Here is a 144179-nt window from a genome sequence, read left to right on the forward strand (position 1 = left end):
TTACACCCACAGCCCCTGCTTCTATACATACTGGACCAATTACTAGAGCTCGCGCACGCCAATTGAATTATCAGGTACTTTCGTTTCTTGGTAACGATGCTAATGTTCATGAGAATATGATGCTGCCTAAATTGGATACGTTTGTTTTGCTTACAAATGAAGGGCCTGGCTAGGACAAGAAAGATGAACCTTGGAGCAAGTTCAAGCATGTAGATGATGGCATGCGCAAGGGGAACAAGAACGGAGTTACAAGTGATGATTCCAGGACTCTGAAGCCACCATAATGAGTGCATGAAGCATGCGACGAAATATACAAGATGCCACTTCATAAATTTCGCCCAGAGGCTATTCTAGGTGCTGCATCACCTTATTATTGGGCCAGGCCCATGTATTTTCGAAGTACTTAAGTATAGGCTGTTTTTAGAGTTCGTATGTGTGGGGAAACAAGAGTTAGGGTTGGTTTCGGACCCCTCCACCAAGGGCCACGAAATTCCCCCTCTCTCCTCCATATATACAGCCCTTAGGGCATCGTTTAGAATTTGGGGGTTTTGTTTAGATTAAAAGTTCGCCATAGCTGCAACTTCGCGTACTTCGTTTGTGTCCAACAACCAGACCAAGACGTCACAGAACCCCACCTTGATCACTAAAGCTTTCATCTTATATTCGCGATATCCAGATTGCAATCTCAGTTTCTTGCTTGTTCTTCGTTTGCTCGCAGGAAACAGGCCCTCGTGGTCAGGTTGATCATGCTCCGGCGTGGTCAATAACCCCTCGCACGTTCGTAGTCGGATCGTCAAAGTCGACTTCCTCTAAAACGATAGCCACTATCTCATCGAAAGGCGGGACACCTTTGCCTCTATCAAGTGGTATCAGATTTCCAGGTTGCTCGGTGAGATTTTACAGTTTTTCGTAGTTTAGGTCAAGTCTGTTCTTCATACCTATAGTCCACGAAAAAGCCAAAAAAAATTAGGGTTAGGTCATCATATCCGAACCAATCTGAGCCTTTGCATAGTCTTTTTAGAGTTTTGCTTTGTTGAATTTGCGGTTGCATTGTCGTGTCGAGTTGCTGGTCTTAGCGTCTAGTCCCTTAGAGTTTCGAGTTCTGTTCACAGGTTGTCACGCCGCCGCCGCACCATCGTCATCATCATTACCATATACCACCACCCCACCATATACATCGCCGCTGCCATATACCACCACCAATCCGAGTCCACATATACCATCGCCATATACCACCACCAATCCGAGTCCAGATATACCATCGCCATATACCACCACCAATCCGAGTCCAGATATAGCACCACAGTCCGAGTTCCACCAGATTCATCTCCGCCACCAGTCCTAGTACGAGTCCAGTATTTGTTGCTTTGTTTTCGAGTTCCAGATCACGCCATACTCCGAGTCATGACAGAGTAGGACTCCCGAGATTACGTGCTACTCGCAGAAGAAAAATAGTTCCAAACTCAAAAAAAAACTAAGCCTGGAAATTCTGGCTAGGCAGTTTTTAGACCATTTGTAGACTTTTTCGAAAAAAAATTGTTGCGGAGCAAAAAAAAGAGGGAAAAAAGTGAAAAAAAAAATCAGAGTGTGCTCCTCCATTGTTTACGTGCAGCATCGTGATTTTGTTAGTGTTCTAGGCTCGCGTCTCTAGCACGGTCTAGCCTAGGACCAGCACAGTACCGTCGTTGAGCGTTTATTCAACTTTGCATCTCTGAATTGATTATTGCTGACCCTTTTTGCTACCATATTATAAGCCTTCCCAGCTCCACATACATCTACGTCGTGCGTTTGACTCTCCCTGGTAATCGCTCTATCCAAGCTTTGAGGGTTTTGACTACGACGGTGGCCGATCACCGCCTGCTGCTGGGTAAGAACTGGTAAGAATTTGAGATTTGCCTGACGGATTTGTGACACCACCACCACCTCTTGTTAGTAGTCTGTAGGATCATATTCTTGTGTGTTTCTATTGTTGCTAACCATGTCAGGATCACAAGCCGACGAGACTGACTGGGAGAACATGACGAATAAGGAGTTGCATGATAAATTTCAGCAAATGATGAGTGGACAGTTGCAAGATGTGCTAAACAGATTTGAAGAGGCCATGGAGAAGATAGATGGCATGGAGAAGACGTTCGAAACAAAGCTTGATAACAGGTTTAATGAATTGCTCGCGCGTCTTCCACCACCACCACCGGCTGCACCTAACACACCTCTACAACAACAACAACGACGACTACCTACACATCGCGAAAAAGCCCTCCGCCGAGCGAGCCGTCTCCCTCTTGCACCTGGCCAAACTGTTGGTGCTGCTGTTGATACTTCTGTGGCTCCTGCTGCTGATGCGGAGGAGGATGATTTTGTGGGAGATTACGAGGATGAGGTTGGTCAAAATCAGAACTACGTGCCACCACCAGCACATCAACCACCAGGTCGTCCACATGCAAATAATGGCAATGGTAGGGCTCACCCTCAGGTACGAGATCATGACCATCTCCCTAAACTAAAATTGAATATTCCACCATTTGAGGGTAGATATGCTCCTGATATATATTTTACTTGGGAGTTAGAAACTGAACAACGATTTACATGTTTACAATATCCCGAGGAGAGACGTGTTCCTGCTGCTGTTTGTGCATTCACTAGTTTTGCATGTGTTTGGTGGTCTGAACATTGTAGATTATATCCTATTCCAGCTACTTGGGCTGCTTTGAAAACTGCTATGCGTACTCGTTGGGTTCCACCATATTATCAACGTGAATTACTTCAAAAATTGTAGCGTTTAAGACAAGGAAAAAATTCTGTAGAAGAATATTATCAGGAATTACAAACTGGCATGATTAGATGTGGTATTGTTGAGGAGAATGAAGCTATGCTTGCACGTTTGATGGGTGGATTAAATAGAGATATTCAGACCATTCTAGAGTATAAGTAGTATACTAATATCACTCGTTTATTCCATCTTGCTTGTAAAGCTGAACTTGAAGTGCAGGATCGACAGGCATTGGCGCGAACTAACTTTTATGCCGGTCGATCTTCATCATGGACACCACGTGCATCCTCCACTTCCACTCCACCAGCACCTCCATCAGGTGCCACCTCCAGCCGTGATACAAGAAAGCAGGCACAACCACCACTATCTGCCAAGAGCACACCTGTCGGGCCTCCGCAGAGCTCTTCTTCTTCCATGGCATCAACAGGGCACACAAGTGATATTATTTGTCATCATTGTAAGGGAAGAGGACATTTTGCGAGAGAACGCCAATCTCAGCGCGTGATGATTGCTACTGAGGATGGTGGGTATGAGTCCGCTAGTGACTATGATGAGGAGATGTTGGCTCTTATTACACATGAAGAACACAGTGGAGACGATTCTGATCATGAGACGCAATACATGGCTGCTGAAGATGCTGACATGTATGAATGTTTAGTTGCTCAACGTGTTTTGAGTGTGCAGGTTACACAAGCTGAGCAAAATCAGAGGCATAATTTGTTCCATACAAAGGGAGTTGTGAAGGAACGTTCTGTTCGCGTCATCATAGATGGAGGGAGCTGCAACAACTTGACTAGCATGGAGATGGTGGAGAAGCTATCTCTCACCACAAGACCACATCCACATCCTTACTACATCCAATGGTTCAATAACAGCGGCAAGGTTAAGGTCACATGTACTGTTCGTGTGCATTTTAGTATCTCTACATATGCTGATTATGTTGATTGTGATGTGGTACCTATGCAAGCATGTTCCTTATTACGTGGTAGACCATGGCAATTTGGTAAAAGTTCTGTACACCATGGTAGAAACAATCAGTATACTCTTGTTCATAAAGATAAAAATATTACTTTGCTTCCTATGACTCCTGAATCCATTTTGAAAGATGATATTAATAGAGCTAATAAAGCAAAACAGGAGAAAAATAAGAGTGAAAATCAGATTGTGGCAAAAGAATTTGAGCAACAAATGAAACCTAATAATAAACCATCTAGTGTTGCTTCTGAAATTAAATTGAAAAGTGCATGTTTACTTGCCACAAAATCTGATATTGATGAGCTAGATTTTAGCAAATCTGTTTGCTATGCTTTTGTGTGCAAAGTGGCATTATTTTCTTTCGAGGACGTGCGTTCCTCTTTGCCTCCTACTGTCACTAACATTTTGCAGGATTTCACTGACGTCTTTACAGAAGACGTGCCACCGGGATTACCACCTATTCGAGGGATTGAGCATCAAATTGACTTAATTCTCGGTGCATCATTACCCAACCGTGCACCATACCGTACCAATCCAGAGGAGACGAAGGAGATTATGCGTCAAGTACAAGAACTGCTCGACAAAGGTTATATACGCGAATCCCTTAGTCCTTGTGCTGTTCCTATCATTTTAGTGCCGAAAAAGGATGGTACGTCGTGTATGTGCGTTGATTGTAGAGGCATTAATAATATTACTATTCATTATCGTCATCCTATTCCTAGGCTAGATGATATGCTTGATGAATTGAGTGGCTCTACAATATTCTCCAAAGTTGATTTGTGTAGTGGATACCATCAAATTCGTATGAAATTGGGAGATGAATGGAAAACAGCATTTAAAACTAAGTTTGGATTATATGACTGGTTAGTTATGCCTTTTGGGTTAACTAATGCACCTAGTACTTTCATGAGATTAATGAACGAAGTTTTACGTGCTTTCATTGGACGATTTGTGGTAGTTTACTTTGATGACATATTAATTTATAGCAAATCTTTGGAGGAACATTTGGAACATTTACGTGTTGTTTTTATTGCTCTACGTGATGCATGTTTGTTTGGTAACCTTGGAAAGTGCACCTTTTGCACCGACCGAGTATCTTTTCTTGGCTATGTTGTTACTCCACAGGGAATTGATGTTGATAAAGCCAAGATTGAAGCTATTGAGAGTTGGCCGCAGCCCAAAACGGTCACACGAGTGAGGAGTTTCCTTGGCCTTGTTGGTTTCTATAGGCGTTTTGTGAGAGATTTCAGCACCATTGCTGCACCTCTCAATGAGCTTACAAAGAAGGATGTGCCTTTTGTTTGGGGTACCGCACAGGAAGAAGCCTTCACGGTATTGAAAGATAAGTTGACACATGCTCCTTTACTCCAACTTCCTGATTTTAATAAGACTTTTGAGCTTGAATATGATGCTAGTGGAATTGGATTAGGAGGTGTGTTATTACAAGATGGCAAACCTGTTGCATACTTTTCTAAAAAATTGAGTGGGCCTAGTCTGAACTATTCTACTTATGATAAAGAATTATATGCTCTTGTTCGGACCTTAAAAACATGGCAACATTATTTATGGCCCAAGGAATTTGTTATACATTCTAATCATGATTCTTTGAAACACATTAAACGTCAAGAAAAACTGAACCGTAGACATGCTAAATGGGTTGAATTCATTGAGACTTTCCCTTATGTCATTAAACACAAGAAGGGTAAAGAAAATGTTACTGCTGATGCATTGTCTCGTCGTTATACTATGCTTTCACAACTTGACTTTAAAATATTTGGTTTGGAGACCATCAAAGATCAATATGTTAATGATGCTGAATTTAAAGATGTATTGCAGAATAGTAAGGAAGGGAGAACTTGGAACAAGTTCGTTCTTAATGATGGATTTGTGTTTCGTGCTAACAAGTTATGCATTCCAGCTAGCTCCGTTCCTCTTTTGTTTTTGCAGGAGGCGCATGGAGGAGGATTAATGGGACACTTTGGCGTCAAGAAGACGGAGGATATACTTGCTACACATTTCTTTTGGCCAAAGATGAGACGGGATGTTGAGCGTTATTTTGCTCGCTGCACTACATGTCAAAAAGCTAAGTCATGACTCAATCCTCATGGTTTATATATGCCTTTGCCTGTACCTAGTGTTCCTTGGGAGGATATACTATGGACTTTGTTTTAGGTTTACCTCAAACAAAGAAGGGGAGGGATAGCATATTTGTTGTCGTGGATAGGTTCTCGAAAATGGCACATTTTATACCATGTCATAAAAGCGATGATGCTGTTAATGTTGCTGATTTGTTCTTTCGTGAAATTATTCGCTTGCATGGTGTGCCAAATACTATTGTTTCAGATCGTGATACTAAATTTCTTAGCCACTTTTGGAGATGTTTATATGCTAACTTGCGGACTAAACTGCTTTTTAGTAGTACTTGTCACCCCCAAACTGATGGACAAACTGAAGTAGTCAATAGAACATTGTCTACTATGCTTAGGGCTGTTTTGAAGAATAATAAGAAAATGTGGGAAGAATGCTTGCCTCATATTGAATTTGCTTATAATCGTTCATTGCATTCTACTACTAAGATGTGCCCTTTTGAAATTGTGTATGGTTTCCTACCTCGTGGACCTATTGATTTGTTGCCTCTTCCATCTTTGGAGAAGGTTAATTTTGATGCCAAAGAACATGCTGAATTGATTTTAAAAATGCATGAGTTAACTAAGGAAAACATTGAGCGTATGAATGCTAAATATAAAATTGCTGGAGATAAGGGTAGAAAACATGTTGTGTTTGCACCTGGAGGTCTTGTTTTGTTACATTTGCGTAAGGATAGATTTCCTAATTTGTGCAAATCAAAGCTAATGCCACGTGTTGATGGTCCTTTTAAGGTGTTAGAGAAAATAAATGATAATGCATATAAACTTGAGCTGCCTGCAGATTTTGGGGTTAGTCCCACTTTTAACATTGCAGATTTGAAGCCTTATTTGGGTGAGGATGATGAACTTTCATCGAGGATGACTTCATTTCAAGAAGGGGAGGACGATGAGGACATCAATACCATTGTTACACCCACAGCCCCTGCTGCTATACATACTGGACCAATTACTAGAGCTCGCGCAGGCCAATTGATACTTTTGTTTCTTGGTAATGATTCTAATGTTCATGAGAATATGATGCTGCCTAAATTGGATACATTTGTTTTGCTTACAAATGAAGGGCCTAGCTTGGACAAGAAAGATGAACCTTGGAGCAAGTTCAAGCATGGAGATGATGGCATGCGCAAGGGGAACAAGAACGGAGTTACAAGTGATGATTCCAGGACTCTAAAGCCACCATAATGAGTGCATGAAGCATTGGACGAAATATACAAGATGCCACTTCATAAATTTCGCCCAGAGGCTATTCTAGGTGCTGCATCACCTTATTATTGGGCCAGGCCCATGTATTTTCGAAGTACTTAAGTATAGGCTGTTTTTAGAGTTCGTATGTGTGGGGAAACAAGAGTTAGGGTTGGTTTCGGACCCCTCCACCAAGGGCCACAAAATTCCCCCTCTCCCCTCCATATATACAGCCCTTCGGGCATCGTTTAGACTTTGGGGGTTTTGTTTAGATTAAAAGTTCGCCATAGCTGCAACTTCGCGTACTTCGTTTGTGTCCAACGACCAGACCAAGACGTCACAGAACCCCACCTTGATCAATAAAGCTTTCATCTTATATTCGCAATATCCAGATTGCAATCTCAGTTTCTTGCTTGTTCATCGTTTGCTCGCAGGAAACAGGCCCTCGTGGTCAGGTTGATCATGCTCCGGCGTGGTCAATAACCCCTCGGAGTTGGTTTAGCGATTGCTAAGGCGCGACGTCCTCGCACGTTCGTAGTCGGATCGTCAAAGTTGAATTCCTCTAAAACGATAGCCATTATCTCATCGAAAGACGGGACACCTTTGCCTCTATCAGGAGATGATGCGGAGCATCCCAAGGTCATCCCCATGGACTCACCTACATCTCCTATGATACCACTTGGACCAATGACAATAGCCCGAGCGAAGGCTATCGAAGATAAGGTGAACTCACTCCTCTCCGAACTACCACTTTCCATGCATGAGAATTGGCTACTACCTCAAGCGGAAACCCTATGTGTGATCAGGTTCTTGGAGGAAGGCCACAGACCAACTACATTCATCGGACAAGACGGTGAGGATGCCAAGTTCACGGTACAAGAAGAACAACTCAAAGTCCCCAGGCTCCGGACGACCGACACTGCCACACCCGAGCCAAAACTACGGACTTCCGAAGCGCTACGCACGACCGACGACCTCCAGGCTCCGGAAGACCGACCCCGACCGGACGTCCGACTGAAGCACACCCGATCCAAATCTACGGACGTCCGACAGGCACCGGACGTCCGGACCCTCGCGAGCCTCCGGACGACCGGTGACTCTCGGACGTCCGACGCCTGTGCGCTGCCATGTGTTGGGCTGCAGTCCATGTATCCCCCCACTTCGCCATTTTGCACTAAGGTTATAAATAGACCTCCTATTCCTTCTAGCTAGGTTAGCATTGGTTTAGCTCATATTTAGAGATAGAGCATTGCTTATCCACATTGGATCTACTCCACGAGAGAGACCACGGCCCCTCTTCGGAGAAGATCCCTTTGGATTCAAGACCTCCTTGCGGAGAAGAACATCAAGACCTCCTCACGGAGAAGACCGGCTACCTTTGTATCGTCCTTAGTTGTCCGTGGATCGTGTGTTCTCTTATGTACTCAAGGATCTAGTACACGTGTGACTATTTCTTGTTGGTTTAGTGTTTCTCTCGTGTTTCCTTCGTGTTTTCCCTCATTTGCCTCTTCATGTTCTTCGCGGGATCCACTCCTTTTGTGAAAGATCGACCGATTAGGGTTCTACCCTACATTAGTTGGCGTGCTCGTTCTTCCTCTTGGTGGCATAGATGTTGCCGATCTTGTGCTTGTGCAAGGGTAGCTTGGTTTTGACGATGTCGATGCTCTTGCGCTCGAAGTGGCACTTGAGCATCAGTTCCGTGTAGAGGATTGCGGTTAGCTCAACGGTCTTGGCACGCAGCTCGTCAAAGAGTGTTTGATGTCGGGGTACTCGAGCCGGAGATGGTGTTGTCGGATTGTCGACTCAAGCGGCTCCGTCTTGAGTAGGACGAAAAGATAGAAGAATGGTTGACCAACAAGGCACGAATCTCGTCCATTCTCTCATTACCCTCTTGATTTTGTTCGTTGAGTTTGTTGTCGAAGTAGTCTCTTATACGTTGCTCAGAGAGTCGCAAGTCAGTGGCGAGATGGTCGATGTGGTCGCTCATTGCATGTTGTTCTTACTACAAAGCTCGTTGTGCACCGAAGAGGTGGTTCTTGGTGATGTAGTAAGTCATGTCATCGTCTTGCTCGATGAAGAGTCGGTTGGTAGAAGTACTTGGCCTATCCATCATTCCAAGCAAATATGTGAGTGGGAGAAAGAGAAGAACTTATACCAAATGTACCTTGACCGATGTTGAAGATGCATCAATGACTACTCAAATGTGTAACAAGGAAATAGCACAATTGGTACCAATTCTTGTCGGTTCTCACACCTGCACAAATAAAAGCTTATGGTAGAGCTCGGTTAGTATGGTGGCACAAAATTGGATGCAATTGTTAGTGAGCCTCAATAATGTTGGAAAAGATTCACAAATTTGCAAATGCAACAAGTAGACCAATAGCAAGATATGGTTCACGGAAACACACACACAAATAGATAAGTGGGGTCATGTAACCAAGGAATGAGCCAAAATGTGGAATCCACGAAAATGCTCTTGTTGCACAACACTAGAGAGACGCTAGCACGATTGCACAATAGGCATATACGAAACTTGTGCACAACCTACTAAGCAAAAATGCAACGACTTCTATCCCAAGTATGCTATATGTATGGTATTTTGATGATATGATCCAAGATGATCGAGTATGACAATCTTAATGGCGTATGATGCTATGGTTCTTGCTTAAAAGCTCTTTGCGTATCTTTCCTTTTTGCTTAAAATCTTGGTTGGCTCTTTCTCTTTTGAGCTATTTTCTCATGCAGAACTTCACGAGCCAAGATAGTTAATGTGTATGCGATGACAACCTTGTGACACAATAGATGATACCAAGATATTCACCACGATGATATGGTATGTATGGAATGGGAAACTATGATCACTAATGTGCACAAGTAACGTTGCCGACAATACTCAATGCCTAGTCTCGATAGGCAAGGTACACAAAATGGGCTATGGGGTTATCAATGCAATGGCAAGAATGTACAATGATGCTGTATCACAATACCAAGATGATATGGAGGTTACCATTGTTGCTTATGGTGAACGGTGTCAAAATGGTGAAGTGGTTGATGTCGAGTCCTTGGCGAAGATGACCAGCGGTGATGATGATGTCGAACTGTTCCTAGTTAACCGAAGTACCCTAGGAAATGATGAACCGCAACTCAAATCTCAAAACCAAATGTGTCAAAATTGTGTCGGAGTGCGAAATGAGTAAGCAATGGTGGGGCGGGAAACGAGTTGTGGTTTTGGAGTGCGTATGCGGAAGTGGATGTGGAACGGTGCTGGTGGCTGAAATGAAATTTGTCAGTTTCGTGAAGGATCGTTGGGCGTCCGATGATGGTCGGACAAATGATACATGTTGGACGTCTGGAGACGGTCGAACGTCCGGTGCCTGGACGATTTCGGGCACGTGATGAACTCGGGTTGTCAAGGTGGGGTGGAAAATTTGGTCAAATTCGAGCGATTTTGTGGATGGAAATGATGGTGATGATGGGAGAAAGCTAGATCCACTCGTGGCCAAGCAAATCCATGGATCAAATCCAACAAAACTTCATCACAACAACAAATCACAAAAGATTGGGGCTATTATTGGTGGGGATTTTCAAAATTGGGGAAGAACACAACAAAATCAAGCTAGAAAACAAGATGTAGGGGCTCCAAATCCGTGATCAATGTGGCTCGTTGTCGGTGTCAAAACCGGCAGATCTCGGGTAGGGGGTGTCGAATTGTGCGTCTAAGGATCGATGGTAACAGGAGGCAGGGGACACAATGTTTACCCAGGTTCGGGCCCTCTTAATGGAGGTAATACCCTACTTCCTGCTTGATTGACTTTGATGAGTATAGGGGTTACAAGAGTTGATCTACCTCAAGATCTTAACAGCTAAACCTTAATTGTCTAGCCTATATGGTTATGATTGCCTCTATGGACTAAACCCTCTGGTTTATGTAGACGCCGGAGGGAGCTAGGGTTGTACAGAGTTGGTTTACAGAAAAGGGAATCTTCATATTGGTACGCCAAGCTTGCCTTCCACACCAAGGAGAGTCCCATCCAGACATGGGGAAAAGCCTTCCATCTTGTATCTTCATGACCCATCTCCGGCCCATGTCACATAACCCAGACGCTAGAGGACCCCTTAATCCAGGACTCCCTTATTAGCCCCCGAACCGGTCTTCAATGACGACGTATTCGGCATGCAAATTGTCTTTAGCATTGCAAGGCGGGTTCCTCCACCGAATACTTCAAAGCATCTGAACTGAGGGGCTATATTTGGCCCTTACGTCTTCGGTCTTGGTAAGGTGAATTCTTCGAATAGCTCGGTTTTCATTAAATGTCAAACCCTTGAGCTTTTGTGCTTCCGCCGCCTCAAATTCCACGTGGCAAACGAATACAAAGGGCCCAAGCATTTTTATAGATAACCCCTCGACAGCGTACGGAAGGTGTCTATTTAAGGAGATCAAATCTCAGATGCCATTCCACGCTAGGTGAAAATCCTTCGAACTTGCCTCGAGGAACCACGGAACCATGGTCAGCGCTCCTAGTTCTTCCTCCTGCCCCACGGCCCTCAGAAAGGCGATTGGGAGAGCTGCTCTGTATCCCATGCCCAGCTGACCAAACTCCAGGTGTAGGGCTATCTCCCCCTGCGGATCTAGTTCCCGTTCGGGCAGGATTAACATCCTTTACTGGCGAGGCCCTAGCAGAAAATTTCCCAAATCCTTCAGAAGGGGAGCAAGTGTGCTTCGTGTCTTTTCTTTTGAGAGGCATTGGATTCCCAATCCATCTTTCCTCTGGGGTATCCTGTAGTACCACGGCTTCCAACTGCACAATCTCACACCAGGCTCCATCCTGCACATCGCGGGCTACATTGCTCTTTGCGAGCTATTCCTGGGCTGCGAGGCCCATTTCGAGCTATGGAGGAAGCTTTTCTGCCTCGTCCCTCGCACCCAAAAGGGATCCATATTCGAGGTGGGCGGTGCCGAAGTATGGCACATAGCCAGGACAGGATATCTGTCAGGCACTCCTAAGAAGGCATCTGAGGAGTGGCCCTTGGAGTGGTTTTATATTGAAGACGTCGTCCTCTCGGATCCAATCCGACACGGCCTACTTGAATTTTCCCATGGCCCGCTAAAGAAACACCACAGCTGGCGCCCTCAGAGCCTCGAGGAGGAAGACAGTGCGGAAGTTAAGAAACGAATAGAGAAGATAAAAGTACTCGCCCAGTCCGGACTGTCCATAATTGAAGTCATGGTGATTTCCATAACGCACGGTGTCCAACCGCTCCAATCCAGCGGACTCCCCATGTGGAACTACAACAGGGAGGATGATACATCCCGCTACAGGCGCAAGGGTCCAGATAACTTTGCCGCCTTGGCCGCCATGTTGGCTGATCTTTATTAAGGGGAGAAACAAGAATTCACTCGCCTCAAGTGCCGGGATGGCTTTTCCATGTACAGCCCCCTAGCTGGGTAAGCTTTCAATCCAACACCTCTCTCAATTTTCTTCCTGAGTTGCAATTAGTCAAACTTAACCCGCCCATTTTTACTAGGAATGGAGGAAGGTTACCGCGGGGATCTACAACCCTGCTCCACAGCCGGAGGACCATAATCGGGACCTGGATCCCGGATTTGAGGAGGATTCGCCTGGTTCTTTTATCAGGCGAGTTACGATAGCACATAAGTGGCCATCAAAGCCAATCACCCCGGCCTTCTTCTATCTTCCCATGTAAGTGTACAGGGAGCCTCTCCTCCAAAAGAGCTTTCCCATTATGCCTCACCCACTGCTTTGTCTCGTGCTCCAAAGGGGTGGCGCTCATCTCGCCACGCCGCCTCGGGATCATCCTTTAAGAAGGGGTCGCCGACACAAGGCGGGTCATCGAAAAGAAAGGCGGACGGTGATACTTCCAAATCCCCACCTTCAAAAAGGTATGGTTTTCAATACGCCCTGCGGTAAGCATACGAACTGTGACATTTTCTGCTGCGTTATATTTCAGGAAGAGCATCCACCGGACTATATCCGGAGACCCCACTGGACATATGTCCGCCAATCCGACCCCGGACCCTGCCTCTAGGGCTAGAGTCGATACGGGTGCAATGCCGGATTGTTCTCTCTCCGGTGATTCGGATAATGTGTCCGTTACCAACTCTGAAGTGGGGAGTGCTATGAACCATCGGCGCCGGAGGGCAGCTATGCGGGATCCCAATTTTACTGAGGTGGCATTCAATGCCTTCAGCTCGGTGGATGCCTATATTTGAGCTTCACAGGATGGGCTTGCTGGAGCCACTTACCAGCTTTCAAAGGATATGCGGGTAAGATCATTTTGTGTCGATTTAATAGTCCTATACCAGTAGCCCCCGAGACTTGAAAACAGTTGAAGCAACTGATTTTAAGGATTGATGTATAATCGGATACTCACGGAGAAGAACAACATGCTATCTTGGGAGCTGGAATAGTGTCGGACCCTGCTAACTATTGTTACCGCCGAACTAGAGAAGTCCAAGGAGGCACCGACTGGTAATGTCTCCTACTATCCGGAAAATATAATCATGTGGAAGTCGTGCTTATGCAAATAAACACTCTTTATATTTGACAATGGCAGGATCATCGGATCAGCTTGAAGAGAAACTAAAGGCCGCGCAGGCGAACGAAGAACATGCCGAAAGGAAAGAGGCCGCTGGTCAACCAGTACTGACGCGGACTAGGGACGAAAAGAACAAGCTGCAGGATGCCAACACCCAGCTCGGTGAAGAACTAAAAGATGTGCGAGCCCAACTGGCAGACGCCCTAAAGGAGAACAGAAAATTTAGAGGCGGCATATTCAGTATGCCTTTTACCTTACTGACATACAGTTTGCTGATGCGAATCCTAACAGGTTTATTTCTGTATGTGTGTTGTCTGGGCAGCCCAAAGAAGAGGTGTCCGGATTTCAAGGAGACCTGCTACAAGAGTTGTCCAAGGTGCATGAGTGAGCGCGGAAGGCTATGACAAGCATTGCAAAGGCTTTACGGCCATCCGACTCTCCTCCAGGAAGTATGGAGGAGCTCGTTAATTTACTCAAGGGAGCTCGGCGCAGTTTTGGGCTATGGAAGATATCAGCATGCCGAGAAGGTGATCGGGAGGTATGGGCCATGGTAAAAGCACGTTACACCGGACTTGATCCAAATCATATGGCGTGGGTTAGACCTCGAGGATCCGATGGACAAGAAGTCTCGGTTAGCCTGGTATACGATCAAGTGAAGGAGGCCGCCAAGTTTTCCCAACAAGATTGTAGACTAGACAACCTGTTAGATGGTCTAGAAGAAGAAGTTTTTGAGTCCAAGTAGCAATGTACTTTTATCGAGAGACTTGTCTCCAGCCGAATTTGTAAAACGATTGTCATGGCAGACTTTTTGCTTCGACCTCCGAAAACCGTATGTTTGGAGTGTTTTGAAATAGTATATCGTAGGTAAATACCAAGGTATGTTCGGAAACCAGACAGTCCTGTCATTGTTGCTTGAACAGACAAGTTGTATCCGGGGAGTTATGTTATATTACATTTGATTGTAAGAAACATCTTCCAGAGAGAATAGTTCCGTTAAGGGTTCCTTTCCCTGGGCTGGTATGCAGTATTTTTTTTGTGCATACCGAAGCTGTGATGCTAAAAAATCACAGTACTCTTTTATAGTCTGGGGTTTTGTATTGCCATGAGGGCAGTTCGTCTTTAGTTCACCGACTAATCATTCCCTTAAGGATGCTAGCTCTCGACTTCACCCGTCTGAGGTACATGTCCCGATAACCAGGTTGTAACAATTGCAGAGGTGCTCCCTTTATGCCCTAGCCGAACAAGCGGGAACGTAGGGCATAAGCACAGGAGCCAGGCAACCTAGATTGGCAAAAACTTAAGTCATAAAGGTGCATATAATGCCGAAGAAAAGACATATATGAACATATGACACATATATACGGCGAGCTTGATGCTCGAATAATAATAATAATAATAATAATAATAATAATAATAATAATAATAATAATAATAATAATAATAAGATTCTTGTGAAAAGAAGCCCCCAGGTATTGTGGGGTATGTACATTTAAGGATGTATACTGCTACCTTTTGAGCATGCGTTGGTTTTCCCTTGAAGAGGAAAGGGTGATGCAACAAAGTAGCGTAAATATTTCCCTTAGTTTTGAGAACCAAGGTATCAATCCAGTAGGAGACTACGCACAAGTAACCTAGTACCTGCACAAACAATCAAGAACCTTACAACCAATGCGATAAAGGGGTTGTCAATCCCATCATGGTCACTCGCAAAAGTGAGATCTGATAAAGCTAGTAAAGTAAATATTTTTTTGGTATTTTTGTTGTATAGATTGGAAAGTAAAGATTGCAAAATAGTAAATGAGATGCTATGTAAATAAAAGAGATGCAATATAATAAGAAAGAGACCCGGGGGCCATAGGTTTCACTAGTGGCTTCTCTCAAGTGATGAGGACATCAATACCATTGTTACACCCACAGCCCCTACTGTTACATATACTGGACCAATTACTAGAGCTCGCGCACGCCAATTAAATTACCAGGTACTTTCGTTTCTTGGTAATGATTCTAATGTTCATGAGATTATGATGCTGCCTAAATTGGATACATTTGTTTTGCTTACAAATGAAGGGCCTAGCTTGGACAAGAAAGATGAACCTTGGAGCAAGTTCAAGCATGGAGATGATGGCATGCGCAAGGGGAACAAGAACGGAGTTACAAGTGATGATTCCAGGACTCTGAAGCCACCATAATGAGTGCATGAAGCATGGGACGAAATATACAAGATGCCACTTCATAAATTTCGTCCAGAGGCTATTCTAGGTGCTGCGTCACCTTATTAATGGGCCAGGCCCATGTAATTTCGAAATACTTAAGTATAGGCTATTTTTAGAGTCCGTATGTGTGGGGAAACAAGAGTTAGGGTTGGTTTCGGACCCCACCCTCAAGGGCCACGAAATTCCCCTCTCTTCCTCCATATATACAGCCCTTAGGGCGTCGTTTAGACTTTGGGTTTTGTTTAGATTAAAAGTTCGCCATAGCTGCAACTTCACGTACTTCGTTTGTGTCCAACGACCAGACCAAGACGTCACAGAACCCCACCTTGATCAATAAAGCTTTCATCTTATATTCGCAATATCCAGATTGCAATCTCAGTTTCTTGCTTGTTCTTCGTTTGCTCGCAGGAAACAGGCCCTCGTGGTCAGGTTGATCATGCTCCGGCGTGGTCAATAACCCCTCGGAAGTTGGTTTAGCGATTGCTAAGGCGCGATGTCTCGCACGATCGTAGTCGGATCGTCAAGGTCGACTCCCACAGAAAACGATAGCCACCATCTCATCGAAACATCGGGACACCTTTGCCTCTATCAAGTGGTATCAGATTTCCAGGTTGCTCGGTGAGATTTTACAGTTTTTCGTAGATTAGATCGAGTCTGTTCTTCATACCTACAGTCCACGAAAAAGCCACACAAAAAAAAAATTAGTGTTAGTTCATCATATCCGAACCAATCTGAGCCTTTGCATAATCTTTTTAGGGTTTTTGCTTTGTTGAATTTGCGGTTGCATCGTCGTGTCAAGTTGCTGGTCTTAGAGTCTAGTCTTTTAGAGTTTCGAGTTCTGGTCACAAGTTGTCACGCCACCGCCGCACCATCATCATCGCCCATCTACCACTTTTGCTTATCCGCCACCGCTCTGAATCCACCATATATCCACCACCAATCCGAGTTCTTCTCATATTAGGTTTGTTCTTGAGATCAATCTCAATTCCGATTCGTGTTTCCTTGCCTGCGTAGGTCTCGGAAAAAAAAAAGAAAAATTTCACGGGCAAAAATATTTTTTCCCTATCCTATTTTTAGGCTTTTCTGAGTCTTTTGAGCCACGTGCCATCATAGTGATTTTTTGTCGCACTTTTTCGTCGTCGCTGCCCTGATTTCCGAAAAAAAAAGTGAAAAAAAAAATTTCGTGCCCATCCTATTAGTTTGACGAGGGAAGAGTTTTGAGACACTCGCCATTATAGTAATTTTTCGCAAAAAAAAAAAGAGGAGCGCAAAAAAAAAAAGAGGAGCGCAAAAAAAAAAGAGGAGCGCAAAAAAAAAGCAAAAAAAAAAAGTTCCAGAGTGTGCTTTTCCCTGATTTACGTGCAGCGCCGTGATTTTGTTAGTGTTCTAGGCTCGCGTCTCTAGCACGGTCTAGCCTAGGACCAGCACAGTACCGTCGTTGAGCGTTTATTCAACTTTGCATCTCTGAATTGATTATTGCTGACCCTTTTTGCTACCATACTATAAGCCTTCCCAGCTCCACATACCTCTACGTCGTGCGTTTGACTCTCCCTGGCAATCGCTCTATCCAAGCTTTTGAGAGTTTTGACTACAACGGTTGCCGATCACCGCCTGCTGCTGGGTAAGAACTGGTAAGAATTTGAGATTTGCTTGACGGATTTGTGACACCCGCCACCACCACCTCTTGTTAGTATTCTGTAGGATCATATTCTTGTGTGTTTTCTATTGTTGCTAACCATGGCAGGATCACAAGCCGACGAGACTGACTGGGAGAACATGACGAATCAGGAGTTGCATGATAAATTTCAGCAAATGATGAATGGACAGGTGCAGGATGTGCTAAACAGATTTGAAGAGGCCATGGAGAAGCTAGATGACATGGAGAAGACGTTCGAAACAAAGCTCGATAACAGGTTTAATGAATTGCTCGCGCGTCTTCCACCACCACCACCGGCTGCACCTAACGCACCTCTACAACAACAACAACAACGACAACTACCTACACATCGTGAAACAGCCCTCCGCCGAGCGAGCCGTCTCCCTCTTGCACCTGGCCAAACTGTTGGTGCTCCTGTTGCTACTTCTGTGGCTCCTGCTTCTGATGCGGAGGAGGATGATTTTGCTAGCGATTACGAGGATGAGGTTGATCAAAATCAGAACTACGTCCCACCACCAGCACAGCAACCATCAGGTCGTCCACATGCAAATAATGGCAATGGTAGGGCTCACCCTCAGGTACGAGATCATGACCATCTCCCTAAACTAAAATTGAATATTCCACCATTTGAGGGTAGATATGTTCCTGATATATACCTTACTTGGGAGTTAGAAACTGAACAACGATTTACATGTTTACAATATCCCGAGGAGAGACGTGTTCCTGCTGCTGTTTGTGCATTCACTAGTTTTGCATGTGTTTGGTGGTCTGAGCATTGTAGATTATATCCCATTCCTGCTACTTGGGCTGCTTTGAAAACTGCTATGCGTACTCGTTGGGTTCCACCATATTATCAACGTGAATTACTTCAAAAATTGCAGCGCTTAAGACAGGGAAAAAATTCTGTAGAAGAATATTATCAGGAATTACAAACTGGCATGATTAGATGTGGTATTGTTGAGGAGAATGAAGCTATGCTTGCACGTTTTATGGGTGGATTAAATAGAGAGATTCAGACGATTCTAGAGTATAAGGAGTATACTAATATCACTCGTTTATTCCATCTTGCTTGTAAAGCTGAATGTGAAGTGCAGGATCGACAGGCATTGGCGCGGACTAACTTTTCTGCAGGTCGACCTTCTTCATGGACACCACGTGCATCATCTACTTCCACACGTTCTACTACACCGGCGCCTCCGTCGGCTGCCACCTCCAACCGTGATACAATAAAGCAGGCACAATCACCACTATCTGCCAAGAGCACACCTTCTGAGCCTGCAAAGAGCTCTTCTTCATCCATGGCATCAACAGGGCAAACACATGATATTATTTGTCGACGTTGCAAGGGTGGAGGTCATTATGCGAGAGAATGCCCATCTAAGCGTGTGATGATTGTTACTGAGGATGGTGGGTATGAGTCCGCTAGTGACTATGATGAGGAGACTTTGGCTCTTATTACACGTGACGAACACGGTGGAGACGATTCTGATCATGAGACGCAATACATGGCTCCTGAAGATGCTGACAGGTATGAATGTTTAGTTGCTCAACGTGTTTTGAGTGTGCAGGTTACACAAGCTGAGCAAAATCAGAGGCATAATTTGTTCCATACAAAGGGAGTTGTGAAGGAACGTTCTGTTCGCGTGATCATAGATGGAGGGAGTTGCAACAACTTGGCTAGCATCGAGATGGTGGAGAAGCTATCTCTCACCACCAGACCACATCCACATCCTTACTACATCCAATGGTTCAACAACAGCGGCAAGGTTAAGGTAACACGTACTGTTCGTGTGCATTTTAGTATCTCTACATATGCTGATTATGTTGATTGTGATGTGGTACCGATGCAAGCATGTTCCTTATTACTTGGTAGACCATGGCAATTTGATAAAAATTCTATTCACCATGGTAGAAACAATCAGTATACTCTTGTTCATAAGGATAAAAATATTACTTTGCTTCCTATGACTCCTGATTCCATTTTGAAAGATGATATTAATAGAGCTAATAAAGCAAAACAGGAGAAAACTAAGAGTGAAAATCAGATTGTGGCAAAAGAATTTGAGCAACAAATGCAGCCTAATAATAATAAACAATCTAGTGTTGCTTCTGAAATTAAATTGAAAAGTGCATGTTTACTTGCCACCAAATCTGATATTGATGATCTAGATTTTAGCAAATCTGTTTGCTATGCTTTTGTGTGCAAAGAGGCATTATTTTCATTCAAGGACGTGCCTTCCTCTTTGCCTCCTGCTGTCACTAACATTTTGCAGGAGTTCGCCGACGTCTTTCCACAAGACGTGCCACCGGGATTACCACCTATTCGCGGGATTGAGCATCAAATTGACTTAATTCCCGGTGCATCATTACCCAACCGGGCACCATACCGTACCAATCCAGAGGAGACGAAGGAGATTATGCGTCAAGTACAAGAACTGCTCGACAAAGGTTATATACGCGAATCCCTTAGTCCTTGTGCTGTTCCTATCATTTTAGTGCCGAAAAAGGATGGTACGTCGCGTATGTGCGTTGATTGTAGAGGCATTAATAATATTACTATTCGTTATCGTCATCCTATTCCTAGGCTAGATGATATGCTTGATGAATTGAGTGGCTCTACAATATTCTCCAAAGTTGATTTGCGTAGTGGTTACCATCAAATTCGTATGAAATTGGGAGATGAATGGAAAACAGCATTTAAAACTAAGTTTGGATTATATGAGTGGTTAGTCATGCCTTTTGGGTTAACTAATGCACCTAGTACTTTCATGAGGTTAATGAACGAAGTTTTACGTGCTTTCATTGGACGATTTGTGGTAGTTTACTTTGATGACATATTGATTTATAGCAAATCTTTGGAGGAACATTTGGAACATTTACGTGCTGTTTTTATTGCTCTACGTGATGCACGTTTGTTTGGTAACCTTGGAAAGTGCACCTTTTGCACCGACCGAGTATCTTTTCTTGGCTATGTTGTTACTCCACAGGGAATTGAAGTTGATAAAGCCAAGATTGAAGCTATTGAGAGTTGGCCGCAGCCCAAAACGGTCACACAAGTGAGGAGTTTCCTTGGCCTCGCTGGTTTCTATAGGCGTTTTGTGAGAGATTTCAGCACCATTGCTGCACCTCTCAACGAGCTTACAAAGAAGGATGTACCTTTTGTTTGGGGTACCGCACAGGAAGAAGCCTTCACGGTATTGAAAGGTAAGTTGACACATGCTCCTTTACTCCAACTTCCTAATTTCAATAAGACTTTTGAGCTTGAATGTGATGCTAGTGGAATTGGATTAGGAGGTGTGTTATTACAAGATGGGAAACCTGTTGCATACTTTTCTGAAAAATTGAGTGGCCCTAGTCTGAACTATTCTACTTATGATAAAGAATTATATGCTCTTGTTCGGACCTTAGAAACATGGCAACATTATTTATGGCCCAAGGAATTTGTTATACATTCTGATCATGAATCTTTGAAACACATTAAAAGTCAAGCAAAACTGAACCGTCGACATGCTAAATGGGTTGAATTCATTGAGACTTTCCCTTATGTGATTAAACACAAGAAGGGTAAAGAAAATGTTATTGCTGATGCCTTGTCTCGTCGTTATACTATGCTTTCACAACTTGACTTTAAAATATTTGGTTTGGAGACCATCAAGGATCAATATGTTAATGATGCTGAATTTAAAGATGTATTGCAGAATTGTAAGGAAGGGAGAACTTGGAACAAGTTCGTTCTTAACGATGGATTTGTGTTTCGTGCTAACAAGCTATGCATTCCAGCTAGCTCCGTTCGTCTTTTGTTGTTGCAGGAGGCGCATGGAGGAGGATTAATGGGACACTTTGGCGTCAAGAAGACGGAGGATATACTTGCTACACATTTCTTTTGGCCAAAGATGAGACGGGATGTTGAGCGTTTTGTTGCTCGCTGCACTACATGTCAAAGAGCTAAGTCACGACTCAATCCTCATGGTTTATATATGCCTTTGCCTGTACCTAGTGTTCCTTGGGAGGATATATCTATGGACTTTGTTTTAGGTTTACCTCGAACAAAGAAGGGGAGGGATAGCATATTTGTTGTCGTGGATAGGTTCTCGAAAATGGCACACTTTATACCATGTCATAAAAGCGATGATGCTGTTAATGTTGCTGATTTGTTCTTTCGTGAAATTATTCGCTTACATGGTGTGCCAAATACTATTGTTTCAGATCGTGATACTAAATTTCTTAGCCACTTTTGGAGATGTTTATGGGCTAAGTTGGGGACTAAGCTGCTTTTTAGTACTACTTGTCACCCCCAAACTGATGGACAAACTGAAGTAGTCAATAGAACATTGTCTACTATGCTTAGGGCTGTTTTGAAGAATAACAAGAAAATGTGGGAAGAATGCTTGCCTCATATTGAATTTGCTTATAATCGTTCATTGCATTCTACTACGAAGATGTGCCCTTTTGAAATTGTGTATGGTTTCCTACCTCGTGCACCTATTGATTTGTTGCCTCTTCCATCTTCGGAGAAGGTTAATTTTGATGCTAAAGAACGTTTTGAATTGATTTTAAAAATGCATGAGTTAACTAAGGAAAACATTGAGCCTATGAATGCTAAATATAAACTTGCTGGAGATAAGGGTAGAAAACATGTTGTGTTTGCACCTGGAGATCTTGTTTGGTTACATTTGCGTAAAGATAGATTTCCTAATCTGCGCAAATCAAAGCTAATGCCACGTGCTGATGGTCCTTTTAAGGTTTTAGAGAAAATAAATGATAATGCATATAAACTTGAGCTACCTGCAGATTTTGGGGTTAGTCCCACTTTTAATATTGCAGATTTGAAGCCTTATCTGGGTGAGGAAGATGAGCTTTCGTCGAGGACGACTTCATTTCAAGAAGGGGAGGATGATGAGGACATCAATACCATTGTTACACCCACAGCCCCTACTGTTACATATACTGGACCAATTACTAGAGCTCGCGCACGCCAATTAAATTACCAGGTACTTTCGTTTCTTGGTAATGATTCTAATGTTCATGAGATTATGATGCTGCCTAAATTGGATACATTTGTTTTGCTTTCAAATGAAGGGCCTAGCTTGGAGAAGGATGAACATTGGAGCAAGAACACGCATGAAGTTGATGGCATGCGCAGGGGGATCAAGAACGGAGTTACAAGTGATGATTTCAGGACTTTGAAGCCGCCATAAGGAGTGCATGAAGCCATGGACGAAATATACAAGATGCCACTTCATAATATTCGTCCATAGGCTATTCTAGGTGCTGCGTCACCTTATTAATGGGCCAGGCCCATGTAATTTCGAAATACTTAAGTATAGGCTATTTTTAGAGTCCGTATGTGTGGGGAAACAAGAGTTAGGGTTGGTTTCGGACCCCACCCTCAAGGGCCACGAAATTCCCCTCTCTTCCTCCATATATACAGCCCTTAGGGCGTCGTTTAGACTTTGGGTTTTGTTTAGATTAAAAGTTCGCCATAGCTGCAACTTCACGTACTTCGTTTGTGTCCAACGACCAGACCAAGACGTCACAGAACCCCACCTTGATCAATAAAGCTTTCATCTTATATTCGCAATATCCAGATTGCAATCTCAGTTTCTTGCTTGTTCTTCGTTTGCTCGCAGGAAACAGGCCCTCGTGGTCAGGTTGATCGTGCTCCGGCGTGGTCAATAACCCCTCGGAAGTTGGTTTAGCGATTGCTAAGGCGCGACGTCTCGCACGATCGTAGTCGGATCGTCAAGGTCGACTCCCACAGAAAACGATAGCCACCATCTCATCGAAACATCGGGACACCTTTGCCTCTATCATCAAGATAGCATGTATTACGGTGGGTGAACAAATAACTTCCGAGCAATTGATAGAAAAGCGCATAGTTACGAAGGTATCTAAGGCAATGATCATGAATATAGGCATCACGTCTGTGTCAAGTAGATCGAAACGATTCTGCATCTATTACTATTACTCGACACATCGACCGCTATCCAGCATGCATCTAGAGTATTAAGTTCATATGAACAAAGGAACACATTAAGCAAGATGACATGATGTAGAGGGATAAACTCAAACAATATGATATAAACCCCATCTTTTTATCCTCGATGGAAACAATACAATACGTGCCTTGCTTCCCCTACTGTCACTCGGAAAAGAAAACTGCAAGATTGAATCCAAAGCTAAGCACTTCTCCCATTGCAAGAAAGATCAATCTAGTAGGCTAAACTAAACGATAATTCGAAGAGACTTGCAAAGATATCAAATCATGCATATAAGAATTCAGAGAAGAACCAAATAATATTCATAGATAATCTTGTTCATAAACCCACAAAGAGAGAGAACCAAATAATATTACATCGAATAGATCTCCAAGAACATCGAGGAGAACTTTGTATTGAGAATCAAAGAGACAGAAGAAGCCATCTAGCTAATAACTATGGACCCGATGGTCAGTGGTAAACTACTCACGCTTCATCGGAGAGGCAATGGTGTTGATGTAGAAGCCCTCCGTGATCGATTGCCCCTCTGGCAGATCACCGGAAGAGGCCCCAAGATGGGATCTCACGGATACAGAAGGTTGCGGCGGTGGAAAAGTGGTTTCGTGGCTCTCTGCGATTAATCTAGGGTATAAGAGTATATATAGGCGAAAGAAGTACGTCGGTGGAGCTACGAGGGGCCCACGAGGGTGGGGGCGCGCCTACCACCCTGGGTGCGCCTTCCTACCTCGTGGCCGCCTCGTGGAGTTCTAGACTTTGACTCCAAGTCTTTTGGATTGATTTTGGTCCAAGAAAGATCATCGCGAAGGTTTCATTCCGTTTGGACTCCGTTTGGTATTCCTTTTCTGCGGAACTCTAAAATAGGCGAAAAAACAGAAACTGGCACTGGGCCTCCAGTTAATAGGTTAGTCCCAAAAATAATATAAAAGAGCATATTAAAGCCCATTAAACATCCAAAATAGATAATATAATAGCATGGAACAATCAAAAATTATATATACGTTGGAGACGTATCAAGCATCCCCAAGCTTAATTCCTGCTCGTCCTCGAGTAGGTAAATGATAAAAGCAGAATTTTTGATGTGGAATGCTACCTAACATAATTATCAATGTAATTTTCTTTATTGTGGCATGAATGTTCATATCTGAAAGATTCAAGATAAAAGTTTAATATTGACATAAAAATAATAATACTTCAAGCATACTAAAAAAGTAATCATGTCTTCTCAAAATAACATGGCCAAAGAAAGTTCATCCCTATAAAATCATATTGTTTGGCTATGCTCCATCTTCGTCACACAAAATATTCAGATCATGCACAACCTCGCTGACAAGACAAGAAATTGTTTCATACTTTAGTATTCTCAAACTTTTTCAACTTTCACGCAATACATGAGCGTGAGCCATGGACATAGCACTATAGGTGGAATAGAGTGGTGGTTGTGGAGAATACAAAAAGGAGGAAGATGGTCTCACATCAACTAGGCATATTAATGGGCTATGGAGATGCCCATCAATAGATATCAATGTGAGTGAGCAGGGATTGTCATGCAACGAATGCACTAGAGCTATAAATGTATGAAAGCCCAACAAAAGAAACTAAGTGGGTGTGCATCCAACTTGCTTGCTCACGAAGACCTAGGGCATTTTGAGGAAGCCCATTATTGGAATATACAAGCCAAGTTCTATAACAAAAATTCCCACTAGTATATGAAAGTGAAAAAATAAGAGACTCTCTATCATGAAGATCATGGTGCTACTTTGACGCACAAGTGTGGAAAAAGGATAGTAGCATTGTCCCTTCTCTATTTTTCTCTCCCTTTTTGTTTGGCTTCTTTGGCCTCTTTTTTTCATTGGCTTCTTTGGCCTCTTTTTTTAAGTTCCTCACATGGGACAATGGTCTAGTAATGATGATCATCACACTTCTATTTATTTACAACTCAAGGATTACAACTCGATACTTAGAACAAAATATGATTCTATATGAATGCCTCTGGCGGTGTAGCGAGATGTGCAATGAATCAAGAGTGACTTGTATGAAAAAATTATGAATGGTGGCTTTGCCACAAATACGATGTCAACTACATGATCATGCAAGGCAATATGACAATGATGGAGCGTGTCATAATAAACTGAACAGTGGAAATTTGCATGGCAATATATCTCAGAATGGCTATGGAAATGCCAAAATAGGTAGGTATGGTAGCTGTTTTGAGGAAGGTAAATGGTGGGTTTATGGTACCAGCGAAAGTTGCACGGTACTAGAGAGGCTAGCCACGGTGGAAGGGTGAGAGTGCGTATAATCCATGGACTCAACATTAGTCATGAAGAACTCACATACTTGTTGCAAAAATCTACAAGTCATCAAAACCAAGCACTATGTGCATGCTCCTAAGGGGATAGATTGGTAGGAAAAGACCACCACTCGTCCCCGACCGCCACTCATAAGGAAGACAATCAAAGAAATACCTCATGCTTCAAATTTGTTACACAACAGTTACCATACGTGCATGCTACGGGACTTCCAAACCTCAACACAAGTATTTCTCAAATTCACAATTAATCTACTAGCATGACTCTAATATCACCATCCTCATGTCTCAAAACAATCATCAAGCATCAAACTTCTCATAGTATTCAACGCACTTTATATGAAAGTTTTTATTATACCCATCTTGGATGCCCATCATATTAGGACTAGTTTTATAGCCAAAGCAAATTACCATGCTGTTCTAAAAGAGTCTCAAAATAATATAAGTGAAGCATGAGAGATCAATAATTTCTATAAAATAAAACCACCACCGTGCTCTAAAAAGATATAAGTGAAGCACTAGGGCAAAATTATCTAGCTCAAAAGATATAAGTGAAGCACATAGAGTATTCTAATAAATTCCGATTCATGCGTGTCTCTCCCAAAAGGTGTATACAGCAAGGATGATTGTGGTAAACTAAAAAGCAAAGACTGAAATCATACAAGACGCTCCAAGCCAAACACATATCATGTGGTGAATAATAATATAGCCTCAAGTAAAGTTACTGATAGACGAAGACGAAAGAGGGGATGCCTTCAGGGGCATCCCCAAGCTTAGGCTTTTGGTTGTCCTTGAATTTTACCTTGGGGTGCCTTGGGCATCCCCAAGCTTAGGCTCTTGCCACTCCTTATTCCAAAATCCATCAAATCTTTATCCAAAAACTTGAAATCTTCACAACACAAAACTTCAACACAAAATCTCACGAGCTCCGTTAGTATAAGAAAATAAACCACCACTTTAAGGTATTGTCATGAACTCATTCTTTATTTATATTGGTGTTAAACCTATAGTATTCCAACTTCTATATGGTTCATACCCCCCAATACTACTCATAGATTCATCAAAATAAGCAAACAACACGCGGAAAATAGAATCTGTCAAAAACAGAACAGTCTGTAGAAATCTGGAGGTTTTGAATACTTTTGTAACTCCAAAACTTCTGAAAAATTAAGACGAACAGGATAAAAAATATATTGATCTACTGCAGTTGGAATCGGTAGTTTATCGCTCTCTAGTAAAAGATGATAATTATTTTCGTGAGCACATACTTTCTGTTTTTATCAGCAAGATCAAACAACAATCACCCAAGAAGATCCTAAAGGATTTACTTGGCACAAACACTAATTAAAACATAAAAAACACAATCATAACAGAAGCTAGATGAACTATTTATTACTAAACATGAACTAAAAGCAAAGAAGAAACATAAAAATGGGTTGCCTCCCAACAAGCGCTATCATTTAACGCCCCTAGCTAGGCGTAAAAACAAGAATAGATCTAGGTATTGTCATCTTTGGTATGCAATCCATAAGTGGCTCTCATAATAGATTCATAAGGCAATTTAATTTTCTTTCTAGGGAAGTGTTCCATGCCTTTCCTTAACGGAAATTGGAATCTAATATTTCCTTCTTTCATGTCAATAATTGCACCAATCGTTCTAAGGAAAGGTCTACCAAGAATAGACATGTAGGATTCCAATCTATATCAAGAACAATGAAATCTATGGGCACATAATTCCTATTTGCAACAATAAGAACATCATTAATCCTTCCCATAGGTTTCTTAATGGTGGAATCCGCAAGGCGCAAATTTAAAGAACAATCATCAAATTCAAGGAAACCTAGGACATCACATAAAGTTTTTGGAATCATGGAAACACTACCACCCAAATCACACAAAGCATAGCTTTCATAATCTTTAATCTTAATTTTAATAGTAGGTTCAAGCTTTTCTTCATAGGATTGCATTAAAGCATCAACGATATGTCTAGTAAAAGCTTTATTTTGGCTATAAGCATGAGGAGAATTTAACACGGATTGCAATAAGGAAATACAATCTATCAAAGAGCAATTATCATAATTAAGTTCCTTGAAATCCAAAATAGTGGGTACATTGGTATGTAAAGTTTTGACCTCCTCAATCCCACTTCTATTAATTTTTCATCAAGATATAAAAACTCCAAATTATTGGGAAGCCTTTTAACTAAAGTTGACTCATATCCAGTCCCATCATTATCAAGATTCATATTGGAATACAAAGATTTAATAGGAGTCAAATCAATCACTTTTAGATCTTCATCATCATTATCATCTAGATCTTCCGGTTTAGCGGCCATCTTATTAACTAAGGTGGCTTGCTTATCCGAAATTTGGCCTACTAAATTTTCAAGATGAGCAAACTGAGATTTCAAACCATAAAATTCCTTAGACATATCATCGAGCTCTTTATTAATGTACTCCATAAAACTTTTTTGTTCTTTAAGCTCATTTCTGAAGAAATTATTATGCTCAAATTGCAAAGACATAAAACTTCTAATGTTGTTTTCAATTTCTTCCAACCTTCTAAGGTGAGGATCAACGCTTTTTGGCAGAGCCATCAAAGCAAACGGGCACACTAACACCCAAGAACACAAGAACCAAGCGAAAAGAGACGAACGAAAGAGGGGCGAAGAAAAGGAAAAGGTTTTCAAAAGTCATTTTAGAAGTGGGGGAGAGGAAAACGAGAGGTGAATGCCAAATAATTTAATGCGAGGTAGAAGAGTTTATGATGGGTACTTTGTATGTGTTGACTTGGCATAGATCTCCCCGGCAACGGCGCCAGAAATCCTTCTTGCTACCTCTTGAGCATGCGTTGGTTTTCCCTTGAAGAGGAAAGGGTGATGCAGCAAAGTAGCATATGTATTCCCCTCAGTTTTGAGAACCAATGTATCAATCCAGTAGTAGACAACGCACAAGTCACCTAGTACCTGCACAAACAATCAAGAACCTTGCAACCAACGCGATAAAAGGGTTGTCAATCCCTTCACGGTCACTCGCAAAAGTGAGATCTGATAAAGATAGTAAAGTAAATATTTTTGGTATTTTTATTGTATAGATTGGAAAGTAAAGATTGCAAAATAGTAAATGAGATGCGATGTAAATAAAAGAGATGCAATATAATAAGAAAGAGACCCGGGGGCCATAGGTTTCACTAGTGGCTTCCCTCAAGATAGCATGTATTGCGGTGGGTGAGCAAAATACTGCCGAGCAATTGATAGAAAAGCGCATAGTTATGAAGATATCTAAGGCAATGATCATGAATAAAGGCATCACGTTCGTGTCAAGTAGATCGAAACAATTATGCATCTACTACTATTACTTCACACATTGACCACTACCCAGCATGCATCTAGAGTGTTACGTTCATAAGAACAGAGTACGAATTAAGCAAGATGACATGATGTAGAGGGATAAACTCAAACAATATGATATAAACCCCATCTTTTTATCCTCAATGGCAAAAATACAATACGTGCCTTGCTGCCGCTACTGTCACTTGGAAAGGACAACGCAAGATTGAACCCAAAGCTAAGCACTTCTCCCATTGCAAGAAAGATCAATCTAGTAGGCCAAACTAAACTGATATTTCGAAGAGACTTGCAAAGATATCAAATCATGCATATAAGAATTCTGAGAAGAACCAAATAATATTCATAGGCAATCTTGTTCATAAACCCACAATTCATCGGATCTCGGCAAACACACCACAAAAGAATATTACATCGAATAGATCTCCAAGAACATCGAGGAGAACTTTGTATTGAGAATCAAAGAGAGAGAATAAGCCATGTAGCTAAAAACTATGGACCCGAAGGTCAGTGGTAAAGTACTCACGCTTCATCGGAGAGGCAATGATGTTGATGTAGAAGCCCTCCGTGATCGATTCCCCCTCCGGCAGATCGCCGGAAGAGGCCCCAAGATGGGATCTCACGGGTACAGAAGGTTGCGGCGGTGGAAAAGTGGTTTTGTTGCTCTCTGCAATCGATCTATGGTATAAGAGTATATATAGGCGAAAGAAGTACATCGGTGGAGCTACGAGGGGCCCACGAGGGTGGGGGTGCGCCTACCCCCCTAGGTGTGCCCTCCTGCCTCGTGGCCTCCTCGTGGAGTTCCAGACTTCGACTCCAAGTCTTCTGGATTGCTTTTGGTCCAAGAAAGATCATCACGAAGGTTTCATTCCGTTTGGACTCTGTTTGGTATTCCTTTTCTGCAAAACTCTAAAATAGGCAAAAAAACAGAAACTGGCACTATGCCTCCGGTTAATTGGTTAGTCCCAAAAATAATATAAATGAGGATATTAAAGCCCATTAAACATCCAAAACAGATAAAATAATAGCATGGAACAATCAAAAATTATAGATACGTTGGAGACGTATCATATACCCCTCCGGTGTGCGGTTTATCCGGACACAAGCTAGAAGTCGTATAGAAACAAGAAAAAAGGAAAACGGTAAAAGGGAGAAACGGGTATATGTGCGGACTTAGGCATAGAATCTTCGGAGCCTCGCAGTGTTCCATGGGTTTGGCTCCAAGCGATTGTCCGAAGCATTGCGAAGGCGATAGGCTCCTCTGGTGAGAACTTCATCTACAATGAAGGGACCCTCCCATTTGGGTTTGAGCTTGTCCTTTTTCTTCTCTGGTAGGCATAAAATGAGTTCACCGACATTGTAAGTCTTTGCCCGTACCTCTCTGCTTTGGTATCGCCAAGCCTGCTGTTGATAGAATGCGGAATGGGCCTTCGTGACATCGCGCTGCTCCTCCAAGCTGTCCAAGTCGTCCTACCGATTGAGCTCGGCTTCTCTCTCTTCATACATGCACACTCGAGGTGAGTCATGAATAATGTCACAAGGCAAGACTGCCTCCACACCGTACACCATGAAAAAAGGTGTATATCCGGTCGTGCGATTGGGCGTGGTCCGCAGCCCCCAGAGTACGGAATCAAGTTCCTCGACCCAGTGTTTGTCTAATTCTTGCAGAGATCGCACTAGTCTGTGTTTAATGCTGCTCATTATCAAGCTGTTAGACTGTTCAACCTGACCATTTGACTAAGGGTGTTATACGGAGGCGTAATCGAGCTTGATGCCCAAATTGGAGCACCAAGTTTTCACCTCATCGGCTGTGAAGTTAGAGTCGTTGTCAGTAATCATGATGTGCGGGACACCGTAACGGTGTACTACGCCGGATATAAAGTCTATCACCGGTCTGGCTTCAGCTGTTTTAACTGGCTTGGCTTCTATCCACTTAGTGAACTTATCAACCATAGCCAATAAGTATTTCTTCTTATGGCCTCCCACTTTAAGAGGTCCGACCATATCGAGCCCCTAGACCGCAAAGGGCCAAGTAATGGGGATTGTTCGGAGGGCAATGGGCGGCATATGGCTTTGGTTAGCGAAAAGCTGGCATCCAACGCAGCGCCGTACGAGGTCTTGTGCATTTGCACGGGCTGTGGGCCAAAAGAAACCTGTGCATAAGGCTTTACTTACAAGGGCCCGGGCTACGGCATGATGGCCGCCAAGACTAGCGTATATTTCAGCCAAGAGCCATCGTCCCTCATCTTCGAAGATACATTGTTGAAGGACTCCGGTAATGGTTTTCTTGTATAGTTCTCCTTCATGAACTTTGTAGGCTTTCAAACATCGAACGATGCAACGGGCCTTAGTTTGATCCTCTGGGAGCTCATTCCTAGTGAGTTAGGAAAGGAAAAGCTTGGTCCACAGGGCAATTACGGCCATGATTTCATGGGCCGATGGTGTTATTTCGGTGCCTGAGCCCCCGATGATATCGGGACAGTGTTCGGAATTTGGGGGTATGATCGGCTCTGGGTCGGTGCTCGCGTTCTCGTCCTGCCACATCACAGATGGCGTGAAGAGCCTTTCCACAAAGGTGTTCGGTGGGACGGGGTCGCGTTTAGCGCCCATGCGAGTGAGGATGTTAGTGGCTTGATTACTCTCTCAAGCCACATGATGAAACTCGATACCCTCAAACCGAGCTGATATTTGGAGTACGGCGTTGCGGTAAGCCGCCATCTTCGGGTCTTTTGCGTCGAAGTCTCCGTTTATTTGGGATATTGCGATGTTTGAATCCCCGCGCACCTCAAGGTGTTGTATGCCCATGGAGACAGCCTTTCAGAGACCATGTAATAGGGCCTTGTATTCGGCTGCATTGTTAGAGACTGTATATAGTATTTGCATTACATAACAGGCTGTGTCTCCTGTGGTGGATGTCAAGACGACACCAGTCCCAAGTCCGGCTAGCATTTTAGAGCCGTCAAAGTGCATCACCCAGTTGGAATACGTGACGTACTCTTTAGGGAGTTTGTTCTCTGTCCATTCGGCGATGAAGTTAGCCAACACCTGAGATTTAATTGCTCGGCGTAGTTTATACGTTATTTCAAATGGTAGGAGCTTGATGGCCCATTTCGTAATCCGGCCGGTGGCATCCCGGTTGTTTATAATATCATTGAGTGGTACTTCTGAAGCCACCATGATTGAGCACTCTTGGAAGTAGTGCCACAGTTTGTGGGATGCCATAAAGACCGCATACGCTATCTTCTGATAATGCGGATATCGGGATTTGCATGGTGTAAGGACCGTCGATACGTAGTATACTAGTTTTTGGAGTGGAAATTTATGTCACTTCTCTTCTCGTTCGACGACAAGCACCGCACTCACCACCTGGTGAGTTGCCGATATGTAGAGCAGCATTGGTTGCCGACAGTTGGTGCAGCCAGGATGGGGTTGCTTGCTAGCAAAGTTTTTATTTCCTCCAGTCCGGCTGTTGCAGCATCCGTCCACACAAAGTGGTCGGTGCGTTGGAGCAGGCCATACAATGGCAATGCTTTTTCTCCTAGTCTGGAGATAAAGCGGCTCAGGGCTGCCATGCACCCGGCTAGTTTTTGGACCTGCTTGAGGTTAGTTGGTGTTGCCAATTGTGACATGCCTCGAATTTTGGCTGGGTTTGCTTCGATTCCTCTATTGGAGACAATAAACCCGAGCAGTTTACCGGCGGGAACGCCGAAAACGCACTTTTCTGGATTGAGCCTTATGTCGGATGTTCGGAGATTGTCGAATGTGAGGCGTAAGTCATCCACCAATGATTCAACATGCTTGGTTTTGACGACTACGTCATCTACATATGCCTCCAAAGTCTTGGCGATTTGCTTTTCTAGGCACGTTTGAATCATGCATTGGTAAGTGGCGCCGGCGTTTTTGAGCCTGAAAGGCATAGTGTAGAAGCAGAAAGGCCCATATGGGGTGATGAATGCCATTGCAACCTGGTCGGATTCCTTCATCTTAATTTGATGGTATCCGGAGTATGTGTCGAGGAAACACAATGAATCATGTCCCATGGTTGCATCGATAATCTAGTCAATGCGAGGTAGTGGCAAGGGGTCCTTAGGGCAGGCCTTGTTAAGGTATTTGAAGTCAACACATAGACGCCATGATTTATCCTTCTTTGGTACGATGACCAGGTTTGCTAGCCAGTTCGGATGTTTTATCTCTCTGATAAACCCGGCTTCGAGTAGCTTGGCTAGCTCCTCCCCCATAGCCTATCGTTTGGGTTTGGAAAATCGTCGGAGTGTTTGCTTGACCTGCTTGTATCCCTTCAGTATATTGAGACTATGTTCGGCCAGCGCGTGTGGGATTCCTGGCATGTCCGAGGGGTGCCAGGCAAAAATGTCCCAATTCTCGCGCAAGAATGCGCGTAATGCGGCATCGACCGTCAGGTCCAGCTGTGCCCCAATGGAAGCTGTTTTCTTGGGACCCGTCGGGTGGACTTGACGACTATTTCGTTAGCTGGCTTGAAACAGGTGGATTTGGGTCTTTTATCAAGAATTACGTCGTTACTATCCACTGTGGAACACAGTGCGGTGAGTTCCTCGGCTGCTAGGGCTTCGGACAATGCCTCAAGGGCCAGGGATGCGGTTTTATTTTCGGCGCGGAGTGCTATGTCCGGATCACTGGAGATAGTGATAACACCATTGGGCCCAGGCATTTCGAGCTTCATATACCCGTAATGAGTTATAGCTTGAAAGCGTGTGAATGCATCTCGCCCTAATAGGGCATGATATCGCTCTTGAAAGGAGCCACCTGGAAGATTATCTCTTCACACCTATAATTTTCTGGTGTGCCGAATACTACATCCAGTTTAATTTTCCCCGAACATCTTGCTTCCCTGCTGGGAATGATTCCCCTAAAGGATGTATTCCTCTGCTCAATGTGATTCCTGTCCATTTGCATTTTATTGAGCGTGTCCTCATATATGAGGTTTAATCCGCTGCCACCGTCCATTAGCACCTTAGTGAGCCGAAAACCGTCCACAATTGGGTTTAGGACCAGAGCGGCTGGTGCCCGGACTGAGCGGGATCTTGGTTCATCATCTGCACTGAAGGTAATTGCCGTATCATTTCAAGGGCTTATTGCTGCTACATGGCAGACTTCGGCAAGGTCGCGAAGCGCCTGTTTGCGCCAATTATTTGATGAGAAAGTCTCGAAGACTGTGAGTACTTCAGGATTGTCGCGTTTCAAAGAGTACTTTTCTGGGGTAGTGTTCGTGAGGATACCGCCCTCTGATTTTGAATCTAATATTAAAGAATTTATTTCTTCGCAAAAGAATTTTAATGCTACGATTGAAGAAAAATTGGTTAAGATTGATGATTTGGCTAGGAACGTTGATAGAATTGCTCTTGATGTTAATTCTTTGAAACTTAGATCTATTCCACCTAAGCATGATATCAATGAGTCTCCCAAAGCCATGAGAATTTCCATTGACGAGTGCAAAGAAAGAACCACTAGGATGCGTGCTAAGAAATATGCTTTTATAAAAGCGTGTTCTTCTAGTTCCTATGAAAATAATGATGAAGATCTAAAAGTTATTGATGTGTGCCCTATTAAATCTATGTTTTGCAATATGAGTCTTGATAATGATGGGACTGAATATGATCCACCTTTACCTAGAAGGCGTTCTAAGAATTCGGAATTTGTTGATCTTGATGCTAAATTTGATAAAAGTGGGATTGAAGAAACTAAAACCCTAGATGTTGCTAAACCCACTATTATGGATTTCAAGGAATTTAACTATGAAAATTGCTCTTTGATTGATTGTATTTCCTTGTTGCAATCCGTGCTAAAATCTCCTCACGCTTATAGTCAAAATAAAGCGTTTACTAAACATATCGTTGATGCCTTGATGCAATCTTATGAAGAAAAACTTGAATTGGAAGTTTCTATCCCTAGAAAACTTTATGATGAGTGGGAACCAACTATTAAAATTAAAATTAAAAATTATGAGTTTTATGCTTTGTGTGATTTGGGTGCTAGTGTCTCTACTATTCCCAAAACTTTGTGTGATTTACTAGATTTCCGTGATTTTGATGATTGCTCTCTAAACTTGCATCTTGCAGATTCCACTATTAAGAAACCTATGGGAATAATTAATGATGTTTTTATTTTTGCTAATAGGAATTATGTGCCCGTAGATTTTATCGTTCTTGATATATATTGCAATCCTTCTTGCCCTATTATTCTCGGTAGATCTTTCCTTAGAATGGTTGGTGCAATTATTGATATGAAGGAAGGGAATATTAGATTTCAATTTCCATTAAAAAAGGTCAAGGAAAACTTCCCTAGAAAGAAAATAAAATTACCATATGAATCTATCATGAGAGCCACTTATGGATTGCCTACCAAAGATGGCAATACCTAGATCTATTCTTGCTTGTTATGCCTAGCTAGGGGCGTTAAGCGATAGCGCTTGTTGGGAGGCAACCCAATTTTATTTTTACTCCTTGATTTTTGCTCATTTTTAGTAATAAATAAATTATCTAGCCTCTGTTTTGGTTGTGTTTTTGTGTTTAATTAGTGTTTGTGCCAAGTAGAACCGTTGGGAAGACTTGGGGAAAGTCTTGTTGAACTTGCTGTAAAAAACAGAAACTTTAGCGCTCACGAGAACTGCTGTCATTTTTATTTGGAAAGTGTTATTTAGTTAATTATTTTTGAAGATAATTAATACATAAATTCCTCACGTCCAGCATTTTATTTTAGAATTTTTGGGGTTCCAGATCTTGCGCTAGGTATAGATTACTACAGACTCTTCTGTTTTTGACAAATTCTGTTTTTCGTGTGTTGTTTGCTTATTTTGATGAATCTATGGCTAGTAAAATAGTTTATAATCCATAGAGAAGTTGGAATACAGTAGGTTTAACACCCATATAAATAAAGAATGAGTTCATTACAGCACATTGAAGTGGTCTTTTGTTTTCTTTCGCTAACGGAGCTCACGAGTTTTCTACTTTAAGTTTTGTGTTGTGAAGTTTTCAAGTTTTGGGTAAAGATTTGATGGATTATGGAACAAGGAGTGGCAAGAGCCTAAGCTTGGGGATTCCCATGGAACCCCCAAGACAATCTAAGGACACCTAAAAGCCAGAGCTTGGGGATGCCCCGGAAGGCATCCCCTCTTTCGTCTACTTCTATCGGTAACTTTACTTGGAGCTATATTTTTATTCACCACATGATATGTGTTTTGCTTGGAGCGTCTTTTATGATTTGAGTCTTTGCTTATTAGTTTACCACAATCATCCTTGCTGTACACACCTATTTAGAGAGCCATACATGATTTGGAATTTGATAGAATACTCTATGTACTTCACTTATATCTTTTGAGCTTTATAGTTTTGCTCTAGTGCTTCACTTATATCTTTTAGAGCACGGTGGTGAATTTGTTTTATAGAAACTATTGATCTCTCATTCTTCACTTAGATTATTTTGAGAGTCTTAATAGCATGGTAATTTGCTTAAAATCCTAATATGCTTGGTATGCAAGATTAATAATAAAACTTTCATATGAGTGTGTTGAATACTAAGAATAAATTGATGCTTGATAATTGTTTTGAGATATGAGGATGGTGATATTAGAGTCATCCTAGTTGAGTAGTTGTGAATTTGAGAAATGCTTGTGTTAAAGTTTTTGATTCCCGTAGCATGCACGTATGGTGAACCGTTATGTGATGAAGTCGGGGCATGATTTATTTATTGATGGTCTTCCTTACGAGTGGCGGTCGGGGACGAGCGATGGTCTTTTCCTACCAATCTATCCCCCTAGGAGCATGTGCGTAATACTTTGCTTTGATAACTTCTAGATTTTTGCAATAAGTTGTAACATCCCAAATTTGCAATTTGGAATGTTATACACTAGATCATCATGCATATCATATTTTTCTTGCATTTTGGTTGATCCTAGAAATTTCACGCAACTCAAGGACCTTCGGAGAGAGTTGGAGATTTCGTTATTTTCATATTTGAGAGTTTTCTCGAATTTGAAGAGAGGATCATTTGATTTATTTATTTCATCTTCAATAATTTTTCTGATATCAAAAAAATTAGAGAGGGAATAATATGACTTTCCCAAATTTAGGAAAAATGAAGATTTAATAAATAGATCAATCTTGGTTTTTCCGGAGTTTATTTGCATTTTATTTGGATAGGGAAAAATGCGCGTTTTCAAAAATTGCATTTTAGGCCCGGAGAAAAGTTCATTTTGTTCGACTCATTTTTTAGGAGTCGGGGAAAATTTACTTTATTAGTTTTGGAGTCCGGTAGAATTGCTTTTTTGTGTTTTTCCGCGTGCAGAACCATTTTTTTTTAAAAAAAACTTTCTGCAGCGCCTTGGGCCAAGGCCCAGCCAGCAGGCCGGCCGGCCAGGCCATCCCGCGCGCCGCGCGCCTGGCGCAGGAGGGAGCCGCCGCCGCCTAGAGTCCTAGTAGGACTCGGTTTGCCTTTTTTTTAGGATTCCTTCTCCTACTCTTTTTCTTGTTCCTTACCCCAAGTTTTCTCCTCCCCTCCCCAATATAAATACCCCAACACCCCCCCTCTAAACCCATCAAATCAAGCCCCAAGCCCTCCACTGCACCCCACCCGCGCCGCCGCCCTTGTGCCCTAGCGCCGCCGCCGCACCTTGCCCACGCCGCCGCCGCCCTACACCACGCCGCTGGAGCCCCTCGCCGGAGGTTGCCCCGCGTCTCTTTTCCTCGGATCGTTTTCTTCTAATCGTTCCGATTCTTTTCTTCTCTTCTGATTTGTTTTTCTAGATTGGTTTTTCGTTTCGGTTTTCTTCTCCGAAACCCTAGATCGGATTCGTTTTCTTTTCTGATTTAGTTGCCTTTGGACCGTTCACCGGACCGTTCGTCCTAACGAACGTGATCACCGATTATCTCCGGTTTACGAACGTCCGTTCGTTTAACCGTTCTTCATTTTCTTTCTCGTCGGATTTATTCCGCGATCGCGATCTCAGATCCGATCTTCGTTCTAGTTTATCTTCTCGCTCGTTTATCGGAATCAGGTGATTCAAGCGCCTGGAGTTTCGTTTCGAAACCGTCGTTCCGTCTAATCAACTTAAACAAGTTGTTGCCCCGGTAAAATTTGACCTAGTTTCAACTTGCTAGAACCGAGTTGTTTCTTCCGCCGTTTGTTTTTCGTTTCTTTGTCTGGTTCGTTCTTTCTTTGCAACCGGAGTTCTTAAGTTGAACTTTCTGGTTCGTTCTCTTGTTAGAGTTTTACCTGTGCATTAGATGAGTACTTATTATATGCTTGTTGTTTGTCTGCGATAGATCACCCGGATTGCGCCGCTTGTTACTTCGAAACCCTAGGTCTCGCGGATCATCAGCAAGGCAAGTAACACTTTGATCATACCTTTTCTACAACCCATGTTTTATTGCATTAGATCAATCCTCTCACATTGCATGATTAGGATCTAATTAAACTGTGGGATGGGAAGTAGATGAGGTAGTACCTATTACTTGTTTATTATGAAACCTTTGGGAGTTACTTCTACGTTTGCTTATTATGCCATGCTATGCTAGTAGACGTGGATTGGGTGAGTGATATCCATGACAGATGTGAGTTGATAATTTTAATGATTTATCTAAGGTGGCAACTTAAACACACATCTGGGTGGATTGAGGCACCTGATGTCTATCAGGACTTGCCTGTTTTATTTTGGACCGCCACCCAGGCTCAAAGGGATCATAAGATAATTCATGCTAGTAACTTCCGTGTGCAGCCACAAGCCATTATGGGCTCTGGCATAGTTGACTAAGTTGTGCGAACTCTTACGGGGTGGACTAGCAGATGTAGGGGTTGTAGGTGGTACGGTCTACCCCACATGTAAGGTGCTAGCGCTTCTGAAAGACTGTGTCTCGGTCATCCGTCTTCTCAAACACCCTGTAGTGCGAGAAACCAAATGGAGGCGATCGAGACTTGTGGGGAAAAGTGTGCAAACCTCTGCAGAGTGTACAAACTAATCATGATTAGCCGTGTCCTCGGTTATGGACATCTTGAGTATCTAGTACTTGAATATCATGTGAATCTCATCATGTTACTTCTAATTAATGTTGTTGGGTTTTAATTGTTCACTTAATTGGGATCGGAATGCTGTCAACCATTCTCGATGTTTCACAACTACCATGATAGTTAAATAAATTTATTCCTTTGCAGTAGGGAAAAACTGGCTTTACGCAAAACTGTAACCATAGAGCTTTCCACCAGCCATATATGCATATAGTATAGCTGTTTCATTCCATTACTCTCTATGTGTTACTTTGCCAGCATATTCCATGTGCTGACCCGTTTTCGGGCTACAACTTCTTATGTTGCAGACTTTTCAGACGACGAGTAAGGTGTTTTTAGGTCGTGGTTCTATACTCAGTGATGCCGTTGGAGTTGATGGACCCATTTATCTTCCGAGTCTTCCGCTGTTATCGTTATTAGATGGCCTTAAGCCATATTTATTGTAATAAGTTCTCTTTGAGACAATGATGTAATAAGTGTGTGATTGCCACTCTGCTATAAATCCTTCATTGTACTGTGTGGTGTCAGCATTACTGATCCAGGGATGACACCGGAGCACAGTAGGCTTGATCCATTCGGGTCGGGTCGCCACATAAGTATATGAGTTCTTTATGACTAATGTTGAGTCCATGGATTATACGCACTTTCCTTCCTTCCACCATTGCTAGCCTCTCTAACACCGCGCACTTTTCGCCGGTATCATACACCCACCAAATACCTTCCTCAAAACAGCCACCATACCTACCTATCATGGCATTTCCATAGCCATTCCGAGATATATTGCCATGCAACTTTCCACCGTTCCTTTCATTATGACACGCTCCATCATTGTCATATTGATATGCATGATCATGTAGTTGACATTGTATTTATGGCAAAGCCACCATTCATAATTCTTTCATACATGTCACTCATGAGTCATTGCACATCCCGATACACCGCCGGAGGCATTCATATAGTCATATTTTGTTCTAAGAATCGAGTTGTAATTCATGAGTTGTAAGTAAATAAAACTATGATGATCACCATTATTAGAGCATTGTCCCAATGAGGAAAGGATGATGGAGAATATGATTCCCCCACAAGTCGGGATGAGACTCCGGACAAAAAATAAATAAATAAAGAGGCCATAAAAAAAGAGAAAGGCCCAAATAAAAAAATATGAGAGAAAAAGAGAGAAGGGACAATGTTACTATCCTTTTACCACACTTGTGCTTCAAAGTAGCACCATGATCTTCATGATAGAGAGTGTCTCATTATGTCACTTTCATATACTAGTGGGAATTTTTCATTATAGAACTTGGCTTGTATATCCAATGATGGGCTTCCTCAAAGTGCCCTAGGTCTTCGTGAGAAAGCGAGTTGGATGCACACCCACTTAGTTTCTTTTGAGCTTTCATATATTTATAGCTCTAGTGCATCCGTTGCATGGCAATCCCTACTCACTCACATTGATATCTATTAATGGGCATCTCCATAGCCTGTTAATACGCCTAGTTGATGTGAGACTATCTTCTCCCTTTTTGTCTTCTTCACAACCACCATTCTATTCCACCTATAGTGCTATATCCATGGCTCACGCTCATGTATTGCGTGAAGATCAAAAAAGTTTTGAAAATGTCAAAAGTATGAAACAATTGCTTGGCTTGTCATCGGGGTTGTGCATGATTTAAATACTTTGTGTGGTGAAGATAGAGCATAGCCAGACTATATGATTTTGTAGGGGTAGCTTTCTTTGGCCATGATATTTTGAGAAGACATAATTGCTTTGTTAGTATGCTTGAAGTATTATTATTTTTATATCAATATGAACTTTTGTCTTGAATCTTTCGAATCTGAATATTCATACCACAATTAAGAAGATTTACATTGAAATTATGCCAAGTAGCACTCCGCATCAAAAATTCTGTTTTTATCATTTACCTACTCGAGGACGAGCAGGAATTAAGCTTGGGGATGCTCGATACGTCTCCAACATATCTATAATTTTTGATTGCTCCATGCTATATTATCTACTGTTTTAGACATTACTGGGCTTTATTATCCACTTTTATATTATTTTTGGGACTAACCTATTAACCGGAGGCCATCCCAGAATTGCTGTTTTTTGCCTGTTTTAGGGTTTCGAAGAAAAGGAATATCAAACGGAATGAAACCTTCGAAAACGTGATTTTCTCATCAGATAAGATCCAGGTGACTTGGGCCCTCCATCAAGAAAGCCACGAGGTGGTCACAAGGGTAGCCCCCCCTAGAGCGCGCCCCCCTGCCTCGTGGGCCCCTCGAAGCTCCACCGACGTACTTCTTCCTCCTATATATATCCACGTACCCCCAAACGATCGGGGACGGAGCCAAAAACCTAATTCCACCGCCACAACTTTCTGTATCCATGAGATCCCATTTTGGAGCCTGTTCCGGAGCTCCACCGGAGGAGGCATCGATCACGGAGGGCTTCTACATCATCATCCAAGCCCCTCCGATGAAGTGTGAGTAGTTTACTTCAAACCTACGGGTCCATAGCTAGTAGCTAGATGGCTTCTTCTCTCTTTTTGGATCTCAATACAATGTTCTCCCCCTCTCTCGTGGAGATCTATTCGATGTAATCTTCTTTTTGCGGTGCGTTTGTTGAGATCGATGAATTGTGGGTTTATGATCAAGTCTATCTATGAATAATATTTGAATCTTCTCTTAATTCTTTTATGTATGATTGGTTATCTTTGCAAGTCTCTTCGAATTATCAGTTTGGTTTGGCCTACTAGATTGGTTGTTCTTGCCATGGGAGAAGTGCTTAGCTTTGAGTTCGATCTTGCGGTGTCCTTTCCCAGTGACAGAAGGGGCAGCAAGGCACGTATTGTATCATTGCCATCGAGGATGAAAAGATGGGGTTTTTATCATATTGCATGAAACTATCCCTCTACATCATGTCATCTTGCTTAAGGCGTACTCTGTTTTTAACTTAATACTCTAGATGCATGCTGGATAGCGGTCGATGAGTGGAGTAATAGTAGTAGATGCAGGCAGGAGTCGGTCTACTTGTCTCGGACGTGATGCCTATATACATGATCATACCTAGATATTCTCATAACTATGCTAAATTCTGTCAATTGCTCAACAGTAATTGTTCACCCACAGTAGAATACTTATGCTCTAGAGAGAAGCCACTAGTTAAAACTATGGCCCCCGGGTCTCTTTCTCATCATATCAATCTCCATCACTTTATTATTGCTTTGCTTTTACTTTGCTTTTACTTTATTTACTTTGCATCTCTATACCAAAAAAAATATTATTTATCATCTCTATCAGATCTCACTTTCGTAAGTGACCGTGAAGGGATTGAAAATCCCTAAGCGTGTTGGTTGCGTTGAGCTATTGTTTTTGTGTAGGTACGAGGGACTCGAGTGTAGCCTCCTACTGGATTGATACCTTGGTTCTCAAAAATTGAGGGAAATACTTACGCTACTTTGCTGCATCATCCCTTCCTCTTCATGGAAATCCAACGCAGTGCTCAAGAGGTAGCAGGGTGTAACAATGGTATTGATCTCCTCGTCAATGTTGGTGGTCCTGCGGACCGAAACAAACAGAGGCTCTCTAGATTTCCCACTTCTACTGCTACTGAAGTTAAAGTCCCAAGTCTATATGATGAGTTCATCTCCCCTAGTCCACCATCGCAGGTGTTTTCTCTGAGTTGACTATGTGATAATTGGTTTCATGTTGCAGATGTTGTCTAGCTTGTATTTCTTCTATTTTGATTAAATCGCACCTGCTGATTTTGTACGTTATACATGTGCATATGACATGCCTTTCTATGTCTAGAATACACTGCATCTATCTGTCATACCATGTTCTTACATCAAAGTACCGCTGTTGTGTGTCCTGCATCAATCACTTATGATTGGATGCTTTTAACTTCCTAGTGTGATAGTGGTTGCCTTGCATTGATTTCTAGGTTGTACTGCTTCTAATTTTTCGAAATGCCACTTATGAAAAGACACTTTTAACTTGGCAGAGTGATATTGGTTGCATCTTTCATATGGTGTCTAGCTTGTATTACTTCTAATTTTTTGAAAATCCTTCTGCTTAGTTTACACATCGTCGGTGTGACTATGTCATGCCATCCTGTTTTTCTTACATATTCTATCCTCCTCATATGATTGTCTTACATCAAAGTATTGCTTGTCTGTATCATGCATCAATGAGTTCTGAAGAGCAATTTTATTCTTTTGTTCTGTGGGTACGGCTTGACATGGAGAAGTCAAAAAAGAGCAAGGAAAAGAATATAGTAGGGAATGGTGATACTCGTCAGGTGCAATGGAAAAGGATCTTCCCTCGAGATTCTGCTAGTACTTTTAGTGCAGTAGAAGGTCCAAGTCCACCGGCTAAATCTACATACACAATATCACCTTCTCCACCAGCTGCAGCATCCCCTTCAACTGTATCGGCATCTCAATGAGTTACTCGTCCGTTTGCTCCGCAACTGCCATGTTCCCAAGCTGCCTTCACACCTAACACTACTTCTGAAGCATTGTTGACACAACAGGACTTGGAAAGAACAGATAAACCTCATGAGCATCAACACTAAGATGGTACCTAACCGAGTCAAATTGTAGTTGCATGCTCCTTTATATGTACTCTCACAGTTTGATGTGCACTAACACTTTCCATATTCATTGTTGAACTAGCACCACGATGCAAGTGAAAATAGACATCAGGGATAATGCCTGATAGATTAACAAAATCTAAAGGAGGAAGAATGGAGATCCATTTTGAGGTAGGCTTAGAAAGGCCACGTGATGCTACATAGTTAGCCAAGTTAGTATCAGAGGCAGCTGTTGTTGTTAGGTGTCATGCAAGTATCCTCCCAACATGGATCCAGTACAGGAATGAGAAAGACGATACCTAGTTTAACACCTTCCTTGACCATTTATCCGTAAGTAATGTTATTCATCGCAATTTTTTATATTCTCTTGCTCTGTCCCATACTTTCTAGCTTCCTCCTAATAAGACACACATTATTTTTTCAACAGATGAGGTTCAAGTTGGATCTGAAAGATGATGCAACTAAACAAGCATGCACTCATGTTTTTCAATCTGCTCTGCGACAGTAACGGTATCACCATAGAAAAACTCACTTTGAAGGAAAGTCTAACAATGAAATCGCCCAAACATCTCGACTGGAATATATTACAAATTAAGACTGGACAACCCTTGTTAAACACTAGTCTGATCCAAAGTATCAGGTAGGGTATATGTATTTGATCAGATCACATATTGAACTCTTATTTACGTACGTGTCTTACAAGTGTATCTTTTTCTAGGCTAACTATTTGAAGAACAAGAGCAACTGTTCTAAAGTGAAATTCCAATAGACAATAGGATGTCATAGCTATATTGCACACTGTGAGGCTCTTGTAAATAGCTGCTAGTTCCTTCTTTTTCTGTGCCATATTATTGTATCTATATTAACTTGTTCCAAATACAGAGGAAAGCCCATGTGGACCAAAAAGAACCTGAACCGAATGCAGTGCAAATCTTCAAGGATTGCCACACCAGCAAGATGAAGGGCGTGAGCGCACCAGATCAAGCCGCTATTGTAAGTCCTTACTCCTCCTGCCTTTGAACTGCTTGTTACTGTGACATGTTCATTTAACTGCTTGGTTTGCAGCCAATGTTAGTTACTCTGTTCACTTTTATACACAGTTGTCTTAACGTATCATTTCACCTTACACGGTTTAAAAGAGAGGAAGGATATTGTTTTGGTCTTGATCTGTAATCTAGTTGTGATGTTCACATGCCCACACAATGATACAATAGCCTATTTGTTTCATATCTGTTTGTCCGTGATATGAATGATGTCATACTATGTGCATCCTAATTTAAACCATGTGTAACATCCCAATTTTCAATTTGGACGTTAATCATTAGGTCATCATATGCAGCCATGTTTTTTTGAATTTTTAATTTATTTTATTTGGGCATTTTGCTCCTAGAGACCTTAAGCAACTCAAGGACCATGTGAGAGAGTTGGAGGTTTTCACAAAATTCCATTTTTTAATTTTCAAAATTGGTAAGTTGGACCAAAGTGATTTTTATTTGAAATTATTTTTCCAATTATTTCAAAATAAATAAAATAATGAGAGAAGATAATATGACTTCTTCAAAAGAGAGGAAATAATGGAAATTTAATTTTGAATAAAAATAAATATTTTGATTTTGATTTTATTTGATATTTTATTTGGATAAATTAGGGAAAAATTGCATTTTTTAAAACTGCATATTAGCCCAGAAAAATGTTCATGTGGTCCTAAATATTATGAGAGGACCGTGAAAATTATTTTTGGGATTTTTATTTATTTTATTTCTGGATTTTCCTTTTTGGCGAAATTATTTAAAAAAACCTTCGACCGACTGGGCCGAAGCACAACCGGCCCACAGCCGCCGCCGCCTTCCCCCACACGGGAGTCCCGCTCGCCGCCGTCGACCGAGTTCGGGCCGGATTCCTCCTCCGCCGCCCGTGCCCACTTCCCCAAGCTGCCACCCCCTCTTAAATATGCCGCTGCCACCCCTTCTCTTCCCAACCCGCTCCGCCGCCCCACCACCCGACCCCCCGCCGCCGCAGCCGCTCACCGTCGCCCGCACAAGCCGCCGCACGCAGCCGCCTCTCGTCATGCCACCGCCGACGCCGCCAAGGCCGCTGCCCCGCTCGCTGGATTAACGCCGCCACCACCGCCGGTTTCCCTCACCCGAACCGGCAAAAGCCGCAAAAGACTCGGCCGCTTTATTAAGTCTGGTTCTTATTTTAGATCGGTTTTTTGGTTTCGTTAATTAGCGAACGTTCACCCGATTTTATCTTTTAACAAACGAATTCGTTCATTAGCCTCTGTTAGCGGACGTTTGTCCGATAGTTTTTTCTTTTTAGTTTTATTTTCGGTCAGGGACCTATTTGTGAATAGTTTTCTTACAGATTAGTCCGTGATCTTTAAACCATCACTACTTTTTGCTCGTTTATCCAAATCCAGTGAAACCAACGCCAAAATCTTCGCCGTGTTCCCCTCCGTCCAGATAATGAAACTTGAACATGATTTTGGAAATTTAAAATTTGGTTTCAAGCAGATTTGAATTTGAACTTCTTTTGATCGTAGTTTGAGTTTCGTAACTCCGATTCGATTGATTCTTCTTGCAGATCAAAGCTCTTCACTTGAACTTTCAGTTTAGATCTCTTATGCTCTTCACTTTTACCTTTGAATCTTATGCTTGAGTGCTTATGTATGCTATTGTTTGTTCACGATAGAGTTTCCGGAGTGCGAGGCTTGCTACTACGAATCTCTAGGGTTTTCCGATCGTTAGCAAGGCAAGTAACACTTTGATCATATCCCTTTACTACCTAGTTTTATGCATTAGTTTTGAACCCACAAACATTGCATGAGTAGGATTTCATAACATGTGGGTATTTGGGAAGTAGTTTATGAGGTAGGAACCTATTGTCTTATATTCAAACCCCGGGTGTTACTACGTTATGTTTGCATTACCATACTACGGTCCTAGATGTGGTTTGGTTTGTGAGATTCATGAAAGATGTGGGAGTTATTTTATAACTAAGGGAAACTTAAGGTGGATACTTTAATACACATCGGGGTGGATTGGTTGTGGGCACCTGGAGAAATCCAGTTTTGTCCTAAGATATCCCGGAGTACCCGTGTGATCATCCTATGGTTTGACACCCAGGCTCAAATGGATCATAAGATTATTCATGCTAGAAACTTCTGTGTGCAGTCACAAGCCATTATGGGCTCTAGCATAGTTGAGTATATTGTGTGACCTCTTTCAGTGGTAGGCTAGCAGATGTAGGGGATGTAGGTGGTACTGTCTACCTAGAGTAAAGAGTTAATGCTTCAAAAAGACCGTGTCTCGGTCATCAGTTTCTCAAACATCATGTAGTGCGAGAAATCTAACGGAGGAGATCGAGTCTTGTGGGGAAAAGTGCACAAACCTCTGCAGAGTGTATGAACTAATCATTGTTAGTTGTGTCCCCGGTTATGGACATCCTGAGTATCTGGTACTTGAATTATTGATTTGATCTCATCACTTTACTTAATAAAATTGTTAGGTTAAAATCATTATTTTTGGGATTGAGTTGGAGGAACCTTCTCAATAATTTTAACAAATTTTGTAGTTAAATAAAATATATTCCTTTATTGTAGGGAAAAACTAGCTTTATGCAAAATGATAACCGTAGAGCCTCCACCAAGCAAATATGGATGTAGTGATAGCTGTTATTTGTTCATTGCTCTGGGGTGTTATCTTGCCAGGATATTCCATGTGCTGAGCTACACGGCTGCAATGTATCATATTGCAGAATTTTCAGACAAAGAAGCGATAGGTCGTTATCGTGCACTCAGTTTTGCCGTGGGGTTGGATGGACTCATTTATCTCCAAAGATTCCATAGTTCTCTTATTTAGATGGCCTTCAGCCATATTATTGTAATAAGTACTCTTTTTGAGACACTCGTGTAATAAGGGTGTGATTGAACTCTCCAATAAATCCTCGAGTACTGTGTGTGTCAGTAATACCGATCCAGGGATGACACTTAAGCACAGAGACTACGGTCCATTGGGATCGGGTCGCTACAAGATGGTATTAGAGCACACGCTGACTGTAGGACGCGACCACTAGGAAAAGCCACAAGATACTCTTCTCTACTCATTTCTAACTCTTCTCCATTTCTACTGTATAGATGGCGGACCCAAGGAACAAGTTCACTCAATCGGATGAAGACACCCCTTTCGGATGACATTTGAAGGAAGTCACTATGTACCTGAACATCGGCATACCACGCTTCACTGGAACCTACACCGCCACTTTACCAGAATAGGAGCGCTGGATGATTCAAGTTCGTGTTCCAGGAAGGACATTCGCGCCAGTTACCGAGCCCATCGAGTTCTCTTTTGATGCACCAACCTGGAGTCTAGGAAAGAGCATGGCCACCCACATAACCATTGGATGCATCGCCAAGGTGTACAACAAGGATCTTAATGACACCATCTACTAGATATGTGGATGCCAAGATGAGCAATGGGAGATGATTCGCACCAGGAAGGATAGATCCATTGCAGCCTACATACAAGAGTTGAACCAACACATTCGATGCTACGAGAACTAGATGTGCGCCAACATGATAGACACGAAGAAGGTGATGACCCGGAACATGGAGCTGGAGGAAGAACTCAAGTCTATGCGTGATGGATATGAAGAAGAAATTGCTATACTACTGGGGAAGAATGAAGACCTGAAGAAGAAGCTAGGGATATTCATGGGGGATCCTGAACCAAGAGTGGACATTCGTTTAGAGGACTATATCATACTAGATGACACAGACTCCGCCCCCGACAACGATGATGATTATGAAGATGAAGCTGGAGCAGATATCATGGAGTCTTCCACCGATCAAAATTTCTGGTTGACCACCATATTACCATTAGTAGTATCCCATGTATATAGTAGTAGTCCGCAAGATTTTGTAACGGTAGCTTAGATTGATTATATGATCTTGTTTGAATTGAGTGGTGTGGAATGAATGTTTTTGTTTCATGTGCATATGGGTAGTGAAATATCACTTTAGGCCTCACTCTATTCTGTTCTCACCCCTCTAAACCTATCAGATGCCTCCGAGACATTACCCCGCATTCGCCTTTCCACCGGAGCTCACTCAGTTGATCCAACAGCAGAATGCCTTGATGTAGTTGCTAGTGCAGAACCAAGGCAACAACAACAACAACAACAACAACAACAACAACAACAACAACAACAACAACAACAACAACAACAACAACAACAACAACAACAACAACAACCCACCACCACCACCTCAAGTTGACAACTTAGCCTGTTTTCTAAGGTTGAATCCGCCGGTGTTCTCTGGTAGCACCGAGCCGATTGTTGCTGATGACTAGCTCCACATGATTGGAAGGGAGCTGACCACCGCAGGTTGCACAGATGCTGAGAAGGTGCGCTTTGCCGCACATCAACTGGATGGACCCGCAGCCTCATGGTGGGATAACTACACAATCACTTTCCCCGTGGCCAATGTCACTTGGAATCAATTTCAGCAAGCATTCCGCACTGCACATGTCTCAACTTGAGCTATGAGCATGAAGAAATGTGAGTTTCGCAACTTACGCCAAGGAAATCGTACCGTGGCACGGTACGTGGAAGAGTTCAGCAAGTTAGCTTGCTAAGCCCTAGATGTTGTGGCCACATATGCCATGAAGCAGGAGAAGTTTATGGAGGGGCTGAATGATGAGCTGAGTATGCAGTTGATGGTGGCAACATTCGCCAACTACTAGGAGTTGGTAGACAGGGATCTCATGATTGAAGGCAAGCAGTAGCAGATTGAGAACCGCAAACGGAAGTATGGACAAGGGAAGTACAACTCTAGAGCTCAGCAGAAGCCTCGTTTTACCCCGAACTCGGGAGGACATACCCATCATAACCATGGAGGCCATACTCACAATGGAGGAAGTTCACACAACCATAGTGGCCGTAAAAATGGTAATGGGAATGGAGGAAACAACAGTCAGAACTGTTTCAACCCCGCTACACCCGCCAAGAAGGATCTAAGTCACATTACTTGTTTCAAGTGCAGGAAGACTAGACACTATGCCACCGAGTGGAAGCTCAGGGAAGAAGCCAAATCCCTTCACCAGAGGTCAGGTGAACCACATCAACGTGGAGGAAGTTGAAGAACAGCCTAACATAGTGATTGGTAAGTTTTTGATTAAGTCATTTACCACCCTTGTTCTTTTTGACACTGGTGCATCACATTCATACATATCAAGGGGATTTGTGGACAAGTTTAAATTGCCAACCTTAGCCCTTATGTCACCCATGTTAGTAAGCTCACCAGGAGCGGAGTATATGGCCAGCCGATGGTGTGATCGGTTGCCATTAACCATTGGTAACCATATTTTCCCATCAGACCTAATAATTTTGGAGTCACAAGGATTGGATATAATACTATAGGCATGGATTGGTTATCGAAGTATGGAGGAAACATCGATTGTGCTAGTAAGTCGATACTTCTCACCACCCAGAGGGAAATAGGATCAAGTATGTATCTAGGCCTGCGCCAAGGAGGACTCAAGTGAATTCACTTTCGGGAGTTGTTTAAGAGGAAGTGCCAGTTGTGAAGGATTATCCCGACGTATTCCCAGAGGAACTACCAGGCATGCCAGCAGATCGAGATATAGAATTTTTGATAGAGCTGTTACCAGGCACCGGACCAATATCGAAGAGACCGTATTGGATGCACGTAAATGATCTAGAGGAGATTAAGAAGCAGATTAAGGAGTTATTGGAGAAAGACTATATTCGACCAAGTTCATCTCCGTGGGGAGCCCCAGTGCTCTTAGTTGAGAAGAAGGATGGATCTTTAAGGATGGTTGTGGATTGTCGTGCACTGAATGAGGTGACGATCAAGAACAAATACCCACTACCAATGATCAATGACTATTTTGACCAGCTATAGGGAGCCAAAGTGTTTTCCAAGATCGATCTTCTATCAGGATACCACCCGCTAGAGATCCGAGAACATGATATACCTAAGACAGCTTTTACCACAAGGTACGGGCTATATGAGTACACTGTCATGTCTTTTGGTTTGACTAACGCCCCTGCGTACTTTATGAGTATGATGAATAAGGTGTTCATGGAGTTCTTGGATAAGTTTGTTGTGGTGTTCATTGATGATATATTGGTATATTCAAAGAATGAAGAAGAACACAAGGAACATTTGCGTTTGGTTCTTGAGAAGCTCAGGGAACATCAGCTCTATGCCGAGTTCAGCAAATGTGAGTTTTGGTTGAAGGAAGTTGGATTTCTTGGACATGTTATATCTAGAGAAGGTATAGCAGTAGACCCTTCCAAGGTTCAGTCTGTCACTGAGTGGTTGGCACCCCCCTCAGTTGGAGAGATACGCAGTTTCCTTGGACTCGCAGGATATTATCGGAGATTCATTGAGAATTTTTCCAAGATTGTGAAACCCATGACGGAGTTATTGAAGAAGGACACCAAGTTCAAATGGACTGAAGAATGTGAGGCCAGTTTTTAGGAGTTGAAGAAACGTTTAGTCACAGCCGCAGTGCTAATCCTTCCGGATATACGCAAGGATTTCCATGTTTATTGCGACGCTTCTCGCCTGGGACTTGGAGGTGTACTTATGCAAGACGGAAAGTTTGTTTCATATGTCTCGCATCAACTTCGACCTCATGAGTTGAATTATGCCACACATGATTTGTAGTTAGCAGCCGTAGTGCATGCGCTCAAGACCTGGAGACATTTTCTTATTGGAAACCGTTGTGATGTATACATGGATCATAAGAGTTTGAAGTACATTTTCACGTAGAAGGAACTGAATCTCAGGCAAAGGAGATGGTTGGAGCTCATAAAGGATTATGATATGAAGCTTCATAATCATCTAGGAAAGGCCAATGTTGTAGTAGATGCTTTGAGCTGCAAGAGTTATGTTAATACTCTCGTAACCGGAGGATTACCTCAAGAGATAGCCAACGATCTCAGAGAACTTCATTTGGAGATAGTTCCAAGAGGTTTTGTTGCAGCATTGGAAGTTAAGTCCATGTTGTTGGGAAATATTGGAGAAGCCCGGAAGACTGATAAGGAGATTGTGGATATAAAGGAAAAGATGAGTAAAGGAAAGGACAAAGGTTTTCGTGAGGATGAGCACAAAACTTTATGGTTTGAGGACCGTATTTATGTGCCCAATGACTCAGAGATCAGGAATTTAATACTTCAGGAGGCTCATGACTCACCATACTTGATTCACCCCGGAAACACCAAGATGTATTTGGATTTGAAGGAACGTTTATGGTGGACTGGTATGAAGAAGGATATTGCCGAGTATATAGAAGTATGTGACGTATGCCAGAGAGTTAAGGCAGAACACCAGAAGCCAGTAGGATTACTTCAGCTAATGCCGATACCTGAATGGAAGTGGGATAAACTTGGCATGGATTTCATCACCGGATTACCCAAGACACGATCAGGCTATGATTCCATCTGGGTAGTAGTTGATCGCTTGACCAAAGTGGCTCACTTTATCCCAGTGAAAATCACTTATATGAGCGCGAAGTTGGCCAAGATATATATGACCAGGATCGTATGTCTACTTGGAGTTCCAAGGACCATCGTATCAGATAGAGGAACACAGTTTACCTCAAAGTTTTGGAATCAATTACACCAGACATTGGGTACCAGGCTAGAGTTCAGTACAACCTTTCATCCGAAGACAGATGGACAGACCGAGAGAGTCAACCAGATTCTGGAGGACATGTTGAGAGCTTGTGCGCTAGACTATGGATCTAGCTGGGATGATAATTTGCCTTATTCAGAGTTCTCATATAACAACAGTTACCAGACTAGTTTGAAGATGGCCCCTTTCGAAGCTTTGTATGGAAGGAGGTGCAGGACACCATTGATGTGGGATGAACTTGGAGACCGCCAGTTGTTCGGACCAGATTTAATCAAAGAGTCTGAAGAGAAGGTTAAGTTGATTCATGATAGACTGAAGGTAGCTCAATCCAGACAGAAGAGTTATGCTGACACTAAACGCAAGGAGGTAGCCAATGAAATCGGAGACAGAGCATATCTCCATGTGTCACCGCTTCGAGGAGTTAAATTATTTGGAGTCAAAGGAAAGTTAGCCCCAAGATTTGTAGGACCATACCAAGTTTTTGAACGTATGGGAGAGGTGGCCTACAAGTTGGAGTTGCCCGAAGGATTGTCAGGAGTTCATGATGTGTTTCACGTTTCCCAGTTGAAGAAGTGCCATGTAGGGATGGCCGACATTCCTCTGAGAGATACACTACCCCTGGAAGCAATTCAGTTGGAGAGTGACCTAACCTCCAAGGAGAAACCCGTCAAGATTCTCGAGTTTGCTAGCCGACTTACACACAACAAGGTCATCAAGTTTTGCAAAGTTCAGTGGAGCCACCATACCGAGGAAGAAGCCACCTGGGAGCGAGAAGAAGACCTACGGAAAGACCACCCACACCTATTTTCTAGCCAACCCGAAGCTCGGGGGCGAGATTCATCTTAAGGGGGGTAGGTTTGTGTCATCCCAATTTTCAATTTGGATGTTAATCATTAGGTCATCAAATGCATCCATGTTTTTTGCATTTTTATTTTATTTTATTTGGGCATCTTGATCATAGAGACCTTAAGCAACTCAAGGAACAAGTGAGAGAGTTGGAGGTTTTCACAAAATTCCATTTTTGAATTTTCAAAATTGGTAAGTTGGATCAAAGTGATTTTTATTTGAAATTATTTTTCCAATTATTTCAAAATAAATAAAACAATGAGAGAAGATAATATGACTTCTTCAAAACAGAGGAAATAATGGCAATTTAATTTTGAATAAAAATAAATATTTTATTTTGATTTTATTTGAGATTTTATTCGGATAAATTAGGGAAAAATTGCATTTTTGAAAACCACATATTAGCCCAGAAAAATGTTCACGTGGTCCTAAATATTAGGAGAGGACCGCGGAAATTATTTTTGGGATTTTAGGATTTTTATTTATTTTATTTCTGGATTTTTCTTTTCGGCGTAATTATTTTAAAAAAACCTTCGACCGACTAGGCCGAAGCCAAGCTGGCCCGCAGCCGCCGACGCCTTCCCCAACGCGGGAGTTCCGCTCGCTGCCGCCGATCGAGTGCGGGCCGGACTCTTGCTCCGCCGCCCGTGCCCCCTTCCCCGAGCCGTGACCCCCCTCTCTCCTCAACCCGTTCCACCGCTCCGCCACCCGAGCCGCGCCGCCGCAGCCGCTCGCCGACGCCTGCCGCCAGCGCCGCCGCCCGCCCAAGCCGCCGCATGCCAACGCCGCTGCCCCGCTCACCGTAGTAACGCTCGCCGCCATTTTCCCTCACCCGGATCGGTAAAAGCCGCAAAAGACACAACCGGTTTTTTTAAGTTCAGTTTTTCTTTTAGATTGGTTTTTTTGTTTCGTTAATTAGCGAATGTTCACCTGATTTTCTCTTTTAACGAAAGAATTTGTTCATTAGCCTCTGTTAGCAGACGTTCGTCCGATAGATTTTTCTTTTTAGTTTTATTTTCAACCAGGGACCTATCCGTGAATAGTTTTGTTACATATTAGTCCCTGATGTTTAAACCCTCACTACTTTTTGCTCGTTTATCCAAATCCAGAGACACCAATGCCAAAATCTTCGTCTTGTTCCCCTCTGTCCAGATAATGAACTTGAACATGATTTAGGAAATTTAAAATTTGGTTTCAAGAAGATTTGAATTTGAACTTCTTTTGATCGTTGTTTGAGTTTCGTAACTCTGATTCGATTGATTCGTCTTGCAAATCGAAGCTCTTCACTTGAACTTTCAGTTTAGATCTTTTATTTTGGTTTTACCTTTGCATGTTATGCTTGAGTGCTTATGTATGCTATTGTTTGTTCACGATAGAGTTTCCGGAGTGCGAGGCTTGCTACTACGAATCTCTAGGGTTTTCCGATCGTCAGCAAGGCAAGTAACACTTTGATCATATCCCTTTATTACCCAATTTTATGCATTAGTTTTCAACCCACAAACATTGCATGAGTAGGATTTGATAGCATGTGGGTATTTGGGAAGTAGTTGATGAGGTAGGAACCTATTGTCTTATATTCAAACCCCGGGTGTTACTACGTTATGTTTGCATTACCTTACTATGCTCATAGACGTGGTTTGGTTTATGAGATCCATGAAAGATGTGAGAGTTATTTTATACCTAAGGGAACTTAAGGTGGATACTTTAATACACATCGGGGTGGATTGGCTGTGGGCACCCGGAGCAATCCAGTGTTGTCCTAAGATATCCCAGAGTACCCGTGCGATCATCCTATGGTTTGACACCCAGGCTCAAAGGGATCATAAGATTATTCATGCTAGAAACTTCCGTGTGCAGTCACAAGCCATTATGGGCTCTAGCATAGTTGTGTGTATTGTTTGACCTCTTTCAGTGGTAGGCTAGCAGATGTAGGGGATGTAGGTGGTACTGTCTACCCAGAGTAAAGAGTTAATGCTTTAGAAAGACCGTGTCTCGGTCATCCATTTCTCAAATTTCATGTAGTGCGAGAAATCTAACGGAGGAGATCGAGTCTTGTGGGGAAAAGTGTGCAAACCTCTGCAGAGTGTATAAACTAATCATGGTTTGCTGTGTTCCCGGTTATGGACATCTTGAGTATCTGGTACTTGAATTATTGATTTGATCTTATCACTTTACTTAATAAAATTGTTGGGTTAAAATCATTATTCTTGGGATTGAGTTGGAGGAACCTTCTCAATAATTTTTACAAATTTTGTAGTTAAATAAAATATATTCCTTTGTTGTAGGGAAAAACTAGCTTTATGCAAAATGATAACCGTAGAGCCTCCACCAGCAAAATATGCATGTAGTGATAGCTGTTATTTGCTCATTGCTCTATGGTGTTATCTTGCCAGCATATTCCATGTGCTACATGGCTGCAATGTATCATATTGCAGAATTTTCAGACGTAGAGTAAGGTGCGATAGGTCGTTGTCGTGCATTCAGTTTTGCCATGGAGTTGGATGGACTCATTTATCTTTGAAGCTTCCACAGTTATCTTATTTAGATGGCCTTCAGCCATATTATTGTAATAAGTACTCTTTTTGAGACACTCATGTAATAAGTGTGTGATTGAACTCTGCAAAAAATCCCCGAGTACTGTGTGTGTCAGCAATACCGATCCAGGGATGACACTTAAGCACAGAGACTATGGTCCATTGGGATCGGGTCACTACACCATGTCTCTTTATCCTTAGATGGAATGAATGTGAGGAAATAGATAATATAGTAGGCATGCTACGTGGACATATGTTCCAAAAGTGATTTCATTATGTAGTTGGTACTACAATACATGCTAATGTATTATAGTAATTCACCAAAATAAGTTATGTATAAACGTGAAACCTATTTTGTTTGTTTTTGTCTCATTAGTAACTTATCGGGTACACTAATCTACAAATTCAAATTTCAAAAAGCTATGGAACAAATAATTGAACAGCCACAACCACCTGAAGGTGACGAGGCTACCATAGGCACAATGTCACCTCTTGCTGCAGTGCCTTAGTATCTCTCCACTAATATAACAAAAGCACCTTCTGCGTAATTCTGGGTTAGTTGTCAAGGTAACCCGATAGAGGCCAAGTTGTCCCGTCTTTTGATGAGAAGCTGATTATCGTTTCGGTGGAGTAGACTTTGACGATCTGACTACGAATGTGCGAGGACGTCGCACCTTAGCAATTGCTAAACCAACTCCGAGAAGTTATTGACCATGCCGGAGCACGATCAACCTGACCACGAGGGTCTATTTCCTGCAAGCGAATGAAGAACAAGCAAGAAACTGAGATTGCAATCTAGATCTTACGAATATAAGATGAAAGCTTTATTGATCAAGGTGGGGTTCTGTGACGTCTTGGTCTGGTAGTTGAACACAAACGAAGTACGCGAAGTTGCAGCTATGGCGAACTTTTAATCTAAACAAAACCCAAAGTCTAAACGATGCCCTAAGGGCTGTATATATGGAGGAAGAAGGGGAAATTTCGTGGCCCTTGGTGGAGGGGTCCGAAACCAACCTTAACTCTTGTTTCCCCACACATATGGACTCTAAAAACAGCCTATACTTGACTATTTCAAAATTACATGGGCCTGGCCCAAAAACAAGGTGACGCAACACCTATAATAGCCTCTGGACGAAATTTATGAAGTGGCATCTTGTATATTTCGTCCAAGGCTTCATGCACTCATTATGGTGGCTTCAAAATCCTGAAATCATCACTTGTAACTCCATTCTTGTTCCCCTTGCGCATGCCATTATCTCCATGCTTAATCTTGCTCCAATGTTCATCCCTCTTGTCCAAGCTAGGCCATTCATTTGTAGGCAGCATCATATTCTCATGAACATTAGAATCATTACCAAGAAACGAAAGTACCTGATAATTTAATTGGCGTGCGCGAGCTCTTTTAATTGGTCCAGTATGTATAGCAGCAGGGGTGGTGGGTGTAACGATGGTATTGATGTCCAAATCGCCTACTGAGCAAAATCTTCTCGCTAGACAGAGTGATATATGTAACACCCCAAAATTATTCCTTTGGATTTTCAAAATTTTAAAATGGTTCTTATTTGGATGAATTTTTGGTTTGGTAATTGAGGGAGCCCTGGATTAGGGGGTCTCCGGACAGCCGGACTATATCCTTTGGCCGAACTGTTGGACTATGAAGATACAAGATTGAAGACTTTGTCTCGTGTCCGGATGGGGCTCTACTTGGCGTGGAACGCAAGCTAGGCAGTACGAATATGGATATCTCCTCCTTTGTAACCGACCTTGTGTAACCCTAGCCCCCTCCGGTGTCTATATAAACCGGAGGGTTTTAGTCCGTAGGACAACATACAATCATACCATAGGCTAGCTTCTAGGGTTTAGCCTCTCCGATCTCGTGGTAGATCAACTCTTGTAATACTCATATCATCAAGAATAAATCAAGAAGGACGTAGGGTTTTACCTCCATCAAGAGGGCCCGAACCTGGGTAAAACATCATGTTCCATGCCTCCTGTTACCATCCGCCTTAGACGCATAGTTCGGGACCCCTACCCGAGATCCGTCGGTTTTGACACCGACATTGGTGCTTTCATTGAGAGTTCCTCTGTGTCGTCATCGTTAGGCTTGATGGCTCGTACTATCATCGATAGCGATGCAGTCCAGGGTGAGACTTTTCTCCCCGGACAGATCTTTGTGTTCGGCGGCTTCGCACTACGGGCCAACTCGCTTGGCCATCTGGAGCAGATCGAAAGTTACACCCCTGGCCACCAGGTCAGGTTTGGAAGCTTAAACTACACGGACGACATCCGCGGAGACTTGATCTTCGACGGAATCGAGCCTCTGCCGTGTGCGCCACGCGGTCACGATGAGTACGATTTAGCTCTACCATCGGACCGTATTCAGGAGATCGCACCGGCAGGCGCTCCGAGCCTCAATTCGGAGCCAGTTGCGCCATCCATGGACGGGTGGATAGACCCCGTCATGGAGGTCGTATCCTCAGCGGCGATCGAGCCGAATATCGACCTTACCCTTCACGAGAGCCGTGTTTCCAAACTGCCGGATCCTTCTCCGGCCACGGACTCCGAACCGCTGCTACGTCTTGAGCTTGCGTTGGTTTTCCCCGAAGAGGAAGGGATGATGCAGCAGAGTAGCGTAAGTATTTCCCTCAGTTTTTGAGAACCAAGGTATCAATCCAGTAGGAGCCCATGCTCAAGTCCCTCGTACCTGCACAAAGCGATAGCTACTCGCAACCAACGCGATTAGGGGTTGTCAAGCCCTTCACGGTCACTTACGAGAGTGAGATCTGATAGATAGAATATTTTTGGTATTTTTGATATAAATATGCAAAGTAAAAAGTAAAGGCAAAGTAAATAGCAAAGCCATATAAAAGTGATGGAGATTGATATGATGAGAATAGACCCGGGGGCCATATGTTTCACTAGTGGCTTCTTTCAAGAGCATAAGTATTCTACAGTGGGTGAACAAATTACTGCTGAGCAATTGATAGAATTGAGCATAATTATGAGAATATCTAGGCATGATCATGTGTATAGGCATCATGTCCGTGACAAGTAGATCGAAACGATCCTGCATCTACTACTATTACTCCACTCATCGACCGCTATCCAGCATGCATCTAGAGTATTAAGTTAAAAACAGAGTAACGCCTTAAGCAAGATGACATGATGTAGAGAGATAAATTCATGCAATATGAAATAAACCCCATCTTGTTATCCTCGATGGCAACGATACAATACGTGCCTTGCTGCCCCTTCTGTCACTCGGTAAGGACACCGCAAGATCGAACCCAAAGCTAAGCACTTCTCCCATGGCAAGAACTACCAATCTAGTTAGCCAAACCAAATGGATAATTCGAAGAGACTTGCAAAGATAACCAATCATGCATAAAAGAATTCAGAGAAGATTCAAATATTATTCATAGATAGACTTGATCATAAACCCACAATTCATCGGTCTCAACAAACACACCGCAAAAAGAAGATTACATCGAATAGATCTCCACAAGAGAGGGGGAGAACTTTGTATTGAGATTCAAAGAGAGAGAAGAAGCCATCTAGCTACTAACTATGGACCCGAAGGTCTGAGGTAAACTACTCGCACTTCATTGGAGGGGCTAGGATGATGTAGAAGCCCTCCGTGATGACGGCCCTCTTCCGGCGGAGCTCCGAAACAGGCCCCAAGATGGGATCTCATGGATACAGAAAGCTGCGGCGGTGGAATTAGGTTTTTGGCTCCTGTTCTGATCGTTTGGGGGTACGTGTGTATATATAGGAGGAAGGAGTACGTCGGTGGAGCACCGAGGGGCCCACGAGGCAGGGGGCGCGCCCTAGGGGGGCGCCCCCCACCCTTGTGACCACCTCTTTGATCCCTTGCAGTAGGGTCCAAGTCTCCTGGATCACGTTCGGTGAGAAAATCACGTTTCCGAAGATTTTATTCCATTTGGACTCCGTTTGATATTCTGTTTATCCGAAACACTGAAATAGGCAAAAAAACAGCAATTCTGGACTGGGCCTCTGGTTAATAGGTTAGTCCCAAAAATAATATAAAAGTGGAAAATAAAGCCCAATATAGTCCAAAGAAGTAGATAATATAGCATGGAGCAATCAAAAATTATAGATACGTTGGAGACGTATCAGGCATCCCCAAGCTTAATTCCTGGTCGTCCTCGAGTAGGTAAATGATAAAAAGACAATTTTTGATGCGGAGTGCTACTTGGCATAATTTCAATGCAAATCTTCTTAATTGTGGTATGAATATTGAGATCAGAAAGATTCAAGACAAAAGTTTATATTGACATAGAAAATAATAATACTTCAAGCATACTAACAAAGCAATTATGTCTTCTCAAAATAACATGGCCAAAGAAAGTTATCCCTACAAAATCATATAGTCTGGCTATGCTCCATCTTCCCCACACAAAGTATTTAAATCATGCACAACCCCGATGACAAGCCAAGCAATTGTTTCATACTCTAACTTTTCAAAACTTTTTCAATCTTCACGCAATACATGAGCGTGAGCCATGGATATAGCACTATAGGTGGAATAGAATGGTGGTTGTGGAGAAGAAAAAAAGGATAAGATAGTCTCACATCGACTAGGCGTATCAACAGGCTATGGAGATGCCCATCAATAGATATCAATGTGAGTGAGTAGGGATTGCCATGCAACGGATGCACTAGAGCTATAAATGTATGAAAGCTCAACAAAAGAAGCTAGTGGGTGTGCATCCAACTTGCTTGCTCACGAAGACCTAGGGAAATTTGAGGAAGCCCATCATTGGAATATACAAGCCAAGTTCTATAACGTAAAATTCCCACTAGTATATGAAAGTGACAACATATGAGATTCTCTATATGAAGAACATGGTGCTACTTTGAAGCACAATATATGAGACTCGCTATATCATGGTGCTACTTTGAAGCACAAGTGTGGAAAAAAGGATAGTAGCATTGCCCCTTATTTATTTATTTATTTTTTGGGCCTTCTTTTTCTTTGGCCTTTCCCTTTTTTGGGACAATGCTCTATTGAATGATGATCATCACACTTCTATTTATTTACAACTCAATGATTACAACTTGATACTAAAACAAAGTATGACTCTATATGAATCACGAGTGACAAGTATGAAAGATTTATGAACGGTGGCTTTGCCACAAATACTATGTCAACTACATGATCATGCTAAGCAATATGACAATGATGGATGTGTCATGAGGAACTAGATGGCGGAAAGTTGCATGGCAATATATCTCGGAATGGCTATGGAAATGCCATAATAGGTAGGTATGGTGGCTGTTTTGAGGAAGGTATATGGTAGGTGTATGATGCCGGCGAAAGTTGTGCGGTATTAGAGAGGCTAGCAAGGGTGGAAGGGTGGGAGTGCGTATAATCCATGGACTCAACATTAGTCATAAAGAACTCATATACTTATTGCAAAAATTTAGAAGTTATCAAAGCAAAGTATTACGTGCATGCTCCTAGGGGGATATATTGGTAGGAAAAGACCATCGCTCGTCCCCGACTGCCACTCATAAGGAAGACAATCAATAAATAAATCATGCTCCGACTTCATCACATAACGGTTCACCATACGTGCATGCTACGGGAATCACAAACTTCAACACAAGTATTCTTTAAATTCACAACTACTCAACTAGCATGACTTTAATATTATCACCTCTATATCTCAAAACAATTATCATGCTTCAATCTTTTCTTAGTATTCAACACACTCAAAAGAAAGTTTCACAAATCTTGAATACCAAGCATATTGTTATTAGGCAAATTACCATGCTATTAAGAGACTCTCAAATTAATTTAAGTGAAGCATGAGAGATCAATTGTTTCTTTAGAACATATCCACCACCGTGCTCTAAAAGATCTAAGTGAAGCACATAGAGCAAAATTATCTAGCTCAACAGATATAAGTGAAGCACATAGAGCAAAATTATCTAGCTCAACAGATATAAGTGAAGCACATAGAGCAAAATTGTCTAGCTCAAAAGATATAAGTGAAGAACATAGAGCAAAATTGTCTAGCTCAAAAGATATAAATGAAGCACATAGAGCATTCTCAAATTTTAATTCATGTATGGCTCTCTCAAAAGGTGTGTACAGCAAGGATGATTCTGGCATACTAACAAACAAAGACACAAATAATACAAGACGCTCCAGGCAAAACACATATCATGTTGGTGAATAAAAAAATAGCTCCAAGTAAATTACCGATGGAAGTGGACGAAAGAGGGGATGCCTTCCAGGGCATCCCCAAGCTTTGACTTTTTGGTGTCCTTGGATTATCTTGGGGGTGCCATGGGCATCCCCAAGCTTAGGCTCTTGCCACTCCTTGTTCCATGATCCATCAAAAGAATTCACCCAAAACTTGAAAACTTCACAACACAAAACTCAAAATAGAAAACTCGTGAGCTCCGTTAGCGAAAGAAAACAAAAGACCACTTCAAGGTACTGTAATGAACTCATTATTTATTTATATTGGTGTTAAACCTACTGTATTCCAACTTCTCTATGGATTATAAACTATTTTACTAGCCATAGATTCATCAAAATAAGCAAACAACACACGAAAAACAGAATCTGTCAAAAACAGAACAGTCTGTAGTAATCTGTAGGTAGCGCAAGATCTGGAACCCCAAAAATTCTAAAATAAATTTCTGGACGTGAGTAATTTATCTATTAATCATCTTCGAAAAGAATTAACTAAATATCACTCTTCAAATAAAAATGACAGCAGTTCTCGTGAGCGCTAAAGTTTCTGTTTTTTTACAGCAAGTTCAACAAGACTTTCCCCAAGTCTTCCCAACGGTTCTACTTGGCACAAACACTAATTAAACAGAAAAAACACAACCAAAACAGAGGCTAAATAAATTATTTATTACTAAACAGGAGCAAAAAGCAAGGAATAAAAATAAAATTGGGTTGCCTCCCAACAAGCGCTATCGTTTAACGCCCCTAGCTAGGCATAACAAGCAAGGATAGATCTAGGTATTGCCATCTTTGGTAGGTAATTCTTCAATTAGGCATCTACCATCTTTAGGAATTTCTTTCTTTTTATTAATTATCAAACTTTTAGGCACAAGATCAAAAAATTCATTTGTAATAAATGGTTCTTTAATGATAGCAAAAAGATTGGGATGAATACTTATAGATTTAAGATCAGCAGTTTCCTTACTAGAAGATTCACCCTTATTTCTAGGAACATACATGAGCTTGGCAATTTTAGTAGGAGGACTAGGAGTATTCTTTATGGAAGAAAAAGCGGTTCCCAAATTTGTAATGATACCCTCAAGTTTATCAATTCTAGTAGAATCTAAGTTCATCTTCTCATTAACTATGGGTTCCTTTTCCTTAATATTTTTTAAAGTCATTCCTACCTTAGATCCATATTGAGTGAGTTGATTGTGGATCTTTTTATCTAGATTTTAAATTGATTCAATAGTAGCAATTTTATTTTAAATAATTCCAAGTCTTTGCATAACATGCTCCAAAGTTAACATGGTTCCATTAACCAAAAGAGGTGGTGAGCCAAATAAATCTAACATAGCATTATAAGAATCAAAAGTATGGCTACCCAAGAAGTTCCCTTCGGTAATGGTATCGAGGATATATCTATTCCAAGGATTAATACCTACATAAAAATTGCGGAGAAGAACTAAGGTAGATTGTTTCCTGGTAGATCTATTTTGAGCATTGCAAATCCTATACCAAGCATCTTTTAGATTTTCTTCCTCCCTTTGTTTAAAATTTAGAACTTCACTCTCGGGAGACAACGGAGAAGATATGAGACTAGCCATGACGACAAGCAAACAAAGAGGCAAACAGAGAGGGGGATAGAGAGAGAGGGCAAATAAAACGGCAAGGGTGAATTGGAGGGAGAGGAAAACGAGAGGCAAATGGCAAATAATGTAATGCGAGGGATAGGGATTGTGATGGTACTTGGTGTATTGACTTTTTGCGTAGACTCCCCGGCAACGGCGCCAGAAATCCTTCTTGCTACGTCTTGAGCTTGCGTTGGTTTTCCCTGAAGAGGAAGGGATGATGCAGCAGAGTATCGTAAGTATTTCCCTCAGTTTTTGAGAACCATGGTATCAATCCAGTAGGAGCCCACGCTCAAGTCCCTCGTACCTGCACAAAGCGATAGCTACTCACAACCAACACGATTAGGGGTTGTCAAGCCCTTCACAGGCACTTACGAGAGTGAGATCTGATAGATAGAATATTTTTGGTATTTTTGATATGAAGATGCAAAGTAAAAAGTAAAGGAAAAGTAAATAGCAAAGCAATATAAAAGTGATGGAGATTGATATGATGAGAATAGACCCGGGGGCCATAGGTTTCACTAGTGGCTTCTCTCAAGAGCATAAGTATTCTACGGTGGGTGAACAAATTACTGTTGAGCAATTGATAGAATTGAGCATAATTATGAGAATATCTAGGCATGAGCATGTGTATAGGCATCACGTCCGTGACAAGTAGATCGACACGATTCTGCATCTACTACTATTACTCCACTCATCGACCGCTATCCAGCATGCATCTAGCGTATTAAGTTAAAAACAGAGTAACGCCTTAAGCAAGATGACATAATGTAGAGAGACTTGCAAAGATAACCAATCATGCATAAAAGAATTCATAGAAGATTCAAATATTATTCATAGATAGACTTGATCATAAACCCACAATTCATCGGTCTCAACAAACACACCGCAAAAAGAAGATTACATCGAATAGATCTCCACAAGAGAGGGGGAGAACTTTGTATTGAGATTCAAAGAAAGAGAAGAAGCCATCTAGCTACTAACTATGGACCCGAAGGTCTGAGGTAAACTACTCACACTTCATCGGAGGGGCTAGGATGATGTAGAAGCCCTCCATGATGACGGCCCTCTTCCGGCAGAGCTCCGGAACAGGCCCCAAGATGGGATCTCGTGGATACAGAAAGTTGCGGCGGTGGAATTAGGTTTTTGGCTCCTGTTCTGATTGTTTGGGGGTAAGTGTGTATATATAGGAGGAAGGAGTACGTCGGTGGAGCACCGAGGGGCCCACGAGGCAGGGGGCGTGCCCCCCAGCCTCGTGACCACCTCTTTGATCCCTTGCAGTAGGGTCCAAGTCTCCTGGATCACGTTCGGTGAGAAAATCACGTTTCCGAAGATTTTATTCCGTTTGGACTCCGTTTGATATTCTGTTTATCCGAAACACTGAAATAGGCAAAAAATAGCAATTCTGGGCTGGGCCTCCGGTTAATAGGTTAGTCCCAAAAGTAATATAAAAGTGGAAAGTAAAGCCCAATATAGTCCAAAACAGTAGATAATATAGCATGGAGCAATCAAAAATTATAGATACGTTGGAGACGTATCAACCGCCTGTGCCCGTTCCTGTCGAATCCGATTGGGCGCCGATCATGGAGTTTACCTCCGCGGATATTTTTCAGCACTCGCCCTTTGGCGACATACTGAACTCATTAAGGTCTCTCTCCTTGTCAGGAGAGTCCTGGACGAACTACATCCTGCAGGACTGGGATGCAGATGACGGAGAAATTCGCCACCCACCCACCACCCACTTGGTAGCCACTGTCGACGACTTAACCGACATGCTCGACTTCGATTCCGAAGACATCGACGGTATGGACGACGATGCGGGAGACGAAGAGGAACCACTGCCCACAGGGCACTGGACAGCCACCTCATCATACGATATATACATGGTGGACACACCCAAAGAAGGCAATGGCGACGAAACAACGGAGGATGACCCCTCCAAAAAGCAACCCAAGTGCTGGCGTCAGCGGCGCCGCTCTAAGTCCCTCCAAGACAAAAGTGGTGATACCGGCACCGGAGATAATAGCACTCCGGACAGTGCCGAAGACAACAACAATCCCCTCCAGCAAGATTTAGAGCAGGAGGATGGAGGAGCCAGCCCTCCTGAGAGAGCGGCAGATGGAGAGGCGGAGGATGATAATTACATGCCTCCCTCCGAAGACGAGGCAAGCCTCGACGAGGACGAATTCGTCGTGCCAGAGGATCCCGTCGAACAAGAGCGCTTCAAGCGCCGGCTTATAGCCACGACAAGTAGCCTCAAGAAAAAGCAGCAGCAGCTTCAAGCTGATCAAGATTTGCTAGCTGACAGATGGACCGAAGTCCTGGCGGCTGAGGAATATAAACTCGAACGCCCCTCCAAGAGTTACCCAAAGTGCAGGTTGCTACCCTGACTGGAGGAGGAAGCACCATCCCCGATGTATGACGCGGCTGATCGACCACCTCGTGGCCGCGACAGAAAGGCATTCCAGCCAAAAGCTCAGCCCGCACCCCGACGCCATTCAAATAAAAAGGCATGGGGAAATACGCCAGACATGCGGGGCGTATTGGAGGACAAAGCAAAACATGCAAGATAGATCTACGGATCACGAGGGTGCGCCACTATGCGCGACGATAATCGTCACGCTGGATACAGTAAAAGGAAGTCCGGCCAGGCCGAACACAGCGGGCAAGACTCATTCGAGCTGCGTCGTGACATAGCCCAGTACAGAGGCGCCGCACACCCCTTATGCTTCACAGACGAAGTAATGGATCATCAAATCCCAGAGGGTTTCAAACCCATAAATATTGAAACATACGATGGCACAACAGATCCTGCGGTATGGATCGAGGATTTCCTCCTGCACATCCACATGGCCCGCGGTGATGACCTACACGCCATCAAATACCTCCCACTCAAACTCAAAGGACCAACTCGGCATTGGCTCAACAGCTTGCCAGCAGAGTCCATTGGCTGTTGGGAAGATCTGGAAGCCGCATTCCTCGACAACTTTCAGGGAACTTATGTGCGACCACCAGACGCAGATGACTTGAGCCACATAATTCAGCAGCCAGAGGAATCGGCCAGGCAATTCTGGACACGGTTCCTAACAAAGAAAAATCAAATCGTCGACTGTCCGGATGCAGAGGCCCTAGCAGCTTTCAAGCACAACATCCGCGACGAATGGCTCGCCCGACACCTTGGCCAGGAAAAGCCGAAATCTATGGCAGCCCTCACGACACTCATGACCCGCTTTTGTGCCGGAGAAGACAGCTGGCTGGCTCGCAGAAATAACATATCAAAGAACCATGGTACTTCGGATACCAAGGATGGCAATGGCAGGTCACGTCGCAACAAACATAAGCGCCGCATTAACAGCAACAATACCGTGGATACGGCAGTTAATGCCGGATTCAAAGGCTCTAAACCCGGTCAGCGGAAAAAGCCATTCAAAAGAAGCACTCCAGGCCCGTCCAGTTTGGACCGTATACTCGATCGCTGGTGCCAAATACACGGCACCCCCGACAAGCCAGCCAACCACACCAACAGGGATTGTTGGGTGTTCAAGCAGGCCAGCAAGATAAATGCCGAAAATAAAGATAAGGGGTATAACGATGACGAGAAGGAGCCCCGGCAGCCGAACACCGGAGGACAGAAGAGGTTCCCCCCACAAGTGCGGACGGTGAACATGATATACGCAACCCACATCCCCAAGAGGGAGCGGAAGCGTGCGCTCAGGGACGTATATGCATTGGAGCCAGTCGCCCCAAAGTTCAACCCATGGTCTTCCTGCCCGATCACCTTCGACCGCAGGGACCACCCCACTAGTATCCATCATGGCGGATTCGCCGCATTGGTCTTAGACCCAATCATTGACGGATTTCACCTCACTTGAGTCCTTATGGATGGCGGCAGCAGCCTGAACCTGCTTTATCAGGACACAGTGTGCAAAATGGGTATACACCCCTCAAGGATCAAACCCACTAAAACGGCCTTTAAAGGCATAATACCAGGTGTAGAGGCCCATTGCACAGGCTCGGTAACACTGGAAGTGGTCTTCGGATCTCCGGATAACTTCCGAAGCGAAGAATTAATCTTCGACATAGTCCCGTTCCGCAGTGGCTACCATGCACTGCTCGGGAGAACCGCATTTGCGAGATTCAATGCGGTACCGCATTATGCATATCTCAAGCTCAAGATGCCAGGACCTTGGGGGTCATCACAGTCAATGGAAACACAAAGCACTCTCTCCGCACGAAGGAGCACACTGCGGCCCTTGCAGCAGAAGCGCAAAGCAGCCTCTTAAGGCAATCCACTAGTTCGGCGATTAAGGACCTGGACACCTTCAAGCGCGCCCAGAGTAATCGGCAACAGGACCACCTGGCATGTTTCGAGCTCGCATAGCAATGCGGCCCCCACCCCGATCCCAGCCAAACGGCGAAATCTGTGCCACGCGTACATAATTATGCATTAAAAATACCATGGGCACAGGCGGGGAGGGGGGCACGACTGCGGCACGCTCCAATTCGCGGCTTAAACTGCACTAGGGGCTTCCCGCTTTGTTATTTTTCTCTTTCAGGACTTTAATCTCTGGAAACCCTGTCCGGCAGCATGATTGCCGAACACATGATGCAGCAACCAAGGAGGCAGAAAGCTACGTCATACCATGGAACTCCCAGGTGGATTACGATAACGCGTGAAATATTTGCTTTAATACTATCCCTCAGCTTGCCCTTGGAAGGGACATGTCAAACAGTCCTACTTTTTGCTTATCACACTACTTGTATCATTATGCTTTAACGCACCTTTTTGAATAAACAATGCATAGCATTAAGACTATTATTGCATTCTTCCTTTCTATATATATATATGTTCATTCATGGCATCTAGCACCCGTACACTCTGGTATGGCCAATACGCTAGGGGCTTAAGCATACCCCATAATACGGCATGAGAAGTCCGAATACTTTCGACAGTGCGGCACCCCGAACTTATAGCATTATATGCATCAGCTCCGAATCATCTCTTGGGTCAATAGTTGGGTTTGCCCGGCTCCCATGTTTTGGTACCTTACGTTCCGCTATATCGGCTAAGGTAGCACTGGGAGAACTACTGCGATTGTGCCCCGGTTCTGCTGGGCTAAGCACCTCAGTAGAGAAAGCTAAAACTGACTGTCATGATAAGGCGAGAGACTGGTCGCTGTTCGAGAGGTTTCAAGTCCCTAAAGACTTATGCCGCTTAGAGCAAGGAGTCGGCCCTGTCCGGCTTAAGGCATGTATCGCGCCCCAACTTTGGCCTTCCGAATACTAGGGGCTTCGCCAAAATTTAAAATTATAGAATTCTATGGCTAAGTGAGAGTGATAACACATTATAGTCTGATTGCCTTGTTCGTTGTGCTGAGAACCTCCCTCGAAGGACCCAAAAATGGGAACAAGAGTGCTCAGGTTTCTCCCAAACACCCCAGCACTCGTGGCATGGGGGCAGAAGCCGACGACTAGCCATCTCTCAGATTTGATAAACAACCGAACATAAGGTAATATTTTAAATTCAGACAAGCATTGCATAGTGCATATGAACAAGTTTTCATAATACAGGATTACACGAGCAAGTTTATTCAAATATTACATCTTTCGCACACTCGTCCGCTACAAGACGGGCACCCTTCAGGACACCCTCATAGTACATCTCGGGGTGGCGATGCTCCTTGACCTGCGGCAGCCCTTCCTTCACCAGCTTCACGACGTCCATCTTAGCCCAGTGCACCTTCGCACGGGCGAAAGCCCGGCGTGCACCTTCGATGCAGACGGACCGCTTGATGACTTCCAGCCGTGGGCAGGCATCCACAAGCCGGCTCACCAGGTCGAAGTAGCTGTTGGGAAGGGCGTCGCCAGGCCACATCCGGACTATAAAGCCCTTCAGGGCCTGTTCAGCCGCCTTGTGCAGCTCGACCAGTTGCTTCAGCTGGTCGCTCAAAGGCATCGGGTGTTCGGTCCCAGTATACTGAGACCAGAACAACTTCTCCGTTGAGCTTCCCTCCTCGGCTTGGTAAAACTGTGTGGCATCCGACACGCTGCGGGGCAAATCTGCGAATGCTCCTAGAGAGCTCCGGACTCGGGTAAGTAACAAGTAATTTACTTTCACGCGCTTGCTTTGCATATTGAAGGCCTTACCCGCCGCTATCTTCTTCATCGCATCAATCTCCTGGAGGGCCTTTTGGGCCTCAGCCTTGGCATTCTTTGCGCTCTCGAGGGCCACGGCAAGCTCGGACTCTCGTGTCTTCAAGTCAAGCTCCAACGGCTCGTGCTTCCTCACGAGAGCATGGAGCTCTTGCTGCACCTCGCCCACCCGTGCCTCCTGCCTTTCCCGCTCGGTGCGCTCCTTGGCCGCTTTGTTTTCGGCCTCGGATAGCGCTTGCTTCAGGGTCGCCACCTCGGTCATGGCCCCTGGCAATTTTACGATGATCCTGTCATTTTGCAATCGCATTCTTTTTATATATATCCATAGACTAGGTACTACTTACCTTTGTTCTCCTCGAGCGGCCTCTTGGCAAGGCCGAGCTCTTTCTTGGACCCTTCGAGGTCCTGCTTCAGTGCGGCGACCTCTGCAGTCAGTGCGGCAGAGGCCAGCAACGAAGCCTGCATACACATATAGACATACTTATATTAGACTCCTGCGATATTGTTTGATCCTCTATTCGGCTTTTCTTTGTGAACACCGAACAAAGCATCAGGGGCTACTGTCTATGCGGTAATATTTTCCCTATATTTCAAATACTTACCTCAAAGCCTGTTAGAAGGCTGGCACAGGCTTCAGTCAGTCCTCTCTTGGCGGACTGAACCTTCTGGATCACCGCACTCATAATAGTGTGGTGCTCTTCGTTGATGGAAGCGCTGCGAAGCGCTCCTAGCAGATTGTTCGGTGCCCCTGGATGGGCAGGGGTCACCGGCACAGGCGTTTTGCCTCTTTTAGAAGGAGGCCGCCTGCCCGAGTCTGGAACCACTGGAGGTTCCGGCCGGTGTTCGACTGAGGGCCGAACTCGGAGCCCTCGGGAGCCTTACACCCTCTGCTCCTGGAGTCTGGAAGGTCGCCTTGAGGCGCCTCCGGGATTGTCTCCCCTCGACCCGGTGCCTCTTGAGACAATACCTCGGCATTGTCCGTAGGGCAAGGGAGGTGGCGGTCGGAAGTGGATCGCTATCCATGTCCGACGAGTCCAAGGAGCCGCCCGACGAAGATGCGTCGATACGGGCTTGGGGCGGTTTGCATAATCATATTCAGCGTTAGGAGAAGTAGTGCGACAAAGGTATGCTATGAGTTATTCTGGTATCCGAATACTTACGACTTCACCAGGGGCTTGGCCCTGAGCAGCCACTCATCTTCGCCTTCGGCGGCGGTGGTGGAGTAGTCCGGAAGGAGGGTCCTCCCCTTCTTGGACCCTTCGCCCCCCCGGTTGGGGAGGCCTTCCTTTTCTTGTCTCCCCCGACTGAAGGGGGAGCATATTCATCTTCCTCCTCGTCTTCAGAGGAGGAGTGCGTCGCGGAGTTATCGGACGATGAGTCCGATAACACCTGGCGTCGGGAACTCTTTCGGGTTCCCTTGGCCTTCTTGGTCTTCTCCGGCACCTTGTAAGGAGCCGTAGTCAGCATCTCCGCCAGGAGAGCATCCACAGTGTCTTCGGGCAGAGGGGCCGGACAGTTAATCTGCCCCGACGTCTCCACCCAGTCCTGTCAAAGGCATGGAGCTCAGACCCCGCACATGGTTAAGCTAGGGGAAATAAATATCCTACTGGATGTATAGAACTCACCGAATGCGCTAGGTGCTTCGCGCTTAGCCCGTGGTCCTCGGTGAGAGAGGGAGGGACCTCGGTGCCCTTGAACAGCACCCTCCAGACATCCTTGTGCGTCGTGTCGAAGAGCTCGCTCAGAGTCTGGTCCTGGGCCGGGTCGAACTCCCACAAGTTGAAATCTCGTTGTTGACACGGGAGGATCCGGCGGATGAGCATGACCTGGACTATGTTGACAAGCTTGAGCTTCTTGCTTGCCATATTCCGGATATATTTCTGGAGTCCGTCCAGCTCCACCGATGAACCCCAGGATAGGCCCTTCTCTTTCCATGAGGTGAGCCGCGTGGGGATTCCGGATCGAAACTCGGGGGCAGCCACCCAGTTGGTGTCGCGCGGCTCGGTGATGTAGAACCACACCGATTGCCACCCCTTTATGGTCTCCACGAAGGAGCCTTCAAGCCATATAACATTGGGCATCTTTCCCACCATGGCTCCGCCGCATTCTGCTCGTTGGCCTCCCACCACCTTCGGCTTGATATTGAAGGTCTTCAGCCACAGGCCAAAGTGGGGCCGGATGCGGAGGAAAGCCTCACACACGACAATGAACGCCGAAATGTTGAGGATGAAGTTCGGGGCTAGATCATGAAATTCCAGCCCGTAGTAGAACATAAGACCACGAACGAATGGATGGAGGGGAAACCCCAGTCCGCGGAGGAAGTGGTGGAGGAAGACTACCCTCTCGTGAGGTTCCGGGGTGGTGACGATCTACCCCGCAGCGGGCAGCCAATGCGCGATATTCGCGGATAAGTATCCGGCTCCGCGCAGCTTTTTGATGTGTCCCTCCGTAACGGAGGAAGCCATCCACTTGCCTCCCGCTCCGGACATGTTTGGAGAAGGTTGAGGAGAAGGATGTGGACTTGGGCGTTGGATCTCAAGTGTGCGAGAATGGATGAGCAAGGAGGAAGAAGGCGTGGTTAGAAAAAGGATAAACCTTATCCCTTTATAAGGGCGGTCGAAACTATGCGCCCCCACTAGCCTGGTAAAACCCGCTTATCCTCCAAGCACCGTAATTGATGGCGCGATTGGGTTACCCACGCCCGTATTGATGAAAATCCCGTAATAAGGGGGACACGATCTCTGCTTTGACAAGACGTGTCAAGAAATTGCCTCACGTTATGTGCGGGGCTAGTTAAAGGAAACGATTCGAATAATCACCGGGCCATGGCATAATGTCATGTTGCCAAAAAGTGTCAGCGGATTAGATTTGTGGAAATATTATTCTCTCTATGGTGGTATGTGGAACTTATTTTGCAGGGTCGGACACTATCCTTGTATTCAGATTCTTCTGTGGTGTATTCGTAGGAGGAACCCGCCTTGTAATGCCGTAGACAACACTGCGCGCCGGACTCATCGTCATTGAAGCCTGGTTTAGGGGCTACTGAGGGAGTCCTGGATTAGGGGGTCTCTGGATAGCCGTACTATATCCTTTGGTCGGACTATTGGACTATGAAGATACAAGATTGAAGACTTCGTCTCGTGTCCGGATGGGACGCTACTTGGCGTGGAAGGCAAGCTAGGCAGTACGGATATGGATATCTCCTCCTTTGTAACCGACCTTGTGTAACCCTAGCCCCCTCCGGTGTCTATATAAACCGGAGGGTTTTAGTCCATAGGACAACATACAATCATACCATAAGCTAGCTTCTAGGGTTTAGCCTCTCCGATCTCATGGTAGATCAACTCTTGTAATACTCATATCATCAAGAATAAATCAAGCAGGACGTAGGGTTTTACCTCCATCAAGAGGGCCCGAACCTGGGTAAAACATCGTGTTCCCTGCCTCATGTTACCATCCGCCTTAGACGCATAGTTCGGGACCCCCTGCCCGAGATCCGCCGGTTTTGACACCGACAGTAATTTTTTAAATATCATAAGCATTTCTCATATTAGAAGAGTTTTTGTCGCATTAAAAATATTCCAAGGATTTGGTCACTTCACTCTTTTCAAATACTTTTAACTCTTCCCAAAAATTTATTTTGTCTTGATAAATTACTATCCTAATCATTCTCACATTCTAGGACAATGTCCAACATCTCTCCTCTCCACAATTTTTTTCTCATCTTAATTAAATTCCCAAGTTGGAATTTATATTTATCATGGTTTATTTGGTTTACAAAGGAACCATATTTTCTATGACTCTTCTGCATCCACAAAAGTTTCCCCAACTACTATATAGTACCCACACCCATTTCACCAAAAACATGAGGTTCCACAGTTCAAAATTTCCAAATTTTAGGCAATTCAAATTTGGACCAGATTCACGTTTCATGGTTAAAACCCAATTTTCCTTACTCCAACAATTCTGAAACTTTGCCAAACTCATTCTTGTGCATCAACACAGCACCAAAAAAATTCTCAGAAATTTCCAAAATGCCTTAAGCTCTCTGGTATTTCATCAAACACCTTCTATGCACTATTCACCACTGTCAAAAACTTCAGTAAAATTCAGTTAACTTCAGAAGCAGACAAAGGAGAGGAAAACGACATTGTGCACTGCACTCCACCGCATGTCCTCCTCGTCCACGGCTCTTCCCATCACTAATGGGTCGTTGGGGCCCTTCTGGTCGGCCGCTCCCCGACGATAGCATAGTGGATGGCCGGTGCACCTGCCACCGCCCTCAGCCACGGCGACCGAACAGGATCAACACGGCCGACCAAGGCCTTCACTCCCCACCGCTCCCTGATGGCTCGTGTTCGCGTCAGTATTTTCCCCGAAGAGGAAGGGATGATCCAGCACAACTACCATAGGCTTTTCCCTTAGTGATGAGACCAAGGTTATCAAACCAGTAGAACCAAGCAACACTATAAAACAGTACATGCACACAAAGAACAAATACTTGCAACCCGACACGTAAGAGGGGTTGTCAATCCCTCCAGGGTAAAAGATAAATTATTTTGTAGTAGATTGGATAAATAGATCTCGCGGAAACGCGAAATAAAATAAATAACAAAAATTTGCAACAACATATTTTTGGGTTTTGGAATAATAGATCTGAAAATAATAGAGACAAATAATAGATCGGAAAGCAAATATGATAAGGAATAGACCCGGGGGCCATAATTTCACTAGTGGCTTCTCTCGAGAAAAATAGCATACGGTGGGTAAACAAATTACTGTTGGGAAATTGATAGAAATTCAAATAATTTTGAGGATATCTAGGCAATGATCATTATATAAACATGACGTCCAAGATTAGTAGACCGACTCCTGCCTGCATCTACTACGATGAACTACTTATGCATCATCGGAGAGGCACCAATGAGGATGATGAACCCCTCCATGATGGTGTCTAGATTGGATCTCATAGTTCTGGAATTTGCGGCGGGTGGAATTGTGTTTCATCGACTCCCCTAGTGTTTTTGTATTTTCGGGGCATTTATAGAGCAAAGAGGTGGTGCAGGAGGCCACCAAGGTGGGCACAACCCCCCAAGTGGGTTGTGCCCCCCTCGGGGCACCCCTCTGGTACTTCTTTGGCCCAAGTTGTTCCTTCTGGTCCAAAAAAATTCTCAAAAAAGTTTCTCCGCCTTTGGACTTCATTTGGTATAGATTTTCTGCGAAGTAAAAAAAAGCAAAAAAAAAACAACAACTGGCACTGGGCACTATGTCAATAGGTTAGTCCCAAAAATGATATAAAGTTTCTCTAAAATGATTGTAAAACATCCAAGAATGATAATATAACAGCATGGAACATGCAAAAATTATAGATATGTTGGAGACGTATCACTCCCGTGCCTACCTCCTCTCCATGCGGCACCTCCTCTGCGTCGTTGACCCACCGCCCGAACCGCTCTGCGCCCGTCAGGCAGTCACCAGAGCCGATCGTCGCTGCCACACCCGTGCATAAGCCACACCATGGATATGGCCACAGAACTTAAGACTGATGACGCTGGCGCTTTGAGAGACTCTCTCGACCTCATCCACTCCGCTGACCGCGTCTGTCGTCCAAACCAACCTCACTGGCCGGATTAACTCCAACGTGATCCACTCCGCCACTGGCCTCCTCGGAACGCCTATAAAAGGCCACCTCGAGCCCTCTTCAACACTCAGCGCACCTCCACCCATCCCCAATCGCCACAGAGAGGGGTCGGACAACCTTGGGGAGGTCTTCTTCCCCGCCTTCGACCAACGATCCGCCGCCACCCTCCCCGACCAGCACGCCGCTGTTACTTCACCTCCACCTCCAAAACTCCACTAGTAGCCTCACAACACACCCACTCATTGATCCCACGCTTCAATTTAACAATCGGAGCCCCCTCCGGCAAAGCCCACAGCCACCCGCTACTGACGTCTGCGGGAGATGACCTCGCCGTTGTTTTGGTGCTCGTCGGAGAACACCATCACCACCCACCGATGTAGGGTACCACCCCGAACACATCCCGATCATCACCGCCTCCTGGAACGCTGGCGATCGCCGCCGGTGACCACCGCATCCCCTCTGTTCACACACGCATAGAGCGCGTTCAAATTTCAAACCTAACGGGTGGGGCCCACCCATCAGTATTATGTTTGTTTCTGTTGTTTACGAAAGTGTCCTTTGCCTATTTATGTTTTCTATGCTGGGAAGCATATTCCCATCCGAGGCGCTTTCAGTTTTTGCCTCAGGGACCCGCTGGCAAATATTTTATTCACAAAAGAGGTCCCTGGTTTTAAATCCTTAATAACTTTTAAATCACAGATCATTTTCAACTGATTCTTTTTCTGAAATTCTTGTTTTTCACTCTAGTTTATTTTAGTATTTAATTAAAAATATTTTGAGAAGAGAGAGACTTTACCGGAAATTTCGAAGAACCTCTTGCTGATTACTTTGGTCAAGGCAAGCATTACTGGACTTGGATTATAATGAATTGCCTGCATCATCGGAGTATTTTGCACCGTATAGTAGGTACAGTAGAAGCATACACTTGTCATGTCAATTTGAGCACTATTGCATGAACACTATTACATGCCATGTGAGCACTATTGCATTCATCAGGAATTTTGCTAACATGCGAATATGGGAAGAATCCAGGAGTGTATCACCTGCCTTGGACGTGCTGATGGGCACGGGCTATGGTATGACACAAGGTGTCATTGTGGCATGTGAGACATGTCAGTATTAATAAAAACACCTCCTGAGTCGACCTAAATCAAGTCTTGTTTCGTTAAGCCTAACGAAATACCTTGCTGCCACTTTGTCTTCCCGCAAGGGGAGTGCGACTTGGTAAGTTGTTAACCCTTTCCATGTGCACACCACTTAGAGAGACCACGATGACGGTTCCACGGCTATGGTCTAATGCCAGTCATTGGGTTAGGGGGCATGGGTGTATCCTTTTGGGCCGAGAGGGGGGCACCCCATGTAATCCACGTGTGTTAATAGTGATCCCATGCTACTCGAGACGATGGTCTCCCCGACTTAGAGTTTTTCTTGAAAGATGCCTTGGGTGATTCCTGGCATCTAGAAAGTTATTCCGGTGTGTGCTGGTCAGGTGTGTTTTCAACCCAAAGACCATAATGGGAATTAGTCAGCATCTCGGTGTTGGCTAAAGAAATCCTACACACGTGGGTAAAGAGTACACCCTCTGCAGAGTTACATATATTCGAATAGCCATGTCCATGGTCAAGGATATAGTTGGGAAGGGTCAAGTATTGGTCCCGGTGTCGGTCTTTGGAGGAAATAATTAATTTGAGCATGAACTCTTCACAAGATATTATTATCATCACGAACGCTGTCATGGTTATTTTGAATACTATTGTTATGAGTATTGCTGTCATTTTCAATATTATTGTGGACTAAACCGCTTCCCTTATTTTATTTCCTTAGTGTCTTAGGGGCTGGGTAGACAACCTTGTACACTAGGATTTGTTTTCAAGACCTCTCGTGGCGTCGCTTGAGTTCTCAGGCGGTCCTGTCTCGCCTGATTCTCTTTTAGACACCCGTTTGGCATTTCTTTTCAAGACCTCTCGAGGCGTCACTTTCAAACAACCATTTGGTGTTTTTCTTGGAATTCCTTGGGCGGTCTAATGCCTGATGTTCCACTTTAATTACTTGGTTATTACTAATGCTGTATGTTGTTTATCCGCACCAGGTTAACATTATCATGCCATGATTTAATTATGATCAGCATGTGCATTTGGCATAGCCTATCATGAGCATTTGCATTCGCTATGTCTTTTGTTCATAATGTTTGCGAGTACATTCCAACATACTCACAGGCTTGTCCCTAGCAATTGTCTTGGCCAGACTTGGAGGAGGACGAGGTTGGGGAGGGAGATTGTGCTAGCGAGCCCAACGCTTAGAGGTGTTCCTAGTCAGTCAACTATGGTCTTGGATTCTACCAAATGTATCATCCGTAGTGCTTCTGCTTCACGAATAAAATAGATAACCCTCACTCTGACGTTTGGCTTTATTTTATTGTATTGGTGTTGTATCACCGTCACACCACCATTGTATTCCACCACCACCTATATTGCAAGTTTGTAACAGAATGTTGAGCACTCTGGCTCAACCCTATGTAATATTATGTTTGTACTTGTTATCAATATCAAGGAAGTCCACCAGCCATTCTGATCTTGGGGCTGGTGTGACTTTGTGCTATTCTATGATTTATTGCGGAATTGAGGCTCAAAATATATCTGTGCTCCAAACACAAGTTCAATCCCTAATTGAGGTCGCTAATGAAGCAAGAATAGTGGTTGACAAATGTCGTCAAGATATGAATGGTTTTGAAACTAGTCTATCATACATTTGCTTCGTTGTTCAAGAGAAATGGCGGAAAAACGGTAAGATCATGCTGCTCCATCAGATTCTATAGCCTGAAACATTAGCACTCAGGTAAAATGATCTGTGCTTCTATACATCTGATGGTGCTTTTATCTGCAAGGACTATAAACTTTATGCCAACATGCTTTTTGTTCTATGGTTGTAATTTATTTTGTTGTGATACAACATTTATCGTGATGCCAAAGGCTGTAGAAATTATGATGCTATTTTTGTGTAGTGTAGGTTTATCTTAGTAATTTATTTGGCATTATCGATCTCCATTCAGCCGAAAGCTTCGTGGGAGCCCAACATGCCAGCTTTCGTCGGGACCACAATTCTAATTGGGCTAAAAACGATTATGGGCCGTAATCAGCATGTAGTCCACTAAAAATATCTGGGCCTAAATCAACATAAGCTTTCTTATTTTTGGTAGGCATGTGCCCACAGCGGGCCTTTAACAGGCCTAAACATAATTTGGGCCCTCAGTAACAACAGGCCGTTAAAATGTGTAAATATCTCACAAACCTAATATGGCCCATAAATAAGACGTGCCTTTAAATAGGCCAAAAGTGAGATTGGGCCCTAATTGTGCTAGATTATGCCCATTGCTTTTAGGAGGCTAAAAGATCATTGGGCCTGAAATGTGTCGAATAACCCACTGGTCATTAGCAGGCCGAAATGTATCTCAGCTCATGGTGGCCCATTTACAATGCGGATCATTCAGAGGCTGAAATTCAGAAAGGTCGTAAATAAGACGACCTACTACACGGGCCTTTACTAGGCCGGAAGTGTTGTCGGGCTTGATTAGTATCAACGTTTATATGGGCCGTTAATAGGCCTGATGTGACGTTGGGCCACATATGGCCCATGGATTTCATCTGACGTTAACAGGCCGAAAAACACAACAGGATGGAAGTGGCCCAAATCTACAGTGAGCCTCTAACAGGCCAAATGTTAGACATGGCCGAATATGACCAAATACCTTCACGGTCGTTTATGGGACGAAAGTTTCATAGGCCAATAAATGGGCCCAAATGAAGCAGGACCTTTAACAGGCCCGAAACACACTGGGTCGTAATTCAGCCCAAATACTTAGCGGATCGTTAATGCACTGGTACGCGTCAGTGCTAAACTAACGGTTTTAACCCCTTTCTGCGACGGCATTTCGAACCGTCGCCATGTGAGTGTGGGAGAAAGGGGGGTCCTTCCCACACGACCCAGAAACTCTCGGGGATAGGGACCCTACAGTACTCCTACTCGTTTCTGCTCGCATTGCAATCACAGTCAGTATTCTGTGGTGCTACGTTTACGATGCGCGGCCGATCACAAATGGCTCACTATTATAGAACGTGTACGATGCGCGGCCCATCACAAATGGTTCACTGTTAAGAAGATTAGCTAATCGTCATACGAGTGTCGGACAGGATTACGAAACGTCGGACTGTCGTAACATGTCATACACGACAACTATCGCACACGCTATTATGTGGTGCAACGTTTATGATGTATACTTCATCAGAAACAGTTCATGGTTGCGAATCGTGTACGACAAGGCAACTAACACAAACGTTTAGTTTGCCCACACCATTTGTAATATTGTCTGACATCGCACACGCTTTCGAAACGACAACTGTGTGCATGCTTGCACATGTTTCCTCTCTGTGAACCATCTCGGATTATGGTGTATATCACAAACGTTTGTGTTTTACCAACCATGTGTGCCGTAACAACCTAGAGAGCATAATTTCACTGTAATTTAATTGCTGCTATTTCAAATTTTACCAGATTTGAATTTGAATTTGAATGTATGCTACAGCTTTATTTATATCCATCAGGTTCAAACAACCAATGGATTATTCGATTCATAGGTACATATGTTCAAGAATTACATAAGAACCAAATAGAGAATGATGAACCATAGTTGTATAATTGTACTATTAAAGACGGTAAAGAAAGAGGCGGAATATATTCTAGTTGCTGAACAAGGTGAAGCGGAATGCCCATATTGTGCCCTCCTCCATGTAGAAGGCACGCATGACTCTAGTCCAACCCCTTGTGATGGCCGATCGCCCATGCTTCATGGTCTTCATGAAAACATCTAGATAAACATCGTGTCCTGGTAGAAATACTTTAACCTTTGCATGCCCACCAATCATGTAGTTTGAGAGGCAATCTTGAGTAATCTGCTTTGGAAACCACTGCAAAGGAAAAAGATTCAGACAATGTCATCTAACACAACTCATTATGGGCAGTAAAAAGAAGGTTGCAGAGTTCTTACTTGCCATCCTGCAGTTCGCTGTTGTCTTGTGTAAAGTGTAAACAAATAGTTTAATTGCCATCTTTGGACCCATTTTACTAACAATCTTTATTAGCTACCTCACTTGATGCTGGTTCATCGATATCTCATTGCCCCATACGCAGAAAGGGTCGAAGCGCGGATCTTTACCAATGACATATGTACCTAAAAGCACCAAGTTAATATTAGAAGCTAAACAGCAATTGCACAATGATGTAGTACAACACTCTTTTATAATATGTCTATATACATATGTATGTGGTAGTCCATTTCAAATCTCTAAAAAGACAAATATTTAGGAACGAAGGGAGTATCTTATAACATCCAATATACTCACATATTAGATGAATTAACATCTTATATTATGGGATAGAAGGAGTTTAGTGCATTCTTACAAATTAAGGGCTCATTAACTGCTGCTGTATCCAGGGGTTACAGTTAGTTTGAGCTAGTTCAGGCTCAAATAGCCCTAAAGTATATCTAAACATGAGGGCTAGTTTGAGCTAGTTGCATTTATAACCCACCCAAAAAATCTATACAACCCAAGAGATGCTAATTGGAGCTAGTTCTCCTAGTGCATTTATTGTCAATCTAACCCTGCCATCCAAATAACTCTATGGATGGAGTTAGTTCAGGGTTAGTAATGAGCTAGAAACTAACTCTAACCTCTAGCTAAGTTGAGTATGCAAATAGGGTTGTGTTGTTGTTGTTGTTGTTGTTGTTGTTGTTGCTGTTGCTGCTCTTCTATGTATATCTAGACATCATTAGAACATTAATGTAACACTCTTTCGTTGTTGCTATGTAGCCTAGGATTGCATATTTAGACATTAAGTACAGTGCATGTTGCTATGTAGCCTCAGATATATTACATATGGCCCTAGTTAACCTAACAATAAATGGGTTGCAGATATATTCAGTTAAAATCTGATTCACCGATTAGTCCCTTATCAGCCGCCGGCCTATATGGTACCAGCTACCGATATCCTGAACAGTGAGCAGATATAAGCCATGGGATGAAACTAACCTTGATGGGAAAAGCAGTTGTTCCCAAAATTGTCCTGTGTAGGTACGTTGAGAAGCATGTTAAGCACAACAGGCTAAACATCAACCAAAATTATACATGGCAGACAAAATGATCTCCAAAAGATAGCTTCAGTGTGTAGGTTTAAGCACGCTAGTAAAGCAAAACAAGTGGAAAGGTGTGCCAACTGCAACAGGCCTAACATTTAACAACAAGCAAACATAGTCATTCAAACTGGTATTATGCCGGTCTAAGTACACTGGTTATTGTTAAATAAAAATGGAAAGGCGTGTTAACTACAAGATGCATCAACCAAATGCAGTCATTCATAGTGGTATTGTTGAATCTGGTAATGATGAAATTGAACCGCACAGTTCATACTTGCACATATAGAACATCACATTGTGAATAACTGGAATAAACAAGGCATACTACGAACAACCAAAGATAGCATTTGAAACTGGACATATGCTAACTACAAACAATCGAACAATCAAAAAACTTTAAAATAGGCATATGCTAGCTATAACAGGCTTAACAGCAAGCAAATATATGCATTCCTATCAGTATGTTTAAAACTGGATTGATGAAATGTACTGCAAAGTAAATAATTGCACATATAGAGCACCACATTGTGAACAACTGAAATAAACAAGGCATACTGCAAACAACCAGATATAGCAATTAAAACTGGACATATTCTTACTACACTACAAAAGGGACTCGACAAAACAAATCATGGGTTTCCCCTGTGAAGAGGCACGACAAAACAAATCATGGGTTTCCTCTCTTGTCATAGATGGGCTAGTTCCCATGGGAAGAGCACAAACCCTGGATGCGCTCCATGTTTTCGTAGATGGGCTCCTTCCCCTTGGAAGAGCCGGCTGTAGGGTGCCCTCCCTAATGTTGCAGACGGGCGCTTTCCCCTTGGAAGAGCAAATGGGCTCTTTACCCTTGGAAGAGCCGGATAGGGTGCCCTCCTCGTGGTCGCCGTCGATGAGGTCTGACTTGGAAGCTGTGGATCCCAAGCCAGCGTCACAAAATGTGTCCTTCAGAAATGGCAAAAGGGGCTCGATGGCGATGTAGAATGGCAAATTGTTGATAGGGAGCCAGAGGAGATCAGCGACGGGGCCATGGATGAGATCAATGGCGGTTAAACCCAAGGGGTTGGGGGTGGGCCACTTAACCTGTGACATAGCCCGCCTCAGGCCATCACTGTCGATGACCTCGATGTTGTAGCCGACGGCCGAGACATGCCCGCATAATCTAGCCCGCTGCTTGAGTGCCTGCCACCAGTAATGGTCGTCATCTTCCTCGCGACGTCGGGCGAAGAGGCTGCTATACACCTATTTTGGGCCAGTCGCTCCTCGAGCTCCACGAGAAGCGTAGTCGGGCTTAGGCTGCGACGCTCTTGAGTGGAGGATGGGGATGGTGATCTGTGCGAAAGGGGGCATTTGGCAAGTGTCATCTAAGAAACTCAGGGCGGCCTGGGTATGGAGATCAATGGGTAAGCTGCATGGGCAAACCTGCAGATGTTGACAATGGAGGCCTTACAGCGGCGGCCGTAGTGGCGGCGGGGACCTTGCTAGGGTTTTGAGCGAGTGATGAGGACATCAATACCATTGTTACACCCACAACCCCTGCTGCTATACATACTGGACCAATTACTAGAGCTCGCACACGCCAATTGAATTATCAGGCACTTTCGTTTCTTGGTAATGATTCTAATGTTCATGAGAATATGATGCTGCCTAAATTGGATACATTTGTTTTGCTTACAAATGAAGGGCCTAGCTTGGACAAGAAAGATGAACCTTGGAGCAAGTTCAAGCATGGAGATGGTGGCACGCGCAAGGGGAACAAGAACGGAGTTACAAGTGATGATTCCAGGACTTTGAAGCCACCATAATGAGTGCATGAAGCCTTGGATGAAATATACAAGATGTCACTTCATAAATTTTGTCCAGAGGCTATTCTAGGTACTGCGTCACCTTATTTTTGGGCCAGACCCATGTAATTTCGAAATACTTGATTATAGGCTGTTTTTAGAGTCTTTATGTGTGGGGAAACAAGAGTTAGGGTTGGTTTCGGACCCCTCCTCCAAGGGCCACGAAATTCCCCCCTCTCTCCTCCATATATACAACCCTTAGGGCATCATTTAGACTTTGGGTTTTGTTTAGATTAAAGTTCGCCATAGCTGCAACTTCGCGTACTTCGTTTGTGTTCAACGACCAGACAAAGGCGTCACAGAACCCCACCTTGATCAATAAAGCTTTCCTCTTATATTCGCAATATCCACATTGCAATCTAAGTTCCTTGCTTGTTCTTCGTTTGCCTGCAGGAAACAGACCATCGTGGTCAGGTTGATCATGCTCCAGCGTGGTCAATAACCTCTAAGGCGCGACGTCCTCACACGTTCGTAGTCGGATCGTCAAAGTCGACTTCCTCCAAAACGATAGCCACCATCTCATCAAAAGATGGGACACCTTTGCCTCTATCAAATGGTATCAGATTTCCAGGTTGCTCGGTGAGATTTTACAGTTTTTGGTAGTTTAGATCGAGTCTGTTCTTCATACCTATAGTCCATGAAAAAGCCAAAAAAAATTAGGGTTAGTTCATCCTATCCGGACCAATCTGAGCCTTTGCATAGTCTTTTCTTTATTTGCTTTGTTGAATTTGCGGTTGCATCGTCGTGTCAAGTTGCTGGTCTTAGCGTCTAGTCCTTTAGAGTTTCGAGTTCTGTTCACAGGTTGTCACGTCGCCGCTGCCATATATCACCACCGCATCCTCATCATCGCTGCTGCCATATACCACCACCGCACCAACTTCATCGCCGTTGCCATATACCACCACCAAATATTCACCGCCTATCCGAGTCCATATACGCCACCAAATATCAGTCACCATCACGCCAATCCGAGTCCACCTGCAACATATATCCACCACCAGTTTGAGTTCCACCAGATTCATCTCAGCCACCAGTCCGAGATTCCACCAGATTCATCTCCGCCACCAGTCCAGTAATTGTTGCTTTGTTTTTGATTTCCAGATCACGAGATACTCCGAGTCGTGACAGAGTAGGACTCCCCAACTTTCGAGCCATCCACAGAAGAAAAATAGTTCCAAAATAAAAAAAACTAAGTCTGGAAAATTCTTGCTAGGCAGTTTTTAGGACATTTGTAGACTTTTTCGAAAAAATTGTTGCGGAGCAAAAAAAAAGAGAAAGAAAAAGTGCAAAAAAAAAGCGAAAAAAAAATTAGAGTGTGCTCCTCCCTTGTTTACGTGCAGCGCCATGATTTTGTTAGTGTTCTAGGCTCGCGTCTCTAGTACGGTCTACCCTAGGACCAGCACAGTACCGTCATTGAGCGTTTATTCAACTTTGCATATCTGAATTGATTATTGCTGACCCCTTTTGCTACCATATTATAAGCCTTCCCAGCTCCACATACATCTACGTCGTGCGTTTGACTCTCCCTGGGAATCGCTCTATCCAACTTTGAGAGTTTTGACTACAACGCTTGCTGATCACCACCTGTTGCTTGGTAAGAACTGGTAAGAATTTGAGATTCGCTTGACAGATTTGTGACTGTCCACCACTTACTAGTAGTCTGTAGGATCATATTATTGTGTGTTTCTATTGCTGCTAACCATGTCAGGATCACAAGCCAACGAGACTGACTGGGAGAACATGACGAACAAAGAGTTACATGATAAGTTTCAGCAAATGATGAGTGGACATGTGGAAGATGTGCTAAATAGATTTGTAGAGGCCGTGGAGAAGATAGATGGCATTGATAAGGCGTTTGAAACAAAGCTCGATAACAAGTTTAATGAATTGCTCGCGCGTCTTCCACCGCCCGCTTCACCTGTCGCACCTCTACAACAACAACAACATCGTCTTCCAAATCAAGTGGGACGAGCACAACGCGTTCCCATTGAGCCTGGTCAAACTTCTGGTGCTGCTGTACCTATTGTTGGTGCTTCTGTAGCTCTTGCTACTACTGCAGAGGTGGAGGACCATTACGAGGATGAGGTTGATCAAAATCAGAACTACGTGCAACCACCAGCACCACCACCACCAGGTCGTCCTCATGCATATCATCGCAACGGTAGGGCTGCACCACCACCTGAGGTACGAGATCATGACCATCTTACTAAACTGAAATTGAATATTCCACCATTTGAGGTTAGATATGTTCCTGATATGTATCTTACTTGGGAGTTAGAAACTGAACAATGTTTTACATGTTTACAATATCCTGAGGAGAGATGTGTTCCTGCTGCTCTTTGTGCTTTCACTAGTTTTGCATGTGTTTGTTGGTCTGAACATTGTAGATTATATCCTATTACAACTACTTGGGCTGCTTTGAAAACTGCTATGCATACTCGTTGGGTTCCACCATATTATCAACGTGAATTACTTCAAAAATTACAATGTTTAACACAAGGAAAAAATCTGTAGAAGAATATTATCAGGAATTACAAACTGGCATGATTAGATGTGGTATTGTTGAGGAGAATGAAGCTATGCTTGCATGTTTTATGGGTGGATTAAATAGAGAGATTCAAACCATTCTAGAGTATAAGGAGTATACTAATATCACTCGTTTATTCCATCTTGCTTGTAAAGCTGAACGTGAAGTGCAGGATCGACATGCATTGGCGCGAACTAACTTTTCTGCAGGTCGACCTTCATCATGGACATCACGTGCATCCTCTACTTCCACTACACCAGCACCTCCATCAGGTGCCACCTCCAGCCGTGATACAAGAAAGCAGGCACAACCACCACTATCTGCCAAGAGCACACCTACCGGGCCTGCGCAGAGCTCTTCTTCTTCCATGTCATCAGCAGGGCACACACGTGATATTATTTGTCGTCATTGTAAGGGAAGAAGACATTTTGCGAGAGAATGCAAATCTCAGCATGTGATGATTGCTACTGAGGATGGTGGGTATGAGTCCGCTAGTGACTATGATGATGAGACTTTAGGTCTTATTACACGTGAAGAACACGGTGGAGATTATTCTGATCATGAGACGCAATACATGGTTGCTGAAGATGCTGACATGTATGAATGTTTAGTTGCTCTACGTGTTTTGAGTGTGCAGGTTACACAAGCTGAGCAAAATCAGAGGCATAATTTCTTCCATACAAATGGAGTTGTGAAGGAATGTTCTGTTCGCGTCATCATAGATGGAGGGAGCTGCAACAACTTGGCTAGCATGGAGATGGTGGAGTAGTTATCTCTCACCACAAGGCCACATCCACATCCTTACTACATCCAATGGTTCAACAATAGCGGCAAGGTTACGGTAACACGTACTATTTATTGCATTTTAGTATCTCTACATATGCTGATTATGTTGATTGTGACGTGGTACCTATGCAAGCATGTTCCTTATTACTTGGTAGACCATGGCAATTTGATAAAAATTCTGTACACCATGGTAGAAACAATCAGTATACTCTTGTTCATAAGGACAAAAATATTACTTTGCTTCCTATGACTCCTGATTCCATTTTGAAAGATGATATTAATAGAGCTAATAAAGCAAAACAGGAGCAAAATAAGAGTGAAAATCAGATTGTGGCAAAAGAATTTGAGCAACAAATGAAGCCTAATAATAAACCATCTAGTGTTGCTTCTGAAATTAAATTGAAAAGTGCATGTTTACTTGCCACCAAATCTGATATTCATGATCTAGATTTTTAGCAAATCTGTTTGCTATGCTTTTGTGTGCAAAGAGGCATTATTTTCATTCGAGGACGTGCCCATCTTTGCCTCCCGCTGTCACTAATATTTTGCAGGAGTTTGCTGACGTCTTTCCACAAGACGTGCCACTGGGATTACCACCTATTCGAGGGATTGAGCATCAAATTTACTTAATTCCCGGTGCATCATTACCCAACCGTGCACCATACCGTACCAATCTAGAGGAGACGAAGGAGATTATGCGTCAAGTACAAGAGCTGCTCGACAAAGGTTATATATGCGAATCCCTTAGTCCTTGTGATGTTCCTATCATTTTAGTGCCGAAAAAGGATGGTATGTCGCGTATGTGCGTTGATTGTAGATGCATTAATAATATTACTATTCGTTATCGTCATCCTATTCCTAGGCTAGATGATATGCTTGATGAATTGAGTGGGTCTACAATATTCTCCAAAGTTGATTTGCGTAGTGGATACCATCAAATTCGTATGAAATTGGGAGATGAATGGAAAACAACATTTAAAACTAAGTTTGGATTATATGAGTGGTTAGTCATGCCTTTTGGGTTAACTAATGCACCTAGTACTTTCATGAGATTAATGAACGAAGTTTTACGTGCTTTCATTGGACGATTTGTGGTAGCTTACTTTGATGACATATTGATTTATAGCAAATCTTTGGAGGAACATTTGGAACATTTACGTGCTGTTTTTATCGCTCTACGTGATGCACGTTTGTTTGGTAACCTTGGGAAGTGCACCTTTTGCACCGACCGAGTATCTTTTCTTGGCTATGTTGTTACTCCACAGGGAATTGAAGTTGATAAAGCCAAGATTGAAGCTATTGAGAGTTGGCCGCAACCCAAAACAGTCACACAAGTGAGGAGTTTCCTTGGCCTCGCTGGTTTCTATAGGCGTTTTGTGAGAGATTTCAGCACCATTGCTGCACCTCTCAATGAGCTTACAAAGAAGGATGTGCCTTTTGTTTGGGGTACCGCACAGGAAGAAGCCTTCATGGTATTGAAAGATAAGTTGACACATGCTCCTTTACTCCAACTTCCTGATTTCAATAAGACTTTTGAGCTTGAATGTGATGCTAGTGGAATTGGATTAGGAGGTGTGTTATTACAAGATGGCAAACCTGTTGCATACTTTTCTGAAAAATTGAGTGGGCCTAATCTGAACTATTCTACTTATGATAAAGAATTATATGCTCTTGTTCGGACCTTGGAAACATGGCAACATTATTTATGGCCCAAGGAATTTGTAATACATTCTGATCATGAATCTTTGAAACACATTAAAAGTCAAGCAAAATTGAACCGTAGACATGCTAAATGGGTTGAATTCATTGAGACTTTCCCTTATGTCATTAAACACAAGAAGGGTAAAGAAAATGTTATTGCTGATGCATTGTCTCATCGTTATACTATGCTTTCACAACTTGACTTTAAAATATTTGGTTTGGAGACCATCAAAGATCAATATGTGCATGATGCTGAATTTAAAGATGTATTTCAGAATTGTAAGGAAGGGAGAACTTGGAACAAGTTCGTTCTTAACGATGGATTTGTGTTTCGTGCTAACAAGCTATGCATTCTAGCTAGCTCCGTTTGTCTTTGGTTGTTGTAGGAGGCGCATGGAGGAGGATTAATGGGACACTTTGGCATGAAGAAGATGGAGGACATACTTGCTACACATTTCTTTTGGCCAAAGATGAGACGGGATGTTGAGCATTTTGTTGCTCGCTGCACTACATGTCAAAAAGCTAAGTCACGACTCAATCCTTATGGTTTATATATGCCTTTGGCTGTACCTAGTGTTCCTTGGGAGGATATATCTATGGACTTTGTTTTAGGTTTACCTCGAACAAAGAAGGGGAGGGATAGCATATTTGTTGTCGTGGATAGGTTCTCAAAAATGGCACACTTTATACCATGTCCTAAAAGCGATGATGCTGTTAATGTTGCTGATTTGTTCTTTTGTGAAATTATTCGCTTGCATGGTGTGCCAAATAATATTGTTTCAGATCGTGATACTAAATTTCTTAGCCACTTCTGGAGATGTTTATGGGCTAAGTTGGGGACTAAACTGCTTTTTAGTACTACTTGTCACCCCCAAACTGATGGACAAACTGAAGCAGTCAATAGGACATTGTCTACTATGCTTAGGGCTGTTTTGAAGAATAATAAGAAAATGTGGGAAGAATGCTTGCCTCATATTGAATTTGCTTATAATTGTTCATTGCATTCTACTACTAAGATGTGCCCTTTTGAAATTGTGTATGGTTTCCTACCTCGTGCACCTATTGATTTGTTGCCTCTTCCATCTTTGGAGAAGGTTAATTTTGATGCTAAAGAACATGCTGAATTGATTTTAAAAATGCATGAGTTAACTAAGGAAAACATTGAGCGTATGAATGCTAAATATAAACTTGCTGGAGATAAGGGTAGAAAACATGTTGTGTTTGCACCTGGAGATCTTGTTAGGTTACATTTGCGTAAGGATAGATTTCCTAATTTACGCAAATCAAAGCTAATGCCACGTGCTAATGGTCCTTTTAAGGTGTTAGAGAAAATAAATGATAATGCATATAATCTTGAGCTGCCTGCAGATTTTGGGGTTAGTCCCACTTTTAACATTGCAGATTTGAAGCCTTATTTGGGTGAGGAAGATGAGCTTTCGTCGAGGACGACTTCATTGCAAGAAGGGGAGGATGATGGGGACATCAATACCATTGTTACACCCACAGCCCCTGCTGCTATACATATTGGACCAATTACTAGACCTCGCGCACGCCAATTGAATTATCAGGTACTTTCATTTCTTGGTAACGATTCTAATGTTCATGAGAATATGATGATGCCTAAATTGGATACATTTGTTTTGCTTACAAATGAAGGGCCTAGCTTGGACAAGAAAGATGAACCTTGGAGCAAGTTCAAGCATGGAGATGATGGCATGCGCAAGGGGAACAAGAACGGAGTTACAAGTGATGATTCTAGGACTTTGAAGCCACCATAATGAGTGCATGAAGCCTTGGACGAAATATACAAGATGCCACTTCATAAATTTCGTCTAGAGGCAATTCTAGGTGTTGCGTCACCTTATTTTTGGGCCAGGCCCATGTAATTTCAAAATACTTGATTATAGGCTGTTTTTAGAGTCCGTATGTGTGGGGAAACAAGAGTTAGGGTTGGTTTCGGATCCATCCTCCAAGGGCCACGAAATCCCCCCTCTCTCCTCCATATATACAACCCTTAGGGCATCGTTTAGACTTTGGGTTTTGTTTAGATTAAAGTTCGCCATAGCTGCAACTTCGCGTACTTCGTTTGTGTTCAACGACCAGACAAAGGTGTCACAGAACCCCACCTTGATCAATAAAGCTTTCCTCTTATATTTGCAATATCCAGATTTGAATCTCAGTTCCTTGCTTGTTCTTCGTTTGCCTGTAGGAAACATACCTTCGTGGTCAGGTTGATCATGCTCCGACGTGGTCAATAACTTCTCGGAGTTGGTTTAGTGATTGCTAAGGCGCGACGTCCTCGCACGTTTGTAGTCGGATTGTCAAAGTCGTCTTCCTCCAAAACGATAGCCACCATCTCATCGAAAGACAGGACACCTTTGCCTCTATCAGTGAGGGACGGTGTGTGAGTGTGTGTGTGCATGCCCGGGGAGGTTTTGGTGTGTGTATGTGTTGTGTGTGTGAAGGGGGGTGTTTGAGGAAATGACGCGGGTACTGAAAATTTTACTACGCGGGAGTCAAACACAGGAGTGAAATGTCAGGCTATTGAAAATTTTGATGATAGTGCATCGTACACGGTCCGGAGATAACAAGCATGTGTTATGAAACAGAAAAACCCTCGCGGTGGGCAGATATTTTCTAGGGATGCAGGCGGGATTGGGAACAAGAAACATCGCACACAGTCCGAAGATAACAACCGTGTGTTATGAAATAGAAAACCCTCCAGGCGGGTAGATATTTTCTGGGGATGCATGCGGGATTGGGAACAAGAAACATCGCACACGGTCCGGAGATAACAACCGTGTGTTATGAAACAGAAAAACCCTGGAGGCGGGCATATATTTTTGAGAGGGGGAGCCTCGTGGATCCCAATGTACTATGCGGATGTGTGCGTGACATGGGCACCGGCGTGGCACATGGTTAGTTTGAGTGATCCGTGTCTGTTGCGTCATCCGACTTGTCTAATGTTCATAAATTTGGCGAAAAATGATGCGGGAGAGGGTAAGAACATGAACACACTTGCATGTGGACCAAATTTATGTACCAAAAGGGTGGTTTGCTTTTCAAATAGCAAGTGCAACTTAGATGTGGCACCTCTCTTGCAAAGCGCACGGTATTGCTTGCCCCCACCCCCCTCGTGTCCGCATGAATTGGGAATCCTAAGCTATGAATGCATGCCCCCTCCCCCCAACCGAGGTTCACCTAGCAAAGTGCGAAGTAGCTAGCAGCCCCCCTCCTCCCTCGTGTTGGCACGAAGGGAATCCTAAGCTATGAATGCATGCTCACCAACCGAGGTTCATTCACCTAGCAAAGTGCAAAGTAACTAGCAGCCCCCTCGCTCATGTCAGCACAAAGGGAATCCTAAGCTATGAATGCATGCCCCCCCCCAACCGAGGTTCACCCTAGCAAAGTGTGAAGTAGCTAGCAGCCCCCTCCCTCGTGTCGGCACGAAGGGAATCCTAAGCTATGAATGCATGCCCCCAACCGAGGTTCACCCTAGCAAAGTGCGAAGTAGCTAGCAGCACCCCCTCCCTCGTGTCGGCACGAAGGGGATCCTAAGATATGAATGCATGCCCCCCCAACCGAGGTTCACCTAGCAAAGTGCAAAGTAGCTAGCAGCCCCCCCTCATGTCGGCACGAAGGGAATCCTAAGCTATGAATACATGACCCCTCCCCCCAACCGAGGTTCACCTAGCAAAGTGCGAAGTAGCTAGCAGCTCTCCCCATCCCCACCCCTCGTGTCGCCACGAAGGGAATCCTAAGCTATGAATGCATGCCCCCCTGTTGGGGAACCTAGTAATTTCAAAAAAATTCCTACGCACACACAAGATCATGGTGATGCATAACAACGAGAGGGGAGAGTATCGTCCACGTACCCTCGTAGACCGTAAGCGGAAGCGTTATGAGAACGTGGTTGATGTAGTCGTACATCTTCACGATCTGACCAATCCAAGTACCAAACGTACGGCACCTCCGAGTTCAGCATACGTTCATCTCGATGACGTCCCACGAACTCCGATCCAGCAGAGCTTCACGGGAGAGTTCCGTCATCACGAACGCTTGATGACGGTGATGATGTTGCTACCGATGCAGGGCTTCGCATAAGCACCGCTACGATATGATCGAGGTGGATTATGGTGGAGGGGGGCACCGCACACAGCTTGGAACAATCAACTTGTGTGTTCTAGGGTGCCCCCCTCCCCGCGTATATAAAGGAGGGAGGGGAGGTCGGCTGGCCTCTCTAGGCGCGCCAAAGGGGGGAGGAATCCTCCTCCTAGTAGGAGTAGGTTTCCTCCTTTCCTAGTCGTACTAGGAGAGGGAAGGAAGGAGAAGGGGAGGAAAAGGAAAGAGGGGGCGCAGCCCCTCCCCTAGTCCAATTCGGACTAGGCCCATGGGGGGCGCGCGGCGAGCCCTCGTGGCTTCTCCTCTTTTTCCCTTAAAGCCCACTAAGGCCCATATGTACTTTCGTATCCCGTAACTCCCCCGGTACTCCGAAAAATACCCGGATCACTCGGAACCTTTCGGATGTCCGAATATAGCCTTCCAATATATTGATCTTTACGGCTCGATCATTTCGAGACTCCTCGTCATGTCCGTGATCTCATCTGGGACTCCGAACAACCTTCGGTACATCAAACACATAAACACATAATACCAATCGTCCCCGAACGTTAAACGTGCGGACCCTACAGGTTCGAGAACTATGTAGACATGACCGAGACATGTCTCCGGTCAATAACCAATAGCGGAACCTGGATGCTCATATTGGCTCCTGCATTTTCTACGAAGATATTTATCGGTCAAACCGCATAACGGTATACGTTGTTCCCTTTATCATCGGTATGGTACTTGCCCGAGATTCGATCGTCGGTATCTCAATACCTAGTTCAATCTCATTACCGGCAAGTCTCTTTACTCATTTTGTAATGCTACATCCCGTAACTAACTCATTAGCTACATTGCTTTCAAGGCTTATAGTGATGTACATTACCGAGAGGGCCCAGAGATATCTCTCCGACAATCGGAGTGAAAAATCCTGATCTTGATCCATGCCAACTCAACAAACACCACCGGAGACACCTATAGAGCACCTTTATAATCACCCAGTTACGTTGTGACGTTTGGTAGCACATAAAGTGTTCCTCCAGTATTCGGGAGTTGCATGATCTCATAGTCATAGGAACATGTATAGTTATGGAGAAAGCAATAGCAACAAACTAAACGATCATCGTGCTAAGCTAACGGATGGGTCAAGTCAATAACATCATTCTCTAATGATGTGATCCCGTTAATCAAATGATAACTCATGTCTATGGTTAGGAAACGTAACCATCATTGATTCAACGAGCTAGTTAAGTAGAGGCAAACTAGTGACACTCTGTTTGTCTATGTATTCACACATGTACTAAGTTTCTAGTTAATACAATTCTAGCATGAATAATAAACATTTATCATGATATAAGGAAATATAAATAACAACTTTATTATTGCCTCTAGGGCATATTTCCTTCACCCCCAACCGAGGTCCACCTAGCAAAGTGCGAAGTGGCAACCCTCCCCCCCCCCCACACACACACACACTTTCAGTCGGCGGGCCAGAGAGGCATATCTCACCAAGATGGATCGTAAAACATACCAAGAATAATCCACCTTGGTCATACAACCTCTCTCTTGTCGTTGGTCAAAGTGATGGCCGTCCAGCGACCCTGGAGATGGGCTAGCTCGCCAATAATCACGCAAGTAGCTAGTCCCCGAAGACAACCACTGCATGCGCGTGGCCCAAACATATGTATGGAGAGGTGTGTTTTGAGTAATAATGGAACAACTTTGATGTGGCACCGTGATTTCGAACTAGAAATCCCCACACTAAGTGAGGGTTAGGTTGACGATGCATATGTATGTTACACCACACTTCAAGCCAACGCTGGGGATTCATGCATGCATGCGTGCATAGTATATGCGCTCAAACTTAAGGTCTGAATCTCACCATGACCTATACTACGATAACATGAACCAAATGAAGAATCCGCCATGGTAACCTATCTTTTTGTTGGTCCAGGTGATCATGGATGTCCACGCGGGCCCACGAATATATAGGCTTGTCGCCGATAACCACGCAAGGGAGTGTACCATTCAAAGGCAGCCACTACATGCATATGTATGGAGGTGATGCGTGCATGCATGTTTGAATACACAACATTGATGTGGCGCGTGTGTCAAAAATCATACATTAGCTCCCCACACAGAGCGAGATCAGTTCAAGATGTGTTGTTGTAATAGCCACTTCGACTCGATGGGAGGGATTCATGCGTACACATGCATGTGTGTGTGTGCTCAAACTGTTTCATGCATGTCATCCCAGAGCAAAAATAATAATCCCCTCCTAAGTCAAATTAACCTCTCTTGTTGTCAGGCAAAAAGTAGTGATGGACCAAGTGGGCCCATAGATGGAAAGCATCGATATCGCTGATAACCGCTTAAATGGGTGCGAGAGGACAACCACCACCGCCTTGCATGTGGGCCAAACATATATATGTTGAATACCCAAAATGCACAACTTTGATGTGCCACATGCCTCAAAAACCGTAAACCATGCACCCACACAGAGCAAGGTTCATCAAGCGTACTACATATGATGGTCCCATTCCCCCCTCTTCACCGCATACTATATGCTCCTGTCGTAATATATGTACAACCCAAAAGAATCCTCATCGATGGTGAAATTAATTAACCTCTCCCGATGTAGGTCAAAGTGATGCATGCATGCATCGACGATGGCCTCGTGAGCCCATAGATGGAAGCGTCACACGTGAGTGTCCTAGCTAGGATATCCATGTGGCCCAAAAAGGTGTTGTGTGATGTTTGAATAGCCAATTTCACTATTTTGATGTGGCACGTGCCTCGGAAACCAAAAAGTCCCGACACTGAGTGAGGTGTACTTGTTCATAGACGCGTACATATAGTATATATGCTAGTCCCCTCCCACCTCTTCGACGCGTACTATATACCACCATAACACAAACAAAAAAGATTCTACCTTGCTGGTTAAATTAACCTCACTGCCGGCTGTTCGTCAAAGTGATGGAAGACAACATGGCGGGCCCACAAAAAGCGTCACACGCGAGTATCGAGTGTCGTGTAGGACAACCACCGACTGCATGTGGCCAAAACATTTATGTATGACAGGGTTGTGTAATGTTTTAAATAACGATTTCATGACTCTGATATGGCACCGGCATGCCTAACAAAACGGCCAACCCACACGGTGGCTCACAACTCGTAGTGTACTACGAGCCACCCGCCATCCGCAGACGCACACACCCACACACACACACACCGCGATTCCACCATAACTATGATGCATATTAAATTAGTTATCTCACGGTGAACATATATGTTACCAAAGGAGGGACGTTTTAATTTCAAAAAAAATCACAGAGATCATTAAGACGTTTCAGTACATTGATTGATTTTCTATGGGTATAATGTGCAAAAATCAAATTTGAGCTACATGCACACGTGACAGTGCACCTAAATGGATTGCAAAAACACATGTGTCTCACTGGAGCATGTTTACTCCCCGTGGAACAAATTTCAAACATTGTTAATCTTGATTTTTAAATTCTAGTACATCCAAAACTTATTTGAAGTTTGTGAAACTTATCGTGTTGTCATATGGACACCAATACAAAGTGGCATTGTACTTTTTGATGAGGACATCAATACCATTGTTACACCCACAGCCCCTACTGTTACATATACTGGACCAATTACTAGAGCTCGCGCACGCCAATTAAATTACCAGGTACTTTCGTTTCTTGGTAATGATTCTAATGTTCATGAGATTATGATGCTGCCTAAATTGGATACATTTGTTTTGCTTACAAATGAAGGTCCTAGCTTGGAGAAGGATGAACATTGGAGCAAGAACACGAATGGAGTTGATGGCATGCGCAAGGGGATCAAGAACGGAGTTACAAGTGATGATTTCAGGACTTTGAAGCCGCCATAAGGAGTGCATGAAGCCTTGGACGAAATATACAAGATGCCACTTCATAATATTCGTCCATAGGCTATTCTAGGTGCTGCGTCACCTTATTAATGGGCCAGGCCCATGTAATTTCGCAATACTTAAGTATAGGCTATTTTTAGAGTCCGTATGTGTGGGGAAACAAGAGTTAGGGTTGGTTTCGGACCCCACCCTCAAGGGCCACGAAATTCCCCTCTCTTCCTCCATATATACAGCCCTTAGGGCGTCGTTTAGACTGGGGTTTTGTTTAGATTAAAAGTTCGCCATAGCTGCAACTTCGCGTACTTCGTTTGTGTCCAACGACCAGACCAAGACGTCACAGAACCCCACCTTGATCAATAAAGCTTTCATCTTATATTCGCAATATCCAGATTGCAATCTCAGCTTCTTGCTTGTTCTTCGTTTGCTCGCAGGAAACAGGCCCTCGTGGTCAGGTTGATCGTGCTCCGGCGTGGTCAATAACCCCTCGGAAGTTGGTTTAGCGATTGCTAAGGCGCGACGTCTCGCACGTTCGTAGTCGGATCGTCAAGGTCGACTCCCACAGAAAACGATAGCCACCATCTCATCGAAACATCGGGACACCTTTGCCTCTATCAAGTGGTATCAGCTTTCCAGGTTGCTCGGTGAGATTTTACAGTTTTTCGTAGATTAGATTGAGTCTGTTCTTCATACCTACAGTCCACGAAAAAGCCACAAAAAAAATTAGGGTTAGTTCATCATATCCGAACCAATCTGAGCCTTTGCATAATCTTTTTAGGGTTTTTGCTTTGTTGAATTTGCGGTTGCATCGTCGTGTCAAGTTGCTGGTCTTAGAGTCTAGTATTTTAGAGTTTCGAGTTCTGGTCATAAGTTGTCACGCCGCCGCCGCACCATCATCATCGCCCATCTACCACTTTTGCTTATCCGCCACCGCTACCATATACCACCACCGCTGCCATATACCACAACCATATATCCACCACCAATCCGAGTTCTTCTCATATTAGGTTTGTTCTTGAGATCAATCTCAATTCCGTTTCGTGTTTCCTTGCCTGCGTAGGTCTCGAAAAAAAAAAAAGTCTGGAGACCCCCGGGCAGTTTTTAGGCCAAAATTCTCGGGCAAAATTTTTTTTTCCCTATCCTATTTTTAGGCTTTTCTGAGTCTTTTGAGCCACGTGCCATCATAGTGATTTTTTGTCGCACTTTTTCGTCGTCGCTGCCCTGATTTCCGAAAAAAAAAAGTGGAAAAAAAATTTTCGTGCCCATACTATCAGTTTGACGAGGGAAGAGTTTTGAGACACTCTCCGTTATAGTAATTTTTCGCAAAAAAAAAAAAAGAGGAGCGCAAAAAAAAAGAGGAGCGCAAAAAAAAAAAAAGAGGAGCGCAAAAAAAAAAGCGAAAAAAAAAAGTTCCAGAGTGTGCTTTTCCCTTATTTACGTGCAGCGCCGTGATTTTGTTAGTGTTCTAGGCTCGCGTCTCTAGCACGGTCTAGCCTAGGACCAGCACAGTACCGTCGTTGAGCGTTTATTCAACTTTGCATCTCTGAATTGATTATTGCTGACCCTTTTTGCTACCATACTATAAGCCTTCCCAGCTCCACATACCTCTACGTCGTGCGTTTGACTCTCCCTGGCAATCGCTCTATCCAAGCTTTTGAGAGTTTTGACTACAACGGTTGCCGATCACCGCCTGCTGCTGGGTAAGAACTGGTAAGAATTTGAGATTTGCTTGACGGATTTGTGACACCCGCCACCACCACCTCTTGTTAGTATTCTGTAGGATCATATTCTTGTGTGTTTTCTATTGTTGCTAACCATGGCAGGATCACAAGCCGACGAGACTGACTGGGAGAACATGACGAATCAGGAGTTGCATGATAAATTTTAGCAAATGATGAATGGACAGGTGCAGGATGTGCTAAACAGATTTGAAGAGGCCATGGAGAAGATAGATGACATGGAGAAGACGTTCGAAACAAAGCTCGATGACAGGTTTAATGAATTGCTCGCGCGTCTTCCACCACCACCACCGGCTGCACCTAACGCACCTCTACAACAACAACAACGACGACTACCTACACATCGTGAAACAGCCCTCCGCCGAGCGAGCCGTCTCCCTCTTGCACCTGGCCAAACTGTTGGTGCTGCTGTTGCTACTTCTGTGGCTCCTGCTGCTGATGCGGAGGAGGATGATTTTGCTGGCGATTACGAGGATGAGGTTGATCAAAATCAGAACTACGTGCCACCACCAGCACAGCAACCATCAGGTCGTCCACATGCAAATAATGGCAATGGTAGGGCTCACCCTCAGGTACGAGATCATGACCATCTCCCTAAACTAAAATTGAATATTCCACCATTTGAGGGTAGATATGTTCCTGATATATATCTTACTTGGGAGTTAGAAACTGAACAACGATTTACATGTTTACAATATCCCGAGGAGAGACGTGTTCCTGCTGCTGTTTGTGCATTCACTAGTTTTGCATGTGTTTGGTGGTCTGAGCATTGTAGATTATATCCCATTCCTGCTACTTGGGCTGCTTTGAAAACTGCTATGCGTACTCGTTAGATTATATCAACGTGAATTACTTCAAAAATTGCAGCGCTTAAGACAGGGAAAAAATTCTGTAGAAGAATATTATCAGGAATTACAAACTGGCATGATTAGATGTGGTATTGTTGAGGAGAATGAAGCTATGCTTGCACGTTTTATGGGTGGATTAAATAGAGAGATTCAGACGATTCTAGAGTATAAGGAGTATACTAATATCACTCGTTTATTCCATCTTGCTTGTAAAGCTGAACGTGAAGTGCAGGATCGACAGGCATTGGCGCGGACTAACTTTTCTGCAGGTCGACCTTCTTCATGGACACCACGTGCATCATCTACTTCCACACGTTCTGCTTCACCGGCGCCTCCGTCGGCTGCCACCTCCAACCGTGATACAATAAAGCAGGCACAATCACCACTATCTGCCAAGAGCGCACCTTTTGGGCCTGCAAAGAGCTCTTCTTCATCCATGGCATCAACAGGGCAGACACATGATATTATTTGTCGACGTTGCAAGGGTGGAGGTCATTATGCGAGAGAATGCCCATCTAAGCGTGTGATGATTGTTACTGAGGATGGTGGGTATGAGTCCGCTAGTGACTATGATGCGGAGACTTTGGCTCTTATTACACGTGACGAACACGGTGGAGACGATTCTGATCATGAGACGCAATACATGGCTCCTGAAGATGCTGACAGGTATGAATGTTTAGTTGCTCAACGTGTTTTGAGTGTGCAGGTTACACAAGCTGAGCAAAATCAGAGGCATAATTTGTTCCATACAAAGGGAGTTGTGAAGGAACGTTCTGTTCGCGTGATCATAGATGGAGGGAGTTGCAACAACTTGGCTAGCATCGAGATGGTGGAGAAGCTATCTCTCACCACAAGACCACATCCACATCCTTACTACATCCAATGGTTCAACAACAGCGGCAAGGTTAAGGTAACACGTATTGTTCGTGTGCATTTTAGTATCTCTACATATGCTGATTATGTTGATTGTGATGTGGTACCTATGCAAGCATGTTCCTTATTACTTGGTAGACCATGGCAATTTGATAAAAATTCTATTCACCATGGTAGAAACAATCAGTATACTCTTGTTCATAAGGATAAAAATATTACTTTGCTTCCTATGACTCCTGATTCCATTTTGAAAGATGATATTAATAGAGCTAATAAAGCAAAACAGGAGAAAACTAAGAGTGAAAATCAGATTGTGGCAAAAGAATTTGAGCAACAAATGCAGCCTAATAATAATAAACAATCTAGTGTTGCTTCTGAAATTAAATTGAAAAGTGCATGTTTACTTGCCACCAAATCTGATATTGATGATCTAGATTTTAGCAAATCTGTTTGCTATGCTTTTGTGTGCAAAGAGGCATTATTTTCATTCGAGGACGCGCCTTCCTCTTTGCCTCCTGCTGTCACTAACATTTTGCAGGAGTTCGCCGACGTCTTTCCACAAGACGTGCCACCGGGATTACCACCTATTCGCGGGATTGAGCATCAAATTGACTTAATTCCCGGTGCATCATTACCCAACCGTGCACCATACCGTACCAATCCAGAGGAGACGAAGGAGATTATGCGTCAAGTACAAGAACTGCTCGACAAAGGTTATATACGCGAATCCCTTAGTCCTTGTGCTGTTCCTATCATTTTAGTGCCGAAAAAGGATGGTACGTCGCGTATGTGCGTTGATTGTAGAGGCATTAATAATATTACTATTCGTTATCGTCATCCTATTCCTAGGCTAGATGATATGCTTGATGAATTGAGTGGCTCTACAATATTCTCCAAAGTTGATTTGCGTAGTGGTTACCATCAAATTCGTATGAAATTGGGAGATGAATGGAAAACAGCATTTAAAACTAAGTTTGGATTATATGAGTGGTTAGTCATGCCTTTTGGGTTAACTAATGCACCTAGTACTTTCATGAGGTTAATGAACGAAGTTTTACGTGCCTTCATTGGACGATTTGTGGTAGTTTACTTTGATGACATATTGATTTATAGCAAATCTTTGGAGGACCATTTGGAACATTTACGTGCTGTTTTTATTGCTCTACGTGATGCACGTTTGTTTGGTAACCTTGGAAAGTGCACCTTTTGCACCGACCGAGTATCTTTTCTTGGCTATGTTGTTACTCCACAGGGAATTGAAGTTGATAAAGCCAAGATTGAAGCTATTGAGAGTTGGCCGCAGCCCAAAACGGTCACACAAGTGAGGAGTTTCCTTGGCCTCGCTGGTTTCTATAGGCGTTTTGTGAGAGATTTCAGCACCATTGCTGCACCTCTCAACGAGCTTACAAAGAAGGATGTACCTTTTGTTTGGGGTACCGCACAGGAAGAAGCCTTCACGGTATTGAAAGATAAGTTAACACATGCTCCTTTACTCCAACTTCCTAATTTCAATAAGACTTTTGAGCTTGAATGTGATGCTAGTGGAATTGGATTAGGAGGTGTGTTATTACAAGATGGAAAACCTGTTGCATACTTTTCTGAAAAATTGAGTGGGCCTAGTCTGAACTATTCTACTTATGATAAAGAATTATATGCTCTTGTTCGGACCTTAGAAACATGGCAACATTATTTATGGCCCAAGGAATTTGTTATACATTCTGATCATGAATCTTTGAAACACATTAGAAGTCAAGCAAAACTGAACCGTAGACATGCTAAATGGGTTGAATTCATTGAGACTTTCCCTTATGTCATTAAACACAAGAAGGGTAAAGAAAATGTTATTGCTGATGCCTTGTCTCGTCGTTATACTATGCTTTCACAACTTGACTTTAAAATATTTGGTTTGGAGACCATCAAGGATCAATATGTTAATGATGCTGAATTTAAAGATGTATTGCAGAATTGTAAGGAAGGGAGAACTTGGAACAAGTTCGTTCTTAACGATGGATTTGTGTTTCGTGCTAACAAGCTATGCATTCCAGCTAGCTCCGTTCGTCTTTTGTTATTGCAGGAGGCGCATGGAGGAGGATTAATGGGACACTTTGGCGTCAAGAAGACGGAGGATATACTTGCTACACATTTCTTTTGGCCAAAGATGAGACGGGATGTTGAGCGTTTTGTTGCTCGCTGCACTACCTGTCAAAGAGCTAAGTCACGACTCAATCCTCATGGTTTATATATGCCTTTGCCTGTACCTAGTGTTCCTTGGGAGGATATATCTATGGACTTTGTTTTAGGTTTACCTCGAACAAAGAAGGGGAGGGATAGCATATTTGTTGTCGTGGATAGGTTCTCGAAAATGGCACACTTTATACCATGTCATAAAAGTGATGATGCTGTTAATGTTGCTGATTTGTTCTTTCGTGAAATTATTCGCTTACATGGTGTGCCAAATACTATTGTTTCAGATCGTGATACTAAATTTCTTAGCCACTTTTGGAGATGTTTATGGGCTAAGTTGGGGACTAAGCTGCTTTTTAGTACTACTTGTCACCCCCAAACTGATGGACAAACTGAAGTAGTCAATAGAACATTGTCTACTATGCTTAGGGCTGTTTTGAAGAATAACAAGAAAATGTGGGAAGAATGCTTGCCTCATATTGAATTTGCTTATAATCGTTCATTGCATTCTACTACTAAGATGTGCCCTTTTGAAATTGTGTATGGTTTCCTACCTCGTGCACCTATTGATTTGTTGCCTCTTCCATCTTCGGAGAAGGTTAATTTTGATGCTAAAGAACGTTCTGAATTGATTTTAAAAATGCATGAGTTAACTAAGGAAAACATTGAGCGTATGAATGCTAAATATAAACTTGCTGGAGATAAGGGTAGAAAACATGTTGTGTTTGCACCTGGAGATCTTGTTTGGTTACATTTGCGTAAAGATAGATTTCCTAATCTGCGCAAATCAAAGCTAATGCCACGTGCTGATGGTCCTTTTAAGGTTTTAGAGAAAATAAATGATAATGCATATAAACTTGAGCTACCTGCAGATTTTGGGGTTAGTCCCACTTTTAACATTGCAGATTTGAAGCCTTATTTGGGTGAGGAAGATGAGCTTCCGTCGAGGACGACTTCATTTCAAGAAGGGGAGGATGATGAGGACATCAATACCATTGTTACACCCACAGCCCCTACTGTTACATATACTGGACCAATTACTAGAGCTCGCGCACGCCAATTAAATTACCAGGTACTTTCGTTTCTTGGTAATGATTCTAATGTTCATGAGATTATGATGCTGCCTAAATTGGATACATTTGTTTTGCTTACAAATGAAGGTCCTAGCTTGGAGAAGGATGAACATTGGAGCAAGAACACGAATGGAGTTGATGGCATGCGCAAGGGGATCAAGAACGGAGTTACAAGTGATGATTTCAGGACTTTGAAGCCGCCATAAGGAGTGCATGAAGCCTTGGACGAAATATACAAGATGCCACTTCATAATATTCGTCCATAGGCTATTCTAGGTGCTGCGTCACCTTATTAATGGGCCAGGCCCATGTAATTTCGCAATACTTAAGTATAGGCTATTTTTAGAGTCCGTATGTGTGGGGAAACAAGAGTTAGGGTTGGTTTCGGACCCCACCCTCAAGGGCCACGAAATTCCCCTCTCTTCCTCCATATATACAGCCCTTAGGGCGTCGTTTAGACTGGGGTTTTGTTTAGATTAAAAGTTCGCCATAGCTGCAACTTCGCGTACTTCGTTTGTGTCCAACGACCAGACCAAGACGTCACAGAACCCCACCTTGATCAATAAAGCTTTCATCTTATATTCGCAATATCCAGATTGCAATCTCAGCTTCTTGCTTGTTCTTCGTTTGCTCGCAGGAAACAGGCCCTCGTGGTCAGGTTGATCGTGCTCCGGCGTGGTCAATAAGCCCTCGGAAGTTGGTTTAGCGATTGCTAAGGCGCGACGTCTCGCACGTTCGTAGTCGGATCGTCAAGGTCGACTCCCACAGAAAACGATAGCCACCATCTCATCGAAACATCGGGACACCTTTGCCTCTATCACTTTTTTTGTCAAATTTGAGGCCAGTTTTGATGTAATCTTTATCTAATTATAGACAGGAGATTATTAATAATTGGGAACCAATATACCAAACGGAATATTTATTCGAACCGTGAGCATTAGACCAACAATGGATACATGCCATACTTCGGTTAAGAAATAAAGCGGTAGCATTAATCATCCAAATAGAAAAACAATATACGTGCCAGCGCGCGCCCCGTGTGCCGTGCGAGCAGGCGTGAGTTGACGGGATGCATGCGAGCAGTCCGCCGCGCAGGAAGACGGGGAGGCATGCGTGCAGGTGTGTGAATTGACAGCGGCGTGCTCGCTGCGCAGTGTCATCGGGAGGCGTGCCAGTAGCTGTGTGAAACTATGGTAGGCATGCCAGCAGTCCGGTGCGTAGGCTCACCGGGAGGTGAGCCATCGATTTGACTGCCGCCCGCCTCTCTCCCCCAACTCCCACTACTCCATATTAATGGTGTGCCCGAGCGGCCGCACCCTGCATCCTCGCTACACACACACAATCTTCTCTCTCCGCTTGCATCCTCGACGCCGCTCTCAGCTCTCAAAGCTGTCAGTGTATGAGGATGCCGCCGAAGCGCCCCATCGGAGGGAGTGGCGACACCGGGGCTGCTAAAGCACCAGAGCACGATGTGGAGATGGAGATAGAGGTTGTCGTCATCGCCAGCGAGTTATCGCTGCACCCTGATGTCGTCGATAGCATCGAGCTTCCACAGCCGGAGGCGGAGTTCCACACTGACTCCGACGACCACTCCGGCGACGACTCCGACGGTGACGGATAGCTGGTTAGTTATCCATACCCATTTATGTGTCAAATAGATCATAGGTTTTCTCTGGTTACTCCTGCCTCCCCCTTTTTGGAATAGAAATCCTATGGTTATGTTCTCCCAATCCATGAAATCTGAGTAAGTTTCATTAGATCCATGTAGTGTATTGATTATTTGAATGGTACAGGTGATAAGTGATTAGGTATTTCATTTGTGCAAATGATTTCTGCTAGTAATCCGACTAGGGTTAGTGTTCGTGCTAATAATTCCTAGCCAGGGCTTGACAATTGATTTTGAATGACCTACATATGTTTGTGCCATTATTTTCTTCAAGATTGGTCTGTACATAGACGACTGTGCTTAAAAATTGAACCGTAATCTCTGGATATGTATAAATAAATAGCCATAAATTCCTAATCCTACTTCACGACATGTAATCATTGATTTGATACCAAATTTGTTTTACTATTTGTATAGGTGCTGTCTGACGATGTGGACAGCGAGGATGAAGATGGCTAGAGGAGGTACAAGAGGCAAATCATGAGGGAGCTTTATGCGGGAATGCATAACAGGCTTATTAGGACCTGGAACGGCGGCTATGGATGCCCATTTTGCAACCAGAAGCTTCATGACACGTATCTAAGTGTTTTGGCGCATGCAAGAGGACGGGTCGTTGGCTCCTTCAAGCAGAAGTACTCTCGCAGGGTGGCGCACAGCGCGTATGCCGAGTACCTAGAGAAGCTTTAGGGTCATGTCGGCCGCATGTGAGATGAGATGTGGGATGGATCGAACTATGTACGCTTGAGTATGCTTAATGCGGTTAAACTATGCTTATGTATGTGTACGCTTATTATCTATGTCTGAGTATGTTAAATATTTGGTCAAAATTTAGTAAAAATTACAAAGGGGGGCCAATAAACCAGGAGGGAGGCAGTATGTCAATCACACACGGTTCCCAAATTGGAACCGTGTGCAATGACTTTCATTTTGCCTGTTGCGTCAATCACACACGGTTCGCTCTAGCAAACCATCGCCCCAAAATTCTTTGTGGGACAGAAAACCCTCACCACCCAATTCAAAAAAGAAAAAAGAAAACCCACACCATCCCCACATCACAAAAACCCTCACCCCGCCTGCCACCCCCTCGGCCCCTCCGGTACATTCCCCGTTCACACCTGCACAGGCTCCTCCGCGTCTATGCCATGGCACCGCCTATTGCGGTGGTAAACACTTAGCTCGGCGCCTGCCGCCACTGCCAGGCTGCCCGCAAAGCCCACCACATTTCGCCACTCCCGCTTGCCGCCGCCTATCGCCATCGACTTTCTCGACGCTGATCGTGGTCAACCCAACTCCGCTCACTTGGGGAATCTGCCGTACTGAGGGTTCTTTCTCATGGACGACAAGGTAACTAATGTAATGAGATATTATCTTATCTCTTATCCCAGTTCATCTGCCTCCTTTAATCACCCGACGGAAATTGCCGTGAATTCATTTTTATTCAAGCTGATTTGAGGGTTTTCTTTCATTCATACAATGTATAGTGCGCCTACACTTCAGGACTTTGCGACCTTCACCAGAGATTCCATCCCACCGTACCAGATAACTTGAGGACGCGCGCGGTATGTTCAATCTCACCCTAAATTAGTTGGCATGGCCTACTTTCCTGAACATATTCTAAATATTGGTACATTTGTATAAAAGGTGCCACATGCACCATATATGTCAAAGGGGATTTCCCCCCTCTTCTTTCTATATTAGGCAAATTGATGATGTATTGTTCTTTCGATTACTCTCATATTTCCATGACATCATGTTTACCCTATCTGTTTAATTATAGATTTTTGTCCTTCGATTTCAACTGTTATACAGTTCTTTCAATTTGGGCCCATATTTGCATGTTACCATATTTTCTTTAACAATCCTACAATTTTCTGCAGAACATCCCTTGCTATGCAATAGATTATGTAGTGCATAATTTTTCCATTTACATAGATGAAGGCTCCACGGATGTCATACTACACAAATCACGGATTTACAATTGTTGCTACTGTAAGACTTGATGAACGCCATGACTCCTATTTTGGCACTAGCTTTTGGAAAGAAATTGCAAAGTTTTATGTACTGAAAGCTGGCACTAATGCACATCAAAGGGCCTGCTCATGAGATATATGCTAACTTCCCTGACAAAATCATCCATCCAGACTTTGTTCAAGGTAAGTTTTCGTTTCAACTATCTGCATGTTGACTTACATAGCTATGTCAAATGAATTGTGTAGTATTTGAGCAACCAATTGTTATTCCCTTTTCTTACTATATTCCTTCCTGATAACTTCTAGTTACCAATACACTTTTCTATTCCCCTGTTTTAACTAAATATTCCATGTACTCCCATTTCTATCAGAAAGCGCCGCCAACAAGGAGACTCCGAAGGTGGAGAACAGGGCTGCCAACAAGCGGAGGCGCGGTGAGCTAGAACCGCAAGCGACTCCAGCAGGCCTAGACTTCATCAGCAGCCTCCCTGATGATATGTTGAGAGTCTCATCTCCCTCTTCCCAATCAAATATGGGGCACGGACAACCGTCCTTTCCCGGTGGTGGCGCCCCCTATGAAAGTCCAGCTCTCTCGACCTCATCGACACCCACGAGCTATGCCATGGCTATCACAAAAGCTTTGATGCGTTCTCCAAGATCCTCGGTAGTCACCTTGGCCCAACCAAAGGCCTTAGAATGGGCAAGTTCTGTTCCAACGACAAGGACCGAGACAAGATTGACGACTGGTTCTCATCCCCTGCCCTAGATCGGCTCGAGGAGCTCACTTTTGATGATGGGCATATGCGGTCGCTGCTAACGTCCGCACTTCGCCTCGCACCCACATTGTCCGTCGCCAAGTTCAGGAACTGCCATCCCCCCTTAATGACGCGCCTGCTCTTATTCTACCATGACTGAAGCACCTCGAGCTCATCGTCGTCTTCCTCCCAAACTGTGACATGGAGCGCCTGTTCCGTGGCTGTACTGCACTCGAGTACCTTCGTGTTCAGGCAATCAATGGGTTGAGTACCTTCCACATCACCTCCATGACTCTCCGAACTATTTATGTGTGTTGCTGGTGCGGCAGGAAGACATCACAAGATGTGTACCATGGTATTGTCATTGAGGACACACCTGCACTTGAGAGATTACTTATAGTTGATTAAGAAGGTCCAACAAGAATCAATGTCATTTCTGCGCCGAAATTGACAGTGGTGGGCTACTCGTCTCACAAATACTCCGAATTGTTATTGGATCCACACCCGTTCAGGTACAACAGCCGCCTTCTACCTTTCCTTCTACAAATTAACATTATTTCTAATTTTGAAGATGTTTGTTCGTCTTTAATTCAGAAAATGATTCCAACAAGCTTAACCCCGAACCTGCGCACAGTGAAGGTCTTGGCACTAGAATCTATCGGCCCCAACTAGAGTAAGTTGTCAGTTTCCTGAGATGCTTTCTGTGCCTGGAGAAGCTATATATCGAGGTGATGTTCCTTTCCTATTAAATGTTAACCATAAGGGAGTTCAAGTTTTCTTAGGGAACTTTTCATCCACTCCAACCTCTTGTGAAGAAGGCTACATTTTTCTAGAATGTAATCAAATGCCCATGTTAATCATGTCAGATCGAAGATGGCATGTTAGTGCATTTGACAAATCCTGCAAACCAAATAGGCATGTAGTAATGTTCAAAACTGCATGTAGGCACTAACACATTTTCTTCTTTTGCAGATAAGATTAGGCCCAGCGGTGGATAATGTGATACAATATAACAATCATGTCGAATGCCTAGATCAACATCTCTCAGAAATTACTTTGAACTCCTACCGAGGGACCTTACCGGAGATTATATTCGCCAGGTTCTTTCTTCTTAGAGCAAGGGTGCTGAAGGAAATGAGGTTTGCCCTACATTTATTTCGCAAAAATGAATGGTTTATTGATAAGCACCGGCACCTGCGGCAGAATGGAGTAGGCTCCAAAAATGCTGAATTTCATTTTGGAACTTCAGATGACAGAGTAATTCGAAGTCATCGTGTCCACCCCATACATGACTTCTCAGTGACTGCCCCTTTGCAAAAATTGTGAGGTTTCGAAACCAGACTTAGAAGCGGTGATATTAGCTTGAACCTCTCTAATGGCCATGTTCAGCAAAACAGCGCGAGTGTTTGGAGCTGATTAGCTAAATTTCATTTCTAATATCAGTTTGAACCTTGTAATCTTCGAATTTTAGCCATATAACTCTAGAATTTGAACCTTGTAACATTTCAAGCTTTTGTGGTACAATCGTTGAAATGGCATTGTATGAGACTCGTATATTGCTAACACTATTTTGACCTTAATATGCAATGGTCTTAGATTTTATTAACCATTCTCGAATGAGTTTACCTTGTCGATCTCACAGCACATGATCTGTATAGCCAACTCGACTGCAATCTTCAGCATTATTGCACACAGTTGGTTTCTTCCGCCATGTGCACTGTAGAGCGCAGAATTAATTATCACACTCGAGTGTCCATCATCACCCTTCTGTGTAACTTTGACCTCATCACCCACGGGTAAACTTATGATCGAAGTCATTCCACACACTTCGTTTTTACAAAGCTTTTTGCCAAAAAAACGCCCATGATTTGTCCCTCTTCTAGCCGACGCGTGGCCAAACTAGACGGGCGGGAAGCTTGCGCGGTAGCACGGGAACAGGCTCATCGATGATACATTTGGCGCATCTTCGAGCCCACGCGTGCGGTGCGGTGTTGTAAAGTGTGCGCTGGAATCCTCCGCTATGAACGCCATGACAAGACGTGACGATTATAGGCCAGTCGGCGCCCATTTATTACAGCGCCCATTTAACCCTTGTGTCTCTTCAACCTTTCGATCGTGCCCCACCATTGCAAGAAGCACACCCACCACAAGAAATTCTTAGAGGGTATCCTGGGCGGCTCCAACAGCGCTCCGAGCAGCTATCAAGGACGAGCAGCAATTCACCATGCGTGCCGTGGTGGACACCCACAGAAGGTTCATGGACCTCTCGGTGGTGTACACCAACGACCCGGTCTGGGTGGAGCACTCCATCCACATCATGGAGCTGTTGCTTGCCGCGGAGAAGTACAAGGTGGTCGGGTTCGACCTCGAGTACACCCACGCTCGTGTCGGGTCTCGTCCCAAGGTCGCTGCCGCCCAGATGTGCGTGTGCCACCACGTCCTCGTCTACCACTGTTGCCTGGCCATAAGGCCTTGCAAGCGTTTCGCTAGGTTTGTCAACAACCCCCACTACATGTTCGCTATGGTGGACATCACCAACGATGTAAAGGCGCTCGAGAATTCGGGCATCGCCTGCCAGAATCTTGTCGACATCCAGGGCCAATACAAGATCTGGGGCAGCAAGGAGCATGAGAAGGACTCACTGGTTCACCTCACCGAGGCAATAATCGACCCCTACTACAAAGACATGTAGGATTTGTGCAACAAGGACAAGCGTGCCTGGCACTCGGCCTGGATGGAGAAACTCAACAAAGCTCGCATCGTGTACGCGGCCAAGGAGGTGTACACGAGCTACGACATGTACATGAGGATCTAGGTATCCAGCCGGAAGCACAGCAATGGCAAGCATCGTCGCAACAATAAGTAGATTATTTGATCCTTGTTTCTCCTACTTTAGTATGCATGTAATTGCTTACTTTGGTGTGTGGAAATGTTATGTGTGTAGTCACTTGTGTAATTGTGTGCTTAATTTGGTTATGCAATGCTGTCTTTTTAAGTATATATGTTGATGCTCTATAGACAGAGCGTAGATGTTATGCGGACAAAGAAAATCACATCGCACACAGACTAAACAATGGAACCCGTCGGTGATGTTTTCATTAATCACTCACAATTGTATACCGGCATTCGTTTGCTCACAACACACACGACTTGTTAGCAGTAATCGTCTGTGTTGTTATCGGTCTCCGCACACGTTTCCGATTACAAACCTATTTGCCTCGTATCACACAGATCTTGTTCATTTGAACCGTTTCTGCTCTCATGTCTCAACACAAACAGTTCATCCGAGTGAACCGCATGCCGTATATCGCACACACCTTTGATCTGGCTGACCGTTTCTTTTGTGTTACCTAATCACAAACAGTTCATCTGAGTGAACCGTATGATTTTACATCGCACACACCTTCATCTGGCTGCCCGTTTCTTTTGTTCATCCTCATCACAAACAGTTAATTGAGCTGAACCGTATGCCCTGCATCGCACACGCAACTAAAGTCTGAACCGTGTTTGATGCATCCTCCATCGCAAACGTTTTGCACCTTTTTTGACGGGTTTTTACACCACCGTTTGCGATTATGGCATCGCACATAGTTTCGTCGAAGGGTCTCTAATTCTAGTGTCCCGTTAGTAGCAACCTGCAGTAGTGATGGGAACAGCAGTGACCATGGGCCGCAATGATGACAAATCTAGAACGGGCCGTTCACGGGCCGATTTGGCACTATTCATACAGACCTTAACTATGAATGGGTTGTCTGCAAGCAGGCCGTTAATGGGCAAGCCATCTAATTTTGACTAGGCCGGCCTTTTTAACCTAAATGGGTCGTTGTTGGGCCTTGCCACGTGTTGATGTATCTTAGGCGACTCTTGTCCATTGGGCGGTTGACATCTGTCCCGTCGCGGAGCTAACACGTGGTTGCTATAGCCAATGAGAATTTTACACATGGAAAGTCCCCATTGGTCCCGACTGTTAACGGGTTATCAGATCCAAACTGGAACCTGATAGCTTAATGGCAACCCATTACGGTCGATGCCACGTGTTGATAACCCTTGATGAAAGCACTTCCGTGACGCGCCATATATCGTCATGGAAGTGGACACTTCTGTGATGATAATTTTGGTATTGTCGTGGACCACTTCTACGACAGCACATGTATGACTATCTTGATTCTATCATAAAATCGTCATGGCTGTACATGCATGACAAAAACGTGACCTACCATGACAAATACGTATCATCATGGAAGTGGTTTTTTGTAGTGTGGCTCAGTTTCCGTGACTCAATATGATTTAGCAGCCAGCCCTAGTAACTTTGCAAGAATTTATGCATCTCAACCCTATTATCTATCATAGTTCAACTCTGCCCCTTGATGCTGGTGATTGGCTCCGTGGCATCACTTATGAGTTGGAGTCTGCAAATGTTGACCCTACCAACTATGTCACTTTCACATCCTATTTCCTCAAGGGTCCCGTTGCTCAATGGTGGGACAGTCACAGGCTTTCACAACCTATTGGAACAGTCATTACCTGGCTGGAGTTCCAAGCTGCTCTTCGTGCCCGCTACATTCTGCAGGGAATTATGGACAGGAAGAAGCGAGAGTACTGCGACCTCACACAGGGCAACAAGACCGTAGATGCTTATCAGCGGGAGTTCCTTTACTTGTCCCATTATGTTGAACAAGATATCGCTACGGATGCTCGCAGACAGGAAAATTTCCGTGAAGGACTTCCCCCTGATATCAAGCTCGCGCTCCTTGTTCAAGACTTCGCAACCTTGGTGAACAAGGACATTCAGGTCGAGACTGGTCTGCAGGAACACAAGGAAGCCTTCAAGTGCAACCCCGACTTTGGCTCATCTTCGGGCTCATCATCACATAAGCGTAGGAAATGGGTCCCCTACAACATGTATCAACCAGCTGCCCCTGCACCAAGGCCGTCCTATGCTGCACCTCGCCTGCCTCCTCCACCATCGAGGCAGCCTCTTCGAGCTGCACCACCTCGAGCTCCTACTCCTCATCCCAATGACGGGTTGTGCATCAAGTGTGGCCGTCCAGGTCACCGTGCCAGAGAATTCTATTAGAATCAGAACCAACTTGCACTTCCTTCAACTAGCCATTCGCAATGGACGTGGTAACAACCAGCCCCGCAACAACAACAACAATGCCGGACATTTATGTGGTCGTGGTCACGCTAACCACATTGATCTAAATAAAGCTCAAGGCCAGCCTGCTACTGTGATGGGTAGTCTTCTTGTTAATTCAGTACCAGCATCTGTTTTATTTGATACAAGAGCATCACATTCATTCATGTCACAAGCTTTTGCGTACATGCACAACATTAAATGTGAGAACATGAACACTTCACTAGTGGTACACACCCCTACGAGCCAATGTCAAACCTCCATGGTTAGCCATAACGTCCCCATTGAAATTGAAGGGTTGGAATTACATGTCTCTCCCATTATTTTGAAGTCTTCCAATATAGACCTCATTCTGGGAATGGATTGGTTGAAGGCACATACTTCTTCTATCATTTGTGCCACTAAAATTGTCCATCTCCTACATCCTTCGAATGAGATAGTAAACTACTATGCTCGTCTTGTTCAAAATGTCGAAGCCCAGATTTATTCCTTGAATGTGTTGAACGCATCAACTCTAGAGGGAATTAAAAACGTTCCAGTCATTTGCAACTTCCAAGATGTCTTTCCAAAAGAACTTGCAGGAGTACCCCCGGTTAGAGCTGTCGAGTTTGTCATCGACTTGAAACCAGGCACCACTCCTATTGCCAAGCGACCCTACAACATGCTGCCGCATGAACTCCTTGAACTTAAGGAGGAAATCCACAATTCCCTTTGCAAAGGTTTCATTTCTTGAAGTTCCTCTGCTTGGGGAGCACCTTATCTCTTTGTCAAGAAGAAGGATGGTATGAAACGTTTGGTCCAAGACTACCGACCTATCAACCAAGCAACAATTCATAACAAGTATCTGCTTCCTCGGATCAGTGATCTGTATGATCAACTTGTTGGCTCCTCGGTCTTCTCTAAGCTCGACTTGAGGTTGGGTTACCACCAGATCCGGGTTCGTGAAGAGGATATCCCAAAGACCGCATTCATTACTCGTTATGGTTCATACGATTACACTGTCATGTCTTTTGGCTTAACCAATGCTCCAGCAACCTTCTCTCGTTTGATGAACTATATATTCATGGAATACCTCAACAAATTCATCATGGTGTATCTAGATGATATCCTTATGTATTCCAAGAATAAAGAAGAACATGTTGAACATCTTCGTCTTGTACTGGAAAAGCTTCGAGAGCACCAACTATATGCCAAATACTCTAGGTGTGAATTCTGGCTACCGGAAGTGCTTGTATCTTCCTATGTTGGATTTGGATCATGTATCTCTTTGTTTTTCGAGGATCTAGCATATGTTTGACCGAATCTTGTTGATTTGAGTGTTTCTCCCTCGTATTTCCCCTCGTCTTCTTTGTGTTCTTCGTAGGATCCCCTCCATTTCGTGAAAGATCGAGCACCTAGGGTTCTACCCTACATCAATTTAGTATGAAATGTTGAATAATAATTTTAGTGATTTGCTACAGTAGAGAATGATAAAGTTTTGGATTGATTTATACTAACTTACCTCACGAGTTCTTATTGAGTTTTGTGTGGATGAAGTTTTTAAGATTTAGGGAAACCGTGATATAAAAGGAATTAAGGAGACACAAAAGCTCAAGCTTGGGGATGTCCAAGGAAACCATGATAATATTTCAAGAAGTCTCAAGCATCTAAGCTTGGGGATACCCTGGTAGGCGTCCCACCTTTCTTCTTCAACAACTATCGGTTAGTATAGGTTGAGCCTAAGTTTTTTCTTCTTCAGATAAGTTGTGCTATTCTTGGAATGTCATTTTATGTTGTTTTTCTTGTTGTTTTAATAAAATACTTAGATCTGAAACTTTTAAATAAGAGAGAGTCTTCAAATAGCTACCCATTTACTTAACTACTCTTTTGATCTTCACTTATATCTTTTTGGAGTAGTTTGTCAATTCTATCATGCTTCACTTATATTATTTTGAGAGATGAAAATTTTTATGCTCATGTTCTTGACTTAAATTTGTTTGAGCTTGTCAAAAAGAAATTGCAACATATGAAACTAGTCCCAAGGTGATAGATATTCAAGAGGGATATAATAAAAACATATGAAACTAGTCCCAAGGTGCTTTCATGCAGATCATTGGACAAAATAAACTTGATTCTTTGTAATAGTTTTGAGATATGATGATAGTGATATGTGAGTCATGTTGATGAGTAATGATGCTTTTGTAAGAATATTGGTGTTAAGGTTTGTGATTCCCTATGAAAGCACAAAATTCAATAGTTATGCAATGAAATTACATCCTAGTTATGGTGCATTATTTGGTGTTAGTTATGCTTAATGCTCGCTTATGTGACTTTTCGTTTCTTGGTTGGTTGCTTCTCAATCTTTTTGCTAGCCTCCACTTGTACTAAGTAGAAATACTACTTGTGCATCCAAAATCCTTAAACCCAGTTTTGCCATATGAGTCCACCATACCTACCTATATGCGGTATTTCCGTGCCGTTCTAAGAAAATTTGTATGTGCCATATCTAATTTTCAAAATAAATTTCCCCCTTTGTGTGCTCGTACCGCTCATGAAGCGACAGGGGGTGGCCAATATTTTCCATGCTAGATGTGTTATTCTCAAGATGAGTGTCTATTGCCTTGTCATTGCATGAGAGTACGACAAAGGTATTAGGGATGCCTAGTCCCGAAATGAAAATTGAATTTACTTTATGTTGTCAAATAATAAATTCCTTGGAAAGTGTTAGTATGGAGGGTACCCATGGATACGGCTAGCCATGGATTGTGAAAGAATGGTGGAAAAAGGAATAAATTTTATTTTTTGTTTGGGAATCGCCCATGATATATCTAGCATGGAAAGTGTTTGGAATTACTCGGTCCTTTTCGTTGACGGGAAAAGTATGCCTCCCAAAATCTTTTATCTCTCAATTTAAGCTTTGAGCTATGGCACCTCTACAAATCCCCACTTCCCTCTGCGAAGGGCCTTTCAATTTACTTTATGCAATTTTTATTTTTATTTGAGTCTCCATCTTCTCTTACAAGTACCAACTAAGGGGCACTATGATCGTACTGGAGCATTGGATGTAGCTAATATGCGAGTATGTTTCATGAATGGGTCAATGGTTGAGCATGATGGGCTAGGGATAACTTGCTTTAGTGTTGATATTTTGAAAGACATGGTTGCTTGTCGATATGCTTGAGTATAGAAATCTTCATGTCAAAACTAGACTATTGCTTTGAATCATATAAAAGTCCAGATGCCCATGCTACAAAAGAAAAGAATGTGATGAACATGATAGGCAGCATTCCACATCAAAAATTCTGTTTTTATCATTTACCTACTCAAGGACGAGCAGGAATTAACCTTGGGGATGCTGATATGTCTCCAACGTATCTATAATTTTTGATTGTTCCATGTGTTATATTATTATTATTCTTGTATGTTTTACAATCATTTTATAGCAACTTTATATAATTTTTTGGGACTAACCTATTGACATAGTGCCCAGTGCCAGTTGCAGTTTTTTGCTAATTTTTTACATCAAAGAAAATGAATAACAAACAGAGTTCGAATGCAGCGAAACTTTTTGGAGATTTTTTCTAGACCAGAAGACACCCGCTGGGCCAAAGAAGTACCAGAGGGGATGATGTGGCCCACAGTCATCTCCATGTACACCTTCATAGCACCTCAAGCCCCAAGTGGACCTACCGGACTTAAGGTGAACCCGCTCCTCTTCGAGATTTACATGAATATCTATTGGACTTGGTTGCTACCTCACCATGGAACGTTGTGCATCATTAGGTACAAGGGCGACCGCCACCAAGAAGCTAGGGAGCTTTCTAGAGGTCAAGGAGAAGGACCCCAAGGCCACAAGGAAGAACAAGGAGTGCATGAAGTTCATCTCTGCACTTCCCAGGTGACCCCGTGTGATGTAGGGTGGAACCCTAGATGGCCGATCTTTCACGAAAGGAGAGGATCCCGTGATGAACATGAAGAACACGAGGGGAAACACAAGGGGAAATCACAAAGGGGAACACAAGAGAAACACTCAAAACAACAAGTATGATCACACATGCGCTAGATCCATGAACACAAAGGGAGATACATGATCCACGATCAACAAGGGACGATACACGGTAACCGGTTCTTCTCTAAAGGAGGTCTTGATGGGGCCACCCAAAAGGGGGTCTTGAATCCAAGGGGATCTTCTCCGTAGAGGGGTCGCGGTCTCTCTCGTGGAGCAGATCCGATGTGGATGAGCGAGGCTCTATCTCTAATATTAGCTATCACAACGCTAACCCTAGCTAGGAGGAGTAGGAGGTCTATTTATAGTCTAGGACTAAGTAAGGGGGTACATGGGCCTCAGGCCCGAATCCTGTGTGTAGTGAGGTATCGGACATCCGGTATGTAGCGGTCGTCCGGTGGCTCAGGGACGGCCGGACGTCCAATGGTCACCGGTCTTCCGCTATTTCTGTTCTGTGAAGGCGACGTCGGACGACCGGTCACTTCAGACTTCCGCTAATTCTGGCTCGGGTGCTGTGGCTTCAGGCTCCATACGTCCGGTCCCGACCGGTCGTCCGGTGGCTGTAGCTTCGTTGGCCTTCCTTCTTCATGACCTTGGCACTTGGTGTCCTCGTCGCCTTGTCTGGTAGATGTAGCTGCTCTGTGGCTCTCCTCCAAGTACCTGATCATGCATAGTGTTTCCGCTTAAGGTAGTAGCCATGTCTCATGTATAGAAAGTGGTGGTTAGGAGAGGAGCAAATTCACCTTATCTTTGATAGCCTTTGCTCGTGCCCTTGTCATTGGTCCAAGTGGTGTCGTGGGAGACATAGGTAGGTCCATTGGGATGATCTTGGGATGCTCCGCATCATCTCCCCTCCCTTGAGAACGATCCGACCTCAGATCGAATTCTTCGTCACCATGGTAGGGCGAGAGATCCTTGACATTTGATACGTCTCCAACGTATCTATAACTTTTGATTGTTCCATGCTATTATATTATCTGTTTTGGACGTTTAATGGGCTTTAATATACCTTTTCATATTATTTTTGGGACTAACCTGCTAGCCAAAGGCCTAATGCAAATTGCTATTTTTTTGCCTATTTCAGTGTTTCGCAGAAAGGAATACCAAACGGAATCCAAACGGAATGAAACCTTCGGTGATGTAGGGTAGAACCCTATGTGGCCGATCTTTCACGAAAGGAGCGGATCCCGTGATGAACACGAAGAACACGATGAGGGAAACGAGGGAAACACGGGGGAAACACAACAGAAACACTAAACCAACAAGAAAATAGTCACACATGTGCTAGATCCTCGAGTACATAAGAAATCACACGATCCACGGGCAACTAAGGATGATACAAAGGTAGCCGGTCTTCTCCACGAGGAGGTCTTGAAGTTCTTCTCCGCAAGGAGGTCTTGGATCCAATGGGATCGTCTCCGAAGAGGGGCCGCGGTCTCTCTCATGGAGTAGATCCGATGTGGATGAGCAATGCTCTATCTCTAATATGAGCTAAACCAATGATAACCCTAATTCGGAGCTAGGGGACGAGTACTTATAGTCCAATGGGTAAGTTAGTGGTTACACGGGTCGTTGCCCCTTCCACTGCGCACAGGCAGGCCGGTAGTACCGGTCATGGGGCGGTTGTTCTGCTGGGAGCTCAGGTACCGGTTCCTGGAGGGGTTTCTGAAGGTGCTCAGCAATTGTACCAGTCCTTGGGGCGGTAGTGCCGGTATTTTGGCTGTTACCGGTATAAACCGGGGCTGTACCAGCCTTGCACCGCTTGATTACAGAAGGTTGACCGGTAGTTGGCCGGTAGTGGGGCGGTTGTACCAGTCGACTGATAGTTGGTGGTTGCACCGGTATTTCTGCCCTTGGAAGATGTTCTTCATGCTCTTGATGTCCATCTTGCATCATAACTTCTCCTTGGTTGCTTACATGGTACCTAAGCACACAAAGCATCTCCGTTTGAGGTAGTAGCCATGTCTCATGTGGGTCAAAGGGAAGTTCAACAAGGAGAGAGTTAACGTCGTTCTTGATGGCTCTCGCACGAGCTCTTGTCATTGGTCCAAGTGGTGTCGTGGGAGATGTAGGTAGATCCATGGGGGTGGCCTTGGGATGCTCCACGTCATCTCCCCTTCCCTAGGAAAGATCCGACCTCCGATCGAAATCCTCATCACCATGGTATGGGGAGAGATATTTGACGTTGAAGATGTCGCTCACGGCATACTTGTCGCGTGGGATGTCAATCTTCTAGGCATTGTTGTTGTAGCGTGCAAGCACCTTGAAGGGTCCATCAGCTTGTGGTAGAAGTTTGGACTTGCGTTCATTGGGGAAGCGTTCCTTGCGAAGGTGTAGCCACACAAGATCGCCAATGTTGAATATCATGGGTTGCTTGTTGACGTTGAGCTTGGTCGTGAGTCGTTGTACTTCGCGCTCGATGGTGTGCCTTGTATCTTCATGCACCTTCTTGAGATTATTCACACATGCACTTGCGCCCATATTGATGCTCTCTTGTAGTGGTAGAGGGAGAATGTCCAATGGGGACAATGGATTGAATCCGTAGACGACCTCGAAGGGGGACTTGCCAGTAGTTGAGTGTCTTGTGCGGTTGTAGGCGAACTCGGTGATAGGTAGACACTCCTACCACTCCTTGATGTTCTTCTTGATTAGCACGTGAAGTAGAGGGGAGAGTGTGTGGTTGGTCACCTCCGTTTGGCCGTCGGTTTGTGGATGGTAAGTCGTGGAGAAGAGTAGCTTCAGTCCGAGCTTAGCGCATAGTGTCTTCGAAAAGTAACTCAAGAACTTGACGTCGCGGTCCGAGACAATCGCCTTTGGCACTCCATGTAGGCAAATTATTTCACTACAAACACTATAGGAATCAGCTACTTTGCCATCTGCCACAGCAGACGGGAAAGGTAGGAACGGCTCCGGCAAAGGTCTTTGCCGTCTGCCGCGGACGACAAACGGCTCCGGCAAAGTAAGGATCGGCAAAGAGCTACTTTGCCGTCCGCTTTCGGCGGCTGACGGCAAAGGGGCCTTTGCCATCAGCAGCTGACGGCAAAGAAAGCAGATGGCAATAATTACGCTGTTAGTCCGTTAGGTGGCTAACGGCAGCCTTTGCCGTCCGCCGCTGACGGCAAAATTTGTCCTGCCTTTGCCGTCCGCCGAATGATGTCAGCTGGACGTCACTACACGGTAGGCCTTTGCCATCCGCCGCTATAGGCAAAGCCTTTGCCGTCCGCCGCTGTAGGCAAAGCCTTTGCCGTCTGCCGCTGTAGGCAAACTGGCCAAATGGGTCACTTTCCAGGAGGCACAGGTGGCCACCGCGTGGCTGCTTTGCCGTCCGTGGCTGTTGGCAAAGTTGCCTTTGCCGTCCGCGGCTATCGGCAAAGGTGGCTTTGCCATCAGTAGCTGACGGCAAAGATCCTGCTTTGCCCCATTTTTTGTGTTTTTTTAATGCAACAATTTTGACACCAAATATATATGACATATATATATATAATATTTCACAGGGCTATTTAACAGCAAACATATCACATATCCAGCACATAAGTTTCTTCGTACATACATATATAGTTCCATCCATTCATACATAGCAAGTTCCATCAAGTTGCACATACACATTGTTCCATCCATACATATTACAATGCAAAGTTTCATCAAGATAGCAAGTTCCATCATAGCAAGCTAGAAGAATACTTGAAGAGAATGAAAGAAAAAACAAGCACTCCATCATAGCAAGCTAGCTTCCGTGAAGTGGATGAAATCTGCAAAATGGCAAATAAGAAAGTTAGAAAAAGGTGACTAGAAGAAGAAGACTAGAACAAGAAGACTAGAACAAGAAGTATATGCCATTTATGAGCTAACTTAGGTGAAATGGATCATATATGAGCTAACTAAGTTGAAATGGGTCATTTATGAGCTAACTAAGGTGAAATGGATCATTTATGAGCTAACTTAGTTGAAATGGATCGTTTATGAGCTAACTTAGGTGAAATGGATCATTTAAGAGCTAATTTAGGTGAATTGGATCGTTTTTAGCTAACTTAGGTGAAATGGATCGTTTATGAGGTAACTAAGTTGAAATGGATCGTTTATGAGCTAACTTAGTAAAAAGCATCATTTTAGAGCTAACCTAGGTGTGATGGGTCATTTTGGAGCTAACCTAGGTAAGATGGTTCATTTTGGAGCTAACCTAGGTGAAATGGGTCATTTTAAAGCTAACGTAGGTAAAATGGATCATTTAGGAGCTAATCTAGGTAAAATGGGTCATTTTAGAGCTAACTTGGATAAAATGGATCGTTTATGAGCTAACTAAGGTGAAATGGGTCGTTTTTGAGCTAACTTGGGTGAAATGGATCATTTATGAGCTAACTTAGTTGAAATGGATCGTTTATGAGCTAACTTAGGTGAAATGGATCATTTAAGAGCTAATTTAGGTGAAATGAATCGTTTGTGAGCTAACGTAGTTGAAATGGATCGTTTGTGAGCTAACTTAGTAAAAAGCATCATTTTAGAGCTAACCTAGGTGTGATGGGTCATTTTGGAGCTAACCTAGGTAAGATGGTTCATTTTGGAGCTAACCTAGGTGAAATGGGTCATTTTAAAGCTAACGTAGGTAAAATGGATCATTTAGGAGGTAATCTAGGTAAAATGGGTCATTTTAGAGCTAACTTAGATAAAATGGATCATTTATCAGCTAACTAAGGTAAAATGGGTCATTTTAGAGCTAACTTAGGTAAAATGGATTGTTTATGAGCTAACTAAGCTAATTATGCAATTTTTGACATAAGTAAGCTAAGTACAAATTTTTTTAGAGCTAACTTAGGTAAAATGGATGGTTTTGGAGGTCAGTAAGCTTATTAAGTCATTTTGAGGAAAAGAAGCTAACTCTAGGTCATTATGGTAAGCATATTGGAGGAAATAAATCTAAGTCTAGGTCTTTATGCATTTGTTAAGCAAAACACTAGAGAAACTTACCATGATCATGGAGGTGTAGGAGTAGGCTGGCTCGTGCCGGTAGGTGGAGAAGGATCGTGCGATGCTTGTCTGGAGTTATGCTGCACCAAAGATCATTTCCATTGTCTCGTTAGCATGATGAAACTCAAATGTTAAGACTAGCAAGTAATGTACATTCAAATTAAACTCACCGTGGTCCCAGGAGCAATCACTGGCATCGGCGGAGCGGTCTGACCAGACTTCTCGCACACAGACTGCACATTTGGTTTTGACAACTCAGTCATACTAGTTAGTAATGAGAGAAACACTACATAAATGTTTTGGCTAATCTGTACAAGAAACTTACCACAAGGAGCTCGTACATGGCCCTTGCATGCATGTCATTCCGTGCCCTCTCCTCCTCCAACATCTTTGTCGTCCTCTCCTCCAACTCCAGCTGCCTCTCCGCCGCCTCCGCCAGAAGTTCCGTTCTATCTCTCTCACTCTGTATAGCAGCCTGCAACACCACTCACATGACCATTTGTAATCATTGATGGAAGCGCACACAATGTAATGGAGAAAGATAGCTGAGTACGTATAACTAACCTTGAAGGCGAGTTGGACTGGCCGTTCACGAGGCCTTATCTCAGGAGCGGAGCTCGACTGGCGCGCGTTGATCTCTGGGAGAGTGCTAGGACAACGGATAAGTCCATCTCCCATGGCTATGGAGCCATGGTACCTCCCGCCACCAGATATCATTAGCAGCTCTGTATCAATGGGACCCTCGCTCGGGTTAAAGTCCTCCCCTTTCCTCGCCTTCTCCTCATCTCTATATTTCACGAGCTTGTCGTGGGAGGAGATGGTGGTGAAGTTCTTTGGATCATCGAGGTCAGACGGACAGAATGCCTTGGCTTTCTTGTAAGAGGTAGTGTGGGCCATGGCATACAGGTCGTACACCTCTGGCACCTTATCCGCCTTATTGTAGCATGCCTGAAAGAGAGAAACAAAGTAAATTAGTAATTAAAGGGCTAAAGCTAGCATGATGAATGAATTGCATGAATCATGAAGCAAACCACATACCCAGTTCCGCCCGAACTGATATAAGTTGGAGGTGCCTTGATGGTGTGGCACACCTTCCATTTGGGGACGTTTGTCCTTGGCCTCGTTGTGGAGGGCTAGCCATTCTTTTGAGCACCACTCATTGACCAACACCTCCCAACAATCCATCCGATCTGCACACCATCTCGGAGGAGCCTAAGTTAGCAAATAGAAACTTGAGCGCTACGGCTATGAATTACTAAATGAAGGAAGTAAGTACAACGCCTTAAGAATTACCTTCATGTACTCCTCCTTACTCAATAACTTCTCGCGGCACGCCGGCTTGGTCTTCTTGATACCACGCGAGGCGTAGTAGTCTCGAACAGCCTGCACCCGAGCCTCGTGCCGTAAGTTCTGTAGTAGGCGCTTGTAGACGTTATCAATAACATTTGCCGCTTCCTCCTCGTATCCCTCCTCACACCTGTAGAATGTCTGCAATCAATTGAGACAATATTGATTAGTACAATTAATAACTAGCTAGTTGAAGATTTTTAATTGTGTAAAGGAGAAATTACCCAAAACTTTCTGATCACCACGTCTGCCCTCATCTTGCACAAGACACTGTTGATAATCTCACCCGGCGGGGCCAAGGCAGCCAAGTAGTGCTCCCAACTCAATCCAAGCTCTGGAAGCCGACCCTCACCAGGCAACGTGCCAAACCCCGGGAAGTTTTGCCGACAAAGAACTCCAAGGACGGAGTTGGGCCGGCGGACACTATGATGGTGGTCCCAACCCCTGCAGCATGACAAGGCCACGCATTAGTTATTTGAAGAAACGTGAATGCAGAAGGTACAAAAAGATTAAATGCACTTACCTCTTCTGCTCGCGGGTCGCCGGCACGGACGGGAGCCGTGTACAACCACGCTGGTAGATGGTGCCCCCTCCTCCTCAATATCAGTCGGCTCCCCGCCATCATCAGCATGGCCACTCGGCTCCTCGGGCTGATCCGGCCAGGTACCCCATCTAGACGTGTGCTCCTCCAGGGTCTCGTGGGCCGAACTCTCGTGGGCCAAAGGCCCGTTGGCCCGAGGCTCGTGGGCCGAAGGCCTGTGGACGGGAGGCTCGTGGACCGGAGTCCGTGTAGCCTCCTCCTCGGACGAGTCCACCCTAGCAGTCACGTGCTCGGGTGAAACAGCTGGGGGTGGCGGCGAGGAAGACGCCCTAGCAGTCACCGTACGTCCTCTCCCGCGACCACGTGCTCCAGCTCCTCTTTTCTTCTTACCTTGTCCCCTGCTGGGCACCGCGGTCGACGAAGAAGGGCCCGGCGGTGTCTCCATACTGTCTAGCAACGCTCGGTGGAGAGGTGCGTGTGGAATGGAAGACCTCACACCATGCGCCAGCGAAGAAGGGGCCTCGGAGCGCTCCTGACCAGCGCCCACCATCTTTCAACACCTGCCATGACAAAGAGTAAATGAAATTTGTACAACATAAAAAAACACCGACATGAATAATAATATGTATATCACATAAGTGTATCATCATCAAGTACAACATAAAAAAATTGAATACCTGACACTACTAATAATCTCGATTAGTATCATCAATAAATGCATAATCATCATCATCATCACTATAATCAATGACGGGCTCATAGGGTTCAGTGGCATCAACATGTGGAAGGCCACCTTGACGTAATCGGTCAAGCATTGACAGGTCATCCGCAGCAGTAATATCTTCTTGTTCTGGCTCTTCTTGTTCCTCCTCTAGGGTGGTGTCGGATTCACTGTCGCTGTCTACTTCAATGTTTTGGGGTGAAGTATAGCAGTTCTTGAAACGCTTTTTGGAAAGACGTGTCTCTTGGAAGAATTCTCCTTCATATGTGTCTGGGTTAATGTGAGGTTCATAATCCTCTTCCTTTGGGGGAGATAGTCTAGCACGTGGTGGCACTTCATAAACGACATCCCAACCTTTCAGATTTGGATTAGTTTGGCAGGCCCCGGCAGATAGAATACTTGGGTCGCCTGTTGAGCCGTAATATAGACATCAGGAACATCTAAATGGGTGCTTTGGTTGATTTCCACTAGCCCTATATGTTCATGAGTCCTTCTAGTCTCCTTCTGCTGAAACCAATAACATTTGAAGACTACGACATTCGGTGGGTTTTCACCATAGAATAGAAGTTCATAAATTGCTTCAACTCTCCCATAATACTAAGTACCTCCTTCGCCGATAGCAGATACACAACAATTTGTAGACTTTCGGTCGGCCATAGATAGCTCTTTGCCATAGGTATGAAAGCGATACCCGTTGGTGTCGTATTTGTCAAATGAACGAACCTTATAGTCAAAACCATTAGCGAATTGTCTCAATTCGGTGTCCATAGACTCTGAATTAGCCTACAATTTTAATACGAAAGGATTGTTGCATTACGCACAAATTAGCGAATAAAATGAAATTGTCTAATAGAAATTACCATTTGTTTGAACCAAGAGATGAAACCGGGATAGCCGCCTCCTTGCTTTGCGAGAAGCTCATACTCTTCGACGGAATCCTTTTGGATCACCGCTCCATACGAGAATATGGCGACGTATCGACTGTATGAAATATCCAGGAATAAGAGCAGTTCAAAGGAAATAGAAGTTGCGAAACAATGTACCGAGAACTTACTCGATGTACGGTCGCACTTCTATCAGGTTGTTGAAGATATACAACGAAATGGTCTGCCATTCTTCGTTATCCAAAGATACTGGATTTGAAACACTGGCTGGTGCGAGATTCCCTTTGAATAGGCTGAGGTTGGATCCGCCCTTTTTAGGGTCATCAGCATTGTACTGAGGCTTCGGATTATTCAAATGACGATTTTTGGCTTCGTTGTGTGCTGTCATGAAGTTTGCCGCCTCCTTAGTGATGAATGCCTCAGCCATCGATGCTTCAATTCAATGTTTATTTTTACATTTTTTTCGAAGCGTCTTCTGCATCCTCTCAGTTGGGTAGCACCAATGATTTTGCACGCCCCCCCAATCTTGCCTCGGTCGGGAGATGCAAAATCAAATGCTGCATTAGATTTAGGAAGCCCAGTGGAAAGATCTTCTCTAACTTGCAAATCAACTCCGGCGCCAACTCTTCCATTTCTTCTAGCACGCCAGGCGATAGTTCTTTCGCACAAAGAACACAGAAGAAATAGCTGAGTTCTGCCATTCATCCTCAGGGATGAAGCCACGCAACATCACCGGCATTACCCGCTCAATCCATGTGCCAATCATGACTCTTGAGACCAAATATCTTCAATTTTTCAAAAATCGCTCCCTCTTTAGATTCACTTCATACCCATCGGGGAACATCAACTGCATTTTCACCCACAAGATAATTTCCCTCATAGCTGGCCTTCCAAGATTGAACCATGCCTTTGGCTTCGTCTAGTTCTGCTTTCCTTTCGGTTCTTTCATGTTTTGTAACGGCCTATCACATAGCGCCTCCAGATCGACTCTAGCCTTAGTATTATCCTTTGACTTCCCATCTATGTCGAACAATGTACCAAAAAGTGCCTCGGCGATATTCTTCTCAGTGTGCATCACGTCGATGTTCTGTGGGCAAAGGAGGTCTTTGAAGTAAGGCAGATCCCATAAGCATGTCTTGTGAGTCCAGGCGTGCTTAGAATTATACCCCTTGAGGTACCCTGGGCGCTCTGGATCTGGCTCGAGAGCATTTAACTGATCCAAGGTCTGTTGGCCTGTCAACACATGTGGTGCAGAGTTTTTGACAACTCTACCTCTGATGAAGTTCTTCTTGTCTTTCCTGAACTTATGGCGAGGATTCAGGAACTGTCTATGCATGTCGAAGCAAGAAAACTTGCGAGCAGCCTAAAGCCAACGAAAATCAAGAGCTCCCTTGCATGTGGGGCACGAGAACCTTCCATGCACACACCAGCCAACGAATAGCGCATACGCTGGCAAGTCATGCGTCGAGTACATGTACCAGACATGCATTATGAAGTTCCGTTTGCTATAGGCGTCGTATGTCTTGAACCCATTATCCCAGGCTTTTTGCAATTCGTCCTTAAGAAGCTGCATGTACACATTCATATTTTTTCCCCGGATAGTTGGGCCCTGGAATTATCAACATCAGGAAAATGTTCTTTCTTTGCATAATCTGTCCGGGGGGGGGGGGGAGATTGAGTGGAAAGACAAATACGGGCCAACAACTGTATTGGGCTACCGTCATACCAAACACACTGAACCCATCCGTGCTGATGCCGACTCGAGGATGCCTCGGATCTGCCACTTTGTCAGCATGTAATTCATCAAACTTTTTCCATGCAACACCATCCGATGTGTGTACCACCATCAGATTCCCATCTGCATCTAGTTCGGTTCTTTTGCCTGTTTTGTGCCATGTCATCTGTCTGGCCGTCTCTTCGACCATGAAAAGACGTTGAATTCTTGATACGATTGGCATATACCGAAGAACACTAACGGGGATTTTGGTCTGTGTCTTCTCACCCACACCGTTGCCTACCACAACATACCTGGAAGACTTGCAAATGGGACAATAGTTCAAGTCCGCATAGTCAAGCCTAAATAAGGCACATCCTTTCTCACACATCTTCTCATAGGGCATCTTCAGTGCACGGAGGATTTTGTCCGACTGGTACAGGTTTGTAGGCATTACATGGCCTTTGGGTAGAAAGCGTCCAAATACTATCATCATTGCATCGTAGCATTCTCTGCCCAAGTTGAACTGAGCCTTCAGAGCCATTACTTGTGAGATGGAATTCAACTGACAAAGCTCAGTGTGCTCGTGGAGCGGACGTTTTGAAGACTCCAACATTTCATTGAAGGCCTTTGCAGTTTCCTCCATCTCCTCGTCCGGATCCCGAGCATCATCATAGTCTTGCACCATGTTTTCCATCCCGGTACCATGCTCGTCGGTGCGACGACAATCCACCTCAGCTCGGTCACGTTGGGCACACTCACCATGATATGTCCACACCGTATAATCGGGCGTAAAACCATCCTTCTGTAGGTGTTTCCTATTTCAGCCTATGTCCTCTTTTCTCAATTTCCGCACTGGAAACAGGGGCACCAGGTTTTCCTCTGGCCATTTGCAAATGCGGCTTGCACAAACCCCTTGGTTTTTGTGAACCATTCGGCGCTCCATTTGTTCTGACTAGTGTGACCGGTATACATCCACGCACGATCACTCATCTTGACTTTTAGAGCTACTGGACACACAACAAATATATATATATATATATAGCTAGCTATCAAGTTTCATCGGCACGAACACCGGAACAGAGCAAATAATTAATGGGGGAGGAGGACATGTCATTTCTGCTCACCCACGAACGAAGGGACAGAGCTCGTCAAACGCACGGCGAGGTCGTCGAACACCAAACCTCGCAGCGATGAAACAACTGCACATTTAAATCTACCCGATCAACATAATTATATATGATGTTTGTAACATCCCAAATTTTCAGATTTGGAATTTTAATAGGATCATTCTTTGTCATCATGATTTCTATGCATATTTGAATTATTATTATTATTTTTTATTCAAAGTGTTTTCCAACTCAAGGCAAAAATATTTGGAGTGGAGATAATATGACTTCTCCCCTATTAATTATATTTGGAAAATGCTAAGAATATATTCTGGTGTCTACCTAAATTATTTTTTCTTTATAGAAACTCAAAATTGTTTTATAGTGGTTATTATGTTGCTCTTTATGTGCTTGCATTGCATAAAATATAATTTTTCAAAAATGCACTGTGTCGTAAATATATATATATATATATATATATATATATATAATATTTTACTGCATGTTTCTACTATTTTAGTAATTCATTTGATATTTTATATCCTAGCAATATACTTCTGTCCACTATTAACATATGTCAGATCTTACTGTTCATAGGCTGAACAGTGCGCAGCCAAACTTATATTCCCCGCCCGCAGCGCAGCGCAGCAAGCAGGCCGGCCCATTTTGGAGCAGCAACGCTGCAGCCCAGCATCGCACCCCTTCTTGTTTTTTCTCTCTCTTCCACCTGCTCTCTGCCACTGACTCCGGGTCCCACCCTGTCATCCCGTTCCTCCAGGCGTGTTCGTCAGGGACACCGTAGCCGATCCAAATTGGATCGATTCGATCGATCTCTTGCCTCTACAGCATCAAAACTACTCCATAAATACTCATATCTCCGTCTCGTCCTATTTTTCGGCAAAATAGCCGTCTCCCGTACCCTAGAACGGCGCCCCGATCTCGCCGGAGTTCTTCGCCCGAAGCTCCTGTCGCTGTCGATTCTGTCGCGTCTGTAGGTTCCCAGAACCTCTTGTCTTCTTTGTTATTTTCGCCATGCTATAATCTATCTCCCTGACTCCCAGTTTTCCTCAGGGACGCATCCAAACCGAGCACATCGAGCTCGACCCGAAGCTCCACTCCGACGTCTCCGCTCCAGCCGGTCCTCGTGGACGCTAGCAGAAGCTCCGGTCGCCCAGTGGACATCTTCGAGTTCGACGTGTCCCTCCACGCCTCGTCCTGCTCTCCCCGAGCTCGGGAGGCCTCTCCAGCGACGCCAGCTTCAAATCCGAGCCGCGCCGCCGCCGTCTCGTTCAATTCCGGCCGGCCTACTCTGTTCCTCTCCGGTGAGCTACCCTTAGCCGCCCGATCTCTCTCTAATGGTCCAGATTAAATCATGTTCTATTTTTCTCTCTCTCGAATAGTTATGTGCTGTTTAGTGGCCGTCTGCTCTTTAGCCACTGCAGCAAACAACCTCCAGCCAATCAGCATCCGCCATGTGGCACATCCACAGTGCCGTAGCAGTTCTTCCCAGAACGCTTTTATGGCATAATTGTTCTTTGCAGATTCCATATCAAATTTTCATTTAGGTTTATCTTGAGATCCGTAACTCCAAATTCATCGATTCTTTTTCCTGTGTACTCGTAGTGACCAGGAGAATATTGAAGAACCAAAGTTTCACATTTTTTTGAACTATTCAAATTTAAAGTTGACTTCCGGAGGCCATATCTTTTAAACCGTTGATCCAAATTAGTTGATTCTTTTTGCATTGTGATCCTACTAGCATGTAGATAATATATACCTACTGATATTTTTTTGTTATTTAAGTTTTTATTTGAATTCATTGATGTTTACTTTATTTTAGTGTTATGTGAGCATAGTTTATTTATCGTTGCCTCCGTTAATCGTATAGATTGTCCGGAGTGTGAAGCAGATCGGAATTAATCGTTAGAGTACTTCAGCACCGTTCAAGGCAAGTTTGCACTTTTGATTTTGCTCATCCTATATTCTACTATGCATGTGTGGTTTTATGCTATGATATATGTTTGGCCTGGTATGTGTATCCCGTGTTACCATGTTTTGTTGTCGATTGTGGCATGTGATGGTGTGATCAACTTGCTATGGTAGACGTGGGCATGTGCCGAGTGATCCATGAAAGTGGTGAGTGTTTATAGCCGTAGGTTCGGGATTATTAACCAGGTGAATGCGTTGTTGGCAGAGCGCTCTATTGTCCCTAGAGAATGCGCCATTGACAGAGCGCACTTGAGGCGAGGTATAGTTTTTGGGAGATAAATCAGGTGAATGCGTCCTTGGCAGAGCGCTCTATTGTTCCTAGAGAATGCGCCACTGACAGAGCGCACTTGAGACATACTTCTGAAGTTCTTGTCATGTTTATTTAGAATCTTTGGGTTATCTTGGGCGAGTAAATTAGAGTCGGTTGTGAGTTCAGGTAGTGGAGGTAGGTGAAGACATTGTTCTCCAAACTAACTTGTGTGTCTTGTTTGTCATACATTGCTTTGTGGATGTAGGTTTGCTATATCATATTGTGTGATTTTCCAATACATTCAATGTATTGACCCTTTGTGGCTGCAACTTATCATGTTGCAGGATTTTCAGATGATCAGTGAGATACAGTAGGGTCGCGAGTCTTCACTCAACATGTTCTCCAGTGGGCATTGATGGACTCATCGTTGATTATGCTACCTTTCCGCTGTTATTATTGAATAAGTTAGCTATGTGCTACTCAGTTTGTAATATTTTATAAATTCTGGATCATACGTTATAGTAAATGATGCACTTATTATTTGATATTCATATGTACTGTGTGTGCTAGAGAGTCGATCCAGGGACTAGCACAGTGAGCACAGAGACATCGAGTCTTATCAGATTCGGGTCGTTACAATGTTTTTCATAACAAAATCGAAAAATATATGACCTAACTCATAATTCACAAATATATGACCCCGTCGGCCTCTGGAAGGCCAAAGAGCACCTTTTCGGGAGGTGTCTGTTGGAAATATGCCCTAGAGACAATAATAAAATGGTTATTATTATATTCCCTTGTTCATGATAATTGTCTATTGTTCATGCTATAATTGTGTTATCCGGAAATCGTAATACATGTGTGAATACATAGACCACAACATGTCCCTAGTGAGCCTCTAGTTGACTAGCTCGTTGATTAAAAGATAGTCATGGTTACCTGACTATGCACATTGGATGTCATTGATAATGGGATCACATCATTAGGAGAATGATGTGATGGACAAGACCCAATCCTAAGCATAGCTTAAAGATCGTGTAGTTCGTTTCTAGAGCTTTTCCAAATGTCAAGTATCATTTCCTTAGACCATGAGGTTGTGCAACTCCCGGATACCATAGGAGTGCTTTGGGTGTACCAAACGTCACAACGTAACTAGGTGACTATAAAGGTGCACTACAGGTATCTCCGAAAGTGTCTGTTGGGTTGGCACAAATCGAGACTGGGATTTGTCACTCCGTATGACGGAGAGGTATCTCTTGGGCCCACTCGGTAATGCATCATCATAATGAGCTCAATGTGACCAAGTGGTTGATCACGGGATCATGCATTACGGTACGAGTAAAGTGGCTTGCCAGGCACGAGATTGAACGAGGTATTGGGATACCGACGATCGAGTCTCGGGCAAGTAACGTACCGATTGACAAAAGGAATTGTATACGGGATTAATTGAATCCTCGACATCGTGGTTCATCCGATGAGATCATTAAGGAGCATGTGGGAGCCAACATGGGTATCCAGATCCTGCGGTTGGTTATTGACCGGAGAGTCGTCTCGGTCATGTCTGCGTGTCTCCCGAACCCGTAGGGTCTACACACTTAAGGTTCGGTGACGCTAGGGTTGTTGAGATATTAGTATACGGTAACCCGAAAGTTGTTAGGAGTCCCGGATGAGATCCCAGACGTCACGAGGAGTTCCGGAATGGTCCGGAGGTGAAGATTTATATATAGGAAGTCAAGTTTCGGCCATCGGGAAAGTTTCGGGGGTAATCGGTATTGTACCGGGACCACCGGAATGGTCCCGGGGTCCACCGGGTGGGGCCACCTATCCCGGAGGGCCCCATGGGCTGAAGTGGGAGAGAAACCAGCCCCTAGTGGGCTAGTGCGCCACCCATGGGCCTCCCCCTGCGCCTAGGGTTGGAAACCCTAGGGGTGGGGGGCGCCCCACTTGGCTTGGGGGGCACTCCACCCCCCTTGGCCGCCGCCCCCCTTGGAGATTGCATCTCCTATGGCCGGCGCCCCCCTAGGGGTCCTATATATAGTGGGGGGAGGGAGGGCAGCCGCACCCTAGCCCCCGGCGCCTCCCTCTCCCTCCCGTGACACTTCTCCCTCTCCCTGAGCTTGGCGAAGCCCTGCCGAGATCACCTTTGCTTCCACCACCACGCCGTCGTGCTGCCGGATCTCCATCAACCTCTCCTCCCCCCTTGCTGGATCAAGTTGGAGGAGACGTCTTCCCAACCGTACATGTGTAGAATGCGGAGGTGCCGTCCGTTCGGCGCTAGGACATCGGTGATTTGGATCACGATGAGTACGACTCCATCAACCCCGTTCTCTTGAACGCTTCCACTCGCGATCTACAAGGGTATGTAGATGCACTCCCCTCTCCCTCGTTTCTAGATGACTCCATAGATTGATCTTGGTGATGCGTAGAAAATTTTAAAATTCTGCTACGTTTCCCAACAATGGCATCATGAGCTAGGTCTATGCGTAGTTTCTATGCACGAGTAGAACACTAAGCAGTTGTGGGCGTCGATATTGTCAATTTGCTTGCTGTTACTAGTATTATCTTGATTCGGCGGCATCGTGGGATGAAGCAGCCCGGACCGATCTTACACGTACGCTTACGTGAGACTGGTTCCACCAACTGACATGCACTAGTTGCATAAGGTGGCTAGCGGGTGTCTGTCTCTCCCACTTTAGTCGGATCAGATTCGATGAAAAGGGTCCTTATGAAGGGTAAATAGAAATTGGCATATCACGTTGTGGTTTTGGCATAGGTAAGAAACATTCTTGCTAGAAACCTATAGCAGCCACGTAAAAACTTGCAACAACAATTAGAGGACGTCTAACTTGTTTTTGCAGCATGTGCCGTGTGATGTGATATGGCCAAAAGGATGTGACGAATGATATATGTGATGTATGAGATTGATCATGTTCTTGTAATAGGAATCACGACTTGCATGTCGATGAGTATGACAACCGGCAGGAGCCATAGGAGTTGTCTTAATTTATTTATGACCTGCGTGTCAACATAAACGTCATGTAATTACTTTACTTTATTGCTAAAGCGTTAGCCATAGTAGTAGAAGTAATAGATGACGAGACAACTTCAAGAAGACACGATGATGGAGATCATGATGATGGAGATCATGGTGTCATGCCGGTGACAACGATGATCATGGAGCCCCGAAGATGGAGATCAAAAGGAGCAAATGATATTGGCCATATCATGTCACTATTTGATTGCATGTGATGTTTATCATGCTTTACATCTTATTTGCTTAGAACGACGGTAGCTTAAATAAGATGATCCCTCGTAATAATTTCAAGAAAGTGTTCCCCCTAACTGTGCACCGTTGCGAAGGTTCGTTGTTTCGAAGCACCACGTGATGATTGGGTGTGATAGATTCTAACATTCGAATACAACGGGTGTAAGCCAGATTTACACACGCAATACACTTAGGTTGACTTGACGAGCCTAGCATGTACAGACATGGCCTCGGAACACGGAAGACCCAAAGGTCGAGCATGAGTCGTATAGAAGATACGATCAACATGAAGATGTTCACCGATGTTAACTAGTCCATCTCACGTGATGATCGGACATGGCCTAGTTGACTCGGATCATGCTTTTACTTAGATGACTAGAGGGATGTCTATCCGAGTGGGAGTTCATTGAATAATTTGATTAGATGAACTTAATTATCATGAACTTAGTCTAAAAATCTTTACATTATGTCTTATAGATCAAATGGCCCACGCTAATGTTGCCCTCAACTTCAACGCGTTCCTATAGAAAACCAAGCTGAAAGATGATGGAAGCAACTATACGGACTGGGTCCGGAACCTGAGGATCATCCTCATAGCTGCCAAGAAAGATTATGTCCTAGAAGCACCGCTAGGTGACGCACCCATCCCAGAGAACCAAGACGTTATGAACGCTTGGCAGTCACGTGCTGATGATTACTCCCTCGTTCAGTGCGGCATGCTTTACAGCTTAAAACCGGGGCTCCAAAAGCGTTTTGAGCAACACGGAGCATATGAGATGTTTGAAGAGCTGAAAATGGTTTTCCAAGCTCATGCCCGGGTCGAGAGCTATGAAGTCTCCGACAAGTTCTTCAGTTGTAAGATGGAGGAAAATAGTTCTGTCAGTGAGCACATACTCAAAATGTCTGGGTTGCATAACCGCTAGACTCAGCTGGGAGTTAATCTCCCAGATGACGCGGTCATTGACAAAATCCTTCAGTCGCTTCCACCGATCTACAAGAGCTTTGTGATGAACTTCAATATGCAGGGGATGGAAAAGACCATTCCTGAGGTATATTCAATGCTGAAATCAGCGGAGGTGGAGATCAAAAAGGAACATCAAGTGTTAATGGTTAATAAAACCACTAAATTCAAGAAAGGCAAGGGTAAAAAGAACTTCAAGAAGGACGGCAAGGGAGTTGCTGCGCCCGGTAAGAAAGCTGCCGGGAAGAAGCCAAAGAATGGACCCAAGCCCGAGACTGAGTGTTTTTATTGCAAGGGAAGTGGTCACTGGAAGCGGACAAGAAGGCCGGCAACACTAAAGGTATATGTGATATACATGTAATTGATGTGTACCTTACTAGTACTCGCAGTAGCTCCTGGGTATTTGATACCGGTGTGGTTGCTCACATTTGTAACTCAAAGCGGGAGCTGCGGAATAAGCGGAGACTGGCGAAGGACGAGGTGACGACGCGTGTCAGGAATGGTTCCAAGGTCGATGTGATCGCCGTCGGCACGCTACCTCTACATTTACCCACGGGATTAGTTTTAAACCTCAATAATTGTTATTTAGTGCCAGCTTTGAGCATGAACATTGTATCAGGATCTCGTTTAATTCGAGATGGCTACTCATTTAAAACCAATAATAATGGTTGTTCTATTTATATGAGAGATATGTTTTATGGTCATGCTCCGCTGGTGAATGGTTTATTCTTAATGAATCTCGAGCGTAATGTTACACATATTCATAGTGTGAATACCAAAAGATGTAAGGTTGATAATGATAGTCCCACATACTTGTGGCACTGCCGCCTTGGTCACATAGGTGTCAAACGCATGAAGAAGCTCCATGCAGATGGACTTTTGGAGTCTCTTGATTACGAATCATTTGACACGTGCGAACCATGCCTCATGGGTAAAATGACCAAGACTCTGTTCTCAGGAACAATGGAGCGAGCAACCAACTTATTGGAAATCATACATACTGATGTGTGCGGTCCAATGAGTGTTGAGGCTCGCGGTGGCTATCGTTATGTTCTCACCCTCACTAATGACTAAGTAGATATGGGTATGTCTACTTAATGAAACACAAGTCTGAGACCTTTGAAAAGTTCAAGGAATTGCAGAGTGAGTTTGAGAATCAACATGACAGAAAAATCAAGTTCTTGCGATCAGATCGTGGGGGAGAATACTTGAGTCACGAATTTGGCACACACTAAGGAAATGTGGAATCGTTTCACAATTCACGCCGCCTGGAACACCTCAGCGTAATGGTGTGTCCGAACGTCGTAATCGCACTCTATTGGATATGGTGCGATCTATGATGTTACTTACCGATCTACCGCTGTCATTTTGGGGCTATGCTTTAGAGACTGCCGCATTCACTTTAAATAGGGATCCATCGAAATCCGTTGAGACGACACCGTATGAATTATGGTTTGGGAAGAAACCTAAGCTGTCGTTTCTAAAAGTTTGGGGATGCGATGCTTATGTCAAGAAACTTCAACCTGAAAAGCTCGAACCCAAATCGGAAAAATGCGTCTTCATAGGATACCCTAAAGAAACTATTGGGTATACCTTCTACCTCAGATCCGAAGGCAAGATCTTTGTTGCCAAGAATGGATCCTTTCTAGAGTAAGAGTTTCTCTCGAAAGAAGTAAGTGGGAGGAAAGTAGAACTCGATGAAGTATTACCTCTTGAAGCGGTAAGTGGCGCAACTCAAGAAAATGTTCCTGAGGTGCCTGCACCGACTAGAGAGGAAGTTAATGATGATGATCATGAAACTTCAAATCAAGTTGCTACTGAACTTCGTAGGTCCACAAGGACACGTTCCACACCAGAGTGGTATAGCAACCCTGTCCTGGAAATCATGTTGTTAGACAATGGTGAACCTTCGAACTATGAAGAAGCGATGGCGGGCCCGGATTCTGACAAATGGCTGGAAGCCATGAAATTCGAGATAGGATCCATGTATGAAAACGAAGTATGGACTTTGACTGATTTGCCCAATGATCGGCGAGCCATAGAAAATAAATGGATCTTTAAGAAGAAGACAAACGCGGATGGTAATGTAACCATCTATAAAGCTCGGCTTGTCGCTAAGGGTTATCGACAAGTTCAAGGGGTTGACTATGATGAGACTTTCTCACCCGTAGCGAAGCTGAAGTCCGTCCGAATCATGTTAGCAATTGCCGCATTCTATGATTATGAGATATGGCAAATGGACGTCAAAACGACATTCCTTAATGGTTTCCTTAAGGAAGAATTGTATATGATGCAGCCGGAAGGTTTTGTCGATCCTAAGAATGCTGACAAGGTGTGCAAGCTCCAACGCTCGATCTATGGGCTGGTGCAAGCATCTCGGAGTTGGAACATTCGTTTTGATGAGATGATCAAAGCGTTTGGATTTACGCAGACTTATGGAGAAGCCTGCATTTACAAGAAAGTGAGTGGGAGCTCTGTAGCATTTCTCATATTGTATGTGGATGACATACTGTTGATGGGAAATGATATAGAATTCTTGGAAAGCGTAAAGGCCTACTTGAACAAGTGTTTTTCAATTAAGGATCTTAGAGAAGCTGCTTACATATTAGGCATCAAGATCTATAGAGATAGATCGAGATGCCTCATTGGTCTTTCACAGAGTACATACCTTGACAAGATATTAAAGAAGTTCAATATGGATCAGTCAAAGAAGGGGTTCTTACCTGTATTGCAAGGTATGAGATTGAGCATGGCTCAATGCCCGACCACGGCAGAAGATAGAGAAAAGATGAGTGTCGTCCCCTATGCCTCGGCCATAGGGTCTATCATGTATGCTATGCTGTGTACCAGACCTGTAAACCTTGCCGTAAGTTTGGTAGGAAGGTACCAAAGTAATCCCGGCATGGAACACTGGACAGCGGTCAAGAATATCCTGAAGTACCTGAAGAGGACTAAGGATATATTTCTCGTTTATGGAGGTGACAAGAGCTCGTCGTAAAGGGTTACGTCGATGCTAGCTTCGACACAGATCTGGCTGACTCTAAGTCACAAACCGGATACGTGTATATTTTGAATAGTGGGGCAGTAAGCTGGTGCAGTTGCAAGCAAAGCATTGTGGCGGGATCTACATGTGAAGCGGAGTACATGGTAGCCTCGGAGGCAGCACAAGAAGCAATTTGGGTGAAGGAGTTCATAACCGACCTAGGAGTCATACCCAATGCGTCGGGCCCGATGAATCTCTTCTGTGACAACACTGGAGCTATTGCCCTTGCCAAGGAGCCCAGGTTTCATAGGAAGACCAGGCATATCAAGCGTCACTTCAACTCCATTCATGAAAGTGTTCAAAAAGAGACATAGATATTTGTAAAGTACATACGGACCTGAATGTGGCAGATCCATTGACTAAACCTCTCCCTAGAGCAAAACATGATCAACACCAGAACTGCATGGGTGTTCGATTCATCATAATGTAACTAGATTATTGACTCTAGTGCAAGTAGGAGACTATTGGAAATATGCCCTAGAGACAATAATAAAATGGTTATTATTATATTTCCTTGTTCATGATAATTGTCTACTGTTCATGCTATAATTGTGTTATTCGGAAATCGTAATACATGTGTGAATACACAAACCACAACACGTCCCTAGTGAGCCTCTAGTTGACTAGCTCGTTGATCAAAAGATAGTCATGGTTTCCTGACTATGGACATTGGATGTCATTGATAATGAGGTCACATCATTAGGAGAATGATGTGATGGACAAGACCCAATCCTAAGCATAGCTTAAAGATCGTGTAGTTTGTTTACTACAGCTTTTCCAAGTGTCAAGTATCATTTCCTTAGACCATGAGATTGTGCAACTACCGGATATCGTAGGAGTGCTTTGGGTGTACCAAATGTCACAACGTAACTTGGTGACTATAAAGGTGCACTACAGGTATCTCCGAAAGTGTCTGTTGGGTTGGCACGAATCGAGACTGGATTTGTCACTCCATATGACGGAGAGGTATCTCTTGGGCCCACTCGGTAATGCATCATCATAATGAGCTCAATGTGACCAAGTGGTTGATCACGGGATCATGCATTACGGTAGGAGTAAAGTGACTTGCCAGTAACGAGATTGAACGAGGTATTGGGATACCGACGATCGAGTCTCGGGCAAGTAACGTACCGATTGACAAAAGGAATTATATACGAGATTGATTGAATCCTCGACATCGTGGTTCATCCGATGAGATCATCGAGGAGCATGTGGGAGCCAACATGGGTATCCATATCCCGCTGTTGGTTATTGACCGGAGAGTCGTCTCGGTCATGTCTGCGTGTCTCCCGAACCCGTAGGGTCTACACACTTAAGGTTCGGTGACGCTAGGGTTGTTGAGATATTAGTATACGGTAACCTGAAAGTTGTTCGGAGTCCCGGATGAGATCCCGGACGTCACGAGGAGTTCCGGAATGGTCCGGAGGTGAAGATTTATATATAGGAAGTCAAGTTTCGGCCATCGGGAAAGTTTCGGGGGTAATCGGTATTGTACCGGGACCACCGGAAGGGTCCCGGGTGTCCACCGGGTGGGGCCACCTATCCCGGAGGGTCCCATGGGCTGAAGTGGGAGGGGAACCAGCCCCTAGTGGGCTGGTGCGCCCCCCATGGGCCTCCCCCTACGCCTAGGGTTGGAAACCCTAGGGGTGGGGGCGCCCCACTTGGTTTGGGGGGCACTCCAACCCCCTTGGCCGCCGCCCCCCTTGGAGATTGCATCTCCTAGGGCCGCCGCCCCCCTAGGGGTCCTATATATAGTGGGGGGAGGGAGGGCAGCCGCACCCTAGCCCCTGGCGCCTCCCTCTCCCTCCCGTGACACTTCTCCCTCTCCCTGAGCTTGGCGAAGCCCTGCCGAGATCACCATTGCTTCCACCACGACGCCGTCGTGCTGTTGGATCTCCATCAACCTCTCCTTCCCCCTTGTTGGATCAAGTTGGAGGAGACGTCTTCCCAACCATACGTGTGTTGAACGCGGAGGTGCCGTCCATTCGGCGCTAGGACATCGGTGATTTGGATCTTGATGAGTACGACTCCATCAACCCCGTTCTCTTGAACGCTTCCGCTCGTGATCTACAAGGGTATGTAGATGCACTCCCCTCTCCCTCGTTGCTAGATGACTCCATAGATTGATCTTGGTGATGCGTAGAAAATTTTAAAATTCTGCTACGTTTCCCAACAGTGTCGGGGGTCGGGGTGTCGTGTCGGGGTCGGGGTGTTGGGGTCTAGGGTCAGGGGGTCGGGGTGTCGGGGTCAGGGGGTCGGGGTGTCGGGGTCGAGGTGTCGGGGTCAGGGGGTCAGGGGGTCGGGGTGTCGGGGTGTGGTGTCGGGGTCGGGGTGTCGGGGTGTGGTGTCGGGGTCGGGGTGTCGGGGTGTGGTGTCGGGGTCAGGGGGTTCAGGGGGTCGTGGTGTCGGGGTGTGGTCTCGGGGTGTTTCCTTCTATCCTTCTTCTTTCTTTTTCTTCTTCTTCTTCTTCTTCTTCTTCTTTCATCTTTTTTCTACTTCTTTTACTTCTTTTCGTTTCTTCTTTTCTTCTTCTTCTTTTTTCTACTTCTTTTCTTTTCTTCCTTTCTTCTTCTTCTACTTATTTTCTTCTTCTTCTTCTTCTTCTTCTTCTTCTTCTTCTTCTTCTTCTTCTTCTTTTTTCATCTTTTTTCTACTTCTTTTCTTTTCTTCCTTTCTTCTTCTTCTACTCTTTCTTCTTCTTCTTTTTTCATCTTTTTTCTACTTCTTTTCTTTTCTTCTTCTTCTTCTACTTCTTCTACTTCTTTTCTTCTTCTTCTTCTTCTTCTTCTTCTTCTTCTTCTTCTTCTTCTTCTTCTTTTCTTCTACATATTCTTTTTTCTTCTACTTGTTTTCTTCTTTTTTCATCTAAAACCCATGCACTAAATCTAACACTAACACATATGTAGCACTAAATCTAACACTAACACTAACACATATGTAGCACTAAATCTAACACTAACACTAACACATATCTAGAACTAAATCTAACACTAACAATTAAACAACAAAAAATATGAAAAAATAGAAAAAAAGAAAAAAAAAACTGACCGGAGCAATGGGACGGTCGGGGCAGTGGGGCGGGTGGGCCGGCGACGTGACGGTGCGCCGGGGCAGTGGGGCGGGTGGGCAAAGAACTGGCAGACGGCAAAATCCCTGATTCCAGTAGTGAAAAGAGATTGGCAACATGTGAAGCATCGTCTATCTTGTTGCAAGGAATGAAATGTGCCATCTTAGAGAATCGATCCCCGACAACAAATACCGAATCCTTTACATTTCTAGTTCTAGGCAATCCAAGTACAGAATCCATGCTAATATCTTCACATGGTTGACGTGGAATTGGGAGAGGCATATAAAGACCACGGGATTGAGCTGTAGACTTAGCTTTGCGACATGTAGAGCATCGGTTGGTGAAGCGGTTGATGTCGCGAAACATCTTAGGCCAATGATAGTTCTTGGAGAGCGTAGCAAAAGTCTTGTAGCGTCCAAAATGTCCCATTAGTCCTCCTCCATGCGATTCCTACAAAACCAACAAACGAAGAGAAGACTCGGGGATGCAAAGCTTGTTAGATCTCATAAGATTTCCATTTTTGTTGTAATAGCGTTCCCAAAAGCTATGCTTCAAACATTTTGCATAAGGAATAGCAAAAGTAGGATCATGCTCATACAAGTCTTTTATGTGCTCAAAGCCAATGACATCCACTTCAAGTTGAGTAACGAGCATGCATATGCGGGAAAGAGCGTCTGCCACAACATTTTCCTTACCTTTGATGTACTTGATGACATAAGGAAAAGACTCAATGAATTCACTCCATTTAGCATGATGCTTTTTCAACTTGGTTTGGCCCTTAAGGTACTTAAGTGTTTCATGATCGGTATGAATGATAAATTCATGAGGGCGAAGATAGTGTTCCCATTCATGCAAAATTCGCACTAAAGCATATAACTCTTTGTAATAGATGGGGTAATTGAGTTGCGCTCCAGAAAGTTTGTCACTAAAGTAAGCTATGGGGCGCTTCTCTTGCGTTAACACACCTCCTATGCCATTACCACTAGCATCGCAATGAATCTCAAAGGGCTTGTCAAAGTTGGGTAAAGCAAGCACGGGAGCATCAGTAAGCAAATTCTTAAGCTCATTGAAAGCGGTATCTTCGGATGGTCCCCAAATTAAAGGCGCATTTTTCTTGCTCAAAGCATGCAAAGGTGAAGCAATGGTGCTAAAATCTTTCACAAAGCGACGATAGAAACCCGCAATGCCAAGAAAACTTTGCACTTGTTGCAAGTTGGTTGGTTGGGGCCAAGTTTTAATAGCATTGATCTTAGAGTCATCAACATGAACACTCTTAGAGGAAACTACAAAGCCCAAGAAAACGAGCTTATCAACGCCAAAAGGGCACTTTTCCATGTTAGCATAGAGACGCTCTTTTCGAAGAGTTTGTAAAACGGTTCGAACATGGGTGACATGATCTTGAAGAGATTTTCTATAAACAAGGATATCATCGAAGTAGACCACAACAAACACACCAATGTAAGGGTGAAAGACATGATTCATAAGACGCATAAAAGTACCCGGTGCTTCCGATAGACCCATAGGCATGACTAACCACTCATATAACCCAAACTTGGTTTTGAAAGCGTTTTTCCTTTCATCACCCTCTTGTATGCGGATTTGATAGTAACCACTTTTAAGATCAATATTGGAAAATATAGTGGCACCACTAAGTTCATGAAGCATCTCGTCAAGGCGTGGAATGGGATACCTATACCGAATGGTGATAGCATTGATAGGTCTACAATCGGAGCACATGCGAAAACTACCGTCTCTTTTTGGCACAAGAATGACCGGGACGGCACAAGGGCTCAAACTTTCACGCACATGTCCATGGTCTATGAGATGCTTTACTTGCCTTTGTATTTATTTGGTTTCTTCGGGGTTGACGTAGTAGGGAGCTTTGTTCGGAAGATGTGCTCCGGGGATGAGGTCGATGCGGTGCTCGATGCCTCGTAGTGGAGGTAGTCCTGGAGGTAGCTCGTCGGGGAAAACATCTTGAAATTCCTGCAAAAGAGAAGACAACACTAAAGGTAGAGCATGAGAGGTGTTAGCTTGTGTTGCATTGTCCTTGCACAAAAGGACATAGTGTAGGACACGAGATGGGTTCTCACACACTCCTCTTATCTCACTTTTGGTGGCAAATAGAACTAAGTTCTTCTTTTCGCTCATCGTGGAGGCGCTCGATTTGGGCTTATGGCGCTCACTCTCTTTTTGGTGGCTCGCTCTCTCACTATTCTCTCCACGATGGGTGGCTTGCTTGTCGGCGATCACTTGGCTTGGAGACATGGGGCGGAGTACATACTCCTTTCCTTTCATCTTGAAGATGTAGTGGTTCGTTCGACCGTTGTGGATGACACCTCTATCAAATTGCCATGGGCATCCAAGAAGAAGGTGGCAAACAGTCATTGGAATGATGTCACACTCCAAAGTGTCTTCGTAGGCGCCAATTTTGAAGGAGACTTGTACTCGATGCTCGACTTGGATAGTGCCGGAGTCGCTAAGCCATTGAACTTTGTAGGGATGTGGGTGCTTCGTCTTGGGCAATTGGAGCTTGGAGCAAAGTTCTTCACTTGCGAGGTTATGACAACTCCCTCCATTGATGATGACCTTGACGGACCTTCCATTGATGCCGGCCTTGGTATGAAAGATATGGCATCTTTGGTTTTCTTCTTGGTGATGTTCAAGGGTCAAGACCTTGGAGACAACAAGAGCGGGACTTGAATCTTCATCGCAAAAGACTTGTTCCTCTTCATCGTTCACTTGCCGGTGCATGGCGACTTGCTCAAGGGCGTCCATTTCTCCTTCACTCATTGAGCCATAAGTGTCGTCGTCGTTGAGGATCCTGGTCTACTTGTTGGAGCACTCATAGGACTTGTGGCCTCGGCCTCCGCATGTGAAGCATTTGAAGGAACTTGTCTTGACGGTCTTATCGGTGGGGGTTGATGATGAAGCTCTCGGCTTGAAATTGCTTGTAGTAGGAGGATGACTTGGAGTTGACGAAGCTGTTTTGGAACTCGACCTATCGACGTTGCTTGTAGAAGGCTTGGTAGGTGGTGTTGGAGTCATTGAAGATTGGGTGTTGGAGAAGCCATATGACTTGTATGAGAACTTGGCATACTTGTAATCGTCTTGCACTTGACGTTCCGCTTTGGTAGCTTGATGCAGTAGCTCTATGAGATTTGAGTATGGTTGGAAGTCAGTGATCTTCTTGATAGGATGGTTGAGTCCATTCAAGAAACGTGCCATTGTTTGCTCATCATCTTCCGTAACGTTGGCTCTTATCATGACAATCTCCATTTCCTTGTATTCAACGCTCTTGGTTCGTTGCTTGAGTAGTTGAAGTTTCTTGAAGATGTCGCGGTTGTAGTAGGTAGGCACAAAGCACGCTCTCATGACATCCTTCATTTGTTCCCAAGTAGTGATGGGTGGTTCTCCTCTTGCCTCACGACGCCCGATGACTTGTTCCCACCAAATGAGGACATAGTCTTGGAACTCAAGGGATGCCATCGCGATCTTCTTCTCTTCTTCATAATTGTGCAAACGGAAGATTTTGTCGACCTTCAATGCCCATGAAAGGTACTCTTCGGGATCGTTGCTTCCAT

General features: G+C 44.0%; 2 protein-coding genes and 1 long non-coding RNA gene across 3 annotated transcripts; all 3 read left to right on the forward strand.

Annotated features, from left to right (window-relative positions):
• The first annotated feature begins 3274 nt into the window (after positions 1-3274).
• LOC147964998 (uncharacterized) lies at positions 3275-14020 on the forward strand. The gene is made up of 3 exons (XM_087530240.1): positions 3275-4394; positions 13651-13811; positions 13901-14020. Exons 1-3 carry the CDS (start codon positions 3275-3277, stop codon positions 14018-14020), a joined length of 1401 nt encoding a protein of 466 aa, XP_087386366.1.
• A 12-nt stretch (positions 14021-14032) lies between these two features.
• Positions 14033-112697, forward strand: LOC147964999 (uncharacterized). Its single transcript, XM_087530241.1, has 5 exons — positions 14033-14170; positions 19713-20295; positions 20458-20550; positions 20986-21407; positions 111915-112697. Exons 1-5 carry the CDS (start codon positions 14033-14035, stop codon positions 112695-112697), a joined length of 2019 nt encoding a protein of 672 aa, XP_087386367.1.
• A 16052-nt stretch (positions 112698-128749) lies between these two features.
• On the forward strand, positions 128750-130810 carry LOC125517497 (uncharacterized). Its single transcript, XR_015607291.1, has 4 exons — positions 128750-129011; positions 129092-129342; positions 129909-129968; positions 130604-130810. It is a non-coding gene; the product is annotated as an uncharacterized LOC125517497 (long non-coding RNA).
• Positions 130811-144179: the final 13369 nt, after the last annotated feature.

The sequence above is a fragment of the Triticum urartu genome, chromosome 6A (genome assembly GCF_056163025.1).
Source record: "Triticum urartu cultivar PI428250 chromosome 6A, HENAU_Tu73, whole genome shotgun sequence".
Taxonomy (NCBI): Eukaryota; Viridiplantae; Streptophyta; class Magnoliopsida; order Poales; family Poaceae; genus Triticum; species Triticum urartu.

Bases quoted from the DNA above. Each gene is read 5' to 3' on its own strand.
- LOC147964999 (XM_087530241.1), top strand. From the start codon at position 14,033: ATGACAAGCATTGCAAAGGCTTTACGGCCATCCGACTCTCCTCCAGGA. The intron at 20,296-20,457 runs GTGCTTTCATTG...GCACCGACCGAG, and splicing joins GTTAATGAACGAAGTTTTAC to TATCTTTTCTTGGCTATGTT. The intron at 20,551-20,985 runs TCACACAAGTGA...AACACATTAAAA, and splicing joins TTGGCCGCAGCCCAAAACGG to GTCAAGCAAAACTGAACCGT.
- LOC147964998 (XM_087530240.1), top strand. From the start codon at position 3,275: ATGATTGCTACTGAGGATGGTGGGTATGAGTCCGCTAGTGACTATGAT. The intron at 4,395-13,650 runs GTACGTCGTGTA...TGACAATGGCAG, and splicing joins TTTAGTGCCGAAAAAGGATG to GATCATCGGATCAGCTTGAA. The intron at 13,812-13,900 runs GTGCGAGCCCAA...ACTGACATACAG, and splicing joins TCGGTGAAGAACTAAAAGAT to TTTGCTGATGCGAATCCTAA.